The 144179-nt window shown below is 38.8% G+C and overlaps 1 protein-coding gene across 1 annotated transcript; it reads right to left on the minus strand.

The window, feature by feature from the left end:
• Window positions 1-3442: 3442 nt before the first annotated feature.
• Window positions 3443-3958, minus strand: LOC145007129 (uncharacterized). The gene has a single exon (XM_078966116.1). It carries the CDS (start codon window positions 3956-3958, stop codon window positions 3443-3445), a length of 516 nt encoding a protein of 171 aa, XP_078822242.1.
• Between the last annotated feature and the right edge of the window lie 140221 nt (window positions 3959-144179).

Below are 144179 nucleotides of genomic sequence, written 5' to 3' on the forward strand. Positions count from 1 at the left end.
ACTTATATTCAATGATCCACTTGTAATGACTATGCACAAATGTCACAGAGACTTGTCAACATACATTACAAAGCATTCCAACGGAGAGCAATTCCATGGAAACGAAGTCTCAAATTCAAAGTACATTCCTTTGAACATCCTTCTTGCATTAAGTTTTCTAATATTAAATAGATTTAAAGACTAACTTCCACTTATGGAAGCATTTCCATATTCCCATTGTGACTATCACTTCTGAACAAGAGTTTCCTCTTTTCATAATATGTCAATATGGTCCATCCATTTTGATTCTTCCAACTACAAGTGACCAGTCCTTGGTGAACCTTAGATTGTCCTTAACAGTTGTTAACCACTTTAGTCATATCCTGTTCTAGTTCTTTTTCCCTCTTAATGCCCTAGGCATTTGGAAAATTTAGAACGGATAAATATTATAGCACATGTAATCAATCCTATACCCGAAACATATTGGGAACGATTCATAAAGACATGATACTTGACCAATCTTTTACTATAATATTTCCATTTTCCATGTTCTAAAGATTCAAATTATGAAGAGGGATATCGTAATCATAATAAAATTTTGAGAACGCAATTAACATTCCCATATATAGAATTTCCTTATGTTGAACCATTCCAACATAACATTTATATATATTTGACTAAATTTGATTAAAAAACTCAATCTAAGCTTTTTGATTTTGAAATGAAGTATAATTTCCTCTCCTTTAGTTATAGCAAAGAAACTTTTGAAACCCTACAACTTTGTGATGTGAAACCTTTTGTTTTTCTATAACTAACATTGCTAACTTGCAGCACTTTACATAATAATTATGCTCCCACTAGCATAATAATTATTATCTTACAAGAATAAGACTTATGCTCCCACTATCTTTGATATTTATTCATAAATCAGTTGGACTTCTAGAAATCAATACTTATTGACCAAAGTTCATATTTATGATACGAGATTCTTCGATAAGACTTTATCTAGGCTTCTCAAACTCATACACCTTTCCTTAGATAGCTCACATGTGTTTCCAAACAATTTTAGAACATACAACAATAAGTCTCAAATATTTAGACCTTTTTCCATTTCTTACAATTCGAACTATGAAGAGGGATGCCGTAATCCTAATCGAATTTGAGAATCCAAATATCACAAATGCTATCTTCTTAAAATCTACTTACTGAAAGCGTTTCCTCACAATCATTTTTAGGAAGCGGAGAGAAACCTTATGAAATTTATATTTTATGGTTTATGTATTCCTATCCATGTGAATTTGTCTGACCATAATCATAAGACAAGGTTTGTGACAAATCCAAGCTCATATGGACAAAACTTGTTCAATATTAATTTCCTACCACTTGGTAGCACAAGGGCCTACCATGTCTTTCAAGTTGATAAGTAGCTCACCCATACTGATCAATGAAACTTTCATTGATCCAGGTACTTTGCCTTATGAAAACAATTGAGAACTCATAGAACTCACATGCATAGTCAACTTTAACTGGAATGGGCACATAAACAAGAATATGTCAACACGATAGGTTACAAACCTTAAGTCGTGTGCTAGTAATAAACAATAGGTTTACTCTTAATTAGTTCTTGAAGCTATTCAAGATCATTAAGACTCCCACTGACATCTTAACATATAATATTCTTTTGTCAAGAACTAGTCCTTGACAAACAAATATTCAAGAGTTAGTGCGGATTCTCATCAAGACAAACACTTCACACAATGGTCTTAGTTGTTCTTTGCTTTATCCTAAAACATCACAAATTTACCAAATCCAAATGTACAAGAGCAAAAATATATTACTCTACATTTGATGAGTGTTTTAAATCTTCTTAAGATTATGTCACTCAAGGTTACAATCTTGGAGTATGACTTCAAGGTTTCATTTTGGGATGAAGTATGACCCATCTTTTGATTTAACCATTTCAACAATTCATGATTCCTCTTCTTAGCCATACAGAAGCACTAAGATGTCCTTAGAGGATCAATTATAATATGATTTTCCATAATCATTAAAATGATCATAAAACACAATAGTAAAGTACTCTATGTAACCACCGAACTTTGATGTCTAGATCTGGTTCATGAGATATTGGGCTCCATCGCCTTTGATTTCTAAGTTCTTTTCCATTCCTCTTAAAGATTCACCTGTAACATTTTTGGGTTTCAAGGCCTTAAGTTGAGCCTCTTTGATCTATGTGGATAGGTGTGAATGGATAGTCATGGTGAACAACTTTACCTAACCTCCCGAGTATTCTTTTCTGCTAAGAGCATCATCTACTACATTGGATTTACCATGATGATAATGAATTTTGCATTCGTAATCGTTTAGTAGCTCCACCCAATATCGTTGTCTCATGTTCAGTTCTTTCTAGTCGAAGATATGCTGAAGACTTTTATGGTCCATAAATATTGTGCATTTTGTGCCATAGAGCTAATATCTCCATATCTTCAGAGCAAATATCATTGCTCCTAGTTCAAGGTCGTGAGTTGTATAGTTGGCCTCATGCGTCTTAAGATGTCTCGAGGAGAGGATATGACCTTTCCTCGCTGCATAAGAACATAGTCTAGCCCTTGGTTCGATACAGCGTAGTATACTACAAAGCCTTTTGTCCCTTATGGTAGAGAAAAAATAGGTGTGTTGCACAGGGCTCGCTTTAGTATTTGGAACGATGTTCCTTGTTTCTCTTCCCAGCTAAATGCTATACCCTTCTGAGTTAGAGTGGTAAGTGGTTTAGCAATTCGCGAGAAATTCTGAATTAATCTATGATAGTATCCAGCAAGGCCTAAGAACTGGCGGATTTCTGTAGGCATTTTTGTTGTTGACCAGTTCTCGATTGCCTTTATTTTGGATGGGTCCATGTCTATTCCTTCTTCACTGACCACGTGACCTAGGAAATCTACCTTCCTAATCTAAAATTCGCACTTTAAGAACTTCGCATATAGCTTCTCTGCTCTCAATGTTTGTAAGACTTGTCGGAGATGTTGGATATGCTCGTCCTCACTTCATGAGTATATAAGGATATCATCTACGAAGACTATTATGAATTTATTCAAGTATGGACGACACACCCTGGTCATCAAGTCCATGAACACTGCGGCCACATTTGTTAATCCGAAAGGCATCACTACAAACTCGTAGTGACCATAACGAGCTCGGAAGGTTGTTTTGGGAACATCTTCCTCTAAAACATGTAACTGGTGATACCTAGATCTTAAGTTAATCTTTGAAAAGAAACATGTGCCTTTTAGTTGGTTGAATAGATCATCAATACGAGGTAGAGGGTATCGGTTCTTGATCGTAAGTTTATTTAGCTCGCGATAGTCTATGCACATATGGAAAGATACATCACTCTTCTTCATGAACAAGACTGGTGCTCCCCAAGGTGAGAAGCTTGGTCTAATGAAACCTTTGCTAAGAAGTTTGTTCAGCCGGCTGATAGTTCCTTTATTTCTACCGGTGCAAGATGGTAACGTGATTTGGCTATGGGGGTAGCACATGGGATTAAGTTGATTATGAATTCGACTTGTCTTTCTGGTGGAACTTCTGGAAGATCATCGGGGAAAATGTCAGGGAAATTACAAACTTCGGTAATGCTCTCGAAGTCCTTCATTTCATGTTTATTGTCTACCACGTGAGCTAGAAAAACACAGTAATCCTTGCGAAGATACTTTTGCGCGTTGATACAGGAAATGATTTGTAGGTTCGCGTCGGATTTGTCTTCGTAAATGATAAGGGTTTCGTTACTTGGCAGGTTAAGGCAAATAGCTTTCTCGTAAAATAGGATTTCGGCACGATTAGAACTTATCCAGTCTATACCAATGATGATGTCAAAACTTTTTATGGATACCGGCATCAGGTCGATTTGGAAGGAAATGTTATTTAGAGTAAGGGTACATCCTATGTATATATTGTTAGTGCACTCAGTTTTCCCGTTGGCCATTTCTACAGTTAAGGTATCTTTTAATGGTTGGGAATTTTGTTTATGTAGGTGTTCAAATTTACGGCTCATGAAGCTTTTCTCAGCACCGCTATCAAATAGAATGCATGTGTATGAGTTGTTGAGAAGAAACGTACATGTGACCATAGTAAGGTCTGCAACAGCTTCCTCATGACTAATAGCCAGTACTCTTCCGACATCACCGACATTCCTCGCCTTTGGACAATACCTTTTGAAGTGTCCAGTTTCACCACATTCATAACATGCTCGGCTTACCCCCAACGCAAGGAAATTGATTGATTGGTTGCCCAGTGACCTACAGAATTGGGCAGTGTGCCCTTTTCAGTTGCAGTTCCAACAATGCATCTCACGGAAATTTCCATTGTGATGGATATTACCTTTTTGCACTTTGGTAACTTTCCATCATACTGCTTTGCTGGGGTAGGGTTAATAGGAATAGTAGCAGCATGAACGACCACTATCTATTGTTACTTGGCAGGCTCTTGGGAAGATTGACCCTTCCTTTTATCCCACGACTTTTTCTTATTGTTTTCATTTTTGTTTCCTTTGGTTTGTTCTAGAACGACAGTCATAAAGCCTTGATGAGCTCCATGATCTATGAGTGACTGTGCCAGGCGTTTGGCACTATCAAATGTATCAGGATTTGAATCTAGCACACTCTCTTGGATCTGAGGTGATAGCCCCCAGATATACGTTTCATTTTTTTTGTTCTCCAGAGCAACCATTCTAGGACATAGGATCGCCAGATCACTGAACCTATTGGTGCAAGTTGTTATGTCAGTACCTGTCATGGTAAGGCCCAAAAGCTCTTGTTCAAGATTTTGTACTTCACCCCTCGAGGAGTACTCTTGCATAATCATTGCCTTCCGATTCTCCTAGCCCATTGAGTTAGCCACTATGAGAGCTTGGTCAGAAAATGTACAGGCAGCTAATTTCACTTTGCTCCCTTCAGGGCACGAACAGATCCCAAAAACGGCTTTAGTTTTCTCTATCCATTGAGTTAGAGCCATGACTCCCCTAGTCTCATTAAAGGTTCTAGGTTTTCCATTTGTGAATTACTTATAAGCACACTCCCATGGGTGTCCATGACTTTCACCATCATTGGAGAGATGAACACCACCCTCAGATCCACTGGCACCGGTTGTATTTCTTTGTGACATGGCAGTTGCCACAGCTGCAGTAACCACTGCTTGAAACATGGCAGCGTCAAGCTGTGGAGGTGGCAGCAGAGGTGGTGTTAGTGATGCATTGACATTGCTATGCCTCGGGTTCTTTCTTGGAGGCATCTTATTCTTCAAGATAAAAGAAATGGAAAGGTATTAAGACATCAACACTGATTATAAATCAGATGTCTTTGAACTAGTTCATCATGTGTTCTGAAAGAGGTTTATATAGAAGTCTACCACAAGGAATAACTTTTAAAGCGACAATTTGAAATTGGATAGTGATTTTTCAAAGGAAATAAGTTTCCTATCAATTTCATTGGTATATTAGATGTAGAGAGTTCGGAAAATTTCACCTTGTAGTAGCTCTACAATGAACATGAAAACATAACTAATGTATATACTGTAATGCCTGTGTATCTAGGCTTGTCATTAATGTTGATGTAATAGTCAAGGTTAACCTTTGTAACCTATCTTGAAATAATAAAGATGTATTATTTGAGTATTATGTGTTTGGTGCTTAGTTGTGTGACTTCAATGAATTAAGGATAAAAATAAGCATCAAAATGAAATGTTAGATAATCCCAATATATAAAAAGGATGTGGTAGTGGTCGTGACGAGGTTTCCGGATATATAAAGAATGTCGAAATCCGAGGTATAACGAAGAAGTTATGACCTGTCGAAGTTTCGCGACAGAACCAGCACGATACGGAATGACGTAAAATACAAATTTAAGATAAAGCGATATCTATCCTTAGTAATCTAAACGACAGTAGTAGAATACGTTAAACCGAGAGCGTACATCAAAAGAACACCCAAATATGACTTCGTATGAGGAAGTTATGATTTTTCTAACTTTCGACTTAGCAGTATGCAGCCCGAATACTCGATTTGAGACCGAGTGGTTTTTAGTTGAAAAAATCTAAACAAGAATCGAAGATCTTGTTACTAGTAGTGAAACGATAAAAAGATAGAAGAAAATGAACGTCGGATGAAGAAATTATGATTTTATAACGGTGTTTTCCTATCCCGGCCTACTAAAAATAAATAATAAAAATAAATCAAAGTTAGCAGCCAAAGTCTAAACGAAAGATGTAGAGCGTAGTCTCAGATACGCGAGGATATAAAGAACGTCGAAAATGGAGTTCATATGAGGAAGATATGATTTTTTTTAGTTTATTAAATAATTTCGATATTAAATTTAATTATAAAATATCCGATATTATCCAATGGGGGGAGTCAGCGATCCTACTTAGGTTACACCCAGCATACCTAGATTTACGCTCAACGCAAATCGAGGATCCATACCCTATAAAAGGGAGTTGAGTGCAGCCAATTCTTTTGCTCATTTTCTCTTCTCTCTCTCCTGTGTTGCATCGTTTTGTGTGACAATCATATCCCGAAGCCCCGGTATTAATCTGAAGCCCCGAAGCAAGTCCTGAAGCCCCGAAGATCCCAAGAAGTACAATTAACAAGTCAAAGTTGTGGCCGCGAGAAGCTCGGTTTTTGTGAAGGTCATCCAGATCTACCGAAGAATACTACTTCTACAAGTTGTAGTGTTGTCCGATCATCTTCTGATCAAGTGAGTGTGTAGTTACCTTCTTCTAACGCATAATTATGAAGTATTTTATAAGAAATACATGTTATGTGTATATTTTGTTGTTGTATGTGTGAATGTATATTCACTTTCTTCTATCTCATAGATATGATTTATTCTCTATGAAATACGTGTTATGTGTATGTATCTCATCTGTTGCTTGGAACATGTATTGAGTGCGAATGCTATACAGGTTTTAAACTATGTATAAAAATAAATATTTTTACCTAGTAATATGTTAGGTAGAACATGGGTAGATAGTTGATGTGTGATAAATAGATGACAGGCCTCGATGTTGTTTATGTTGACTAAGTCATCTAGCGGAGTATGGATGACGACCACGGACTCTTTCTAGACAGTCTTGTGGAACACTAGCAGGTTCATAACCTGTAGGTGTTGTGAATGATGTGTTCACCGGTGTACTCTATCCCCCTCATGGTTGCCTTTAGGATATGTATTGTTAAGGAAACCCCTTAGCAGTAATGTCTGTCCCGATGAAAATCCTAGAATAGGTCCCTTCATATAGATGTTGTTTTAGTGACAAAAAGTTAGGATACCGGGAATGGGTAATCGGGTTATTGGTTGTTGGTGAAATTAAATATAATTATTTATTGTGGGTTGAAAACCCTATATGCTCACCAGGCTCAGAAGCCTGACCCGCTAGATTTATTTGTAAGATGGATGAATTATCAAGTTGTTTTGTTTACAAGTATGTATATGTCACAACTGGAAATTTTGTGTCTTGTAATCACTATACTTAAGTAAAACCTTGAACTAAAAACTTAATAGTATGTGTAATGCCTTTAAAAACTTCAATAAAATACATCATACAAGTACCTCAAACAGTCAACAAACAATTGGAAACCCTAGAAGTTCTGGTTTAGGTCCATTTTGGACTAGGACTTCCTTATTGGGCCCAAATAGACCAATAAGCTTCCAATTTGACTATCGTGGGCTTAGAACCCTTAAATGGGCTCTAATTGGACTCACATTCATTTATTTCAACATTTTGGGCCATATTTGGCCTAGAATGAAATAAATTAAAAGTTTTGCACCATGATTAACCTAAACTAGCCTAACATAGTGTGAAAATCATATTGTATTTTTTTTTTGGGTAAAAACTCATCCAACCTAACTTATACATGGGCTTGAGGGCATTAAAGCCCAAAATTTTCCTTTTCTTCCAAATTGTCGGCCCAAGGCCAAATCCAAGATGAATGGAGGGGTTTGACTTTCATTGCCACCTCTTTATTCCCTCATGGATCTCCATGCAAAAACACATGTTTCCATGCACATATCACTTCACCCACTTCTCTTTCCTCTCTTTCTTTTCCTTCGGCCGAGAGTCTCCCCAAAAACACACATTCCACAACAAAAATCTCTCTAAATAACTCAAGACTTCTCTCTTCTTTCTCTCCATTCAAAATCTCGAAACTTTGCTTGTATTTCAAGAAGATTTCACAAGATAATCATCATCCTTTGGTAAGTTTTCCCCTGTCTAAGTTACAAAACTCCCCTCTCATATAAGATCATTTATTCTAAACAAGTTTCTTTGGTGATCATACTCCTAGAAAACTCCATAAACTCGAGATCTTCATCAAGGGGTGCTAGGGCCAAAAATCACCAAACTTCCTTCCATCTTTTCTTCAAAAACTGAAACCACACCCTAAGGTGAGCTTCATACTCCCTATTTTTCTGTTTTATAAGTTTTATGGGGGGGGGGGGGGAATACAAGTGAAAGTGTAGATCTATATGTGTTTAGTATGCCTTGTATGGTTTTCTATGCTTATATGTGTGTTTTTGTGTGATTATGATGTTGGATCTAGCCATAAACTCCTAAAAATCGAGATGTAATTTATGTTGAATGATACTAGCATAAATTATATCACAACATACAAAGTATTCCCAGAGAAATGGCTAAGTGGCTTAATAACACCTTCTTTGGGCTAAAAACTCATTTTTGGACACAAAATGTTAAAAATATAAAATTAAAGGGCCAAAAATGACATATTATGAACTCTGATGGGTGAGATGTGTCAAAGCAATTTCAATATTGTATTTTCTGGAAATATACTCTTTTGGAGGATTAAAATTATAAATTTCAAGCTTAATGGGCTAAAAATGACATTTTCGGCCCAATAGGGCCTAATATGCGAAATTTTCTGTTTTGAGGGGCTGAAACTTTGTTTTTCTGTAAAACAGTGGACTATTAGTGTTCTAAGTCCTTTTGAAGGGTTAAAAAATGCTTTTCATAATTAGAAAGGACCAAAGTTGCAAAAAAATTCCAATTTGGGCCAAAAATGTAAAAGTTGTGAAAATGAGGGGCTACAACCGAGAAAACTGTATTTTCAGGGACTAAAACTGTTTTCAACTAAGAATATGCTGAAAAATGTCAATTGCAATAAGTTTTGGTGTTAAAATGACAAGAAAAAATGGTTTAAGGACTAAACCGGAAATTTATTTATTCCAAGGGTTGAAAAAGGAAATTTACCAAACAAAGAGGGGCTGTAAACAGAAAATTTTCAATGTTAATTCAATACATCCGTTGCGATCAAATAATGGCACTACGACTATCGACGAATTTGAATACACAACAACACCAAAAATCGTTATCAAACGAATTGATTCGGTCTCGAATCAATAACAAACCCGAAACTACTAACACGACGATCACTCGATTCATACAAGTAATATTCGGGAATTCCATACACACGTGAGAGTGCACAAATGTCGACGCACCATCTTTGGGCCCCAAAGTGTAAAATCTTGTTTTTTGGGCCTAGCTAGCCCAATAACCTGATCTTTAGGCCCCAAGACTTCAACCTTACGAGTTGTTGGGTCTTACATTATCCAACTCGGCGTGAAAGGACTTTCAATGGCTTTTATACTATTGGTCCCCATGGGTCCTTTGGTACTGCTAGTAAAGTCGAGAATTCACCAAATGCGGGTCGGGCCAAGGGTTCTTCGCATTCACTATAGCCTCGACCGACTAATGGGATTATTGAGATCTTCGTTCCCTCTCTTCTCCTCGGTCGTAGGGCTACACGAAGTCAGGGCGGTTGGGTTACGTGAATAGTACGAACGACGCCTACAAGATCGTTAGTATAATTGTAAACTGGTCGTTTGTGTAACGCGTGTTTATAATAATTCACCGTGCACAATAATCCGACGTCGCCTGGAATCAATGACTTCACATGCCGCGATGGTACAACAACTACATGGAATTCAAAGTGTTAGGTAAACATCGGGTTTTATTAGGGTCTTTTTTTTATACATACAGTCTCGAAATGTACACAAGTTTAATGAACACTTTTTACAACTATAGAAACAAACAAGCATACTTATGGATCTTCACAAACTTTTCATAAACTCTTTTTAAAAAATATCGGATTTTCTGGTAGTTTTCAAAACAATACAAAACGTAGCTTTTCAAATACCGCTTATGAACTCACCAACATTTCATATGTTGATGTTTTTCAAAATACTTGTATTCTCAGGTAACAAGTAAACCGAAGGAAATGTATTCAGTGATGGCTTGCAGTTTGTTTATCTATGATCGAACAATTTATTTTTGGGAATGAAATATTAAAACAATGTACTCAGTTTAAACTCTACCAGTTGTACTATATTAATGCATGGTGATGAATGATGTTATGTTTCATATATATTCAATGTTATGGTATTCAATTAAGTCACGACAGCCCTCGGACGTTTCCGCCGTCTGGTTCGGGGGTGTGACAGGTTGGTATCAGAGCTTTGTTTATAGTGAACTAGCATATCTAGCCACACATTGATATGCAACTATAAACCAAAAAGAGGGACTAACATAAATCTGAACAAAACAAGTAAATAAAACACCCTTGCTTGCATTAGGAATAAGAATATAACGCCGAACCAAACATGATAACACCAGTATCTCGGTTAAATCAGGACTGTTCTTAATGGTACTAAGGAGTGGATGTAGCCTGATCAACTACATCCTCCTCAAAGTATAACTAACACACGTTTCGATGAAATCGTGATATCTAGGGAACCTAAAACTATACCCCTATACCACAAAAAAGAGAACGCCTGTTTAGCTTATGCAATAGCGGTAGAGTCATAGGAAAGTGATAGTTTATTTGTATACCTTCTCCCAGTCTTCATGGAGGGAGAGCATCAGGGCATTCAGTTTCACCAAGCCCTAGTGGCACACGGGATACTCGAAGATGAACCAGAAGGGAATCAAGAGGGAGCCCATGGTGTCGAACCTGACGAGTACATGGACACCGACTACGAGTTCCAGGAGACCGACGATGACATGGAGGAGGATCAGGCCCCGAACATGGATCACGTCGCATCTCCTGTTAGTGAAGTGCAACGGGATCACCGTGCCCCACCAGTGAATCTCGCGAGGGAGAATCGCTCCCCAGAAGCCGAGATTGCCGACTTGCGGAAACGACTGTTCGCCATGGAAGCACGCGTAGTGCAAGCAGAACATGAGAGGGATGAGGTCATTGTAGACATGACTAAGATGGCTCAGCTGTTGGCTCAGCACTTCGGCATATGATTTCACCGTTATATTCGGACGCAGCTCATCGCGGTTAGGGATAGAATTATCTTAGTAGATCGTTAGGAACTATGCTATGTACCCCGACTCTATGTTTAAGTGACTACGCTACTCATAGAGCCGTTATGCTGTCGAACTAGTGTCACTCATGTATGCTCTTACGAGCAAAATTTTCATGTATCAAATGCGGATAATATTAATAAACTTTTACGTGTTTTGTTACGATATTACAAATTGCTATGTGTTGAGAAATTATGATTGAATGTTCAATGGTAGTAGTGTTTAAGTTCGTACCATGCACCTAGTCAGTAGGATCACAACCTCACGAGAACCACATACACTCAACATCTTTCTGTTTCGTGATAGAAAGATGCCTCTTCGACCTATTCGCGGAAACCCAGGACCAACTCCACCCAAAGTTGACTCAGCCGCGTTCCAGGCAGCTGTATCTGCTGTGGTCAATGCAGCAATGGCGCAAATTCCTCAAGGGAACAACGGAGGAGTCAATGGACAAGGAGTCGGAAGCTCGAACAATGGAATGAATCAAGGACCCACCAAAACATGTACCTACTAGGACTTCACAAATGCCAAACCACGAACTTTTAACGGCACTTGAGGGGTGATCACTCTGAAGCGATGGATCGAGAAGGTGGAGTCGGTATTCGAGATATTCGATTGTCCTGAGCAGATGAAAGTGAAGTTTGCGGCCTGCACTCTTGTCGATCAAGCGCTCACTTGGTGGAACGAACATGTAAAAGCCATGACGCTCCCTGTAGCCAACTCTATGCCGTGGGCGGAGATGAAAGAAATGTTAATGGCTGAATACTGCCCGCGAGGCGAGATACAGAAGATGGAGCAGGAGCTGTGTAACCTCACTGTGCAGAACGCAAATATTGATGCCTACATATCGAGATTTAGTGAACTATCTCTGTTGTGCCCGGGTATGATCACCTCGGAAGGGAAGAAGATTGAGCGATTCATCTAGGGAGTAACAACACCAATTCAAGGGAATGTGATAGCTGCAAACCCCGAAACATTTGACAGTGCAAAAAGATTGGCAAAGAAGTTGTATGACCATAACAACAAGAAGGGCGAGAAGCTAGTGGAGACTGAGAAAAAGAAGGAAGGTGATGGCAAGAAGGGAAAGAACAATAAGAGGAAGGGGCGCCAGGGCCTCGAGACCTCTAAAAAGCAGCAGACAGTGGTAGTCAATGCTGGCACCGCACCGGCTCCAGCCGCACCACGTGCTCCATCCTCAGCGGCTACAAGTGCTTCAAGACCTTATTCCGGTAATCTTCCCAGGTGCAATAAGTGCGGTCTCCACCATAATGGAGAATGCAAGGATTTTCAGTGCACCAGTTGCAACCGAAAGGGACACACTGCAAGGTACTGCAAGACTTACCCTCCCCAGAACCAAAATCAGGGAAACAACAACAACAACCATCGCAACAACAATAACATCATCACCGGCAGCAGCAATGCAGGACCTAGCCACACCTGCTATGGGTGTGGAAGGACTGGGCATTTCCGCCGAGACTACCCTAACAACAACAATTCAGGAAACGGAGGAACAGGAAGGATGCTGACCATGGGTCAGGGAGAGGCGATTCAGGACCCCTCAGTTGTTACCGGTACGCTTCCCATAAACCACACTTATGCATGCATCTTATTTGACACCAGAGCAGAGCGAAGTTTCGTAAGCGATAAGTTTAAACATTTATTAAAACAACAGCCCCAAAAGCTAAATGAAACCTATACGGTGGAAATGGCCAATGGGAAAACCGAATCCACTGGGGAAATCTACATCGGATGTACCCTAACCCTTAATCAACACGTCTTTCGAATAGACCTAATGCCAGTATCAATTAGGAGTTTTGATGTGATCATCAGCATGGATTGGCTAAGCCCCCCACCATGCTGAAATTATGTGCCACGAGAAGGTTGTTCGTCTTCGTCTCCCAAATCACGAAACCCTAGTAATTTACAGAGACAAACCTAGCATGAACCTTCGCCTTATCTCGTGCATCAAGGCACAAAAGCACCTACGAAAGAAGGATTCGGCATTTCTAGCTCACATAGTGGATAAAACCAAGGAAGAGACTAACATTCAAGATATTCCGGTAGCGTGCGAATTTCCAGATGTGTTTCCTGAAGATCTTTCGGGAGTACCCCCAGAGAGACAGGTTGAGTTTCGAATCGACCTCTTTCCAGGAGCAACTCCTCTCTCTAAATCACCCTATCGGTTGGGTCCTGCTGAAATGCAGGAATTGTCTAGCCAACTCAGTGAACTTCTGGACAAGGGATTTATCCGACCTAGTTACTCGCCATGGGGAGCTCCACTTCTCTTTGTCAAAAAGAAGGACGGATCCTTTAGAATGTACATCGACTACAAAGAGTTAAATAAATTCACTGTTAAAAATCGCTACCCACTCCCACGAATCGACGATCTATTCGACCAGCTCCAAGGAGCTAGTTATTTTTTAAAATAGATCTACGGTCCGGATACCACCAACTCAAAGTCCGGGAAGAGGATATTCCAAAAACCACTTTCCGAACCCGCTACGGACATTATGAATTTGTTGTAATGCCCTTCGGTCTAACAAATGCACCCGCCGCATTTATGGATCTGATGAATCGGATCTGTCGACCATTCCTAGACAACTTCGTCATTGTCTTCATTGATGACATTCTCGTTTATTCCCGAAGCGAAGAAGAGCATGGCCAACATCTCCGACAAATCCTAGAAACGCTGCGATCAGAGAAGCTATACGCAAAACTCTCCAAGTGTGAGTTCTGGCTTCGGAGTGTGAACTTCCTAGGTCACGTAGTTAGCCAAGATGGAATGCATGTGGATCCCTCTAAGGTCAAAGCTGTTGAAGGCTGGGCCATCCCGACAACGCCCACAGAAATTCATCAATTCCTGGGTCTAGCAGGCTACTATAGGAGATTCATTCAAAACTTCTCTAAGATCGCCAAGCCACTTACCTCGCTTACGCAAAAGGGGGTACCATTCAAATGGACAGACAAACAAGAGATTGCGTTTCGGACCTTAAAGCAAGCTCTCTGTAGCGCCCCTGTACTATCTCTACCGGAAGGAACGGAAGATTTTGTAGTCTACTGCGACGCGTCAAATCAGGGCTTAGGTTGCGTTCTCATGCAACGTGGGAGAGTGATAGCCTATGCATCCCGCCAACTAAAGACGCACAAAGTAAACTATACGACCCATGACCTAGAATTGGGAGCTGTAGTCTTTGCCCTAAAAATTTGGAGGCATTACCTTTACGGTAGGAAGTGCACCGTCTTCACGGATCACAAGAGTCTCCAACACATCTTGAACCAGAAGGAGCTGAACATGAGGCAACGAAGATGGGTTGAATTGCTAAACGATTATGAGTGTGAGATCAAGTACCACCCAGGCAAGGCCAACGTGGTAGCTGACGCATTAAGTCGGAAGGAGTACTCTAATCGTCGTGCGAAAACTCTCTCAATAACCATTCAATCTCACCTGGCCACTCAAATTGCAGTAGTCCAGTCGGAGGCCATGAAGACGGAAAATAGAGCAAGTGAAGCACTGCGCGGAATGGAGAAGAACCTAGAGGCAAAGGAGAATGGAGTATACTATTTCATGAACCGTATTTGGGTCCCTAAACTCGGAGGATTTAGAGAAGTTGTTATGAAAGAAGCCCACAAGACACGATACTCCATTCATCCCGGTTCAGACAAGATGTATTTGGATATTAAACAACACTATTGGTGGCCTAACATGAAGGCGGAAATTGCGACCTATGTTAGTAAGTGCCTTACGTACGCCAAGGTAAAGGTGGAGTACCAGAAACCCTCAGGACTATTACAGCAATCAGTAATCCCTGAGTGGAAATAGGAGGGGATTTCTATGGATTTTGTGACCAAGCTAGCCAAGACATCGGACGGACTGGACACCATATGGGTAATAGTCGACCGACTGACGAAGTGTGCCCATTTCCTGCCTATAAAGGAATCCTACAAGATGGAAAGATTGACACGTTTGTACATTCGAGAGATCGTGAGACTCCACGGAGTACCAGCGTCTATTATCTCAGATAGGGATAGTAGATTCACTTCGCGTTTTTGGCAATCTCTCCATAAGGCACTAGGAACTCATCTCGACATGAGTACCGCGTATCATCCACAAACAGACGGTCAAAGCGAACGAACCATTCAAACGCTTGAAGACATGCTTCGCGCATGTGTGATAGACTTTGGGAAGTCATGGGATACCCATTTGCCTTTAGCCAAATTCTCGTATAACAACAGTTATCATTCAAGCATTAAGGTCGCTCCTTTCGAAGCACTGTACGGGCGTAAGTGTAGATCACCATTATGTTGGTCTGAAATAGGTAACACCCAGCTAGCAAAAGCATTCACGTTGGATCAGGCGCTAACGGGGTCGGAGATCATTCGTGAAACCACGGAAAAGATCATTCAAGTCAGAGCTCGATTACAAGCCTCACGCGACCGACAAAAGAGCTATACCGATAAACGATGAAACCCCTTAGAACTTCAAGTCGGTGATCGAGTACTGTTAAAAGTCTCGCCCTGGAAAGGAGTTATTCGCTTTGGGAAGCGGGGAAAACTGAACCCACGATGCATTGGACCTTTCGAAATCGTCGCCCGAATAGGTCCGGTAGCATACAGACTGCAACTACCCGCAGAGCTGAACAGTGTGCACCCCGTGTTCCATGTCTCTAATCTAAAGAAGTGTCTATCAGATGAAACACTCATCATTCCCCTTGACGAGATCGAAATCAACGAGAATCTCCTGTTCATTGAAGAACCAATTGAAATCATGGACAGGGAGGTGAAGCGTACTAAGCAAAGTCGCATCCCGATCGTGAAAGTACGGTGGAACGCAAAGCGTGGGCCAGAATTCACGTGGGAACGCGAAGACCAAATGAAGCAAAAGTACCCTCACCTATTCTAGCATTCTCAAATCTAGCTTTCAAACAGAATTTCGGGACGAAATTCCCCCTAACGGGGAGATGATGTCACAACTGGAAATTTTGTGTCTTGTAATCACTATACTTAAGTAAAACGTTGAACTAAAAACTTAATAGTATGTGTAATGCCTTCAAAAACTTCAATAAAATACATCATACAAGTACCTCAAATAGTCAACAAACAATTGGAAACCCTAGAAGTTCTGGTTTAGGTCCATTTTGGACTAGGACTTCCTTATTGGGCCCACATGGACCAATAAGCTTCCAATTTGACTATCATGGGCTTAGAACCCTTAAATGGGCTCTAATTGGATCCACATTCATTTATTTCAACATTTTGGGCCATATTGGGCCTAGAATGAAATAAATTAAATGTTTTGCACCATGATTAACCTAAACTAGCCTAACATAGTGTGAAAATCATATTGTATTTTTTTTGGGTTAAAACTCATCCAACCTAACTTATACATGGTCTTGAGGGCATTAAAGCCCAAATTTTTCCTTTTCTTCCAAATTGTCGGCCCAAGGCCCAAATCCAAGATGAATGGAGGGGTTTGACTTTCATTGCCACCTCTTTATTCTCTCATGGATCTCCATGCACAAACACATGTTTCCATGCACATATCACTTCACCCACTTCTCTTTCCTCTCGTTCTTTTCCTTCAGCCGAGAGTCTCCCCAAAAACAGACATTCCACAACAAAAATCTCTCTAAATCACTCAAGACTTCTCTCTTCTTCCTCTCCATTCAAAATCTCGAAGCTTTGCTTGTATTTCAAGAAGATTTCACAAGATAATCATCATCCTTTGGTAAGTTTTCCCATGTCTAAGTTACAAAACTCCCCTCTCATATAAGATCATTTATTCTAAACAAGTTTCTTTGGTGATAATACTCCTAGAAAACTCCATAAACTCGAGATCTTCATCAAGGGGTGCTAGGGCCAAAAATCACCAAACTTCCTTCCATCTTTTCTTCAAAAACCGAAACGAAACCCTAAGGTGAGCTTCATACTCCCTATTTTTCTATTTTATAAGTTTTATGGGGGAGGGGGGAATACAAGTGAAAGTGTATATCTATAAGTGTTTTGTATGCCTTGTATGGTTTTCTATGCTTATATGTGTGTTTTTGTGTGATTATGATGTTGGATCTAGCCATAAACTCCTAAAAATCGAGATATATTTTATGTTGAATGATACTAGCATAAATTATATCACAACATACAAAGTACTCCAAGAGAAATGGCTAAGTGGCTTAATAACACCTTCTTTGGGCTAAAAACTCATTTTTGGACACAAAATGTTAAAAATATAAAATTAAAGGGCCAAAAATGACATATTACGAACTCTGATGGGTGAGATGAGTCAAAGCAGTTTCAATATTGTATTTTCTGGAAATATACTCTTTTGGAGGATTAAAATTATAAATTTCAAGCTTAATGGACTAAAAATGAAATTTTCGGCCCAATAGGGCCCAATATGCGAAATTTTCTGTTTTGAGGGGTGAAACTGTGTTGTTCTGTAAAACAGTGGACTATTAGTGTTCTAAGTCCTTTTGAAGGGTTAAAAAATGCTTTTCATAATTAAAAAGGACCAAAGTTGCAAAAAATTTCCAATTTGGGCCAAAAATGTAAAATTTGCGAAAAAGAGGGGCTACAACCGAGAAAACTATATTTTTAGGGACTAAAACTGTTTTCAACTAAGAATATGCTGAAAAATGTCAATTGCAATAAGTTTTGGTGTTAAAATGACAAGAAAAAATGGTTTAAGGACTAAACCGGAAATTTATTTATTCCAAGGGTTGAAAAAGGAAATTTACCAAACAAAGAGGGGCGGTAAACAGAAACTTTTCAATTTTAATTCAATACATCCATTGCGATCAAATAATGGAACTACGACTATCGACGAATTTCAATACACAACAACGCCAAAAATCGTTATCAAACGAATTGATTCGGTCTCGAATCATTAACAAACCCGAAACTACTAACACGGCGATCACTCGATTCATACAAGTAATATTCAAGAATTCAATACACACGTGAGAGTGCACAGACGCCGATGCACCATCTTTTGGCCCCAAAGTGTAAAATCTTGTTTGTTGGGCCTAGCTAGCCCAATGACCTGATCTTTAGGCCCCAAGACTTCAACCTTACGAGTTGTTGGGTCTTACATTATCCAACTCGGCGTAAAAGGACTTTCAATGGCTTTTATACTATTGGTCCCCATGGGTCCTTTGGTACTGCTAGTAAAGTCGAGAATTCACCAAATGCGGGTCGGGCCAAGGGTTCTTCACATTCACTATAGCCTCGACCGACTAATGGGATTATTGAGATCTTCGTGCCCTCTCCTCTCCTCGGTCGCTGGGCTACACGAAGTCAGGGTGGTTGGGTTACATGAATAGTACGGACGACGCTTACGGGATCGTTAGTATAATTGTAAACTGGTCGTTTGTGTAACGCGTGTTTATAATAATTCATCGTGCGCAATAATCCGACATCGCCTGGAATCAATGACTTCACATGCCGCGATGGTACAACAACTACATGGAATTCAAAGTGTTAGGAAAACATCGGGTTTTCCTGGGGTCTTTTTTTTTATACATACAGTCTCAAAATATACACAAGTTTAATGAACACTTTTTACAACTATAGAAACAAACAAGCATACTTATTGATCTTCACAAACTTTTTCATAAACTCTTTTCAGAAAATATCAGATTTTCTGGTAGTTTTCAAAACAATACAAAACGTTGATTTTCAAATACCGCTTATGAACTCACCAACATTTCATATGTTGACCTTTTTCAAAATATTTGTATTCTCAGGTAACAAGTAAACCGAAGGAAATGTATTCAGTGATGGCTTGCAGTTTTTTTATCTATGATCGAATAATTTATTTTTGGGAATGTAATATTAAAACAATGTACTCAGTTTAAACTCTACCAGTTGTACTATATTAATGCATGGTGATGAATGATGTTATGTTTCATATATATTCAATGTTATGGTATTCAATTAAGTCACGACAGCCCTCGGACGTTTCCGCCGTCTGGTTCGGGGGTGTGACAGTATATGTATATATTTGTTGAATGAGTTGTAATGTTATCGTTTATGCTTTATGGTCTGTATCGGAACATGACATCCCGAGATTTGATTTTATAATGAAAATGCATCTCTTGATGAAATGCTTTGATAATTATTATTTTATCATATTTTGTTTTTGGGAACAAATTCTTCAACTCTTTTAAATCAAGAGGATTTACTCTTAAATTATTTTAAAAAACATAAATGAAATCGTTCTTTTCTGACTAGGATTTTGGGGATGTCACATTTGGTATCAAAGCATTAGTTTAAGCGAACTAGGAATTTGTAGGATTTCTAGACCTAAACTTAGAATACTAAGTGTAGGTTGTTAGATGTGTGTCTGTTATATTTCAGATACGAGAACTAGTTTATATTAGGAAAGTTGCCTAAAATGCTTTTATGTGGTCCATGTTATATGTTGCCATATATGATATTTTTTGTTCGGATCTATGGTCTGTTGCCGACTGGATCTGAAAACCTTACGAGTTTAGGATTCTGAGCGTATGTCTACGATATTAGAACTAGCATGTAAACGTTTCGGAGTGATAAGGATGATTTGAATATCTATCGTGAATAAGGATCTATTTTCACCTTATTTGGTGTGTAGATCAAAAATTGTAAGAACGAGAAGTGGCGTTGGAAACACGGATGAAAACAGGAATCAACCACCAGTGACTGAGCAAATACCTGTTATAACAGCAACACCAGAACCAATAACAATGGATGGGGTGGAAGACATGATTCGGGCTATGTTAGTCGAACAAAGGGATGAAATGCGTCAGATGTTGCATGATAATTGGGACGAACCTATCATGCCCATCGAAGAACCTAAATTGATTCCCAAGCAATCGGAGGAAGGGAACAATAGCCGCATTATGAGTTAAGTTGGGACTCAAGGAGACCGAAGGAACGTCCCGAAAAAGAGAAACAATAAGGATGGGCGAATGTACAAAAATTTCTTGGGTGCCAAGCCGCCAAGTCATTCTGGAAGTCCAAAGCATGTTGAGGTTATGGATTGGATTTTCGAAATGGAGATGGTGTTTGAAAGTTGCAACTATAGCAACAAACAGAAGACTGTCTTTTCAATTAGACAACTGAAGACTGGAGTCTTGAGTTGGTGGAAGTTGTTGGCAGATACTATACCACGAGGAGAGGCCCTGAAAATGTCATGGGAGGAGTTCTTGGAACAGTTAAGGGTGAACTATTGTTGAGAGATAGATTTGATTAATCTAAACAATGAGTTCCAAAACATGAAGAAGGGGAGGATGAGCATAGATGACTATGCTACTGCATTCACTGAGAAAGTGAAGTTATTTTCGTAGCTAGTGCTAACAGAACTCTCCAAGATTGAGAGGTTCGCTAATGGACTGCCTGCCGACTTTGGCCCGACAGTCAAGATGGCAACCACTCTGAAAACAGTTGTTCGAGCAGCTAAGAATGTGGACGCCGGAAGAAGGAAAAGTGTCTGAAGAGGTCAGAGGTTGGTGAACAGAGGAAATTTGATGGACCTTTAAGGTCTAACAAGAAAAACAAGTTCTTGAAGTCTGGATGGAGAGGAGGAGGAGGCGAAGCGAAATGGTGCGACAAATGTAAGAAGAAGCATCATGGAAAATGTGAGGTAGTGGCCACATGTTTTAAATGTGGAAAGCTAGGGCACTATGCCAACGAATGCACACTTACCAAGAAAGTTTGGTATGGTTGCGGTGAGGAGAGTCACATTTCAAGGGATTGCTCGAAGAAGAAGGAGGTAGCTAGACCTAATATTCTGCCAAAGTCGAAGGCGAGAGCATTCCCGATGACATTGGAAGCTGCTAAAGATGAAGTTGATGTCGCTTCAGGTACCTTTCTCGTAAACAAATTGTCTACCCAAATTTGAGCCAAGTACTCCTTTATTTCGCATGAATTTGGTAGAAAACTAGCTTTGGCTGTCGATAGATTAGATAAAGCTTTATTAGTCGAAGTTGCTAGTGGCAAGTTTGTACCTGTTAGCCATCATATAAAAAACATCTTAATTGACTTAAATGGGAATAAGTTTCACAAGGAATTATTGCCTATCGAACTAAACGGTTTCGACATTGTGTTGGGAATGGATTGGCTTAGCGCTAATGATGCCGAGATATTGTGCAGAAAGACGATAGTCAAGGTAAACCCACCAGGGAAAGAGTCATTTATGGTGTATGGGGACAAACGCAAAGTAAGTTCTGGGATCATTTCTCTAATGATATCCAGAAAGTGTTTGACCAAGGGTGTACATCATATTTAGCATTTGTGATTGATGCTATGAAGGAGAAAAAGGAGATGCGGAGCATTCTATCGTATGTGATTATCCGGAAGTATTTCTCGAAGATCTTCCCGGATTACCTCCTGATAGACAAGTGGAGTTTAGAATAGACTTGTTACCAAGGATGACGCCAATAGCAAAAGCACCTTACCAATTAGCACCGAAAGAGATGAAGGAGCTGATGATGCAACTTCAGGAATTATTGGACAAAGGTTTCATTAGACCTAGTTCATCACCCTAGGGAGCTCCGGTGTTATTCATAAAGAAGAAAGATGGAAGTATGAGGATGTGCATCGATTAAAGAGAGCTGAACAAGGCAACAATAAAGAATAAATATCCATTGTCAAGGATTGATGACTTTTTCGATCAACTACAAGGTTCGATCTATTTCTCGAAGATCGATCTTAGGTCAGGATATCATCAACTAAAAGTAAGAGAGCAGGATATAGAGAAGACTGCATTCAGAACACGATATGAATACTACGAGTTTTTGGTTATGTCGTTTGGACTAACCAATGCTCCAGTAGCATTCATGGATTTAATGAACAGGGTTTGTAATCTGTTGCTAGATAAATTTGTGATAGTGTTCATAGATGACATTCTGATTTATTCGAAAAACCAAGAAGAGCATGGAAGACACTTGCGAGAAGTGTTGGAAGTGTTAAAGAATGAGAAGCTATATGCAATGTTCTCTAAATGTGATTTTTGGATTTGAGAAGTCCAATTATTGGGTCACGTGGTCAACCAAGAAGGGATAATGGTTGATCCAATGAAGATCGAAGTTGTGATGAAGTGGCAACAACCGAAAAGTCCCACAGAGATTTGAAGCTTTTTGGGATTAGCCAGATACTACTGAAGGTTTATCCAAGGCTTTTCTTCTATCGCTACTCCATTAACAGCTTTGGCCCACAAAGGAGCTACTTATGCTTGGAATGATAAACATAAAGAAGCATTCGAGAAGCTAAAGAAGAAACTATGTGAGGCACTGATACTTTCTCTGCCCAATGGAGTTGAAGACTTTGTTGTTTATAGTGATGTGTCTGGGGTTGGATTGGGTTGTGTTTTGACCCAAAGAGATAAAAAGGTGATCGCATATCCGACTCGACAATTGAAAGAGCATGGAAAGAACTACCTGACTCATGATTTGGAGTTTGCAGCGGTAGTTTTTGCTCTGAAGATATGGAGGCATTACCTCTATGGCACGAAGTGCGAACTTTTCATTGATCATAAGAGTCTCCAGTATCTCTTTAATCAGAAAGAATTGAATATGAGGCAACAACGCTGGTTAGAGTTACTTAAGGACTACAACTGTGAGATACTTTACCACCGCGGTAAAGCAAATTGTCACACCCCGCTAAAGCGGAAACGCAAGGTATGACAGCGATAACGGTTTCATTGCAAAAGATAAAGATACATCACCATAGCAGTATTTAAAAGTTTACAACCCATAGCTTCAAAAGAACAAAATACAAGTTTTTCAAAATAACATTGTTCAAAATATAGCTTCATAATAGCTTCAACACGATGCAGCATGCTCTATGATGATGAATCTTTACATCCACTTACTAATTATTTCCTGAAAAAGCATGTAAAACGAGCGTCAACTATGAAAATAGTTGGTGAGTATCACAAGTTTATAAAATCGAGCGTACAATAAGGCTTTTCGTAAATACAAGTACATTGCTTCAATGATAAACAAGTTGATTGCTATTAATGAATACAAGTTTATTGCTATAACGAGAAACGAGTTTGTATGTGTATGAGCAAACAATGAGTCTCAACCAAACCTATGACTGAAGCCCTATCGAGATCTATGCTTATCGTTCCATAGATGAATATGGTATCATGCACTCCAGCGATTCGGGCGAGTGAGGAGTTGTCAATTCCTAATAGCGCTATCCATAACGACCATTGGCTCAAAGAGTTAATGGTTAGAGATAAGGGAAGGGCCTTTGTACGATAAGTTCTCATGTTCCGTGTTGCATAGACATACATAAAGAAACATAGCAATACAATAGCAATCATGTTTGATACAATTCAATTTAAGTACAACATGCAAACAATAGTTTTTCTGGACATGCTTTTCCACCCCAAAACATAAAACTGAAAATAGGGGAGTGCGTGAATACTCACGATGTTTTGTGTAGACACAAGCGGTACTTCGGGATGCACCAACGTCTTACTACCGGGATCCTACGACACCAAACACACGCACTAGTGAGTTTCCATGTCGATATCTAATGCTAATATACTAAACTCTACATATAGGGAAATGCCAATTTATGTTTTAGTATTGGATTTATATCATTTTGTTACACTTTTTCTGATGTATTGAAATTTTACAAGTCGTGCGATTAATTACAACCTTGGAAGGTTAATTTTCCAAATTTTAAGTCTCAATAACAACATAAATTCACGAAAAATAGTATTCGAGGGATAAAAATTCTCAAACTTTTTATTTAACTGTTAATACACAACACTAAGCTGGGAAAATTATAAAAATGGATTTCCAAGCTGTTTAATTATATTTTATAATTTTTGAGCATTTATTTCAATAAAAATTGAAATAAATAGTAAACAGTTTCCAAAATTACCCAAACTTTTTATTTAATTGTTATTATACATAAATAGGCTGGGAAAAATATAAAATATATTTTTCAGTGGTTATTTGTATTTTTCCTTGTTTTATTTCTTTAAATAGTCATTAATTAAAGAAATATTATTAAACAGTTAAAATAAATTACCATAAATTTTTGTAACATCATTTACAGTATAAATATCTTGGGAAAAATATCAAAAGTGGTTTTCATAATGTATAAACTGGTTTGGGTATTTATGTATATTTAAGTGAATTTTAGTGCAATTAACTTTAGAAAATAAGGGAAAAATAGTTTACAGTGGAGAAAAATATTCAAAATTTTTATGTAACCTTCTACTATATAATATGATATCCTGGCAAATTTTCATGAATTTTGGATAATCAGAACTATTTTTCCCATTTTTAAGCCATTATAATTACCAAAAATTGGGAAAAATAGCTAGACATGATGAAAAATCTTGAAATTATTTTCTTGAGTCACCCATCACAAGTAAGGTATGCGAAAATTGTTAGATAAAATTTTCACATCCTAAAAAGTGGTTTTGTAATTTATCATGTCCTAAATAAAAGAAAATTAGAAATCATATGAAACAGTAACAAAAATTGCTGAAATTTGGTGAGGGGTCATTATTCCCCATAAGTATCATCCATGAATTTATTTAGGATTTATTGACCTCTGGAAGTATTTTATATGATTTATGCCCTTGGTTTTAGCAATAATTCTAATAAATCAAATAAATAACAAAAGCTCTTGAAATTTTCCAGATTATCTCATGCATGCAAGGGCTTTCAAAAGTAAAAATGTTAAGAATGTATTCAGAAGAGAAATGAGGGTAATGATTCCAAACAATTTAAGAAAAGTTGCATGCAATAATGCATGAAGTGTAGATGTGGCTGAGGTTCATGAATTTTTGTAGCCCATTCAGTGAGGTTTTAAGCCACGAAATTTCAACCATAACTCACTAGATATGTTAAGTTTCTAAGGTATTTTTCCTAAGATTTATGGTTGGGTTTAAGACCATTGTTTAAGCAAGATAAAAATAGTGATCACAGAAAAAGAGCTGTATGCGCAACCTTTTTGTAAAATCTGCCAAAAATCGGATATTTAATAGTTTACAGTAAGACCAGTTGGGTTTGAAAGTTAACTCGTGGAACTAACCAATACAAAAAGAATATCATGATTTGGTTAACAAATGACTGAGTTATGACTGTTCAAAGTCGAACAAAATAATCTGGCAGATTGCATGTTTGCTTGTGTGCATTTTTAGGGTATTTCAATAAGAACATCATGCATGTCCTTGGTAAGGCCCGATTTCTAACACATGCATGGAATGAATGAGCATCCAAGATGTACTAGAAATGGTTTAATGCTTTCGTTCATGCATGAACACACAAGAAATGGAGAAGAACATGAAATATTATGTTTTGATGTCACATGATCATATGTGCTTCTTTTCCACTCCTTGCATGGGTTTGATCCCGGATTTTCACCATCTTTAACACATGCATTGTGTTATGGTGAGGATCTACAAACCACAAGGGGAGAATAAAGATTTCTAGCCATGGAAAGGCATAGAATCCGAAAAGTAGAGAAGACTAAGAAGAAAAAGAGGTTTAACCATGAAACTATGGAAGAAGATGTTGTTGTTTACCTTGGTTTTGATCTTGAGAGAAGTAAGAACACTTCAAGGGATTCAAAATCTGGAAATTTTGCAGAGGATTGAGAGGATTTTCGTGAGTTTAGAGAGAAGGAAGAAGAGAGTGAAGTGGAAGAGGTGGAGTAAGGGTTTAGGCTTGATGATTGTGTTTTGGGGAAGAGAGAGGGCATGGGGAGAGGTGATGGCCGGTTTTTGCATGCCTTTTGGCCTCCTCTCTCCTAAATTTTAAACTTTATAAACTTCCCTCCCATATTTTATATAAAAACATTCATTTTTATAAAATGTTTATTAAGCAATTTGATTTATTTAAAAATCTTGTTTTCAACAAATAATTTATGATTAATACTTGTAATTTATATTTCTAGTTCATTGGTATAATCCATAATTTGATTAATATAATTTGATACTAGGAAGTTTATAGCCAAATTTTATAAAGTTTTTAAGCTTTATATTTTATAACTTTGGATTTTTGGCTCTTTAGGGTTTTTGGAACATTGTTTGGTATTCAACAACATGTTGAAGTATAATTAGAGTGTTTTAATTTATTTTTAGAGTTTTATACCCTATTTCAATTATAACAAAGTTTGAAGCTTATTCTAATTATAGTATTGGCATTTCCTATTGTAGCTAAGCAACTTACTAGAATTGTAAGTATCAAGTATATTAGTCCTAGACCTTAGTTGGATCCTAGTTTATGCAAGATTTTTGACCTAATTTATACTACTAGGTCATGGCATGTTGTGCATGAATGGTTATTATAAAGATGCATGAGTCCAAGAATGACCTGAATTGACAGTTGTCACAGTATCCCCCACTTAAAAAGAATTTCGTCCCAAAATTCATTCTATATCATCGCTTGTCATCGCATGGGAATAGTTGCGGATACTTTTCCTTTATGTAATCCTCGCGCTCCCAGGTGTACTCCGGCCCGCGTTTTGAGTTCCATCGAACTTTCACAATCGGGATCTTACTCCGCTTAAGTTGTTTTACCTCCCTGTCAAGGATTTCTATCGGTTCCTCAACGAAGCTCAGCTTATCATTGATCTTAATTTCCTCCAGGGGTACTATTAATGTTTCGTCGGCTAGACATTTCTTAAGGTTGGAGACGTGGAATGTGTCGTGAATGGCGCTTAACTCTTGGGGCAATTGGAGTTTATACGCTACCGGACCAATCCTTTCAAGGATTTCAAAGGGTCCAACATATCTCGGGCTTAGTTTTCCTTTCTTACCAAAACGCACAAGCCCTTTCCAAGGCGACACTTTTAAAAGTACCTTGTCTCCTACTTGGAATTCTAATGGTTTTCGACGATTATCCGCATAACTTTTCTGACGATCTTTAGCAGCTTTAAGCTTATCTTTGATGATAGTAATCTTGTCAGATGTTTCCTGGATAAGTTCGACTCTAGTCAACTGTCTGTCACCGATTTCTGTCCAGCATAAGGGCGAACGACACTTGCGTCCATACAATGCTTCATATGGAGCACATTGGATACTCGTGTGGTAACTGTTATTGTAGGAAAACTCAATTAGGGGCAAATGAGTATCCCAATTTCCTTTGAACTCAATGACACACGCTCGTAGCATGTCTTCCAATGTTTGTATTGTTCTCTCTGTTTGCCCATCTGTCTGAGGGTGGTAAGCTGTGCTCAAATCTATCTTGGTTCCTAGTGCCCTTTGTAACATCCACCAAAATCGAGATGTAAAACGACTATCTCTATCAGAAATGATAGATAGGGGTACACCATGCAGAGAAACAATTTTGTCGATGTAGATTTGGGCCAATTTTTCCATCTTGAAATCTTCTCGAATAGGGAGAAAGTGAGCGGATTTCGTCAGTCGATCCACTATGACCCAAATTGAGTCGTGACCTCTAGCAGTTCTAGGGAGTTTGGTAACGAAATCCATAGATATTTGCTCCCATTTCCATTGGGGAATTTCAGGTTGTTGCAACAACCCGGAAGGTTTCTGATGTTCAGCTTTGACTATTGAGCATGTCAAACACTTCCCGACGTACAAGGCAATATCCTTTTTCATTCCAGGCCACCAATAGTACTCTTTAAGATCCTTGTACATCTTATCTGCTCCAGGGTGGATGGAGTATTTAGATCGATGAGACTCTTCTAATACCATGTCTCTCAGGTTGTTAACCCTTGGAATCCAGACCCTGTCTTTAAAATAACGAACTCCATCCGGTTTGGTTTCAAATCTTTCTTCCAAACCATGTAAAGTTTCGCCTGGAAGATTTTCCTTGCATAACGCTTTCTCCTGGGCATTAATGATTTGAGATTTCAAGCTTGTCTGAATTACCATTCCCAAAGCTCTCACACGGGAAGGTTTCACTCTTACTTTCCTACTAAGAGCGTCGGCTACTACGTTAGCCTTTCCTGGGTGGTATCGTATCTCACAATCATAATCACTAAACAACTCTACCCATCTTCTCTGCCGCATGTTTAACATTTTCTGATCCAGGATATGCTGAAGGCTTTTGTGATCGGTATAAATGGTGCATTTGGTTCCGTACAAATAATGCCTCCATATCTTAAGGGCGAAAACTATTGCTCCTAGTTCTAGATCATGGGTGGTATAATTCTTCTCGTGCGGTTTGAGTTGTCTGGAAGCATATGCAATGACCCTATCTTTTTGCATTAGCACACATCCTAATCCTTGATGAGACGCATCACAATACACCACAAAGTTCTCTGATCCTTCTGGTAAAGCCAGAATTGGTGCATTGCACAACTTGTTTTTCAGGATTTGAAACGCCTCTTCGTGTTTCTCTTCCCAGAGAAATTTTCTATCCTTTTGGGTCAAAGATGTTAATGGTTGAGCAATCCTAGAGAAATTCTCAATGAAGCGTCTGTAGTACCCAGCTAATCCTAGGAATTGTCGTATTTCTGTCGGGGTTTTGGGGGCCTCCCATTTCTTGATTGCCTCTATCTTAGCTGGATCTACATGGATTCCTCTTTCACCGATCACATGACCAAGAAAATGTACTTCCCGAATCCAAAATTCACACTTAGTGAACTTGGCATACAATTTTTGTTCCTTCAACAGCTCCAACACTAGCTTTAGATGTCTATTGTGATCTTCTTTGGTCCGCGAGTAAACAAGTATGTCATCGATAAAGACAATTATAAACCTGTCTAGGTATGGTCTACAGACCCTATTCATCAAATCCATGAATACAGCGGGTGCGTTCGTTAGTCCAAAAGGCATGACTAAGAATTCATAATGTCCATAACGGGTTCTAAACGCTGTCTTGTGAATGTCCTCTTCGTGAATTCTTAGCTGATGATACCCTGACCGAAGGTCGATTTTTGAGAAGTAGGAAGCGCCCTGCAACTGATCGAACAAGTCATCTATTCTAGGGAGGGGATATCGATTCTTGATTGTCAACTTGTTCAATTCTCTGTAATCAATGCACATTCGGAACGAACCATCTTTCTTTTTGACGAATAACACTGGGGCTCCCCAAGGTGAAGAACTTGGTCGAATAAACCCTTTGTCTAGAAGTTCTTGAAGTTGTCCGGATAGTTCTTGCATCTCGGATGGTGCAAGGCGATATGGTGCTTTTGCTACCGGTGCCGCTCCGGGAACTAAGTCTATCCGAAATTCGACCTGTCTATAAGGGGGTAGACCGGGCAATTCCTCCGGAAATACTTCGGGATAGTTTTGAACCACTGGAATCTCCTTGAGTTGCTTAGCTTCAGGTTCTCTTTCTAGCACATGGGCCATGCATGCAATACAATTCTTCTTCAGGTACTTGTGAACCTTCACGCTTGATACTATGTTTAAACTTCTTCCTGGCTTCTCACCGTGTATGATAAGGGTTTCTCCATTAGGGAGAGGCACTCTGATGACTTTCTCATAACAACCAATGTCTGCTCTATTTTTGGATAACCAATCCATCCCTACTATCACATCAAAACTACCTAGCTCTATAGGAATTAGGTCAATGCTAAAGAGTTTATCAGCTAAATTCAGAGTACAACCAGGAATTATATCACTAGCCCTAATTTCATACCCATCAGCAAGTTCAATAGCATATGCAATCCTCATCTTTACCGATTTCAAGCCAATTAACGGTCTAAATGCTAAAGAAACAAAACTCCTATCTGCTCCCGCATCGAATATTACTGATGCAAAGTGGTTGTTCAGGAGGAACGTACCTGTTATCACTTCAGGGTTCTGACGAGCTTCTTCTGCACCAATCACAAAGGCTACACCTCTTGGTTGTCTAACTTGATTTCCTTGAAAGTTTTGCCTGGCTTGGCCTTGTCCATGGTTACCAGGTCCATTGTTCAGTTTAGGACATGCTCTACGGAGATGATCATTACTCCCGCACTCGTAACATGTCCTTTTTCCCTCCTTATTCACCTTACAATACTTCGAGTAATGGCCTGTTTGCTTACAGTTTTGGCACACCGGGCAAGCTCCCTTGTGATGGAAGTTACACTTATTGCACTTCGGAAGCGACCCTGAGTACTGCTTTCGCTCCTGCACTTCTTGTCCTTGAGTTTTCACTGGTTCTTGCTCCTGGGCTCTTACCATAAAGTTTCTTGAGACTTTCTGCTTCCTCCCTGACTTGCCTCCATACTTCTTCTCTCCCTGATCTGCTGGCTTCCTCTTGCTACTAGAGCTTTCCATTGTCGATGCTCCCATCCTTATCACATCACAATCAATAATAGCCAACCAAACATATAATATGCTGTCATCGCATGACCTGCCTCTCGTCTAGCAGCACTAGCAGTGTCAGCAGTCTCCATCGAATGCTGATACAGGATTTCCATTCCTGCCAAGACTTCATCCAAAACTTCTCGATGCCCAGCTATCGCAGCGAGACTGTGACGTAGGCCTGCTGCTATCGACTGCAATCTCCGGGACTCCTCCGGGGTCATACCTGGCTGTCGGACAGGTATCCCTATGACTTGCTGAGGTGAGGATGCTCTTGGTCCTGCATCGCTGGGTCCTACCCCGCTAGGTCCTGCCGTGCCATGTCCTGCTGTGCTGGCGGGTATCCTTCCTGGAATGGGGACACTCTTCCTCGCTGTCCTCCGAATGCGAAGTCCATAGAGCGGTGGCTGTGGCAACACCGATGTCGGTGATGCCTCGCGTCGTTGACTCGGGGCGTTGTCATTGCTGATCTCCACCGAGTTCCCAGTATCTTCCGTATCCTCTGATGGGTCTTCTTCTATCGAGGCGGGGGGATTACGTCGAGGGATAACAGTGACGTAGCCGGATTCATCGGCTGAGGCGGTAGCGCGGGAAGATGACGATCTTGACATAGTGGATTGTGACATAGTTTCAATGAGATATGAAATAAATGACAATGCATGCCTATAATATGCAATGCTTACACACACCAAAATTAACCTTTTGAAATTTTTAAATAAGGTTTTCTCAAATATTTTTGTTGAACATATTCCCATTATAATTAGCTCAAGCTTTGTATAAATCTTTTCTTAATTAAACATAGGTGATCAGGCTATGTTTAATCAAGGTCCAATAATACAACTCCCAACCTAATTATACTTGTAATATGTTTGATGTAAAAGGAATTTCTTTGTAAGTTTTAGTTATAGGTTGTGTTTTCTTAAAGAAAAACCGATGTTCTCTATAACTTTAGCTCTGATACCACTTCTGTCACACCCCGCTAAAGCGGAAACGCAAGGTATGACAGCGATAACGGTTTCATTGCAAAAGATAAAGATACATCACCATAGCAGTATTTAAAAGTTTACAACCCATAGCTTCAAAAGAACAAAATACAAGTTTTTCAAAATAACATTGTTCAAAATATAGCTTCATAATAGCTTCAACACGATGCAGCATGCTCTATGATGATGAATCTTTACATCCACTTACTAATTATTTCCTGAAAAAGCATGTAAAACGAGCGTCAACTATGAAAATAGTTGGTGAGTATCACAAGTTTATAAAATCGAGCGTACAATAAGGCTTTTCGTAAATACAAGTACATTGCTTCAATGATAAACAAGTTGATTGCTATTAATGAATACAAGTTTATTGCTATAACGAGAAACGAGTTTGTATGTGTATGAGCAAACAATGAGTCTCAACCAAACCTATGACTGAAGCCCTATCGAGATCTATGCTTATCGTTCCATAGATGAATATGGTATCATGCACTCCAGCGATTCGGGCGAGTGAGGAGTTGTCAATTCCTAATAGCGCTATCCATAACGACCATTGGCTCAAAGAGTTAATGGTTAGAGATAAGGGAAGGGCCTTTGTACGATAAGTTCTCATGTTCCGTGTTGCATAGACATACATAAAGAAACATAGCAATACAATAGCAATCATGTTTGATACAATTCAATTTAAGTACAACATGCAAACAATAGTTTTTCTGGACATGCTTTTCCACCCCAAAACATAAAACTGAAAATAGGGGAGTGCGTGAATACTCACGATGTTTTGTGTAGACACAAGCGGTACTTCGGGATGCACCAACGTCTTACTACCGGGATCCTACGACACCAAACACACGCACTAGTGAGTTTCCATGTCGATATCTAATGCTAATATACTAAACTCTACATATAGGGAAATGCCAATTTATGTTTTAGTATTGGATTTATATCATTTTGTTACACTTTTTCTGATGTATTGAAATTTTACAAGTCGTGCGATTAATTACAACCTTGGAAGGTTAATTTTCCAAATTTTAAGTCTCAATAACAACATAAATTCACGAAAAATAGTATTCGAGGGATAAAAATTCTCAAACTTTTTATTTAACTGTTAATACACAACACTAAGCTGGGAAAATTATAAAAATGGATTTCCAAGCTGTTTAATTATATTTTATAATTTTTGAGCATTTATTTCAATAAAAATTGAAATAAATAGTAAACAGTTTCCAAAATTACCCAAACTTTTTATTTAATTGTTATTATACATAAATAGGCTGGGAAAAATATAAAATATATTTTTCAGTGGTTATTTGTATTTTTCCTTGTTTTATTTCTTTAAATAGTCATTAATTAAAGAAATATTATTAAACAGTTAAAATAAATTACCATAAATTTTTGTAACATCATTTACAGTATAAATATCTTGGGAAAAATATCAAAAGTGGTTTTCATAATGTATAAACTGGTTTGGGTATTTATGTATATTTAAGTGAATTTTAGTGCAATTAACTTTAGAAAATAAGGGAAAAATAGTTTACAGTGGAGAAAAATATTCAAAATTTTTATGTAACCTCCTACTATATAATATGATATCCTGGCAAATTTTCATGAATTTTGGATAATCAGAACTATTTTTCCCATTTTTAAGCCATTATAATTACCAAAAATTGGGAAAAATAGCTAGACATGATGAAAAATCTTGAAATTATTTTCTTGAGTCACCCATCACAAGTAAGGTATGCGAAAATTGTTAGATAAAATTTTCACATCCTAAAAAGTGGTTTTGTAATTTATCATGTCCTAAATAAAAGAAAATTAGAAATCATATGAAACAGTAACAAAAATTGCTGAAATTTGGTGAGGGGTCATTATTCCCCATAAGTATCATCCATGAATTTATTTAGGATTTATTGACCTCTGGAAGTATTTTATATGATTTATGCCCTTGGTTTTAGCAATAATTCTAATAAATCAAATAAATAACAAAAGCTCTTGAAATTTTCCAGATTATCTCATGCATGCAAGGGCTTTCAAAAGTAAAAATGTTAAGAATGTATTCAGAAGAGAAATGAGGGTAATGATTCCAAACAATTTAAGAAAAGTTGCATGCAATAATGCATGAAGTGTAGATGTGGCTGAGGTTCATGAATTTTTGTAGCCCATTCAGTGAGGTTTTAAGCCACGAAATTTCAACCATAACTCACTAGATATGTTAAGTTTCTAAGGTATTTTTCCTAAGATTTATGGTTGGGTTTAAGACCATTGTTTAAGCAAGATAAAAATAGTGATCACAGAAAAAGAGCTGTATGCGCAACCTTTTTGTAAAATCTGCCAAAAATCGGATATTTAATATTTTACAGTAAGACCAGTTGGGTTTGAAAGTTAACTCGTGGAACTAACCAATACAAAAAGAATATCATGATTTGGTTAAAAAATGACTGAGTTATGACTGTTCAAAGTCGAACAAAATAATCTGGCAGATTGCATGTTTGCTTGTGTGCATTTTTAGGGTATTTCAATAAGAACATCATGCATGTCCTTGGTAAGGCCCGATTTCTAACACATGCATGGAATGAATGAGCATCCAAGATGTACTAGAAATGGTTTAATGCTTTCGTTCATGCATGAACACACAAGAAATGGAGAAGAACATGAAATATTATGTTTTGATGTCACATGATCATATGTGCTTCTTTTCCACTCCTTGCATGGGTTTGATCCCGGATTTTCACCATCTTTAACACATGCATTGTGTTATGGTGAGGATCTACAAACCACAAGGGGAGAATAAAGATTTCTAGCCATGGAAAGGCATAGAATCCGAAAAGTAGAGAAGACTAAGAAGAAAAAGAGGTTTAACCATGAAACTATGGAAGAAGATGTTGTTGTTTACCTTGGTTTTGATCTTGAGAGAAGTAAGAACACTTCAAGGGATTCAAAATCTGGAAATTTTGCAGAGGATTGAGAGGATTTTCGTGAGTTTAGAGAGAAGGAAGAAGAGAGTGAAGTGAGAGAGTGAAGTGGAAGAGGTGGAGTAAGGGTTTAGGCTTGATGATTGTGTTTTGGGGAAGAGAGAGGGCATGGGGAGAGGTGATGGCCGGTTTTTGCATGCCTTTTGGCCTCCTCTCTCCTAAATTTTAAACTTTATAAACTTCCCTCCCATATTTTATATAAAAACATTCATTTTTATAAAATATTTATTAAGCAATTTGATTTATTTAAAAATCTTGTTTTCAACAAATAATTTATGATTAATACTTGTAATTTATATTTCTAGTTCATTGGTATAATCCATAATTTGATTAATATAATTTGATACTAGGAAGTTTATAGCCAAATTTTATAAAGTTTTTAAGCTTTATATTTTATAACTTTGGATTTTTGGCTCTTTAGGGTTTTTGGAACATTGTTTGGTATTCAACAACATGTTGAAGTATAATTAGAGTGTTTTAATTTATTTTTAGAGTTTTATACCCTATTTCAATTATAACAAAGTTTGAAGCTTATTCTAATTATAGTATTGGCATTTCCTATTGTAGCTAAGCAACTTACTAGAATTGTAAGTATCAAGTATATTAGTCCTAGACCTTAGTTGGATCCTAGTTTATGCAAGATTTTTGACCTAATTTATACTACTAGGTCATGGCATGTTGTGCATGAATGGTTATTATAAAGATGCATGAGTCCAAGAATGACCTGAATTGACAGTTGTCACACAAATGCCATTGCGATGCTCTCAGTCGGAAAGTCAATCTTGAAGGAAAGAGGCCAAGAGTGTTGAGAATAGAAGTTGTCTCGATAATTATGGGGAGTATAAAGAAAGTTCAAGAAGAAGCTTCTGAGAAAAATGACCGAAAGGAGGAACGTTTGGGCAAAACGTTGGTGTTCGGTGTAAACAGTCATGGACTGAAGGTGTTCCAAGATTGGATTTGGATAGCTAATATAGGAGGAGTCAGAGAAATTCTGATGGAAGAAGCTCACAAAACCATGTACTCAATTCATCTTGGTAGCACTAAAATGTATAGGGATCTGAAACCCTACTACTGGTGGCCGACGATGAAGCTTGATGTTGCAAAGTATGTGGTCGATTGTGTGATTTGTGCGAGAGTTAAGACACAACATCAGAAACCGTACGGGAGGTTAGAAGAACCTTTGCATGTGCCTGTGGGTAAGTGGGAAGACATAGCTATGGATTTTGTCACTAAACTGCCCATAACGAAAAGTGGTCACGACATGATTTGGGTGGTCGTTGATCGATTCACTAAAAGTGCGCATGTAACAACCCAAAATTTCCGTATCATTTTACTGTAACTTTTTCGTAGTACAATTCGCGCAACCAATCGTCGTTTCCATTTCGATTTCCGATCTTCCGTTTAGTTAAGTCATTATTTAGTACACATTTAAAATGACTTAATGGGTGTCTTAATACATTTAGAAATCATTTTAGCACCCAAATTTAGTGATCAGAATATTTCTAGAAATTAACGTATCGGGTTACGGTAACTCAATCGGGTATGACCAAAAGCCTCATCTAACACAGGTATCAGGTAGAATTCCACCGTGTCCAAAACTTAAACACTATATAAACGTGTTTAAGACTTCATTTGAAGCCTTTGGCCAATTTCTCACTAAACTCTTACAACCTCTCTCCTCAAGCTAGAATTAAGATCCAAATCTCAAGTTTAAGGCTTCAAATCTTTAAGGTAACCTCCCTAACATGTTATTCAACACCTTTAGCCTTCAAATTGATGAATTAATTGAGTTTTGGGACCAAGAACTTGAGTTTATGGCCAAGGAGCAAGCTTGGGCCGTAAACTCCATTAAATGGGGTTTTAAGCCCTTAAACTCCTTCCTAAACTCAATTGGACTTTAGATATGGCTATGGGACTTCAAGATATGGACTTAGAACATTTGAAACTTTGATTTTGAGCCATTTGAAGGAGTTTACGGCCAAGGCATAAGCTTAGGCCGTAAACTCATGTAAAAGGGGTTTTTCATGCCCTAAAACCCTTCCAAATCACTTCTATGGCTTAGATATGAATTATAGGACTTTGGTTTAAGCATTTGGACACTTGAAACATGAATTTTGGGAGACTTATGTGAGTTTACGGCCAAGGTATGTGCTTGGGCCGTAAACTCCCCAAAATTTGACATAAATCCAATTCTAAGGTGTTAGAAAGCCATCCAACACCACCAAAAGCCTTGGAATAAATCAAGGGACCAACCAAAAATACTTTAAGGGCCTAAAACACATCATTTGTGGGATTTATAAGAGTTTACGGCCAAGGCTTGTTCTTGGGCCGTAAACTCCAAGATTTTTGGTGTTAGAATGCAAACTAAACACCCCTAAAGCCTTTAGATGAATTTTAGAAGTCCTTCTATGCAAGTTTTAGACCTTGAAACACTTTGTATAACCTTATATAAGAGTTTACGGCCATGAGGAGGGTCTCATGGGCCGTAAACTCCATAACACCTCTCAAATGTCCCATAAAACTCATGTAAAGTCTTGGAATAATCCTATTAATCACATGTGATTTGTTTTAACAACATTTAACACCATTTTCATGAAGATTAAGGAGTTTACGGCCACGAGCCTATATTAGGCCGTAAACTCCCATAAAAATAATCATTTTTATGATTTAAATTCATTCCAAGTGTTCCAAGGCAATTTAGATAATCCATTCTAGCAACCCCTATGTCCATTTGAGCCCTTAAACCATCAAAACCACACCCACATGAGTTTACGGACGTAAACTCATGTATGTGTGTGTTTTATGGTTGTAAACTCTTTAAAATGTTTACTCTTGGGGGAGTAAACTCAAGTCCCAAGTCCCTAGTGCCATTACAAGTCCGAAGATGTCACCCGGGTCACTCCGAACGCTCGTTTTGAGGTATTTAATCTCATTAGAGTGTAATGTCCCATATGATTAGTGAATGTATCTCTAATTGTATATATATGGACATTATATCATTTTACATAGGATCATTGCGAGTAATCAAACCCCGAACCAACATCTAGCATTCAAAACCGACACGTTTCCGAGTCCGGTGAGTTCATACCCCTACCCTTTTTCACTGTTTTCAGGGGGGGAATACAAGCAAAGTACAAGGGAATTCTTGTACTCAAAACATGTTTTCAAATGTGTGTTTCATATTCTTATGCTTTTACAACTGATAATACAACTGATAACAGATTGAACATACAGATGACGTAACATATATTTGTGAAATAAGTCTTTAAACTAGTATGTTTTACATGTATTTCACAAATGGTTTTCCACATTTTATCAGTTAAAAGCACGACATTAAAACATTTGAACATAATACCTATACACTGTTTTGTCCTCGGTAACACTCCCCACACATATACGACTGGAGGACTACCATATTATTACTAGTAAATTTGTTATTCCTGTATGATTGGAGACACATCCTCGGAGAACACTCCACCCAGATTACGCGAGTGGAGGACTACACCCATAACCAGAATCTCTGGTATTTAGAGAGCGTGACTTGAGTGTATAGATCTATACGGGGCTGACTACCCCACACCTGGCTGCTAGCTACAGCCGAACCGAAATGGTTCAAGGGTGACGAAAGTCATAAGTATGTGGACGACTTATTGCCACATGTGGACTACTTATTGCCACAGGTTTCAGTCTATTGTATGGTTATGGAACTCGCAATTAGGATAAAAGAGATTTACTTACAGTAATAATGGATTACTTTATACATCGTTTACATCTTTGACATCTTTTACATCTTTTACTTACTGTAACCAACATTCAGGAAGGTACGGGACTTTCCTGGGGAAAACATAGAACCTAGTCACGATTACATCTTTTACATCTTTAACATCGTTTACATTAGATACATACATGCAGGAAAGCATGGGGCTTTCCTGGGTAACATTTACATAACTAGAAAGAGTAACAAACTGGATAACATTACATCTTTTACATTTTGTAACATACAATAAGGAAAGTATGGGACTTTCCTGGTAACACATGATAAGTAAACAGAACAGTTCAACCAGTCAGATAACCAACTATACATTTTCACATGAATAAACATATTTTCAGTGTATAAACTTACTATACTTTACATTTGTGAAACAATAACCAACGTTAAGAAAATACGGGATTTTCTTGGTGAACATAACATTTCAGATACAGAAAGGAAACCGATACATTTTCATAAAACAAAACCGCTTATGAACTCACCAGCTTTATGCTGATTTTCAAACCGCTTGTGTTCTCAGGTCAGCGTTAGAACAGGTACCCGAAGATCCTTTTGCTCGAAGACGGTGTACATGAAGATCCATTCCTTTTGTTTATATATATAATGTATCACAACTGTACAAACTTTACTTTTGAAACAACTGTAAAACTTTTATTATGTAATGTAATGGTTGTTTTACTTTACTTACTATGTGTTGGATAAGGTGTCTAAGTCCATAACTATTTCTGGTATGTACTTGACCCGACCCGGCATGGTCCATTTGGGTTGCATGGCACCATGCAATTGGATAAACTAAATGAGAGAAATAACGCTTGGAGATTATTAATATATTATAAGTTCTAATATATTAATAATATTATTTGATTAGTTTGATCAAGAATTAATTAAGTGATCAAAAGATAACTAATTAAATATATGGGTTGATTAAGTAAATCATCCATATCTTGTATAGTGGGCTAAAAGGCTCCATGGATCATCAAGTTGGGTTCCACCCATAGGATGCTCCATGGATGCTCCATGGGAGTTACAAACCCATGGGTCATGGAAATGAAGAGTCATGACACATTAGGGTTTAACCCTAGATGTGTCAACACTATATAAGGAATATGATCTCCTCCCAAATCGGTTGCAACAAAGAAAAGGGGGCTTGGCCGATTTTGAAGAGTGTGTATTCTCTCATAAGTTCTTCCAAGAGCATTTGGTGTTGTGTGAAGCATTTGAGGCATCACCACTTGAGGTTCTAGGCTCACAAGGTTTCAAGGAACACAAGCAACAACAAGGTAAGTTATTCTATCTATACTTTATGTTAAAATTGTTCCCCATGTATGCTAGATAGGATATAACCTTGGAATTCAACTTTGCATGACAAATTAGACAAACATAGATCCAAGGTTATTAGGGTTGCATGTACACTTAGGAAGTGTTAGAATGCTCAAAACCAATCAGTGGTATCAGAGCCTAGGCTTGTTTGTGCTTATTTGTTCTTAAAAGTTGAAAAACAGAATCGAAAATTTGCTGTCTGCGATCGGACTCGCCGAGTCCATAGGAGGGACTCGCCGAGTCCATGAGTATCTTCAACCAACTCGGCGAGTCATGTTCATGCACTCGGCGAGTAGGGTCGAATGAGTGCAGAATTTCGATTCAGTTGCTGGAAAATGAATTAGAAACATTACCCTAAACTGTTTTAGTAAATGTAAACTTGTTTTTGGTGGTGTAATGTTTTGCTAATTCATTTACAACAACTAGTTATCAAAATTACAAAGTTTTATGTAATTTTTTATTATGTTCATATTCATGTTCTTGTTCTTATGATGTTTTAGATGATCATAGGAATTATTTGTAACCTATTTGGTAGTTTAATTCTTGATCATAATGTGGTTTAATGGAGTCCATAACTTATCCTTAAGTTATGGAAAACCAAGAGTCACACTTGAGTTAAAACCATTAAGAAAACACAAGAGTTATAAAAATGAAGAGTCTTCATTTTATGACTCTATTAAACTCATAAGTTACAAGAAATGAAAAGTTTTGAAAGTTACAAAACTTGCCCTCAAGTTTTGGAACAAGTAAAGTTAAGTTAAAACTTTAGTTCCAACCCCTAGAATTTTAAAAGTTAAAATTCAACCCTTATAATTATATTATGATGATTTAATAATTATATATATATGTATAAGAACAAGTCGTCTTACCGCTAGTACGCCTCATTCACGAAGCCGGTCTATAAGGTGGGTATAAGGTTGTTGCCTATAAAATGGTGACTTAATGGGTGTATATTCTCACCCACCGCTTGCTTGACTGGTGGAGGGTCATTAGCCGAACGGGTAAGACAAGGACTTATAAATTCTCATTCAAAGTATGATGAATATAATAAAGTAACTAAATGTTTATTAAATTCCCAATCTTAGTTACTTTAGGAAAAATGTGAATAAGGTGCTAATCCATGAAATTACACTTTACACTTTGTCTGAGTCGTTGGTGGAGCGTGTGTGGTTAACCGGCACACTAACTTGGACTTAACAAGGTAGGTAAAGGGTGACTTAAAGTTTATTATAGTATCGGTGGAGCGTGTGTGGTTTACCGGCACATCGATTGAGTGATAAACTTTAAGGGTACCAAGTGATTTGCATGGTTACTTCACACCTCGTTTTGTGATCCTCGGCATCCCAGTCACAAAACCTGGAGGGCACTCCCGAGATCGAAACATGCCTTTGAAAAGTTCATTGGATCTCAAAGAATCTAGGAATTTCTAAAAACCAATAAAAACTAAATATTTAATATTTCGGTTTTCGTGGTGGAAATTGGTGAATCGTCATTCACCTACCTTTCAAATATGGTATAGCTTAGATTACGGCATACCTCTTCTAAGTTATATTATATTGTGATTGGATCCTAGCCTTAATATTACATTTGGGTGTTTTATTAAGGACTCTCTTAAATCTAAACTAAACTTGTTCTTCTTTTCAGATGTCTTCAACTAATGCTTCTGGCTCGAATCCTAATGGCTCCTTTACTCTTATGAGTCTATGTGGGAAAGTCACCTTTGATGGATCCAACTTCAATAAGTGGATCAGAAACATCAGGATGATTACTCGCTACGAGGACAAAGAATATGTCCTTGACAAGGAGCTTAAGGAAATTGACGAGTCCACTGCAACTCCCCAGGAGATCGCTGACTTTCATACTCATGAAAGAGATGCAACCAAGGTGGCTTGCATCATGTTAGCCACCATGACAGCTGAACTCCAAAAGTCTTACGAAGACTTCTACCCTTATGAAATGCACCAAGACTTGATGGAAAGATACCATCAAAGTGCACGACAAGAGAGGTACGAAGTCATCTGCTCCATGATAACGACCATGATGAAGGACGGAGAGTCCGTCACGAGCCACATGCAGAAAATGCAAAGGTATGTGGATCGGTTGCTGAAACTCAATGTGAACTTCCCTGAGGAGCTTGCAATAGATATCATTTTGCACTCCTTACCATCGTGCTATGAACAATTCCGCATGACATATCACATGAACAAGGAAGAGGTCACCCTCAGCAAACTTCAGGGACTTCTCAAGACCGCAGAAACAGGTCTTAAAGGGAAGTCGGTTGCTATCACTCCTACTCCAGAAACAAATCCGGTCTTGGCAATCGGGCAGAGTCGAGGGAGGAAGAGAAAGAGATCTTCAAAGGGTACCAAGGCTCGGACCCTTGATGGCTCTTCTTCAAGTGGAACCAAGAAAGGTTTCATTACTCCTTCTTCTGACCCAAAAGAGGCTGAATGCTTCTATTGCCACGAAAAAGCTCATTGGAAGCGTAACTGCCCAAAGTACCAGCAAGATGTAAAGGATGGGAAAGTCAAACCCAACCATGCAGGTATTTACACGATCATTTCTAATAACTCACCCCATTCGAAATCTTGGGTCCTTGATACAGGTTGCGGAATTCATATTTGCTGTGACTTGCAGGGACTAGGAAGAAGTGAGAATGTGGAGCAAGGAAGAATAAACTTAATCATGGGGAATAGGAAAGTTACACCTGTCACCAAGATTGGAGTTTATACTTTACCGCTAAGTAGTGGGTTAAAATTAGATTTGAATAAATGTTGTTATTCGCCAGAAATGGCAAGAAATATTATTTCCTTTCATGCATTGTACAAACAAGGTTTCACCTTTTCGTTTGATAATGAAGTTGGTTCGATTAATGCTTTCTTTAATAATGTACTTTATTTTAAAGCATTACCTTGTGATGGTGTGTATGAAGCTGTATCTATTGTAGATAACTTAGGAAATAATGTTTTGTGTATTGATTCTACTAATAATAATAACTTGGATAAAGCATCGTTATGGCATTGTCGTCTTGGACATATAAGCAAGAAACGCATAGGCCAACTCCAAAAGGATGGAGTCATGGAGTCGTTTGACCTAAAGTCAAATGATAGTTGCGAATCATGCTTACTTGGAAAAATGACAAAGTCACCCTTCACAGGCTCATGTGAAAGGGGTGAAGGTTTGTTGGACCTTATACACACGGATGTGTGTGGACCATTCAAACATGCCACAAGAGATGCTAATCGTTATTATTTGACTTTTACCGATGATTACAGTAGATATGGATATGTTTACTTAATCAAGCATAAGTCAGAGACTTTCGAGAAGTTTAAGGAATTTAAACAGGAAGTCGAGAATCAATTGGGCAGGAACATTAAGATGCTTCAATCCGATCGAGGTGGTGAGTATCTTAGTTCAGAGTTCCTCGACTATCTAAAGGAGTGTGGGATTGTCTCACAATTGACACCTCCCAGGACACCGCAGTTGAATGGTGTGGCTGAGAGGCGTAATCGAACCTTGTTGGACATGGTTCGTTCCATGATGAGTCGAGCTTCGCTACCAATATCATTCTGGGGGTATGCCTTAGAGACTGCCGCCCATATCCTTAATCTAGTCCCTACAAAGAAAGTTGCCAAAACTCCTCACGAGATGTGGACTGGTAAAGTACCTAAACTAGACCACATCAAGATTTGGGGATGCGAGGCTTTCGTGAGACGCGAGACTCATGATAAGCTCGAACCCCGATGCGAGAGGTGTATTTTCATCGGCTACCCACAACAATCCTTTGGTTACCTCTTCTACAGACCTAGTGACAACGTGGTCTTTGTAGCAAGAAGAGGAGTCTTTCGAGAAAGAGAGTTTATAAGCCAAGGAGACAGTGGGAGGCAAGTTGATCTTGAAGAAATTCAAGAGTCAAGTGGTGAAGGAACTTCAAACTCTAGCCCTCAACTTGAGGAGGAAACTCCTGTTGAGCCAATTGACGAATCTGTACCTCTGAGGCGTTCCACGAGAGTTAGGAGTGCACCTGAGCATTACTATGGATTCCATATTACTGCAGAAGGTGAGACACTTATTAGTGATGAGACACTAGTAAGTCAAGATGACCCTAACAGCTACGAGGAAGCCATGGCAGGCCCCGAGTCTGCTAAATGGAAAGAGGCTATGGATAGCGAGATACAATCCATGTATGACAATCAAGTTTGGAACTTGGTTGAGAATGTACCAGGTCGAAAGACTGTAGGGTGCAAATGGGTCTTCAAAAAGAAGACTGAAATGGATGGTAAAGTACACACTTATAAGGCTAGGTTGGTTGCAAAGGGCTTCTCTCAAATTCCTGGAGTGGATTATGATGAGACCTTTTCTCCGGTAGCCAAGATTAAGTCTATTCGGGTACTGTTAGCCATAGCCGCATTTCATGACTATGAAATTTGGCAAATGGATGTCAAAACCGCTTTCCTTAATGGGAAGTTGGCTGAAGATGTTTACATGAGTCAGCCAGAGGGTTTTGTCAGTAACGAGTACCCTAATAGAGTGTGTAAGCTTGAGAAATCCATTTATGGATTAAAGCAAGCACCTCGCAGATGGAATCTTTGCTTTGATGAAAAGGTCAAGGAATTTGGCTTTTCTAGGAGTGAAGATGAATCTTGTGTATATGTCAAGGCTAGTGGGAGTATAGTTAGCTTTTTGGTATTGTATGTGGATGGCATACTACTCATAGGAAACGACATTCCAACCTTGCAGGAAGTAAAGTCCTGGCTTGGAAAGTGTTTCGCTATGAAGGACCTTGGTGAAGCTGCCTATATTTTGGGGATAAGGATTTTGAGAGATCGGAGTAAAAGACTAATTGGACTTAGTCAAAGTACCTACTTGGAGAAGATTCTGAAGAGATTCAGAATGCAAAACTCCAAGAAAGGAGAGTTGCCCATCCAGAGTAGCGCCAAGCTGAGTAAGACACAAAGCCCTAGCACTGAGGCTGAGATAGCAGAAATGAGTCGATTACCTTATGCTTCGGCTGTAGGTTCGATCATGTATGCTATGACGTGTACTCGACCTGATGTAGCCTTTGCCTTGAGCATGGTTAGCAGGTTTCAGGGGAATCCTGGCAAGGCACACTGGACTGCGGTAAAGAATATTCTCAAGTACCTGCGAAGGACTAAGGACTGGATCCTTACCCTCGGTGGGAGTGATGACTTGAGAGTTGTAGGGTATAGTGATGCTAGCTTCCAAAATGATAGGGATAACTTCCGCTCTCAGTCGGGCTGGGTCTTTACCCTGAATGGAGGAGCAATTTCTTGGAAGAGTTCCAAGCAAGAGACAGTGGCAGATTCTACTTGTGAATCAGAGTATATTGCAGCTAGCGAAGCGGCAAAGGAGGCGTTATGGCTGAGGAACTTCATTGGAGACCTTGGAGTTGTACCAGCTATTAAAGAGCCGATGGAAATTTTCTGTGATAGTGAAAGTGCTGTTGCCTTAGCCAAGGAACCAAGGGATCACGGGAGATCCAGACACATCGACAGAAAATACCATTTCATCAGACATCGGATCGAAGAAGGACTCCTCGTGGCAAAGAGGGTATCATCGGATGAGAACCCAGCAGATCCCCTCACGAAGGGACTGACTCGGGTTAAGCATCTCCAGCATGCTCGGAGCATAGGGCTGAAGGATGATATTAGATTTAGTAGTTAGATAATCTCAAAATTTGTAAAGTGTAATTGACACTTGATGATGAATAAAAGTGTTTTATTTATGAGTAAAGTGTTGCTATCTCTTGTCGATCGTTTACTATATTTCTTTTGCATGTTTTGACTTCCAGAATAATTTTGTTTGGTATAACATATTATTCAAACCTCCACAGTCGGTCATATGTCGGAAGTAGGTATGAATCAAGACTGTCATGTTTGATTGTAGAGGTCTGGGACAAGGCTACAACAATCATGAGTGCTCATAAGTTCTGAGCATTGGACTCAACCCACGCTCACTGGAATCACTTCATGGAATTCTATCTCGAGTGATCGTGAGACGGTAATATCATATAAGTCTTTAAACCTAGAGATATGATTTGTTACTTACGAGTTGGTTATGCATTAATTGTACGAAAAACGCATTGGTAACTCGATGTTATAAAATCGTGCTCTTATGTGTAATTCAATGAGTAGTAGAACAAACATATGAGTCGAAGTTTATCTGTTCCTTCTTGGATTAGAAGCTGATATCTGGGCCCCTCGATGATTTTGTTTTGACCTATGTACCGGGCCCGGTCAGAACTAGATTGATGTGTTCAATAAAGTTCTTTGTCAAACAAATCGGAAATCGGGAAACAAATGTTGGACAATAAGTAAGACATTGTTCCATGTATTTGTCCAACTGATATCTAGAACAGAGGATTATATGATCACTTATCTTAAATGGCGTACCATCATCTTCTCAAGTTTCGAGAAACCTTGTAAAGAGCTACGATTGCCGATCGGTTCCTGAAGTCATACTTGCAGTAATAGTTACTAGACTTATCCAAGTGGGAGACTGTTGGATAAGGTGTCTAAGTCCATAACTATTTCTGGTATGTACTTGACCCGACCCGGCATGGTCCATTTGGGTTGCATGGCACCATGCAATTGGATAAACTAAATGAGAGAAATAACGCTTGGAGATTATTAATATATTATAAGTTCTAATATATTAATAATATTATTTGATTAGTTTGATCAAGAATTAATTAAGTGATCAAAAGATAACTAATTAAATATATGGGTTGATTAAGTAAATCATCCATATCTTGTATAGTGGGCTAAAAGGCTCCATGGATCATCAAGTTGGGTTCCACCCATAGGATGCTCCATGGATGCTCCATGGGAGTTACAAACCCATGGGTCATGGAAATGAAGAGTCATGACACATTAGGGTTTAACCCTAGATGTGTCAACACTATATAAGGAATATGATCTCCTCCCAAATCGGTTGCAACAAAGAAAAGGGGGCTTGGCCGATTTTGAAGAGTGTGTATTCTCTCATAAGTTCTTCCAAGAGCATTTGGTGTTGTGTGAAGCATTTGAGGCATCACCACTTGAGGTGCTAGGCTCACAAGGTTTCAAGGAACACAAGCAACAACAAGGTAAGTTATTCTATCTATACTTTATGTTAAAATTGTTCCCCATGTATGCTAGATAGGATATAACCTTGGAATTCAACTTTGCATGACAAATTAGACAAACATAGATCCAAGGTTATTAGGGTTGCATGTACACTTAGGAAGTGTTAGAATGCTCAAAACCCATCACTATGTGCATTGGATTTGATACTCAACGTGGAGTCAACCCCGGAAATGATTCCGCCTTCGGTTTTCGGGGTGTGACAGCGCATTTCATAGTGGCCAAGGAGAAATGGTCTATGGATAAGCTTGCAAATTCTTACGTAAAGGAAATTGTGACGCTTCACGGTGTTCCGTTAACGATTGTATCAGATCGTGACAGCCGTTTCACCTCGCGATTTAGGAAAAGTCTACAAGAGGAATTTGGTACCAAGTTATGTTTAAGTACAGCTTACCATCCACAGACTGATAGTCAGAGCAAATGGACGATACAAACACATGAAGACATGCTGAGAGCATGTACCCTGAAATTCCAAGGTAATTGGGATGAACATTTACCTTTGGTAGAATTTTCTTACAATAATAGTTTCCACTCGAGCATAAAGATGACACCTTATCAAGCTTTGTACGGACAGAAGTGTCGTACGCCGTCTTGTTGGCTTGAGGCTGGGGGAAAGCAGTTTATGGGACTGGAGATAGTCCATCAAACTGCTGAAAAGTTGAAAATAATTAGGGAAAGAATGTTAGCAGCTCAGGATCGTCAAAAGAGCTATGCTGACAACAAGCGAAGACCGATGACTTTTGAAGTTGGAGATTCAGTTTTGCTTAAAGTCTCGTTGTGGAAGGGAATTATAAGATTTGGTAAAAGGGGAAAGCTAAGTCCAACGTTTATTGGACCGTTTAAAGTTCTTCAGAGGAATGGGAACCAAGCTTACAAGCTCAAACTACCAGAAGAACTTAATGGAATTCATAACACTTTCCATGTGTGTTATTTGAGGAAGTTCACGGGAGAAGTTCCCGACATGATTCCACTTTTAGAGTTGAGAATTGATGAGAACAAAAGGTTGATTGAAGAACCATAGGCAATCGTTGACCGAAACACTAAGAAGTTGCAACGCAAGATGGTCGAGTTAGTGCTTGTCCGATGGAAACACACGAATGGGTTGAATCTCACATGGGAGACGAAAAGTGACATGATGAGTCGCTACCCGCATTTGTTTGTTGATGTGTGATTCCAGGGACGGAATCATTCTAAGGTGGAGAAAATTGTAATGCCTGTGTTTTTGGGCTTGTCATTAATGTTGATGTAATATTCTAGGTTAACCTTTGTAACCTATCTTGAAATAATAAAGATGTATTATTTGAGTATTATGTGTTTTGTTCTTAGTTGTGTGACTTAAATGAATTCAGGATAAAAATAAGCGTTAAAATGAAATGTTAGATAATACTGATATCTATGAAGTATGTGGTAGTGGTCGTGACGAAGTTTTTGAATATATAAAGAATGTCGAAATCTGAGTTATAACGAAGAAGTTATGACATGCCGAAGTTTCGCGTCAGAACCGGTACAACACGGAATGACGTAAAATACAAATTTAAGATAGAGCGATATCTATCCTTAGTAATCTAAACGAAAGTAGTAGAATACGTTAAACCGAGAGCGTACATCAAAAGAACACCCAAATCTGACTTCGTATGAGGAAGTTATGATTTTTCTAAGTTTCGACTTAGCAATACGCAGCCCAAATACTCGATTTGAGACCGAGTGGTTTTTACCTGAAACAATCTAAACAAGAATCGAAGATCTTGTTACTCGTAGTGAAATGATAAAAAGATAGGCGAAAACGGACGTCGGATGATGAAGTTATGATTTTATAACAGAGTTTTCCTGTCCCGGCCTACTAAAAATAAATCAAAATTAGCCAACGGAGTCTAAAAAAAAGTTGTAGAGCGTAGTCGCACCTACACGGGGATATAAAGAACGTCGAAAACGGAGTTCGTATGAGGAAAACAAGAATTTTTGAAGTTTATTAAATAATCTCGATATTAAATTTAATTATAAAATATCCGATATTATCCAGAGGGGGGAGTCAGCGATCCTATCCGGGTTACACCCAACGTACCTAGATTTACGCCCAACGTAAATCGAGGATCCAGACCCTATAAAAGGGAGTCGAGTGCAGCCGATTCTTTTGCTCATTTTCTCTTCTCTCTCTCTCTCTCTCTCTCTCTCTCTCTCTCTCTCTCTCCCGTTTTGCATCGTTTTGCGTGCCAATCATATCCCGAAGCCCCGGTATTAATCCCGAGCCCCGAAGTAAGTCCTGAAGCCCCGAAGATCCCGAGAAGTGCAATTCCCGAGCCTAAGCTCTGCCCGCGAGAAGCCCGGTTTTTGTGAAGATCTTCCAGATCTACCGAAGAATACTACTTCTACAAGTTGTAGTGTTGTCCGATCATTTTCTGATCAAGTGAGTGTGTAGTTACCTTCTTCTAACGCATAATTATGAAGTATTTTATATAAAATAGGTTTTATGTGTACATTTTGTTGTTATATGCATGAATGTATATTCACTTTCTTCTATCTCATAAATATGATTTATTCTCTATGATATATGTGTTATGTGTATGTGTCTCATCTATTGTTTGGAATATGTATTGAATGAGAATGTTATATAGGTTTTTAACTATGTATAAAAATAGATATTTTTATCTACTAATATGTTGGGTAGAACATGGGTAGATAGTTGATGTGTGATAAATCGATGAGAGGCCTCGATGTTGTTGATGTTGACCTAGTCATCTAGCGGAGTATGGATGACGATCACGTACTCTTTCTAGACAGTCTTGTGGAACGCTAGCAGGTTCATAACCTGTAGGAGTTGTGAACGATGTGTTCACCGGTATACTCTATTCCCCTCATGGTTGCCTTTAAGATATTTATTGTTGACGAAACCCCTTAGCAGTAATGTCCGTCCCGATGAAAATCCTAGATTAGGTCCCTTGACATAGATGTTGTTTTAGGGACATAAAGTGAGGATAACAGGAATGGGTAATCAGGTCATTGTTGGTTGGTGAAATTAAACATAAATATTTATTGTCGGTTGAAAACCCTATATGCTCACCAGGCTCTCAAGCCTGACCCACTCCGTTTATTTGTATTACAGGTAGTGGCACGAGGGCATAAGATGGATGAATCATCAAGTTGTTTTGTTTACAAGTCTATATATATATATATATATATATATATATATATATATATATATATATATATATATATTTGTTGAATGACTTGTAATGTTATCGTTTATGCTTTATGGTCTGTATCGGAACATGACATCCCGAGTTTTGATTTTATAATGAAAGTGCATCTCTTGATGAAATGATTTGATAAATATTAATTTATCATATTTTGTTTTTGGGAACAAATTCCACAACTCTTTTAAATCAAAAGGATTTACTCTGAAATTATTTTAAAAAGCATAAATGAAATCGGTCTTTTCTGGACGAGATTTTGGGGATGTCAGATATACGTAAACTTAATCTATATCCAAAGGAGTGAGTAGAGTATGCTCTACTTGAGAGGAGTGTTGTTCGGCTTCCTACTAGTTTCATCCCTGAATTTAGCCAACTGGCGTTCTGTTACAAACATGTGCCTTTCTAGTGTCGCTTGGCATTCTCAGAGTTCTCTAACTTCGGTTCGGGTTGCAGCCAGTTCCCTTTGCAAGGCTTCGGTGTGATTCCTGGTTGCTCCATGGTTTTCTATTAGATGGTGAAGACAACCCGTGTTGACTCTAGTGGTAGCATTAACCTGCATGACTCGGTCGATGGTAGCTCTTCCTTGTTCATCATTATGCACAACTCGAAAAACTAATACAGTGAGGACTTTGTCTGCTGAGCCTCCTTCGTTAAGGTTGTAGAAGCTTCGGTCTCCATTGTAAGGACGGTCCTAACCTTGTTCATGACTTCACCTATCTAAGTTAACTGCCTGCTGAGGTGTCAGGCCATGGAAATTATGTCGAGGATTGGGGTTTTGGGCAACTTGAGGTGGGTTATAGTCTTCTGATTCCAAGTCAGAATCATCTGGAAAATCTTCTTCAAAGTCTTCTTCTATTGGAACTACGAGATCATCTTCTAGTTCTGCATCGAGCCATCCTCCATTCCCTTGATTGGGAAAGAACGGGTCTCCCAGTAGATGAAATCCAGCCATGTTATCTATGCGAGAATAGGGGTGTAAGAGACATCTAATAAACTTATTAAAGGCAAGGAAACAATTTCAAGTTTCCATATAAGAAACTTATAGTTAACAGTTAATGAATTCCATATGGTATGACTCCTACTGGGTCCTTCTGTAACCACAAAGTGTATACCAATTATATATAGCTTCGGTCGAATAAACCTTCGAATAAATGATCCTAATCTATATCCACATCCAAACAAGGAAAAAGAAGTAAAGCTAAACCACAAATTCTAAGTCTATAAAACCTTAATTATATATAATCGTTATGTATGCACTTAGTAATTATGGATCTACCACTAAGGGTCCTTTGTTTTTACATAGTTCGTTCTTAGTATTATAGTGCCTAAAATACTCCTAGAGTATTTTAACTTTGTGTTCTGTTCTAGAATTCTTCTGTATGAATAGAGTTGGTAAGTTTTAGACTTTTCAAAACACTACCATCACTACCAAACACATGTTGGTCGTATCTCAAATAAATATAGTTGATCGGGCTATATTTATCCAAGATATGATTACATAACTCTCCAGGTTTAACTACAGTATCTAACATCCAAATACTTTTATGTAGTTCTGACTGTAATATTGTTCTTTTATGTATGAGGGTTAGTATACTTCTTACAAAAATACTTATATTTTAAAATTATACTTGTAGTCAGAGCTCTTTAGTCCCAATGTATTTATAGTTGTATATCTTTTATGAATTGATATACCGAGTTCACTATAAACAATGCTCTAATACCAATCTGTCGCACCCCCAAAACGAAATGGTGGAAACGTCCGGGGGTGGATGACTTCATGTTAAGTATCACAACACATGCATCATAGTAATCAAAGTACAACAACCATTGCATTCATAAAGTATAATTTTTACATTTCTATTCAATCATTGTATATTGACACCAAAATAGATATAGCAAAAGATGAAAGATGCAACTCTATACTACTCCGTCTTCTCAAATCTCAGGAATGTACCTATCTACTGGTTCCATAAGAATACAAATATTTTGAAAAAAAGTACATTTAAGTTGGTGAGTGCATAAGTATTAATGTTTAAAAGCTTGTTTTCCAATTCCTTGAAACAGTGAGTATGTTTTAGTTCCAGAAAATCCAATATTTTCTATTTTAATTGAAAAGTAGTTTTAATACCATAAAACCGTTCTGTATAAGTGTTGTTATAATATAAAATAGTGTAACATAGTTTTAGTTCACAATAAAACTATAAGAAGACTGCTTTCTGTGTTGTTTATGTTTTCCGAATTCTATAATTGTACCATTTGAAATCCCAGTAAATGTGAGTGTGTCTGGCTCACCAGCTGTAACTGTAATTGTAATGTAATACTGTAAATCATATTATTGTAAAAATAGGACTTTGCATTCGTACTATTCGGTTTAATTATTTATACACCAAAAATATTTTTAATATCTTCTTATGAGTTATTATAACCATACTAAGACTAGTTGGTCTGATACAACGCCTTACGGAGTTAGAATTATAACGACATTTGTCACTCACAGGCATACTAGCCTAACTGTAGCTAACAGTCTGAGTGTAGGATTGTCAATCCCGTATAGATCTATACACATTTGTCTCGCTCTCTATCGGGAGATTCTGGTTATAATCATCATGACTTAAATAGTATTGCTTAAATGAATAAGCGACTGAACATTGTCTCACAAAAACCATATTGATGTTTACATGTATAATAATGAAGAACAGTCATTCTGAAATAAATGAACTGATATAATGATCTTTTTCTAGTATACCTGAATGTAAAGTATTTTTACGAGAGTATACCATTAAACTTTATATAACTGATTTGTAAAAATAGTATGAGAGTTCCATAAATTATACCTATTATAATTTATATGTGTGTTCTATTTGATATGTAATATTCATGAAAGTACCCCATTTGATCAGCATGTTACAAAGGGTAATGAAACTAAATGAAATAAGTTTGATATTCATATATATATATATATATATATATATATATATATATATATATATATATATATATATATATATATATATATATATATATATATTAAAATAGAAACGACATTCTGTCACACCCCCAAACCGAAAAGGGGGAAACGTTCGGGAGTGGAGGATGTCATGTGCAGTACCACAACAATGCATAATAGAAATTAAAGTACATCAACAACCATTGTATTTTCAAAGTTATAAGTTTTCCATTTGTGTTCAAAACATAATGTATATGACACCAAAAGTATAAGTTTTGAAGACATGAGTTTATAGATCTCCATCTTCTCAAAAGTTGTGGTTGTACCTGTATTACTATTTCCTTGAGAATACAAGTAGTTTTGAAAACGTGTCAACAACTACGATGGTGAGTTCATAAGTATGTTTGTAATTGAAATCAGTTTTCTTGTTCCTTGATATTGTAAACATGTTTTTCCCAGAAATCTTATATTTTTTGTTGTATTATATTGTAAGCAAAATGTGTGAAAGTTATTGCACTTTGAAGTAGAAAAATGTAGTTTAGTTCTCATAAAACTATGAAAAGTATGTTTTCTCTGTACTGAAATTGTATTATGTTGTTGTACTAGTATGAAACTAATGTATTGTAATTAGCTAGTATGACCAACTCTACCTGTAAATTATTGTGTTATAGTTTTATATTTAAATAAACTATTTTTTTAATAAAAAAAATTATTTATAAAGTTTTCATTGTAATGTTTTTACTTGAAAATTACATAGACGTAGCGGGTAAACGAGCAACAAGCTGTGCTGCAACCCCTTTTTGGATGGCAAAACTAATTCTTTTAAAAACAAAATCTATAGATCTTGAAGTCGTAACATTACAATGCATGACCTGTTGGACTCTATTGAATAGCTCCACAGCTTCTAGCGCAAGGAAACCAAAAGTATCAAATGCAAAGGGTATAAACGTGTGTTGATTTTCCATGCACGCTTTCTCATGTTTTGCCACTTTGCTTGATGCAGCTTTTAAAGTAGCTTGCCCCACTGTGAAAACTCAACTCCTAAGCCCACGAGAGGGGAGACCCCTATTAGATCCATGCATGCATGTTTTCCTCCAGCCCATCCAAATACTAAAACATCAGTTGGTCTAAGTGTTGATCTTCCTTCCAATGGGTCAGTCAGAAAGTTCACAGGTGCCTCTTTCTTGGCAGAAACCCCAGTGTGTCTAAATATGTCAAACAAAACATCGCTAACCAGATCATGTCGGTACCTGAAACCCAGGAGCTCTTTACAATGAGCTGCATGCTCCCCAAACGAGTCCAAACACGCCTTACAACAAACAAAGCAAGTCTCGTCGGCCGAAAATAAAGGGATTATAAGTCAATACTTGAGGATGACACTATACTCCACCGGTGACATATGCTGGCCAAGACCATCAATAGGACTAGTCATAAGAAAATCCTAAGCATGTGGGGACCTTAGACACTCAAAAATAGATTTCTACCTAATCGTCATGTAGAAGTGAACTTCCATGTCTTGGACAATTTTACTAAAAAGGGCACTCGCCAATGAATGTTGGGCTTTTGGAGGGGAGGTGTCCTTATTAGTGAAACCGCTAAAGTCAAAGCCTAAAATCGTATCATGAAGACAGGTCAAAGCACAAACATAATCTAAATCCATACCATATATGCCGCTATTTCGTAAGATGTGGTCTTGTAACACCCATGATTGAGCCCATGAGGCAACAAAAGCATATAAGGAAGCCTCTACTACTGAGTACAGCCCCAAACCACCAAATTTAATTGGTAACGAAGCCAGTCGCCATTGAAGCCCCCCAAAGAACGACCCCCACAAACCACAATATCTTCAATCAACTCACGTAACCCTTTATCAAAACACAGAGCAACCTCTTCCATGTGAGCGGGTTGGCACGTTCTCAAACCAAAGAAAAGTTTAGCGATGCCCATGAAAGATCGAAGAAAAAGAAGCTCACTTTGGGGGACATGTAACTGTGGTAGAAGGCACATCAAATCAACAGCCTTGGCAGCCCTCTTCATGGCTAACCCGCTAACAAAAATCACGTCTCTACTAACAGCTCCCCCAAGAAGCTTCACCCCCACTGATGGTCGGCCAATGTCAGCAGGGAATAAACCTGAACGAAGCTTCCTACCATCGCATGAAGGCCAAAATAGCTCAGTTTTCTTGATATTCAGCTCCAGCCCCAATCCTGGGCCTACCACCCTAATTATGTCCAATACTCTTGTCACACCCCAAAACCAGAACGGTACAAACGTTCTGGGGTGGATGATGTCATGTCAAGTATCACAACACATGCATTATAGTAATCATAGTACAACAAAACATTGCATTAATAGTAATAGGTTTACATAGTTTACATAACAGGGTATCAAAGTAATACAGACAAATGTAATAAGAACAACATGGTACTAAGCTATGTTCATCAACAGCTCCGGGGATGTACCTGTTTAATGCTAACCTGAGAATACAAGTTATTTGAAAAGCGAGTATCAACATTTTTACAAATGCTGGTGAGTTCATAAGCAATTAGTGACATTTTATTCAAATAACTTTATAATGTAGTAGTTTAAGAGTTTACAGTGTATTAGAGTTCTTTCCAGAAAATCCTATATTTTCTTTAATAAAAGCAGCCTTCTACCAAGACTGGACGGAGTTATGTGATAAAAAGTAGTTTTCCCTTAATCGCTATCATTATCAAAATACTGAATTTGATTATTAAAGAAGCAAGAGAAGTCAGGGAAATAACATATGCCTCAGCAGTGAGGACTGCTGACTAAGGCAAAGGAATCATAGACTCCAGGAGAGTATCGAACGAACGACATGCCTCGTTCCGTCTAACAAATGGAGAAACAGACCCCAGAAGGTACCAAATGAAAGGTACAGCTGGTAAAGTCTAAAATAGTGAATACAGACTGCAGACAGTATCAAATGAAAGATACATCTTGCAAGGTCAAAACAGAGCATACGGATCGCAGCCAGTATCAAATGAAAGATACATCTTGCGAGGTCAAAACATAGAATACAGACCGCAGACAGTATCAAATGAAAAATACATCTTGAAAGGTCCAAACAATGTGACTCTGAAAATGAGTTACTAGTATACAGTGTAAATTACCGGTGAAATACCGTTACCTTAAGTCCATGAATTATAAGGCAACCTGGGATACTCGTAACCATACTAACCGACACTAGAGTACCTGACGCCCTACAAGCATCTATAAAATATGATATTTGACCCTTGGCTTGGTGGGCTGTGGAATGTAGCAAGCAGTCAGCGTGCGGGGGTGTCAATCCCGTATAGATCTATACACACAATGTCTGCTCTCTCTACCGGAGACTCTAGTTACCCACTAGACGACAGAGACGGCTGTGTCCCGAAGATGCATCCCGAATAGTGGGTAGTGGCTTTCATATGTAAGTGTTGAACTAGGGGTAGAGACTCATAACTGGACTGACTAGAGTAAACCTATATGTCAATGCTCGCATACATAACATACAATTAATGAATCAACGACCTTCGGACAGCCATCCGATCCCACCAGACCACATCTCAACGAAGAAAAGGAAATAGGGTGGACAAGCCTTCCTAAGTCCTTCAATCATTGTTTATATGCACCTATACAAGTACAAACATACATATATCTATGACTGAGTGTGTAACAAGTCGAAACGTAATGTGATGTATAACGTACAGTGTGGAATAACTGAATCATAAAGTATGAACGAATACTGTGGAACCACTGAATCATAAAGCGTGAACGAATAATGTGGAACAACTGAATTATAATGCGTGAACGAATAGTGTGGAATAACCAAATCGTACAGAGTAAACAAACAGTGTGGGATAATCGAATCGTGAAGTATAAGTGTACCAAGTATAAGTGTATCATGAAGTGGGAATGACAACTGGTGAAGTAAAAGCGTCTATCAAGTATAAGTGGCTACAAGTATAAGCGATATAGAGACAATAACCGGTATAAGTGTATCACGAACGAAATGCATTATCAAGTAGGAGTTTTAAATAAGTAAAGCGAAGCAGCGGTATCTAACAAGCAAGAGTATACGACATGAAAGAGAACTTTGATGAAAACCGTGGAAAAACCTTTATACTTAAGAAAGTCATAACTTGGTACTCTTTGATAAAATAAGTTTGAAAACCTTTAGAAATTATTTGGAACCTTTCATAAACCAGATTAAAGTGAGCTTTGATAAAACAGTATAAGTAAGAGTGATGAGCAAGTGAAAACACTTTAGAAAACCATTTATAGCATCCTACTTGGTAAAACAATTTACAGTGTGGTAACATCTTGTGCATGCAGGTTATCAATCACATGTGATTGATATGATAACTGGCACGTTTAACTTGTATTCCCCCCCCCCTATTAAAACATGTAAAAGCATTTAAAAGGTTCATTCAGGGGTATGAACTCACCTGGTGTAAGTAGGTCCGACGGAGGTGCCGGTTGGGTGTTCGGTGTCACGTAAACACTCCAACACACTCAATGACCAATTTAACATATGGTAACATATGTTCACATACAATTAGTATCTTTAATACTAATTAAACACGTATACGCACTCAAAGGAGCGGAAAACACTTTAGTTAAGTGTTTGGGTTGTCCCGGGTAGCGTCTAAAGGTGTGTATGGCTTAGGAATAGAGTTTACTCTCTGAGAGTAAACTCCCAACGCTTAGTTTACGGACCAGGGACATCTCACCATGAGTTTACGGCTGTAAACTCATGGTGAGGGGTTCTAGTGTGTTTTAAGGCTTCTAACTTGTTCATGGAATTATTCTAGGTCCAAAACTATATAGTATGAATGAGTTTAAGGTCTTTAAGGGCATCTTTAGGGAGTGTACGGCCCATGAACCATCCCTAAGGGAGTTCACGGCCGTGAACTCTCATTCCTTGAGTTTATTGAACTTTCAAGCCCCTAATATCCTCCTAGTAATTTATAATGAAGTGTGAGGACCTTTGGGGGAATTAAAACTATCATTTGGACATGTTTGGGGGTGTTTACAGCCTTGGTACATGCCTAGGACGTAAACTCCTTCTACCCCTTCATTTCATTGTGTTTGGATGATCTAAACCCGAAATGATAAGACCCTAATTTATGTATTAAGTCCAAGGGTGTTTTAGGAGTGTGTTTGGGGCATTTTGACAAGGTTTAGAGGTGTTTACCGCCTAAGCATGTGCTTGGGCCGTAAACTCTCTTTTATGCCTCAATTTGATTGTTTTAAATGAGTAGACACTCCTGGGCTAAATCCTCAATTTATTTCCAAGCTTTTAGGGACAAGTTTGGGTCTTTTTGGCCTCAATTAAGGTGTTTACGGCCTAAGGAGGATCTTAGGCCGTGAACTCCTTTTCAACAGCTTAAATGGTCGAATTTTAAGCTATAATCACGAGTCATAATGTTTAGAACAAGCTAGGGTAAGTGGACTTACAATTTGGAAGCGTTTAGTTGCGGATTCGGGTCAAAAACGAGTCTACAGAGAGAGTATAGAGAGAGAGAGTGTGTGTGTCTGGAAAAGGCTCAAATGGAGTTTACTCCCCTTTATATATGGGTGGGAGTTGGAGCTCAGTGGAATTCTACCCAACACTGCCGTTATACGGGGCTTTTGGTCGCACCCGATTTAGTGGTCGTAATAATAAAAACTAACTTTTTCCAATTAAATTGAAATGTGTATTATGAGTTTTTATTTCTGTTATCATGACTTAACGAAATAAATAAATGAAATATTTATTTAATTGGCGACCTCTAATTAGCGGAACTTTCATATAGTGGAATATTCCGTTAACAGTAACGGAGTAATGTAATGGAATAACTTTGGGTTGTCACATCATCCCCCCGTTAGAGCGAATTTCGTCCCAAAATTCAGGTCTAGGCAAGGTAATTGGTATGAATGACCAAGTAGAGGCAGGAGGGTACTTCTTATTCGGTTTGTCCTCGCACTCCCAAGTGAACTCTGACATGTGTTTGTCGTTCCAACAAACCTTCACCTACGGGAGGCGGATTCCATCTCGTGTAGTTAGCGGGTTCCGGCTGGTGTATCTTCAAGATTAGGGTTTTTAATGGTTTCTATCAAGATGAGTAGGGTACAAAGAGTGACGTCGGGTAATCTCATATCAAGTCTAAGAAGTGGATCGATCGGGTGTGAAACTTGTGGAATATCGGAAAGTAGTAGTGGTCTGACGAGGGTTGGACCACTCTCCGTAAAGGATCTCGGGTGGTCCTAAGCTCTCGGGAGGGTAGAGCTTTTCAGTACCTAGAACATAGTGTACTTCTATGGCAAGATCATCACTGGTGTGATTGCCATTCCGAAGTTCCTAACGTTCTCACTCGTACTGAATGTGTAGTCCTTCAGGTTGGTTCTTAGAATCTCGAGTTGTCTTTGGTTTCGTGCATCCTATCAATTGGCTTTTAAAGGATTTCTAGGTCATCGAATGGGTTGCGTATCTACGGTTATCTGTCTACTGTAGAGTGTCTATCTCAAGCTCGTTCAAAATGAACTTGCACCAACGATTCTTGAGATATGGAAACCCTTAGGGTCGAGGAGATAGGGTTTCACCGGACAAGTGTTGGACTATCTCGGGAGGTGGTTCTACTATTTCTGGGCGAGATAGTATTCGTGGAACACATAATAGTCCAATTAATCTCTAAGACTTTGGTTTATTACAATGCGGAAAGCGCATATTCCTGCATAACCTCTCGACTAACACCAAGGATGGTGTCAAGTCTATAATCCCTTCAGGATCTGGGTCATGAGGCTTAATGAAACTACATTCGCACTTGATCAAGTATTCTTGGCTACGAAGGTTATCCTATGGTTCTCGGTATTCTAGTGTTCACTTCGGAGAATGTATTTCATCGTCTACAGGGCGACGACGATTTCCTCCATGCGAGAGGCTGGAGGATGATAGGCACTACTTGTCTATAACAGGATGGACGAAGTGCCTAAGTAGTGCGAGCTTCTACTGCCACTACTCTTCCGAAGGTTCTGAGTTTTCTCGGTCTAGGTTAAATCTAGTGAGTATAAGTTCCCATCACTCGGAACTCTAATCTTTTCATCCACTCTTCTTAGAGTTTACTTTATCGCAGTTATCGGATTTTCAGGATATTCGCCGCGATGCTTAATTCGGGGAATTAAGCGTGAATGGATGGTCGTAGTCCATGTCCTTGTCTCTTACGACTCAGGTTTCTTTATCAACCGAGGGTGTTAGCTACTAGGTTGGCTCAAGCGGAATGACAACAACTTCGGATTTGTGGTCATTATAGTAGCTCAATTCGTAGGGTTCTCTTGACTCTAGCTCCCGTTCCATGGGATAGGATGAAGGGTCTTTCTATGGAATCTACTAGGTATGCTTCGGGTGGTTATCGTCTTCTGGAACGCATGCAGTGCCTTTCACTTCGGTTCTTATCTTGTCTAAGGAGGGTTGGTTAACAGCGCGCAGTACCCCTCTCCTGGGTACTTTGGAAGGTTTGAGATAAGAGGGGCGACTGACGTATCACATTAGTCTTTATTGTTTTTATTTTGTTTAGGTTAGGAAGAACCTTTATTTGTCGAAAGGGCTACAAAGAAAGTTCTTTTTACACAGCACTAGGGAGGAACACATGGTTGAACGAAGTCAAACCATGATCAATAGGGTCGTCGAAGTTGGCACACTCCGACATGATATAAAGTGAGGGTCGATAGAGTCATGCGCCGAACAGGCACACAAGTTCTAGGCACCTCGGGTTTCGTCCTGTGTATCATTATCGTGGATACTTGGACCGATAGAGTCGACGCGGAACTATAGAGAGTCCTAAGTGTTCTGAATAGAGTACCTTTTTTCATGAATGGATACTCACGAGGAATTTCTATAACCGCCTAACATATGCTAGTCATGTATAATTAAGGTGGGGAGGACTGTTGACTGAGCGACTCCGCCCTAAATCCACAACCAAACGAGGAACAGGAAATGAGGCGACCTTCACTCACTCTAGGTCTTTCCATCTTAACTATACGTGGCTGTAACGTATATGTTTAGCCATTATAGTTTTACCTAATGATCTTTAAGTTTTATAACAGTGCTGCGACTTTCGCCTTAATGGGGAAGTATTTACATTGAATTAGCCTTTTATTGTTTTCAGTTTTGTTATCTGAGATCGAGAGACGTACCAAAATCTACTAGGTTCCTTGATGCTTCTCCCTAAGCATTAGAGTTAGACTCCTCCTGTGTCTTTGTCTTTCCCTTTGGTTGCGTAGTCCTTCTTGAAGTTTCCAATCTCACCACATAGACGGCAAGCTGGATTGGCCGCCAAATTGGTGGTTGATGTAATAAACTCAACTGGGGTTCTGCAGACGCGAGCAGTATGCCCCAACATGTGGCACCTAGCACAATAGAGTTCTCGGCATATACCATGATGATGGTAGCTACACTTGCTGCAGTGGGGAAGGTTTCCTAGGAATGGTCTTCTTGAAGTAGGGATGGAAGAGTTGGCAGGGATATTGACTGTCTCAGCTCGTTGCCCTTCGGAAGGTCCTTGAGCCGAGGTACTTCCCTCCTCAATCTTGATCTTTCTCTTTCGTGCATTTGAGTGAGGTTCTTGGGTGGCTGGGTATGCAGAGGTTGGTTATTGCTATCCACTACTAGGATTGGAAATCCCGATAGGGCCCTTGCTAACGTTGGCGTTGTTAGCATTTAGGTGAGCCATGACAGCTGCTACGGCTGCCGAGACTGCAGCTTGAAACGTAGCTTCATCGAATAGGAGAGTACGTTTCTTGCTTGTAGATTGGTTACGCTTCTCCGGAGGCATGGTTTTCCTACACGGAAAGGAACGCATGAAAATGAGAGACGATGGCTAAACCTTGGACATATTTGTCCTAACTGTATTAGGCATAAATTTTTCCCATGCCTAGAGTACTGGTTGTCTAAGTTTCGACCTACATCCCTATGATGTAGTCCTGATGTACAAGGTAAGAGTGTGAGTATCGAAAAAAGGCCAAAAGATGCGATTCGTTCCTACTACGTTACCTTTATACTGGGAAGGTTTCACTCTCTGGCCCGGAAAGATTTGTGAACAGTTCGGAACGAAATAGCGGAAAGAGAGGCTCATGAAGGCTTACGGCTGAATGCTCTCAATACAGGTGCGGGGATCCGCTCTAATCGTATTACTGGCAACGGGAACAAGGGGATTTACCTAACACATAGCGTGTCTCACACCCCCAAACTTGAACGGCGGAAACGTTCGGGGGCGGATGACTTCATGTGGTAACGTAACAAATGAATACATAGTAAAGAAAGCAATACAACCATCATATATATATATAATTGAAAGTTTACATTTGTCAAAAGTTACATGTTCAAAACTCAATTACAATATGATGTCAAAATACGAGATTAAACTGGCGCCGCAGCATCCCTTCATCAAAAGCGAAATGCATACCTGAAATTACTGATTTCCTGGGACATACAAGTAATTTTGAAAGAGTAGATCAGCATTTAAGCTGGTGAATTTCATAAGTATTTAAATGACAATGTTTAAATGAAATGAAATGTTTTATCTTTGTTTGTATGTGTTTAGAAAATCCTATATTTTCTACTAGCATAAAAGTAGCCTTCATTCAAGACCAATGTTTGTTTCCAAAATGTATGTAAAGGTAAAATAATAAATGAGTTTGAAAACCTTGTAAATCAATGCGTTTTTAATACCCCTTGTGAGTTTTATAACCATACTATTGACTCGAAATGCCTATACACAACGTTCTTCAGGCGTTGGAATGTTATGACGTTTGTCACCCCAAACGGTGGACTGCAGCTAACAGTCAGGGCGCGGGTTGTCAAGCCCGTATAGATCTATACACAAACACCATGCTCCCCCTCCAAGGGATTCTGGTATATAATACAGGACTTGAAATGTGTACTCGAACGTACATGAAGTTAGTGTCTCACAAATCCGTGGTATAAAAACAGATCTACTTGTTAAAATGTTACGTTTGTTCTTGTATACAAAAGTAAACTTCTTGAAAATATATGTTTCTAGTACCTAAGAGTTAGAAATCTGTTCGTAAAACTATACCTATTATAGTTTTAAAAAGTGTGCTTTATTTGTTTAGAAATACTTAGGAAAAGAATAATTTGTTTATGAAAGCATAAATTTTTGGTGTAGAGTCTAAGATAGAACAGAATAATTTAAGAATAGTTTAGTTTTATACATGTATTACAACAACTTTATATTTTAAAAGATCGAATGCTATTGTAACATATGTTATATATTTATATATAAAAGTTCCTTTAAAAGTTTATAAATCGAATGTGATTTGAATATTTAACATTATATAAAAGAGTTTCTTTATGTAACACACGATAATACTCGTGTGTTTTACTTGTAATCCCCCCCTTGAAAGCATATAAAAGTATTTAGAATAATTAAAACGGTTGATTAAGGGGTATGAAACTCACTTGAAAGTTTTGGAGATAGCGAGATGGAAAACCGGGCAGAGTTTCGTCTCGGGAAACGGATTTTCCTCGGGATTCTCGGGAATCTCGGGAGTAAAATCGACCTTCGGGACTTGAGCCAAGAAGACCAGAGCTTCGGGTTTGAACGGACACGGAAAACGAGGCAAAGTAGAGAGAGAGAGAAGAGAAATGAGCCCTTTCCTTGCAAACCCTCGTATGCTATTTATAGGGAGGCTGGTCTGCCTCGGTACGCGGGGCGTACGCTCGTACGCAGCGCGTACGCGTACGTCATGCGTGACCGACGCCTCGACTGCCTCGGCTTCGGATGGGACGGGTCGCTGGGTACGCGGGTCGAATGGGACGGCGAGTCGGATGGTGCGACGTGGACGATCAGAGGCTGCTTCTCTCGGTTACGCGGGGCATACAGGAGTACGCGGCGCGTACCTCGGATGAGGGCGCTGACTCCTCTTCGGATAATATCCGAATTTTGATTAAAATAATTAATTAATTTATTTAATAACTTCAAAAATTCATATCTTCTTCATACGAACTCCGTTTTCGATGGTCTTTATATCCTCGCGTAGGTGAGACTACGCTTTACAACTTTCGTTTAGACTCCGTCGGCAAATTCCAAAATTATTTTTATTATTGTTTTTATTATTTAATAACAATCCATCGTGTTTAAGGGAATTTCTTTGAAAGTTCATAACTTCGCTATATGAAGTCGGATTTGGGCGATCTTTTTACGTACGATCATGGTTCAAAGACATTAAATCATAGAAAGAAATTAAGTAGAACTTATTTATACATTTTATTACGCATAAGTGGTTACAATACTTGACCCATTTTGGTCGTTACAAAGAGTTGAAGTATCGGGTTGTCACATCATCCCCCCGTTAGAGAGAATTTCGTCCCAAAATTTAAAGTAGTAAAGATACTAGTGAACATGAAAGAGATGAGGGTACTTTTGTTTCATCTGATCTTCGCGTTCCCACGTGAATTCGGGTCCCCGCTTGGCGTTCCAGCGAACCTTCACGATGGGTATGCGACTTTGTTTTGTTTGTTTGACCTCTCGGTCCATGATTTCTACTGGTTCTTCCACAAAGTTGAGGCTCTCGTTGATCTCGATTTCATCGAGTGGGATAACAAGAGTCTCGTCGGACAGACACTTTTTCAAGTTTGAGACGTGGAAGGTTGGGTGGATGTTACTAAGTTCGCGCGGTAGGTTAAGCTTGTAAGCCACAGGGCCGATTCTGGCAAGAATCTCGAAAGGCCCTATGTATCTTGGATTTAGTTTCCCATGCTTTCCAAATCGTATTAAACCCTTCCACGGTGAGACCTTTAATAAGACGTGGTCTCCTACCTGGAATTCCAAAGGTTTCCTCCTTTGGTCAGCGTAGCTTTTCTGTCGGTCTCTTGAGGCTTTCAATCGTTCACGAATCTGAACGATCTTCTCTGTTGTTTCACGTATGATCTCCGGACCGGTGAGAGTGCTTTCAGGAACTCTTCTTCCAGCTAACTGGGTATCGCCCACTTCAGTCCAGCACAGAGGGGATCTGCACTTTCGACCATAGAGGGCTTCAAACGGAGCAGCCTTTATGCTTGTATGATAACTATTGCTGTATGAAAATTCGACAAGGGGTAAATGAATATCCCATGCCTTTCCAAAATCAATCACGCAGGCTCTCAGCATGTCTTCTAAAGTTTGTATCGTTCTCTCACTTTGTCCGTCTGTCTGTGGGTGGTAGGCTGTACTCATGTCCAGCCTAGTTCCCAAGGAACTTTGTAGTGACTGCCAGAACCTTGAAGTGAATCTACTATCTCGATCGGAGATAATGGATATCGGAACACCATGCAGTCGCACTACTTCCCTTAAGTAAGTTCTTGTAAGCTTCTCCATATTGTCAGTCTCCTTGATGGGTAGGAAATGCGCGGATTTGGTCAGTCTGTCGACAATGACCCATATGGTATCGAGTCCACTTGTCGTCTTGGGTAATTTGGTTATGAAGTCCATAGTAATCCGCTCCCATTTCCATTCCGGTATCTCTGGCTGTTGTAGTAGTCCTGACGGTTTCTGATACTCGACCTTAACCTTAGCGCAAGTAAGACATTTACTCACGAAGGTAGCAATTTCTGCTTTCATGTTAGGCCACCAGTACAGTTTCTTAAGATCCAGATACATTTTATCTGAACCCGGGTGAACGGAATATCTTGAGTTGTGAGCTTCAGTCATGACTATGTTTCTGAAACCACCATGTTTTGGGGTCCAGATTCGGTCCATGAGATAGTAGGCTCCGCCACCCTTGACTTCTAAATTCTTCTCCATTCCTCGCAGGGATTCACCCGCCACATTTTCGGGTTGCAAAGCTTCCATTTGTGCTTCCTTAATTTGTGTGGATAAGTGGGAATGGATAGTCATGGTCAGAGATTTGACCCTCCGACCAGTGTATTCCTTTCGACTGAGGGCGTCGGCTACTATGTTGGCCTTTCCAGGATGATATCGAATCTCACATTCGTAGTCATTCAGTAACTCGACCCATCGTCGTTGTCGCATGTTGAGTTCCTTCTGATCGAAAATGTGTTGAAGGCTCTTGTGATCGGTGAAGATGGTACTCTTTGTTCCGTATAAGTAGTGCCTCCAGATCTTCAGAGCAAATACCACAGCTCCTAATTCGAGATCGTGTGTCGTATAGTTCACTTCGTGTGTCTTAAGCTGTCGGGAGGCATAAGCGATAACCTTCCCCCTCTGCATAAGAACACAACCTAGTCCTTGATTTGAAGCATCGCAATACACAACGAAGTCTTCTATCCCTTCGGGGAGGGATAGTATCGGTGCGGTGCACAAGGCCTGCAATAGTGTCTGGAATGCCTTCTCTTGTTTCGCTTCCCAATCAAAGGCCACACCTTTCTGGGTTAATGAAGTAAGAGGTTTCGCAATGCTCGAAAAGTTCTTTATGAATCTGCGATAGTAGCCAGCTAGACCTAGAAATTGACGAATTTCAGTAGGTGTCTTTGGTGCCGACCAGTTCTCAATAGCCTTAATTTTGGAGGGGTCAACGTGTATTCCCTTTTCGCTAACAACGTGACCTAAAAATTCGACTCTTCGAATCCAAAATTCGCATTTAGAGAACTTCGCATAGAGTTTCTCCTTTCGCAGTGTTTCTAGGACTTTTCATAGGTGTTGACTATGCTCGTCCTCACTTCGAGAGTAGATAAGTATATCATCGATAAAAACGATGACGAACTGATCCAAGTAAGGGCGGCATACCCTATTCATTAGGTCCATAAATACTGCTGGTGCATTTGTTAATCCGAACAGCATCACCACGAATTCATAGTGTCCATAACGAGTTCGGAAAGCTGTCTTTGGAATGTCCCCCTCTAGAACTCGTAATTGGTGATATCCCGATCGCAGGTCTATTTTTGAGAAGTAGTTCGCCCCTTGAAGTTGATCGAATAGGTCGTCGATACGGGGTAGAGGATAGCGGTTTTTGACAGTAAGTTTGTTCAGCTCTCTGTAGTCGATGCACATACGGAACGATCTGTCTTTCTTCTTTACAAACAAGACCAGTGCTCCCCAAGGTGAGAAACTTGGTCTTATGAATCCTTTGCGAAGGAGTTCATTAAGTTGACTGGAAAGTTCCTGCATCTCTGCTGGTGCAAGACGATAAGGCGACTTCGCTACTAGGGTAGCTCCTGGAATTAAGTCGATTCTGAACTCGACTTGGCGTTGCGGTGGTAATCCTGGTTGTTCTTCTGGAAAGATATCAGGAAAGTCGCGTACTACCGAGATGCTCTTGATGTCCTTCAGTTCTTGACTTGTATCGACGATGTGCGCTAGGAATGAACGACAATCCTTCCGTAAGCACTTTCGAGCTTGGATGCACGAAATGATGCGAAGGTTTGTACTAGATTTGTCGCCGTAGATAACTAATGTTTCGTTGTTCGGGAGGTTAAGACGGACTGCTTTCTCAAAGCACATGATGTCAGCGCGAAGGAGACTCAACCAATCCATGCCGACTATGACGTCGAAACTTTTAATTTGTACCAGCATGTGATTGATTGGGAAAGAATGGCCGTCCAATGTTAACGTACAGCCCATGTATATGCAATTTGTGCTTTCGGTTTTTCCATTGGCCATCTCTACAGTGAATGATTCTTTTAACTTGTTAGGTTTAGGTTTAAGTAAATGGATAAAGTTTTGACTCACGAAGCTTCTCTCCGCTCCACTATCGAATAATATGCATGCGTATGAATTATCGAGAAGAAACGTACCAGCAACTATAGTTGGGTCAGCTACAGCTTCATCGTGTCCTATTGCTAAAACTCGTCCTACACCTCCGGTGCCTGCTACCTTAGGACAGTTTCTCTTGTAGTGGCCCACCTCGCCACAACCGTAGCAAGCCTACCCTACACCCGCACCGGGAATTTGAGTGATCGGCTTTGCGGGTTCTTTGCAGAAACGAGTTGTGTGTCCTTTCCTGTTGCAGTTGGCGCACTGCATATCTCTGCAAGGTCCATGGTGGTGGAAATTGCACTTGGTGCATTTTGGGAGGTTGCCTACATAAGGCTTTGTTGGGTAGGTATTTGTAGGGACTGTAGCAGGTACAATAGCAGCATTTACTGACACGAGTTGTTTCTTTGCGGATTCTTGGGAAGATCCACCCTTTCCTTTGATCCACGCTCTCTTCCTGCCATTGTTGTTGTTGTTGTTGTTGTAGTTGTTGTTTCCTTTCTGTGGTGCTGGTGCAGAAGTGGTTGAGTTCTGATGACCTCCGTAGTCGATCAGAGATTGTGCCAATTCCTTAGCACTTTCAAAGGTGTCAGGTTTGGAAGCTAACACGCTTGACCGCATCTGGGGCGTCAGTCCCCAGATGTACCTTTCTATCTTCTTGCTCTCGGGAGCAATCATGTCTGGACAAAGGATTGCCAGTTCGCAGAATCTATTGGTATAAGTAGCGATGTCGGTACCCACCATTCCGAGAGTCCATAGTTCGTGTTCAAGCTTTTGAATATCTCCCCGCGGGCAGTATTCTCTCATCATCATGGCCTTCAAGCTCTCCCAGCTTATGGAGTTTGCCACGATTAGGGTAAGTACTTTAATGTGACCATTCCACCAAGTTAAAGCTTTATCAAGAAGGGTGAAGGTTGCAAATTTGACCTTGCTGTGCTCGGGACATGAGCAGATTTCAAAGACTGCCTCCGTCCTTTCAATCCACTGCCTCAAGGCCATCACACCACCAGTACCATAAAACATCCGAGGCTTGGCATTGGTGAAGTCCTTATAGGTGCATTCTCGAGGTGGTCCATGACTCTCGCCATGGTTGGACGTGTGTGCGCCAGATCCCGAGACATTAGCACTTGAGTTATTGATCTGTGACATGGCAGCTGCCACTGCTGCGGTGACTGCTGCTTGAAACATTACAACATCAAATTGGGGTGGTGGAGGTGGTGGTATAGGTATTTCCTCACTGTTGTTTCGCCTTGGATTCCTACGCGGAGGCATCCTTCAACTATAGATGGAAAGAAAACAAGGATAAGAATTTCATGAAATGGAAAATGTATGTGTCTCATGAATTAAATCGTTATAATTCAACAACAAATGATAGTATGAGTCTTAAAATAGAAGAATGAAAGTTATTTGTAAGACTGAGGGTATGAAACAAGTATTTGGGTTCCCAAGGACCATTCAAGGTTCGAACGAAATACTCAGCATAGTAGTAATAGTGCCACTTATATTAATATAAAATTTGTTACAACGATCAAGAAAATTTGTCCCCTATAAGGATCTCCGTTTACCAAGTTCAAGAAATTTAAAGACTTTTAGTCGAGGTCCTAAACTATAACAAAATTTGAGTTCTTGACAAGCAATACTTGCGTCGAAAGTTGCGTTTGGAGCTTGACTCCGTATCTGATTGCTTCGACTCCATTAGACGCCTATCTAAAGCGGCTTGTTGTTCCCTTAGTTCGGCGAGGGCTGCAATAATTTGCGCTTGAAACGCTTCGGTTTGGAACTGAGCATTGTCTTGCCTCTTGTCCAACCTACGGATGTCAGAAGTGTGAACCTGCACTTCTACGTTGATATCCCGGAGTCGACTAGCTTGTACTCCAGACTGATAGGACTGATTGGCTAACTTACCCAGCATTACCGGGAGTGCTCGATCAGCCGAACTTCTGCCACGGACATCATAGAAGTCCCGGCACATGCCGTAGGGAGGGCGTAGGTTTTGCTGTTGGCTCCAATGGTGGAGGTGACTTCCCCAGACGGGAGTCGGTCCTTGAAAGTTCCTTACGAAGACGGGAGGTTGAATGGGTGGTGGATCGATAACATCCGGCTCTGAGTCGGTACCGGAGTCATCACCCACGTCTATGGGTTCCTCGTCCCCTTCGGAATCATCTTCGATCCATCCTCCGTTGCCTTGGTTGGGAAAGTAGGGGTCGCCAGGGTGGTGAAATCCAGCCATTTGACTATACAAGAATTAGGGTTATAAGAATTGAATAAAGTCGGAACATGTAAAACGTGTAAGTTAAACTAGTTTAGATAGCAAATACTCCTATAGTATTTAAATTCTTGTGTTTGATTTTTGTAATGGCTTGGTAAGGTTTGACATTGTTGCCCACTACGATCATTCCTTGATTTGTGCGTGTCAACTTGCCTAAATACTTGTAAAATTGTATAACATGAAAATAGTTTGTGGTATGCATGTAATTGTACTTAAATGAACTATTAATTTAAGTTGAACGAAATGCTGCTTAAGTGTAAAAAAAGAAATGTGTTTTGTCAGAGACTATTAGTCCCTTAAGCATTTATAGTTTGTATATCTTATGTGGTTCGATATACTTAGTTCACTATAAACATTGCTCTGATACCAATCTGTCACACCCCCAAACCTAAACGGCGGAAACGTTCGGGGGCGGATGACTTCATGTGGTAACGTAACAAATGAATACATAGTAAAGAAAGCAATACAACCATCATATATATATATATATATAATTGAAAGTTTACATTTGTCAAAAGTTACATGTTCAAAACTCAATTACAATATGATGTCAAAATACGAGATTAAACTGGCGCCGCAGCATCCCTTCATCAAAAGCGAAATGCATACCTGAAATTACTGATTTCCTGGGACATACAAGTAATTTTGAAAGAGTAGATCAGCATTTAAGCTGGTGAATTTCATAAGTATTTAAATGACAATGTTTAAATGAAATGAAATGTTTTATCTTTGTTTGTATGTGTTTAGAAAATCCTATATTTTCTACTAGCATAAAAGTAGCCTTCATTCAAGACCAATGTTTGTTTCCACAATGTATGTAAAGGCAATGGAATCATAGACTCCAGGAGAGTATCAAACGAACAACATGCCTCGTTCCGTCTAACAAATGGAGACACAGACTCCAGAAGGTACCAAATGAAAGGCACAGCTGGTAAGGTCTAAAACAGTGAATACAGACCGCAGACAGTATCAAATGAAAGATACATCTTGCAAGGGCAAAACAGAGAATACAGACCGCAAACAATATCAAATGAAAGATACATCTTGCAAGGTCAAAACAGAGAATACAGACCGCAGACAGTATCAAATGAAAGATACATCTTGCAAGGCCCAAACAGTGTGACTCTGAAAATGAGTTACCAGCATACAATGTAAATTGCCGGTGAAATACCGTTACCTTAAGGCCATGAATTATAAGGCAACCTGGGATACTCGTAACCATACTAACCGACACTAGAGTACCTGACGCCCTACAAGAGTCTATAAAATATGACATTTGTCACCCCTTGGCTTGGTGGGTCGTGGACTGTAGCTAGCAGTCAGGGTGCGGGGGTGTCAATCCCATATAGATCTATACACACAGTGTCCACTCTCTCTACCGGAGACTCTGGTTACCCACTAGACGACGGAGAAGGTCGTGTCCCAAAGATGCATCCCAAATAGTGGGTAGTGGGTTTCATATGTAAGTGCTGAACTAGGGGTAGAGACTCATAAATGGACTGACTAGAGTAAACCTATATGTGTATGCTCGCATACATAACATACAATTAATGATTAAACGACCTTCGGACGGCCATCCGATCCCACCAGACCACATCTCAACAAATAAAAGGAAATAGGGAGGACAAGCCTTCCTAAGTCCTTCAACCATTATTTATATGCACCTACATAAGTACAAACATACATCTATCTATGACTGAGTGTGTAACAAGTGGAAACGTAATGTGATGTATAACGTACAGTGTGGAATAACTGAATCATAAAGTGTGAACGAATAGTACGGAACCACTGAATTATAAAGTGTGAACGAATAGTGTGGAACAACTGAATCATAAAGCGTGAACGAATAGTGTCGAATAACCAAATCGTACAGTGTGAAAAAACAATGTGGGATAATCGAATCGTGAAGTATAATTGTACCAAGTATAAGTGTATCACGAAGTGGAAACGAAAACTGGTGAAGTAAAAGCGTCTATCAAGTATAAGTGGCTACAAGTATAATCGATATAGAGACAATAACCGGTATAAGTGTATCACGAAGGAAATGCGTTATCAAGTTGGAGTTTTGAATAAGTAAAGCGAAGCAGCAGCATCTAACAAGCAAGAGTATACGACATGAAAGAGAACTTTGATGAAAACCTTGGAAAAACCTTTATACTTAAGAAAGTCACAACTTGGTATTCTTTGATAAAATAAGTTTGAAAACCTTTAGAAATTCTTTGGAACGTTCCATAAACCAGATTAAAGTGAACTTTGATAAAACAGTATAAGTAAGAGTGATGAGCAACTGAAAACATTTTAGAAAACCATTTATAGCATCCTACTTGGTAAAACAGTTTATAGTGTGGTAACTTCTTGTGTATGCAGGTTATCAATCACATGTGATTGATATGATAACTGACATGTTTAACTTGTATTCCCCCCCCCCCCTATTAAAACATGTAAAAGCATTTAAATGGTTCATTCAGGGGTATGAACTCACATGGTGTAAGTAGGTCCGACGGAGGTGTCGGTTGGGTGTTCGGTGTCACGTAAACACTCGAACACACTCAATGACCAATTTAACATATGGTAACATATGTTCACATACAATTAGTATATTTAATACTAATTAAACATGTATACGCACTCAAAGGAGCGGAAAACACTTTGGTTAAGTGTTTGGGTTGTCCCGAGTAGCGTCTAAAGGTGTGTATGGCTTAGGAATGGAGTTTACTCTTCGAGAGTAAACTCCCAACGCTTAGTTTACGGCCCAGGGACATCTCACCATGAGTTTATGGCCGTAAACTCATGGTGAGGGGTTCTAGTGTGTTTTAAGGCTTCTAACTTGTTCATGGAATTATTCTAGGTCCAAAACTATATAGTATGAATGCGTTTAAGGTCTTTAAGGGCATCTTTAGGGAGTTTACGGCCCATGAACCATCCCTAAGGGAGTTCACGGCCGTGAACTCTCATTCCTTGAGTTTATTGAACTTTCAATCCCCTAATATCCTCCTAGTAATTTATAATGAAGTGTGAGGCCCTTTGGGGGAATTAAAACTATCATTTGGGCATGTTTGGGGGTGTTTACGGCCTTGGTACATGCCTAGGACGTAAACTCCTTCTACCCCTTCATTTCATTGTGTTTGGATGATCTAAACCCGAAATGATAAGACCCTAATTTATGTATTAAGTCCAAGGGTGTTTTAGGAGTGTGTTTGGGGCATTTTGACAAGGTTTAGAGGTGTTTACCGCCTAAGCATGTGCTTGGGCCGTAAACTCTCTTTTATGCCTCAATTTGATTGTTTTAAATGAGCAGACACTCCTGGGCTAAATCCTCAATTTATTTCCAAGCTTTTAGGGACAAGTTTGGGTCTTTTTGGCCTCAATTAAGGTGTTTACGGCCTAAGGAGGATCTTAGGCCGTGAACTCCTTTTCAACAGCTTAAATGGTCGAATTTTAAGCTATAATCACGAGTCATAATGTTTAGAACAAGCTAGGGTAAGTGGACTTACAATTTGGAAGCGTTTGGTTGCGGATTCGGGTCAAAAACGAGTCTACAGAGAGAGTATAGAGAGAGAGAGAGTGTGTGTGTGTGTGTGGAAAAGGCTCAAATGGAGTTTACTCCTCCTTATATATGGGTGGGAGTTGGAGCTCAGTGGAATTCTACCCAATACTGCCGTTATATGGGGCTTTTGGTCGCACCCGATTTAGTGGTCGTAATAATAAAAACTAACTTTTTCCAATTAAATGGAAATGTGTATTATGAGTTTTTATTTCTCTTATCACAACTTAACGACATAAATAAATGAAATATTTATTTAATTGGCGACCTCTAATTAACGCAACTTTTATACAGTGGAATATTCCGTTAACGGTAAGGGGGTAATGTAACGGAATAACTGTGGGTTGTCACAACTCTAGCCACCTCCTCTGAATCTCCAATGACTGTCCCGTCATCAAGGTACCAAGCATGAAGAAGCTTAAAATTGTCTCTAATTTGATGTATAAGTGGGTGAAGTACAAGAGGAAAAAGAAGTGGTCCTAAAGGGTCACCTTGCTGGACCCCAGTAGTGGACCAAATATGCTTATCTCCCAAATAAAACCTTGCTGGATGGCCATATAAGAATTCGATCCATAAGGAAATGGAAGGGAGCCTCATTCTGACCTCGTCAAGTAAGGCAGATCTATCCACTAAATTGAAGGCATTTGAGAAATCCACAGTAAGCATTGCAAGAGATCCATCATCATGTCATGCACTCAACACCCTATTAACACTATGAAGTACAGCTTCAACACCACCCGACACACCTACTCCAAATTGAAAGTCATTAAGGTATTGCGCCATTTCTTTACCAGCTCCTTTCATAGCAACCTTCGAGACCAAATGCCTCCATATAGTGCCCACAGCAATAGGATGGATTCCATTGTCAGGTTTTAGAAGCGGAGTAAGAGGTGCAGAAGCCACAAATTCCGCCAGATATGATGGACATCTTCCCCCTAACCACAGATTAACCACTGCAGTGATGGCATGTAAGAGATCTGTGGTTATAGTAGATCCTTCCCCACATAGAGCATCCAAAATATGTTGAGCTCTCAAACCGTCTCTCTCGCAAGAAGTTCCTTTAGGAAACGATTTAATACACCAAGGACATTATCAATATCTACTATAAGGGGAGGCTCAGAATAAATGGTGCTCGGCATGGATGGGGGTGGCTTGTATGGATGTTTAGCTTCTAATGCTTTGATAGTGTCCATGTCATGTGAAGCAACACCCGAGGAGCACCACACTTTCACTGCTGCTGTAAAATGTCCATCAGCAACCTTACAAAGACATTGTCGAACATTGGTGTTGCCCTTCGTTCTGCCATCCTGTAACTGATCAGCGCTTTGGCCCGATGAGCCAAGACTTGCATTGTCGAACATATTTTCAATTAATGTGACAATACTGCTCTATTTCCCCCATGTAGCTAAAGAATTCAATATACAATGATTTTGGGATGATTTCCTATTCCCATACCTACTTTCTTGTTTGTTTGTAGGCCTAAACACCTGCACAGTACATCGGGGGAGGCAAAAACATCCTAACTCATGATTCAACAGATTCGGGGTGAGCGACCACCTTGTTAAGAGCTGTTTCAGGGCTTGGGAGAAAGCCATACGATAACTATGAGGGATACTTTTGACGGTCGTGATAAAATCTTTGAAAACACAATCAAGCAACACAGCATCCAAAGCCATCCCTTCGAGTAATACGGTTTCATGCCCTATGGATGTTGGCTTTGAAATGCCAATAATGTGTCCACTCATGTCATCGACCCCGCCAGTAAATCGTACGAGGTCATGAGGGTGGTGGCAATAACGACTCAATGCATGAATATCCATACAATTAACACATATCCATTGACCAAATGCCTTTAAAGTTTCTTCTGCATTCGTATACAATCCATGGTCCCCTGAGATAGCCTCCCGCAACACGTTTTTACGTTCATCGGAAGCAACGTGTAACCTCTTAATATGAGATATCAAACAAGAAATCCCCTTAGACCCCACCTGGCCATCTGGGCAACAATGAAACACCCGAAAAGGACATGGCCAAGTGCCAATCGAAGAAGTAGAAGAAGCAACCATGAAAAGAAAAGGTAAACAAATTAAGCCTCGAGCTGAAGCCCTGAAGAAAACACCGAAGCCCAAAGATGGAAACAACGCAAACAAAAGTTCGCGTGCACCAAATGAAGAAATCACCGGGAAGAAAAGTTACATATCCTTGAAAGCAAGCGTCATGGGCTCAGAGTCAATCTTGATTCCAAAACGGGGGACAAATAGCCTTACGGAACTTTGTATAATAAAAGTCATGGTTTTGCACGAGACGTAAAATAAACCAACTTGAATAGAGTTAAAAATATGGTTGTAGTATTTGATAATTTCACTTTGGCATTTTATCGAATACATAGTGGGTAGTGAAGTTGTCATTTGATTTCACCATTTATGCTAGACTTTCTTCTACCATTCATTTTCATTTTCGTTTTCCCCCTGATTTCACCATGTGTTCAGAATTCTGCTCTAAGATTTAGTTGATAATAATATAGTCATAGGGTTTCGAATTGTTGACTCAATGATTATCTATGTATGGTAGCACTCCTTCCATTTAATTTTCAAAATTCTACAATGGACTCCTCATCAACCTCTACACCGGCCTGAGACATCGATGTCGTAAGTTGTTGTATCGAATCAATGAGATTTCGAAAAAATTACTAAATCTGAAGGAAACAAACTCAACGAGAAGAAGCAGGCGGTTGTAGATCAGGCCTGTTGCGTCTTCTTCGCCTTCCTCTTTAACTCCTGTGAAGAAAATTAGTGTTCTTCACGAGCTACAACACTAATCCCTTTTCGTTAAATTTAACCAAATTACATGAGCGTCCACACGGATAGGGCAACAATCTTTCTTTAATATGTGTTCTAATCAAAATCATTGATCAAAATCACTAGGTATCAATGGAGAAATTTGGGGTTTTCAATCAAACTGGAAGTGGCTACTATTGGAGAGCCTTTGGTGCTCTGTTGCTGCGAAGAAGACAGCTTCTGGTTTCAGTCGATTTATCAGACGACATTGGCCTAAATTTTGTTATGCATTTGGAAGACTGGGTAACCTATTGCATTTCTCGATGATTCAATGGAAGGATTGTATTTTTCGCGGATGTAAAGTGGTTTTCGATTTGGGCACAGTTGCTCTATTCATCGTTATATTAAGTTATTTGGTCCAATACTAAATTGTGAGTTATTATAACTATCTAAGATGACCTATGATTTCCTGAACATGACGTTCTTCAAGCGTCACAATTGGTAGGACATTTTTTGTTGGATTAATGTCTAAGTCCATAACTATAGATGGTAAAACTTGACCCGACCCGGCATGGTCCATTTGGGTTGCATGGCATCATGCACTTGGATAGATTAAAATGAAAGAAATAACACTTAAGGTTTATTAATATATTATAAGTTCTAATATATTAATAAAGTTATTTAATTAGTATTGATCAAGAATTAATTTGGAATTACTTAAGAGATCAAAAGGAGACTAATTAAATATATGGGTTGATTGTGTAAATCATTCATTCTTATATATGTGGGCTTGTGATCCAAGATTCCTTATGTTGGACTAAGTCCATGGGGTGACCCATGGATGCTCCATGGAGGTTAAAATCCATGAAGCATAAGGAATGGGTAAAGTCATGAGTTACATGGTGTAACCCTAATGGCCACCGTATAAAAGAAACCCATGGCTCAAGAAACCAACACTATGTGTATGTGTGTGAGGGCTAAACGATTTCATGGAGTGTTCAAGTTTCTCTCAAGTTATTCCAAGTGCTTATGGTGTTGTGTGAACCATTTGAGGTGTCACACTTGGGGCACTATGCACTCAAGCTTCATGAAGACAAGCACCAACAAAAGGTATGTTATTCTAACTTGTGTTATTCAAAGTTTTGTATGCTAGAATAGAACAATACCTTGGAAAGTTGATATTTGCATGTATAATAGATAAAACATAGATCCAAGGTATTTAGAGTTGCATGTACACTTAGGAGTGTTAGATTGCTCAAAACCCAACAGTGGTATCAGAGACTAGGCTTGTTTTCTTGTTGTACTTGCTTAAACTGCTTAAAAATCGACTTTTGGTGTTGTCTGCCCAGCAGACTCGCCGAGTCCATGAAGGGACTCGACGATTCCAAGGCAAAATGCATCCAACTCGCCGAGTTTGTTCATGCACTCGACGAGTTGGACCCCCAGATAGCATATTTTCGAGTTTTGGTGCCAGAATTTGTCTAGAATCATTACCTTTGACTGTTTTGGGCTTATAAAATTTGTTTTGAATGTGGTAATGATTATGTTAAACTAATTTCAATGCTATAATAAAAGATTCAAGTTTACATGTGTTCATGTTATTCTTGAAAATTTTGATTATGAATAATCATGCTTATGAGTTTTGCTAGATCATAGGAATTTTGTGCAAATTGTTTGGTGATATAATTCGTGATCTTGTTGAAAATTGTATGGAGTTCATAACTTGTCCTCAAGTTATGAATTTTCAAGAATTTTATGTTTCCTTGATTTATGAGTTAGTTTATATTGATAATGAAAAAAATTATGTTTTAGTTGTTTTCAATCCATATTAGTCTAAAAGAAGTTCATAAAATATGTTTTTGTAACTTGTCTTCAAGTTATGTGAAAATTCATATTTATGAATCTTAAAAACTCATAAAAGTTTTGTAGGTTACATAAAATGTAAGAGTTTTTTCCATTAAATAGTTTAATGACTCCATAACTTGTCCTCACGTTATGGATGTTGAAGAGACACTTCTTTAAAGTGTTTTTAAAGAATAATGGGGTTACATTAAAATGAAGAGTCTTCATTTTAATGAACCATTAAACTCATAAGTTATGATTTAAAGACTCTTGAAATAGTTTCAAAACTTTCCCTCATGTTTTGGAATTTGAAAAGTTACTCCTCGTGTATACTTTAATTCCAAATTGAACATTGAAATTATAAAAAGTTTAAAATTCGACTCTTATACTATTATTATAATTTTAATTATATAGATATGTATAAGATGAAGTCAATCTTACCGTTAGTAGGCCTCATTCACGAAGCCGGTCTATAAGGGGGTATAAGGTTGCTGCCTATAAAATGGCAGTTTAATGGGTGTCCACTCTCACCCACCGCTTCCTTGACTGGTGGAGGGTTGTTAGCCGAACGGGTAGGATACGACTTTAAATATTCATTAAAAGTATAATGAAAAATCCAAAGTAACTAAACACTTATAAATTCCCAATATTAGTTACTTAGGAAAATGTGAAAAGGTGCTAGCCCATAAAATTACACTTTGTACCTTACCAAGTCGTTAGTGGAGCGTGTGTGGTTAACTGGCACGCTAATATGGACTAGTAAGAGTGCCAAAGGGTAACTTGACTTTATTATAGATCGGTGGAGCGTGTGTGGTTAACCGGCACATCAATTAGGTAATATTGTTAAGGGTACCAAGTCAATTTGTATGGTTATTCACACTTTGTTTGTGATCCTCGGAATCCCAGTCACAAACTTGAGAGGGCACAATCGATATTCAAACATGCCATTGAAAGTTCAATGTATCTCAAAAGATCTAGGAGTTTCAATACCAATAAAACCTAATAATAAAATATTTCGTTTTCATGGTGGAAATTGGTAAATCGTCATTTTCCTACCTTTAACTATTTTATAACTTGGATTACGGCATCCCTCTTCCAGTTAGAAATAGGTTATTGGGTCCTATCCTTAATACTTCATATTGGGTGTTGTATTAAGGACTTTAAATCAACTAACTTGAATTTCTCCCATTATAGATGTCTAGTTTAGACAGCTATGGTCTTCCCAAATCTTTAGGAACAAGCTTCCTAATGAAGATGATATCCCAAATGGCAATGAAGGTGAAAGATCAATCCCTTTGTTGGGCATTTGTGGGACCAGAAATCATACTTCACTTAATGTACCTCCTCCAATAAATCTCCGTATCCCACAAGTTTTAAGACTTGATAAGTTCTAAGTCACTCAATCCCTATTGGCAAGCAAAGTTTATATGTGCTTAGATCTTGGGGATTAAGCCACATATTGACAAGTCGGGAGACTCGGGTGTCGAAGTCTCGAGGTAGCTGGCTGCTGACTTGGTTCTTCAGTCACTTCCTGATGATAGTTCGCGACAAGACCCTTAATGATCTTACCTATTTGCTCGATGATGCTAAATCAGCAATGATTTGGAGCATTAGTAAAGCAAATTGGATTGGAAGATCTACTTTCCAAACCTATTTGGACATTGAAAATGGTGACATTGGAGGTCTAGGAAAAACGTTCTCTTCCCAATGGAAAGGGATCGGCCATAGTCAACTCGGTTCACCAAATGGTAAAGAGAAAGGTTAAGTCTGTGATAGTTCCATGTACCGTTTCCAAAGAGTCCATATGATTCTGTTGCCAAAGGAAAGATTTTGGTTGCGAAGCTGCTAAATTTACCTGAAACATCTTAAGGATGGTAAAGTCAATAGGTTTGACTCTACTTCAGGTAAAGTCCATTGTCTAACTTGATTAAGTTTCTATTCTGAGATTCTTATTGCTTAATGTGACGAGATCACATGTTGATGTTTTAAGAATCAAAGGAAAAGTGAAGAAACTTAAAGGAAGTATATGCTGATTCTGATCGCGAAGATGGATTTCGATCGCATGGTTCGGTGATCAGAATTTTGAGCTGTTACTTAAGAGTTATGATATATTGCTTAGGAATAGATAACAACAAGTTTTCCATATGGATTGTAAGGATTAATTTTTCCGCAAAGTTTTAAAATAAAAGAAAAATGGTTTTGATTTTATTTATTTGAAGTATCCTTACAATGGCATTTGTGAAAAATTGTTGATTATATGTTTCCATTGATAAGCAATATAGGAAATGGATTTGATTCTTTCATTTGTGGTAGTGTCATAGTTTACCAAATAAGGAAAGATTCTCATCACCCAAGTTTCAGTTGGATAGAAACTTGGAATCATGCAAGTTGTATTGTGTGGTGAATGAGAATTTTCATCTTTGGTAAATTAAGACTAATTCCTTGTTCACATTCGCATGTGAGTCAAGTGAAGGACTAAAGGATTGGGTACACTTGGTTGTGTGTTGGTCAAGTCCGCCATAAAGGTTGATAAGATTTACTAAAGTTTAGTAAATATGATTATGCTTACAAGTTTAAGTGTAATTCTGAAACATTGAAAAAGTTTCAATGTATGGCAGAATGAAAAAGAAGAATCAAATAAGGCACAAAGATAAAAGTTTCTCCAATCTGAAGAGATGGGAGAGTACTTGTGTATTTTGTGTTATGATTATCTTAGTGATTACGAAAGCATGTCACAACTGATCCTCTGAGGACACCTTAGTTCATTTTGTTGAACTAAGGAGAGGAATCGTGAATTGTTGAAATGGTTAGATCAAAAGATAAATTATACTTCGTTCCAAAATTAAATCTTAGAGTCATACTCCAAGATTAAGCCTTGAGTGACATAATCTTAAGAAAGGTTTATAACACTTGTTAAATGTAGAGTAAAATGTGCTCTTACTCTTGTACATTTGAAATTGGTAAGTTGTGATGTTTTGGATAAAACAAAGACCAACTAAGAACAATTCTGAGAAGTGTTTAACTTGATAAGAATCTGCACTAACTCTTGAATATTTGTTTTTGTCAAGGAATGGTTCTTGACAAAGAGAATCTTATATGTCAAGAGGTCAGTGGGAGCCTTAAAAGAATCTTAAGATAGATTCAAGAACTAATCAAGAGTTTTGTTAATCACAAGACCACGACTTGAGGTTTGTAACCTATCATGTTGACATATTCTGTGCCCATTCCAGTTAAAGTTGGTTTCGCATTGGAGTTCTAAGAGTTCTCAACTGGTTGCATAACAACTTGGAAGCAATGGCAGGCCCTTGAGCTGCCAGGTGGCAAGAAATTAGATTGAGTTCAGTCCATATGAGTTTGGATTTGTCATTATCCTTGTCTTGTGACTATGGTTTTGACAATTCACATGGATAAGAACACATACACCATTAAATCTAAGTGTTATAAGGTTTCTCTCGGATTCATGAAAATGATAGTGAGGAAACTCTTTCACTAAGTAGATTTAACGGGATAGCAAGTGTAAAGTTTGCATTCTCATGTCGTTAGTGGAGCGTGTGTGGTTAACCGGCACACTAACTAATGAGAATGGAAAAGGTTTAGACTCACATGTGAGCTATCTAAGGAAAGGTATAGACTCCAGGTGTATGATTTGATAAAATCTTATCAAGGCAATCTAGTATCAGAAATCTAACTGATTTCTAGGTACATGTCAAAGCCAGTGGGAGCATAAAAGTGGTATGCTAGTTAGATAATAATCATTATGCTAGTGGGAGCATGATGATTATGTTGAAAGTTAGCAATTTTAATTATAGAAAACAAAAGGTTTCAACTCGCTTTGGAAAAGTTGCTTTACTATAATTAAGGGAGAGAAATTTATACTTCATTTCAATTCTACAAGCTTAGATTGAGATTTTAATCAACTTTAGTCAAGAATATATATGAATGTTATGTTGAAATGGTTCAACATAAGGAATTTCTATATATGTTGCTTTCTCAAAATTCGATTATGATTACGGCATCCCTCTTCATAGTTCGAATTATGAGAACATGGCAAATAAAAATATTATAGCATGAATCGTATCCCATATGCTTCGGATATAGGATCGATTGCATGTGTTATAATATTCATCCATTCTAAATTTTCCTAATGCTTAGGGCGTTAAGAAGGGAAAAGGGATTAGAACTGGATATGACTAAGATGATTAAGCAATTGTCGAGAACAATTTGTGGTTTTCCAAAGTTTGGTTACTCATGGATAATTGGAAGTATAGAGTAAGGATCTTATTGACATATTTTGGAAAGAGACAACTCTTGTTCAAAAGTGATGGTCAAGATGGGAATATGGAATTGTTTCCATAGGTGGAAGTTATTCTTTGAATCTATGTAAAGAAAGATGTTCAAAGGAATGTACTTTGAATTTGAGACTTCATCTCCATGGAACTGCTTTCCATTGGAATACTTTGTAATGTTTGTTTCCAAGTCTTTGTGACTTGTGTGAGTATCATTACAAGAGGATCATTGCATAGATTACGGTAAATGACAAGAACTTGGTATTCTTACATTTACAATAAGGATTGGGATTGTGAAATGAGAATCATAGAAGTCATGTTCAATTGATATACATTTCACAAAGAGATGACCATATGTAAACATAGTGTGCATACTTGGAGTATGGCATAGCTATTGTTTAGAGAAACATAGTATGCATGCTTGGAGCATGGCATCACTACTGTTTCAATTCAAGTATTAAGTTGATTAATCGAAACATGAATAATGAGTGATCAATATGGTGCTTAGATAAAAGGTGTTTTATTTACGCTCAAAGTGTTGAGGCCATATAGGACTAGTATTATTTTGTGTTTCACTTTGCATGTTTTGACTTCCAGAATAACTAGGTCATTCTCCCAAATGACCAAGTTATTCAAACCATCCACAGTCGGTCATATGTTGGAAGTAGATATGAATCAAGACTGTCGTGAATTTGGCTTGTATGATTTGTCTAAAGTGCTTTAGATAATGCAATAGTTGCTACAACATTCATGAGTACTCATAAGGGCTGAGTATTGGATTCAACCCACGCTCATTTGGATTCACTTAATGGATTTTTATCACAAGCGAATCATGAGATGATAATATCTTATATTCTTCAAACCTAGAGATATGAGTTGTTGACTATGATTTGGTTATACATTGATTGCACGTAAACGCATTGGTAACTCGATGTTATAAAACGTGCCTTTTTGTATGATTCAACAAATAGTTAGTACAAGCATATGAGTCGAAGTTTATCCATTCCTTTTACCTTCGGGATACAAGTGATATATGTGGGCCCCTCGATGATTTGATGATGACAAATGGAAGTGCTCGGTCGGACCAGGACTGATTTGATTTGTTCAATTAGTCAGTCGTCATAACTCAGAAATCGGGAAACAACAAATGGATAGAGAGAATGATTATAATCCATGTCTCAGTCCATATGATATCTAGAATGGAGGAATATATGATCCCTTATCTAATGGACAAGTCATTGATAAAGGTTAGAGTTCATCTACAAGGTCAGAGTTTGACAGAAGCTTTTGAGAGCTATGATTGCTAGTCGGGTTTTGAAGTCATACTTGCAATAATAGTTTTAGACTTATCCAAGTGGGAGACTGTTGGATTAATGTCTAAGTCCATAACTATAATTGGTAAAACCTGACCCGACCCGACATGGTCCATTTGGGTTGCATGGCATCATGCACTTGGATAGACTAAAATGAGAGAAATAACACTTAAGGTTTATTAATATATTATAAGTTCTAATATATTAATAAATTTATTTAATTAGTATTGATCAAGAATTAATTTTGAATTAATTAAGTGATCAAAAGGAGACTAATTAAATATATGGGTTGATTGTGTAAATCATTCATTCTTATATATGTGGGCTTGTGATCCAAGATTCCTTACGTTGGACTAAGTCCATGGGGTGACCATGGATGCTCCATGGAGGTTAAAATCCATGGAGCATAAGGAATGGGTAAAGTCATGAGTTACATGGTGTAACCCTAATAGCCACCGTATAAAAGAAACCCATGGCTCAAGAAACCAACACTATGTGTATGTGTGTGAGGGCTAAACGATTTCATGGAGTGTTCAAGTTTCTCTCAAGTTATTCCAAGTCCTTATGGTGTTGTGTGAACCATTTGAGGTGTCACACTTGGGGCACTAGGCACTCAAGCTTCATGAAGACAAGCACCAACAAAAGGTATGTTATTTTAACTTGTGTTATTCAAAGTTTTGTATGCTAGAATAGAACAATACCTTGGAAAGTTGATATTTGCATGTATAATAGAGAAAACATAGATCCAAGGTATTTAGGGTTGCATATACACTTAGGAGTGTTAGATTGCTCAAAACCCAACATTTTTCACCCCAGACACGCCTGCCTAACTGTACCTAGTAGTTCAAGTGTGGGATTGTTAGTCCCATATAGATCTATATACAAGTGTCATGCTCTCCTTCCAGGAGACTCTGGTTATAATTTCAGGACTTGTTGGGTACTTAGAAAAGTACATGAAGGTTGTCTCACAAATGCTATATTGATGATTATAAGTAGAATATTGAAAATTTATTTTGTAATAAATACACTGTAAGTATGTTTCATAAACTATATAAAATATAGTTTATATATTTGATTTTCAGTAAAGTCTTCAGTTTGTTTTCTGCAAAATGTTTTATGCTTGTTTTTCATCATGTACTATGTTTGTTTTCTGTTATGTACTTTGAATCTTGAAACCAATGAATGAATTCTCTAAAATATACCTATTATAGTTTACTATTTGTTTTACTATAATGAAAACCATTGTTAACTTTTGTAAGAGTCTGTAATATTGTTGTCCTTTGAAATCCACTGTTTGTACTCAAATAGTACTAAACAGTTTGAAAACCATTTTATATTTATATAAATGTAATATTTATATAATTGTGATTAATTAGACATTCGATTAAATAACTTTACCCCAAGCCCACAACCAAAAAGAAACAGGAAATGGGGTCAAATTACATTTTCTAAATCTTCTGAATCCAAATTATATAATTTACATAGATATAAATATGTAATTTTGGATAATTATAACAATTTGAAAACACTAAATACATTAAAAACATTTTAGATATTAACACAATTTTTATTGTGTTTCACTTGTATTCCCCCTAAAATAGTTAAAACTCATAAAAATGTTGGGGTATGAACTCACCTTTTATGAGTGATTCGATTGAAGGTTTAATTTAGGATATTTTTCCACAAGTTAGATCCCGATGCAAAACGAATCCTATAAGCATTTCATTTAATATATGTATACTTTTAGTGAATATAATCACAAATATGATAAGATATGAACCAATTTTTAAGTTTAACTTACAAATAATAGTGTTAGAAGCAAAATAGAAGGCTTATTGGAGTTTACGATCAGAAGAAGTTGAAGTTCTTGGGTTTTCAGCCACCTTCAAGTATGTGTTCTTGAGTTTACGGTTGATGTTCTTCATGAAATGAAGAACACTTGAAGATTCAAGTGTTTTCGTCCCAAAGATATGAAGATTGGAATGTGATTGGTTGATAAAGATGAAGAATACTTGTTGTTCTTTGCAAGATGCTAAGGATATTCAAAGGAATTTGGAAGATAGTTGAGAGAGAATGAGAGTTTTCGGCTGTGAGGTGTAGAATGAAGGAAAAATCAATCAAACTTATATATATATATATATATATATATATATATATATACACACACACACACAGACACATAAGAGATTGCAACTGTAAACACTTCCCAATGAGATAACATCCCCGATTTTGCGGTCCCAGGAAGAAGTAACAGCAAAGGTTTGCGGTCTAGAAGCCGTTTACGGTCCGAGAGGAAGAAGGAAAAGCGACGCTTCTTGGTTTTTGGGTGATTTAGCTCCGATTTTACACAACACTTTATCAAGTGGTTAAATGTATCAAACATATTGATTTTAACTTTATTAAAATAATAATTCAGTAAATTTGACTTTATTTGATGGGTTTGACTTGAGTTGACTTTTATAATATTCAAAAATAACGAGATGTTACATTTATCCCCGCGTTAGAGGGAGTTTTGTCTCGAAATTTAAGACTATATAGATACAGTAAGACTATGGAAAGAGATGTGGATACTTTTTTTTCATTTAATCTTCTCATTCCCAAGTGAATTCAGGTCCTCGTTTTGCATTCCAGCGAACCTTCACTATCGGGATACGGCTTTGTTTAGTTCTCTTTACTTCTCTGTTTAGGATTTCTACAGGCTCTTCTACGAAATTGTGGCTCTCGTTTATCTCGATTTCATCGAGTGGGATAACAAGAGTCTCGTCAGACAAACACTTCTTGAGATTTGAGACATGAAAAACGGGATGAATGTTACTGAGTTCATGCAGTAGATTGATTTTGTAAGCAACAGGACCAATTCTAGCAATGATCTGGAATGGTCCCATGTACCTTGGATACAATTTGCCATGTTTACCAAAACGTATCATTCCTTTCCAAGGTGAGACCTTCAACAGAACATGGTCACCAACCTAGAATTCCAAGGTTTTTCATCGTTTATCCGCATAACTCGTCTGTCTATCTCGAGAAGCTTTCAATTGTTCCCGGATTTGCACAATCTTTTATGTGGTTTAATGAATGTTCTCGGGATTGGTTAGAGTACTATCATGTATTTGGTTCTTTGCTAGTTGTGTATCGCCCACTTCAGCCCAGCACAAAGGAGATATGCACTTACGGCTATAGAGAGCTTGAAAGGGTGCAACTTTGATACTAGTATGATAGTTTTTGTTGTAGGAGAATTCAAAAAGTGGTAAATGGGTATCCCAAGCTTTACCGAAATCAATCACACAAGACATTAACATGTCTTCCAGCATTTGAATTGTTCTCTCACTTTTCCCATTAGTCTGAGGATGATACATTGTACTCATGTCAAGATTTGTTCCCATGGACTTTTGCAATGATTGCCAAAACCGCGAGGTAAATCTACTATCTCGGTTAGAGATAATAGATATCGGCACACCATGCAATCGTACTATCTCTTTAATGTATGTCCTTGTTAACTTCTCCATTTTATCTATTTCTTTTATTCGCAGGAAGTGTGTGGATTTGGTTAATCTAACGACAATAACCCAAATGGTATCATGACCACCCGTTTTCCTTGGTAAATTGGTTGTGAAATCCATTGTAATCCGTTCCCACTTCCACTCAGGTATTTCTGGTTGTTGAAGTAAACCTGAGGGCTGTTGATTTTCTACTTTGACTTTGGCGCAAGTTAGACACTTGCTCGCAAAAGTAGTTATCTCGACTTTAATGTTTGGCCACCAATAGAGTTCTTTAGGTCCGGATACATATTGTCTGAACCTGAGTGAACAGAGTATCGATTTTTATAGGCTTCATTCATGACAACATCTCTGTAGCCACCAAACTTCGGTGTCCAGATTCGATTCATGAAATAACGGACTCCATCACCCTTGATTTCCATGTTCTTTTCCATCCCCCTTAAAGCTTCACTTATCATGTTCTCAGGTTTCAAGGCTTCCAGCTGAGCCTCCTTGCGTGGATAGGTGGGAATGGATAGTCATGTTCAAAAACTTTACTCGGTGGCCCGAGTACTCATTCCGACTAAGGGCATCTGCTACCACATTGGCCTTGCCATGGTGATAACAAATCTCACATTCATAATGAATTAGTAGCTCTACCCATCATCGTTGCATCATGTTGAGTTCCTTCTGATCAAAGATGTATTAAAGGTTTTGATGATCCGTAAAGACTGTGCATTTTGTACCATACAGGTAATGTCTCCAGATCTTCAAGGGAAAACCCAATGCTCCCAGCTGGAGATCGTGTGTAGTATAATTGACTTCGTGGTTCTTAAGTTGTCTCTAGGAATAAGATATAACCTTTCCTTGCTGCATAAGAACACAACCTAACCCTTTTTTGGCGTTTCGCAGTAGACTACAAAATATTTCGTCCCTTCTGGAAGGGACAAGGTCGGTGCGCTACAAAGAGATTCTTTTAGTGTCTGGAAAGCAGTTTCTTATTTCTCCTGCCATTTGAATATCACACCTTTTTGGGTCAAGGTGGTGAGTGGCTTCGCGATCTTTAAAAAGTTCTAGATGAATCTCCTGTAGTAGCCAGCGAGACCTAGAAACTGATGAAATTATGTTGGGGTTCGTGGGGTCCCCCAACTTTTGATAGCCTTGATCTTGGAGGGGTCAACATGTATCCCATCCTTGCTAACTACATGACTTAGGAACTCCACCTTTTGAATCCAGAGTTCACATTTTGAGAACTTCACGTACAATTTCTCTACCCTTAAGGTTTACAAGACTTATCGCAAGTGTTGGTTGTGTTCTTCCTTACTCTAAGAATAGACTAGTATATCGTCATTGAAGACTATAACGAACTTGTCTAAGTATGTTCAACACACTCGATTCATTAGGTCCATGAATATTGCAGGTGCATTCGTTAGACCAAAGGGCATCACTAAGAATTCATAGTGATCATAGCGTGTTCTGAAGTCTTTGGAATGTCGGTGTAACATCTCATTATTTTCTGTATTGTAAAAGTCAACACAAGTCAATTTCTATCAAATAAAAGTCAAGCTAAATGATTTATTATTTTAATAAAGTTAAAATAATTATATTTGAAACATTAAAAACACTTGATAAAAGTGTTGTTTAAATTACGAAGTAAAAACATGAAGTCCGAAGACCATTTTTTCTTTCCTTCGGACCGAAAAACTCGCTTGAGCCATGAATGGTTTGTAGCTGTGAACCATTCCTCGGACTACAAACCTTTGGATTCATTCTCCTTGGGATGGGTGTACGGCTGTAATCTTGCATCTTATCATTTTGGGTTTCGTTCTCGGCCACAAACCACCTTCGGGCCGTGATCATGCTTCGGCCGTGAACCCTCACATGACCGTTAACCCTTCTCTGTCGTGAACCCGGGGATCTTATCTCCTCAGGATATGTTTACTGCCAAAGACTCTTAAGTATATATATAAATGTGACTGATTTTTCCCTCATTTCACACACTCCAACCGCAAACACTGTCATTCTCTCTCAAGTATCAAAGGCTGAAACCTCTTCTCTCCTCAAGAACATTAAGTATTCTTCATCTTTATCAAACAATCACCTTCTAATATTCATCTCCTTGGGCCGAAAACACTTGAATCTTCAAATGTTCTTCAATTCATCAAGATCATTAGCCGAAAACCCAATAACATCCTCACTTTATGGCCGTGAACTCAAGAACATCAAGTGTTCTGATGTTCTTGGGCTGTGAACCCCTCTTCTAGCCGTGAACAGCTAACAGCTTTCAAACTTTGCTTTTAACACTCTTATTTGTAAGTTAAACTTGCAAATTAGTTCGATTCTTTATCGTATTTGTGATTATATTCACTAAAAACATACATATATCGCATGAAATGCTTATAGGACTCAAAATATAACTTGTGGGAATAACATCCTAAATCAAACCTCCATCCGAATCACTCACAAAAGGTGAGTTCATACACTTTCATTTTTATGATTTTTAACTGTTTTAGGGGGGGGGGGATACAAGTGAAATACAATAAAATTGTGTTAATATCTCAAAAGTTTTTAAATGTTTTAGTACTTTTAAATTGTTATAATTGTTGAAAAATTACATATTTATATCTGTGTAAATTATAATTTGGATTCAGAAGATTTAGAATATGTAAATTGACCCTATTTCCTGTTCCTTGTTTAGTTGTGGGCTTGGGGTAAAGTCATTTAATCGAATGTCTAATTAATCACAATTATATAAATATAAAATGATTTTCAAACTATTTGGTACTACTTCAGTACAAATAGAGAATTTCATGAAATAATAGTATTACAGATTCTTACAGTACAACATACAATTAAACTATAATAGGTATAGTTTAGAAGACTCATTTATTGGTTTCAAGGTTCAAAGTACATAACAGAAAACAAACAGAGTACATGATGGAAAACAAGCAGAGAACATTATCAGAAAATAAACAGAATAATTTACTAAAAACAAACATATAAAACTATATTTTATATAGTTTATGAAACATACTTTCAGTATAGTTATTACAAACTAACTTTTCATTATTCTACAGGTAATCATCAATATAGAACTTGTGAGACCACCTTCATGTACTTATATAAGTACCATCCAAGTCCTGAAATTATAACCAGTGTCTCCTGGAGGGATATCATGACACTTGTATATAGATCTATATGGGACTGACAATCCCACACCTAAACTGCTAGCTACAGTTAGGCAGGCATGCCTCAGGTGAAAAATATCATACCATTTACAACACCTGAAGAACGTCATGTTCAAGCGATCCTAGTTCATAAAGCATGGTTATAATAACTCAAAATTTGGTACTGAACAAAATGATTATTGTATGAATAAGTAACACTTCGCATAGTTTTATTTAATTATAAAACTATAATACAGTATCTTACAAGTATAAACATGGAATACTATTTCAACTCAGAGAAAGCATACTTTTCATGGTTTGATGAGAAGTAAACTATGTTTTTCAGGTTGTTAGTACAGAAACCATCACTCATTTTTCTTACAAAATAACATAGCAGAAAATATAGGATTTTCTGAGGAAAAACATGTTTACATTATCAATGGATAAGAAAATAGATTTCAGTTGCAAACATAATTATGAACTGTCACACCCCGAAAATCAAAGGCGGAAACATTTCCGAGGTGGACTACCGCGTTGTGTATCAAATCCAATGTACATAGTAATCACAGTAAACAACCAAAACATTACATATATATGAAAGTTTACATTTGTTTCAAAAGTAAAGTTATACAAGATATACATATGCATCATATTAACAAAAGTTGAGACGAGTCTTCCGAGCACTCCGTCTTCACCAAAAGATATCGTCAAGTACCTATCTAACTTGGACTTGAGAATACAAGCGGTTTGAAAATCAGCATAAAGCTGGTGAGTTCATAAGCAGTTTTGTTTTATGAAAATGTATCGCTTTTCTTCAGTTTTTCCGGAAAGGTTTGTTATCCAAGAAAATCCCATATTTTCTTATGTGAAGTTAGATTAGTTATCATTTGTTACCAATTCGATTACGTGTTGTGTTTTACCCCAGGAAAATCCCATATTTTCCTAATTGTAAGATCAGTTGTATATCACAAAGTATAGTTTAATACATAAAACTATATAATGAAAATCTTGGGATCACTGTCCCGAAAGAGATATAAGATAGTTTGACACATATGAAAGTACAAATTTAAGATCATGGGACTACCATCCCGAACTAGACACGAGATAATTTGGTATATATGGAAATATAGATTGAAAACCATGGGATCACTATCCCAGACAAGATATAGATTTAGACCATGGGATTATCATCCCGTACTTAATATAGATTGAATTCATGAGATTACTATCCCGTAATAGATATAGTTAATGACCATGGGGGAAACATCCCGTACAAGTGATAGATACAAAACCATGGGATCATTATCCCGTATAAGATATAGATACAAAACCATGGGATCATTATCCCGTATAAGATATAGTTAAAGACCATGGGGAAAGACATCCCGTACAAGTTATAGATATAAAACCATGGGATCACTATCGCGGACTAGATACAAAATAGTTTGATAATACCATGGGATCACTATCCCGAAAGAGATATAGAATCTAAAACCCAAACTGTGAATAAACTAATATTAATACATGTTGTGAGTCGGGTAACCATGCTAATACGACAACGAGACCTCCTTGACGTTTGTCAGACGTCGAAACGATATCCAGAAATTTGTCACCCCAGGCGTGCCCGCCTAACTGTAGCTAGCAGTTAAGGTGTGGGATTGTCAGTCCCGAATAGATCTATTCACAAATTCCGCGCTCTCCCTCCAGGAGACTCTGGTTACACTTCCGGGGAGGATTTACTGATCATCCATAAAGGGTAGTGACTACCTCACAAACTAGTACTAAACTATTCATAGGGTTCTCATACGATATCGACATACAGAAGATTATGAAACATAGTACAGTAATATGTATACATACAATGAAATTATCTGACAATACATTCAAATGATACGGAGATAAACTGAATCAGACATAGTTTATCTAATAATTCTATATAGATACCAGTACATGATAGAAAGAACAGTAAAGACCCCCAAATTATTCTCATAATAATTTGATTAGTTTGGTTGTTTCCTTAACTAAAATTCATTTAGTTGTAATTGATAATTCATTCCTTATGCTCAGCATAATACATAAGGAGTAAAATAGTTTATAAATTTGTCAGATATATTTGGAACATATCAATGTTATGATTTGAAAACAGTTAGTTTGCTTGTATTCCCCCCCTGAAAACATTGAAAACAGTGAAAAAGGGCGTAGGGGTATGAACTCACCGGACGAGATATGTGACGGTTTGGATGCTAACAGTTGATCCGGGGCTTGTAAACACATGAGGTTCCTAATTATGATGTAAAGATACACATTTGTATCTAATAAGGACTTAGATTGATTGTTGGATAGGGACAATTGCTTCAAGTCGCGAAAACACTCCGATACAAGTGTTTGGAGGGACCCGGGTGGCGTTTAAGGACATGTAATGATGCAAGGGACTTAGGAAATGAGTTTACTCTCCATGAATAAACTTATACAAGAGTTTTTGGTCCAACACACCCATTCCCCATGAGTTTACGGCCGTAAACTCATGGTGGGGTGGTTTATGGTGCAAATTTGGGTCATAAATGGATATGGACACTTGGAAATGCTTGGATTAATTTTACTTAAGGCTTGGATTGAATTAAAAACACCATTTGCAACACTTAAGGGAGTTTACGGCCTAGGCATGGGATCTTTGGCCGTAAACTCTCAAATCCCCTTGATTTAGTGTTTTTAAGGTGTTAAATTTTATCACATGTGATTCTAAAAATTCCCACAAGCCTAGAAATGAGTTTGGGGCACCATTTGACACCCTTTTATGAGTTTACGGCCATGAGACATGTTCTATGGCCGTAGACTCTCAAATGTGGGGTTTTGATGTTTATAAAGCCCTAAAACTATTTTTGGTTGGTCCTTTGATTTATTCCAAGGCTTTTGGTGGTGTTGGATGGCTTTCTAACACCTTAGAATTGAATTTATACCCATTTATAAGGAGTTTACAGCCCAAGCATATGCCTTGGCCGTAAACTCACACAGATCCCCCAAAAATTGTGTTTAAGGTGACCAAACCATTTTTAGATGATTCTAGAATTTACCACAAGGTCATTAGTTGAGTTTCAGGGCATTTGGACATGTTTTAGGGCACTTAATCCCCCTTTTAGAGGAGTTTACGGTCCAAGCACATGTCTTGGCCGTAAACTCTTGTTTGTCCCCCAAAAATGATGTTTCAAGTGTCCAAATGCTAATATCAATGTTCTATAATTCATAACTAAGCCATATAAGTGATTTGGAGGGGTTTAAGGGCATGAAAACCCCATATATATGAGTTTACGGCCCAATAATGAGCCTTGGCTGTAAACTCCTTTAAATGCCTCAAAACTCATGTTTTAAATGTTATATGACCATTCCATTAAGCCATTAAGCCATATCTAAAGTCCAATAGTGCTTAGGAGGGGTTTTAGGGCTCAAAAACCCACTTATTGTGAGTTTACGGCCCATGAATGCTCCATGGCCGTAAACTCATGAATGTGGTCACAAATCATGTTTTGAATTCCAATTTGAAGGCTAAGAAGGTTACAATACAAGCTAAGGAATGTACCTTAGAGATTTGAAGCCTTAAATTTGAGTTTTGGACCCTTAAACTTGGATTTAGGAGAGAGGTTAGAGAGAGAGTTGAGAGAGAAGGAAAAAGCTTCAAATGGATGCTAAAACACGTTTATATAGGCCTTAAAACTTGTACACGGTGGAATTCTACCCGATACCAACGTTAAACGCGGCTTTTCGTCGTACCCGATTAAGTTACCGTCACCCGGCGGGGACATTTCTAAAACTTATGAAATAATTATATTTGGGCTAATTACGTGAGTTCCTGAGTGGTTTAGACACTCATTAAATTATAATAAAGATATAAGTTTAAATAATTTGACCCAAAGTGTAAACGGAACGAATTTGATAACGGCGACTTTCCGGTTATAACGGGTTTTGGCGATGAAAAATTTTGGGTTGTTACATGAACTCACCAACTTAATTGTTGACACTTTTTCAAAACTACTTGTATTCTTAGGGAAATGGTAATATAGGTACAACTACAGCTTTTGAGAAGACTGAGATCTATAAACTCATGTCTTTTAAACTTGTACTTTTGAGTTCACATACATTATGTTTTGATCACATATGTAAAACTTGTAACTTTGTAAATATAATGGTTGTTTTTGTACTTGTATTACAATTATGCATTGTTGTGATACTATACACGACGTCCTCCGCCCCTGAATGTTTTTGCCGTTCTAGTTTGGGGGTGTGACAGTCGGCCTCCTGGACTCGTAGCTGATGGTATCTTGATCTCAGGTTAATCTTGGAGAAGAAACTAGCTCCATGGAGTTGATCGAACAGGTCCTCTATCTGTGATAAAGGGTATCAGTTTTTAACAGTAAGTTTCTTTAATTCCCGGTAGTCTATACACATGAGAAATGATCCATCCTTCTTTTTCACGAACAAGACTGGTGTTCCCCAGGATTAGAAGCTTGGTCTAATGAAGCCTTTGCTGAGAAGTTCGTTCCATTGGTTGGATAGTTCTTGCATTTCTAAAGGTGCAAGACGATACGGGGCTTTAGCTACAGTGGTAGCTCCATGACTCAAGTCGATTTGGAATTCGATTTGGCGTTCAGGAGGGCCTCCTAAGATATCTTCAGGGAAAACATCAGGAAAATCACAGACTTTAGGGATATCCTTGATGCTTTCACTTCTTTTGTTTTACCAACAACGTGAGCTAAGAAGGCATATTAATCTTTGTGAAGATACTTCTGAGCCTTGATGCAATAAATGATTTGAATATTTGCACTAGATTTGTCGCCATAGATAACGAGAGATTCGTTACTTGGCACATCAAGATGGATAGCTTTCTTGTAACACAAGATATCAACATAGTGAAGACTTAACCAATCCATGACGATTATGATGTCAAAACTTGTAATTGAGACTGACATAAGATCAATTTGGAATGAATGGTTATTTAGAGTAAGTGTGCATCATATGTATATGAAATTGGTACTTTCGGTTTTTCCGTTGGCCATCCAAACGGTGAATGTATCTTTTAGTGCTTAGGGATTTTGTTTTAGTAGATGTTTGAATTTATGTTTACGAAACTTTTCTCTACGTTGGTATCGAAAAGAACGCATGTGTAAGAAGTGTTGAGAAGAAATGTATCAGTCACCGCATTAGGATCCGCTATCGCTTCTTCATAGCCAATCGCCAAGACTCTTCCAATACCACTTGCGTTCTTTAATTTAGGACAATTTCTCTTGAAATATCCTACTTCCCCACATTCATAACATGCTTGGCTCACTCCCGCGGCAGGGACTTGAGAAATAGGTTGTGTTGGTGCCTTACAGAAACGGGCAGTGTGCCCCTTTCTTTACAGTTCTTGCAATGCATTTCTTTGCAAACTCCCTTATAATGGAAGTTTCCTTTATTTCACTTTCGTAAAGTTCCAGCGTATATACTTAGGGTTGTTGGGGTGACAGAGAGACAGTGGTAGGAACAGGAGTTGGAGCAGTAGCAGGAACAATAGCAACGTGTGCTGCCACTATTTGTTGCTTTTTCGAGGGCTCTTGAGAAAATTGCCCCTTTCGCTATTTTCAGAATTTCTTCTTACTGCCCCCTTCCTTGGGTTTCTCCAGGATAGGTACCATAAATCCCTGACGAACTCCGTGGTTTACTTGTGTTTGTGCCAAACTCTTGGCACTGTCAAAAGTGAGAGGGTTAGTAGCCATCATATTTCCTTGTATCTGGGGAGAGAGTGCCCAGATATATCTATCAACTTTCTTGCTCTTAGTGTGAACTATCCCTGGACACAAAATAGCCAAATCACTGAACCTGGCAATATATGCAGCAATATCAGAGTCTTTCACAGTCAGACTCTAGTGTTCATCCTCTAGCTTTTGAATTTCACCTCGGGGACAATATTCTGGTAGCATCAGGATTTTTAAGTCTTCCCAGCCCATAGCATTGGTGACTAGAAGGGATAAGGATTTGACATAGCCATTCCACCATGAAAGGGCTCTGTCTAGGAAGGTACAAGCTGCAAACTTTACTTTGCTTGCTTCAGGACAAACATAGATTTCAAAAACTGATTATGTTTTCTCAAACCAGCGTGTTAGGGTAATGACACCTCTTGTGCCATCAAAAGTTTTAGGCTTTGCATTTGTAAAGTATTTGTCTGAACACTCGCAAGGGTGTCCAAGACTTTCACCATGATTGAAATTATGAGCACCACTTCCAACTCTACTAGTACCATTGGCGTTGATTTGTGTCATGTCAGCAGCCACGACAACAGTTATTGCTGCTTGGAAGACAGCACCATCGAATTGTGGAGGTGGTGGTGTCAGTGGTATCGGTGCCTCATTGACATTGACATATCTCGGATTCTTTCTGGGAGGAATCTTTTGCTTCAAGACATAAAAATGGAAAGGTAGTAAGACATCATTAGTGATAATAAAATCAAATGTCTTTAAACTAATTACATTAGTTCTACTTGTATTCAGAAAAAGTTTACATAGTAGTCCATCACAAGGAATAACTTATGAAGTGATAATGTGAAATTGGATAGTGATTTTTCAAAGGAAATAAGATGTCTGTCATATATTGGTATATTAAATACACAGAGTTCGGAAAATTTGACCTTGTAGTAGGTCTACAATATACCAATTTAACTGAAAACTTAACAGCATATTGACCTATTGAAAGATGAAATTTTGAGGTCGTACTATGTACATGAAAACATCACTAGTGTATATACACTGATTTAGACAACACCCCTCACGAGTAGAGCTCGGACAAATAAGTTTACCCAAAGCCTGATGCATTTTGAGCATTCTAACACTTCCTAAGTGTACATGCAACCCTAATAACCTTGAATCTATGTTTTCTCTATATACATGCAAATTTCATTTTCAAGGTTATTTCCTAACTAGCATGGTATGGGGATTACATAAAACATAAAAACTAGTAGAAATACATACCTTGTTGTTGCTTGGATTCCTTCAAGACTTTGTGAGCCTAGCACCCCAAATGTTGTACCTCAAATGCTTCACACAACACTACAACCTTGGAATAACTAGAGAGAATACTTCCACACTTCAAAATCGGCTATGCCCTCACAAGAATACACTAGTAACGATTTTGCATGCTATAGGGTTTCTTTTATAGTGTGTCATAATTAGGAGTTACAAATGTCAACCCTAATTGTCATGAATCTTCATTTCTCATGACCCATGGGTTTGTAACCCCCATGGACTATCCATGGAGCTCCATATGGTTATAACCAAACCCATAAACCATGGATCATTAATCCACCATAAAAGAATTGATGATTATCATAATCAACCCTGTATATTTAATTAGTCTCACTTTGATCACCAAATTAATACTAGATTAATACTTGATCAAATACTAATTAAATAATACTATTATTAATATATTAGAACTTATAATATATTAATAATCATAATTTCCTTATTCTCTCATTTAGTCTATCCAAGTATTGCAATGCCATGCAACCCAAATGGACCATGCCGGGTCGGGTGAAGTTCATACCAAATAAAGTTATGGACTTAGACACTATATCCAACAGTCTCCCACTTGGATAAGTCTAATAACTATATTTGCAAATACGACTTCAAAATCCTACTAGCAATCGTAGCTCTTTCAAAGTCTCTTGGAACTGAGATGATGATGATACGCCATTTAAGATAAGTGATCATATAATCCTCTGTTCTCATGATATCAGCCGGACAAACACATGGAACATGGCCTTACTTATTGTCCAGCATTTGTTTCTCGATCTCCGATTTGTTTCGACATAGAACTAAATTGAACACATCAATTAGGTTCTGACCAGGCCCGGTACATAGGTCAAAACCATATCATCGAGGGGCCCAGATATCGCTTCTATTTCTAGAAGGAACATATAAACTTCGACTAATATGCTTGTACTAACTACTTGTTGAATTGTTCACAAAGGCACGCTTTATAACATCGAGTTACCAATGCGTTTTCGTACAATCAATGAATAACCAACTCATAGTCAACAACTCATATCTCTAGGTTTGAAGATTTATATGATATTACCGTCTCACGATCACTCGAGATAAATTCCATGAAGTGATGCAAGTGAGCGTGGGTTGAATCCAATACTCATCCCTTATGAGTACTCATGAATGTTGTAGCAACCATTACATTGTCTAAAGCACTTTAGACAAATCATACAAGCCAAATTCATGATAGTCTTGATTCATATCTACTTCCAACATATGACTGACTGTGGATGGTTTGAATAACATAGTCATTCAGGAAGAACGACCTAGTTATTCTGGAAGTCAAAACATGCAAAGTGAAACACAAGAATAATACTAATCTTATATGGCCCCAACACTTTGAGTGTAAATAAAACACCTTTTATTTAAGCACCATATTAATCACTCATTATTTATGTATCAATTAATCAACTTTATGCTTGAATTAAAACATTAGTTGTCCCATGCTCCAAGCATGTACACTATGTTTTTCCGAACAACAATTATGCCATACTCTAAGTATGCATACTATGTTTACATATGGTCCTCTCTTTGTGAAATAGATCAATTGACCATATTCCAATGATGCTCATTTCACAATTCCAATCCTTGTTGTAAATGCAAGAATACCAAACTCTTGCCATTTACTGTAATCTGTTAGATTCTAAACTTATATGCAATGATCCCCTTGTAACGACTATGCACAGAAGTCACAGAGACTTGGCAACAGACACTACAAAGTATTCCAATGGGAAACAATTCCATGGAAATGAAGTCTCAAATTCAAAGTACATTCCTTTGAACATCCTTCTTAGCATTAAGTTCTATAATATCACATAGATTCAAAGAATAACTTTCACCTATGGAAACAATTCCATATTACCATTTTGACTATCACTTCTGAACAAGAGTTTCCTCTTCACAAAATATGTCAATATTGTCCTTACTCTATACTTCTAATTATCCATGAGCAACCAATCTTTGGTAAACCTCAGATTGTCCTCGACAATTTTGCTTAATCATTTTAGTCATTCCAGTTCTATTCCTTTTTCCATCTTAATGCCCCAAGCATTTGGAAAATTTAGAATGGATGAATATTATAGCACAATAATCAAACCTATACCCAAAGCATATGGGACATGATTTATGCTATAAAATTTTTATTTTCCATGTTCTCAAAATTCGAACTATGAAGAGGTATGCCGTAATCATAATCGAATTTTGAGAACGCAACATATATAGAATTTCCTTATGTTGGACCATTCCATCATAACATTCATACATATTCTTGACTAAAGTAGATTAAATTCTCAATATAAGCTTGTAGAATTGGAGTGAAGTATAGAATCCTCTCCCTTAATTATAGCAAAACAACTTTTCAAAGCAACTTGAAACTTTTGTTTTCTATAAATAACATTGCTAACTTGCAATACTTAACATAATCATCATGCTCCCACTAGCATAATGATTACCAACATAACACTTTATGCTCCCACTAGCTTTGACATGTACTTAGAAATCAACTGGACTTCTAGAAATCAATACTTTATTGACTTTCTTACCAAAGTTCATATTTCTGATACTAGATTGCTTTGATAAGAATTTATCAAAAACATACACATTTCCTTAGATAGCTCACATGTTTGTCTAGACCTTTTGCAATTCTCACTAGTTAGTGTGCCGGTTAACCACACATGCTCCACTAACTATATGAGAATGCAAATATCACATCCGCTATCTACTTAAAATCTTCTTAGTGGAAGTGTTTCCTTAACATCATTTTCATGAATCGAAGAGAAACCTTATGGCACTTAGACTTTATGCTGTATGTGTTCTTTTCCATGTGAATTTTGTCAAAACCATAATCACAGGACTAGGTTAGTGACACTTACAAATTCATATAGACTGAACTTGTGCAATCTTAACTTCTTGCCACCCTGCAGCACAAGGGCCTACCATTGCTTCCAGGTTGTTATGCAAACAGTCAAGAACTCTTATAACTCCAATGCAAAGCCAACCTTAACTGGGATGATCACATAATATGTAACAGTTCAATTTTTCAAATAAATTTTTCTTTTAAAACAAAACATCATTATTCGACAAAAGGGTTTATTCCAAGTTTATTTCAAAAATATAAATAATAAATCTCCAGGATCTTCAACAGTGGCAGTGTGTACGTGTCACGCCGGCGCCTTTCCACGGTCATCACTAGTACCTGAAAAACATAAACACAACTAGTAAGCATAAATGCTTAGTGAGTTCCCCAGTATACGACTTACCCACATACGCCTTCCGGCCCGGACCTTTCGGTCCACATAACATTGCCTTCCGGCCCGTAATATAATCGCCTTCCGGCCCATAACATATTGCCTTCCGGCCCGTATTAAATTGCCTTCCGGCCCATAGTATTTTGCCTTCCGGCCCATGATAGTATAAAACATAACACATGCAACACAATACACATAACACATAAGTCATACATCATACCGTCCTTTCTATCACATAAAGTCTCGCCTTCCGGCCCGTATAAGCATACATCACATATAAGCATACATCACATATAAAGCATCTACCTCTCTAGACATAGCATGAATATAACACATACGACCTTCCGGTCTCACAGTCAAACCCTTCCGGGTGAAGTATAGTGAGAAGACTCACCTCGTAGTATGCAAGCTATAAACCCTTCGAACTACTCGCACACGATCCGCTAATCCGCAGGTTCCCTATAATACCACATCCTTTGTTAATGATCTTATCAAACAAGGCAACTGACCCTACTAAGTTATATACAGGTCAACGGTCAATCTTGAACGGACTCGTCGAGTGCAAAGGGTAACTCGACGAGTATAGACACCCTGACACCACTCGCCGAGTCTGAAGAACGACTCGACGAGTTCCAGTAGATCTTCAAGCTACTCGCCGAGTCTGAAGAACAACTCGGCGAGTTCTAGTGAACCTTCAAGCTACTCGCCGAGTCTGAAGAACAACTCGGCGAGTTCTAGTGAATCTTCAAGTTACTCGCCGAGTCTGATCATTGGACTCGGCGAGTCCTCGCCATGCAGTCAATCCGCTGCCTCCTGTATTTCGCATGATTTCGAAGTATATAGATATGGGGCTTCCTGGACTTTCACATATACTATTACAAGGGTTTTTAAACACTTATAACAACAATATAATCTAACAAATCCTTAAATGGGTTTCCTAAACCCTAAACTCGCATACAACGTAAAAGCTACAGATTTTGATCCGAAGATTACCTGGAAACGTGTTCCCTGTGTCCCCAAACCTCCAGTACTCAATTCCTTTGATCACCACCTTGCTCCTCCTTGTCTAACAATCTCTTCAAGCCTCCTCAAGTCCTCTCTCTTGCTTCAGATGCTCACACACTCCCAGGATATCTTCAATCGGCCAAAAGACGCGACATGACGGCCATAAGATCGTTATATACGATCAGAAATGAAACGGCTAGGGTTCAGCTGAAACAGCGTCGACTCGCCAAGTCCCTATTTGGACTCGTCGAGTCCAGTCGCGTATCTGCGACTGCGACCAAGACCATGGCCCTACTCGGCGAGTCATGCACCTACTCGCCGAGTCCCCTCTTAAATGTGCCCAAAATAATTTAAAGAAATACCTGAAATTCCGGGCTGTTACAACTCTCCCCCACTAGAACTAGACTTCGCCCTCGAAGTCTCTCATTCTGCGAATAACTCCGGATGTTGCTCCCGCATTTCTCTTTCTGGCTCCCAAGTCATCTCCGATCCTTTCCGATGTTGCCACTGAACCAACACCAGAGGTATCTCCTTGTTCCGTAAAACCTTGATCTTCTGATCCCTGATAGCTACTGGTCTCTCGGCGTAATTTAGGCTCGCATCCACCTGAATATCTTCCAACGGAACCACTGCTGCCTCATCGGCTATACACTTCCTCAACTGCGACACGTGGAAGGTATTGTGAATCTGACTCAGCTCCACTGGCAACTCCAACCGATAAGCTACCCGACCTACCCTTGCAATTACCCGAAATGGGCCTATGAACCGGGGCCCCAATTTTCCCCTCTTCCTGAACCGAATTACCCCTTTCCAAGGAGAAACCTTTAGGAGAACGAAGTCGCCGACCTGGAATTCGAGCTCGGATCGGCGTCTGTCCGCATAACTCTTCTGTCGGCTCTGGGCGGTCAATAACCTCTGCCTCACTCGCTGAATCTGCTCGGTCGTCTGAAGTACAATCTCGGTACTGCCCATCACTCTCTGTCCCACTTCTCCCCAGCAAATGGGAGTCCGACACCTCCTACCATACAACAACTCAAAAGGTGGCATACCAATGCTCGAATGATGGCTGTTGTTGTAGGAAAACTCAGCCAACGGCAGATGCGCATCCCAGCTACCCCCGAAGTCTAACACACACGCTCTAAGCATGTCTTCCAATGTCTGAATCGTCCGCTCGCTCTGACCGTCGGTCTGGGGATGGTATGCGGTACTAAAATGCAGCTTAGTACCCAACTCCTCATGGAATTTCTTCCAGAACCTGGAAGTGAAACGTACATCGCGGTCCGAAACAATCGAGGTCGGCACTCCATGCCGAGATACTATCTCCCTCACGTACAACTCTGCCAACTTCTCTGCTGATGAACTTTCACTAATGGCAAGGAAGTGTGCACTCTTTGTTAGCCTATCTACAATCACCCAGATCGCATCGACTCCCCTGGCAGTTTTCGGCAATTTGGTGATGAAATCCATCGTGATCTGATCCCACTTCCACTCAGGGATCTCCAAGGGTTGCAACTTACCGTGCGGTCTCTGGTGCTCGGCCTTAACTTTACGGCAGGTCAAACACCTCTCAACGAACCAGGCAATGTCTCTCTTCATGCAAGGCCACCAGTACTCCTTTTTCAAATCCAGATACATTTTCGTAGCACCGGGATGGATCGAGAATTTCGATCTATGTGCCTCCTCCATCAAGGTAACACGCGTACCGCCCACGAATGGCACCCAGATCCGACCCTGAAATGTCAGAAGTCCCCGCCCATCTGTAACGAACTCTGAAATCAACCCGACGACCCGCTCCTGTTTCTGCATCCCAGACTTCACAACCTCGGCCTGTGCCCCACGAATAGCATCTAATACCGGAGTCATCACCGTCAATCTCAAACATACGTCCCGCAATGGAGTACTCTCCGCTCTATGACTCAATGCATCAGCTACCACATTAGCCTTGCCTGGGTGGTATAGGATCTCACAGTCATAATCCTTAACCACATCTAACCATCTCCTCTGACGCATGTTTAGGTTGGGTTGATCCATCAAATACTTCAAACTCTTATGGTCCGTGTATATGGTACAACGAACCCCGTACAGGTAGTGACGCCAAATTTTGAGGGCGAACACTACTGCCCCCAACTCTAAGTCATGTGTGGGATATCTCGCTTCGTGAGGCTTCAACTGCCTCGATGCATAGGCTATCACATGGCCCCTCTGCATCAACACTGCACCCAGTCCTGAAATCGATGCGTCGCAATATATGACAAAGTCCTCCATCCCTTCCGGAAGAGCTAGCACTGCTGCTTCGCACAGTCTCTGACGAAGTGTCTCGAAGGAAGTCTGCTGCTCGGGTCCCCATGCGAATGTAACACCCTTTCGGGTCAATTTGGTAAGTGGCACCGTGATCTTGGAGAAATCCCTAATGAACCTTCGATAGTACCCCGCCAACCCAAGGAAACTCCTGATCTCCGAAGGTGACTTCGGTGCCTCCCAACTCATCACCGCTTCCACCTTGGCCGGATCGACCAATATCCCTGCCTGATTTACAACGTGCCCCAGAAATTGAACCTCCCGTAACCAGAAGTCACATTTGGAGAATTTTGCATATAGCTTCTCCGACCTCAGTACCTCAAGGACCTCCCTCAAATGTCCCTCATGCTGCTCCCTAGACCGCGAATACACCAGAATGTCGTCGATGAATACAATCACAGACCGATCCAGCATCGGCCTGCATACCCTGTTCATGAGATCCATGAACACTGCTGGGGCATTGGTGAGCCCAAAAGGCATCACCACGAACTCGTAATGCCCATACCGCGTCCTAAAGGCTGTCTTCTGGACGTCCTCATCCCGCACTCTTACCTGATGGTACCCTGATCTCAAATCAATCTTGGAAAACCAAGATGCCCCTTGCAACTGATCGAATAGATCATCGATCCTTGGTAACGGATAGCGGTTCTTAACTGTCACCTTGTTCAGTTCCCGGTAATCGATACACATCCGGTGTGAACCATCCTTCTTCTTGACGAACAGAATCGGTGCTCCCCACGGCGAGCTACTCGGCCGAATAAATCCCTTTCCCAACAACTCTTGAATTTGCGAGGACAATTCTTGCATCTCTGGGGGTGCAAGACGATAAGGCACCTTCGCAATAGGCGCAGCCCCTGGAACTAGATCGATACCAAACTCCACTTGCCTCGCGGGAGGTATTCCTGGCAAATCCTCGGGAAAAACATCTGGGAACTCGCGCACCACTGGAACCTCCTTCAATGTCTTCGGTCTCTCGGAACTCTCCCGCGTATCCATCACATACGCCACAAAACCGTTACATCCCCGCTGTAGGCATTGCCTCGCCCTAGCGGCCGAACAAAAAGCTGATCCCGAACGGGTACCCTCGCCGTATACCGTAAGAACTCCCCCACTAGGGTCTCGTATAGTCACCAGCTGACGCTCGCAGTCGATGACAGCGCTGAATCGGCTCAACCAGTCCATGCCTACGATGACACAGACATCACCCATCGCAATAGGAACTAAGTCAATCGGAAATGCGACCCCGAAGATCTCTAGCACACATCCCCTAAGAACCTCCGTAGCACAAATCACCCTCTCAGCCGCAATAGAAACGCTCAAGGGCCGACTTAACGGCTCACGACTAATGCCGATGTGCTGACTAAAAGCTAACGATACAAACGATCTACTCGCACCCGAATCAAATAATACTAGAGCAGGCATAAAGTTCACAAGGAAAGTACCTACACATACATTAACATAAGCATAACATTTCGACCTTTAATTAAATACGTGAATGATAACATACCTGCCACAACATCGGGCGCAGCGCGGACCTCCTTCGCAGTCAGCTGAAAGGCTCTCCCGCGAACCCTCGGGGCCTCGACCTTCGCCGGTCGGGTCTCAGTAGTCCGGGTAGTAGGTGTAGTTCCCTGACGAAGTTTCGGGCACTCGGCCTTCCGATGGCCTGTCTGGTTGCAGTGAAAGCAAACCATAAACCCCTTAGGGCAATCCCTGGCAATATGTCCTTCCTTGCCACACTTGTAGCAACCACCAGCTCGACACGTCCCCTCGTGACTCTTGCCGCACTTCGCGCAAGTGCGACCCTTCGAACCACCCATCCTCGAATCAGCGAACTTAGTCCGCTTGGCTGCCGGCTGAGACTGGGTCGGCCGTCGATCCACCTGCCGAGACTCAGCCTCCTCCCTCGCTTGAGTCTCCAACTCAATCTCGCGCTTCCTGGCGTTCGCCTGAAGCTCAGTGAAAGTACGATAGGTGGAGTTTGACACAAACTCCCGGATCTCCCTCTTCAAAACACCCAAATAGCGGCTCATCCGCGACTGCTCCGTAGATACCAGCTCGGGGCAGAACATTGCCCTCTCATGAAACTTCCGTGTGATCACTGCCACGGAATCAGTACCCTGCTTAAGGGTCAAGAACTCCTGAATCAATCGCTCCCTCTCTACCGGGGGAACGTACTCATCCCTGAACATCTCCGTAAACCTCTCCCATGTCACCGCCGAAATCTCTGCCTGAGTAAAGTTCGCTGTCACGAACTTCCACCAATCCTTCGCTCCCAGACGGAGCTGGTTCAAGGCGAACCGTACCCTCAAGTGCTCCGGGCATGAGCAAGTATAGAAGCACCCCTCGATGTCGGCGATCCACCTCATAGCTGCAATCGGATCCTGCGTCCCATCAAATTCAGGGGGTTTCGTGTTGCTGAATTCCTTGAATAGTAATGAATCACCCCCTTGCGGCCTGGCAGCAGCCACCGCTGCGGTAGCGGCAGCAACTGCAGCTTCAGTAAGTGCGGCGTACCGCTCCTCAAACTCCTCCATCAACGTGGTCTTAATAGACCCAAACATCTCCGGGATCTCAGCCCGGACCACCGCAGCTACCTCTTCCTGAATAATCTGACGAATCTCCTCGTCACTCGCACCGCTCGAACTCGCCCCATTGCGTGTGGTAACCATGATGTCTCTGAAATACAACATAAAATCATCAGAGACTCCACCAAGTACAATTGTACTCGATACGCGCCCTACCCAGTCTCCGATTTCCAGGGATTCTTATTTGAGTCTTCCACTGATCCGGTGCCTTCGATAGTACGGGCCCAATACTACCAACCACACCGTATCAGTATTCGTCCCAAATCTTCCTCCCCAAATCCCGAATAATGAGTACTCTACCTCTAGTATGCACTATCTACTTGCACGCTACCAAATATCTCATATAAGCAATCTCCCTAGACTAAGGCATCACAAAACAGGCAATTCTAGTCCTATCATGTATACCTAGTCTTCTAGCATGCATAACAATTCATAATTCAGTGCATAACATAACATCGCAAGGTATTCTGGGGATCTTTACCGTTCGGACGCTGGCTGCTCGTACACACTGTTCCACCCTTGTTTTTACCGCCTTACCATTTATAAAATGTTATGTCCTTATTATTTAAAAAGGTTTTTCCTCAAATCCCCGGTCTGAGTTCAGTTGCACCCAAAAGTACACCCGAATCCCTCAAACCAAGGCTCTGATACCAATTGTAACAGTTCAATTTTTCAAATAAATTTTTCTTTTAAAACAAAACATCATTATTCGACAAAAGGGTTTATTCCAAGTTTATTTCAAAAATATAAATAATAAATCTCCAGGATCTTCAACAGTGGCAGTGTGTACGTGTCACGCCGGCGCCTTTCCACGGTCATCACTAGTACCTGAAAAACATAAACACAACTAGGAAGCATAAATGCTTAGTGAGTTCCCCAGTATACGACTTACCCACATACGCCTTCCGGCCCGGACCTTTCGGTCCACATAACATTGCCTTCCGGCCCGTAATATAATCGCCTTCCGGCCCATAACATATTGCCTTCCGGCCCGTATTAAATTGCCTTCCGGCCCATAGTATTTTGCCTTCCGGCCCATGATAGTATAAAACATAACACATGTAACACAATACACATAACACATAAGTCATACATCATACCGTCCTTTCTATCACATAAAGTCTCGCCTTCCGGCCCGTATAAGCATACATCACATATAAGCATACATCACATATAAAGCATCTACCTCTCTAGACATAGCATGAATATAACACATACGACCTTCCGGTCTCACAGTCAAACCCTTCCGGGTGAAGTATAGTGAGAAGACTCACCTCGTAGTATGCAAGCTATAAACCCTTCGAACTACTCGCACACGATCCGCTAATCCGCAGGTTCCCTATAATACCACATCCTTTGTTAATGATCTTATCAAACAAGGCAACTGACCCTACTAAGTTATATACAGGTCAACGGTCAATCTTGAACGGACTCGTCGAGTGCAAAGGGTAACTCGACGAGTATAGACACCCTGACACCACTCGCCGAGTCTGAAGAACGACTCGACGAGTTCCAGTAGATCTTCAAGCTACTCGCCGAGTCTGAAGAACAACTCGGCGAGTTCTAGTGAACCTTCAAGCTACTCGCCGAGTCTGAAGAACAACTCGGCGAGTTCTAGTGAATCTTCAAGTTACTCGCCGAGTCTGATCATTGGACTCGGCGAGTCCTCGCCATGCAGTCAATCCGCTGCCTCCTGTATTTCGCATGATTTCGAAGTATATAGATATGGGGCTTCCTGGACTTTCACATATACTATTACAAGGGTTTTTAAACACTTATAACAACAATATAATCTAACAAATCCTTAAATGGGTTTCCTAAACCCTAAACTCGCATACAACGTAAAAGCTACAGATTTTGATCCGAAGATTACCTGGAAACGTGTTCCCTGTGTCCCCAAACCTCCAGTACTCAATTCCTTTGATCACCACCTTGCTCCTCCTTGTCTAACAATCTCTTCAAGCCTCCTCAAGTCCTCTCTCTTGCTTCAGATGCTCACACACTCCCAGGATATCTTCAATCGGCCAAAAGACGCGACATGACGGCCATAAGATCGTTATATACGATCAGAAATGAAACGGCTAGGGTTCAGCTGAAACAGCGTCGACTCGCCGAGTCCAGTCGCGTATCTGCGACTGCGACCAAGACCATGGCCCTACTCGGCGAGCCATGCACCTACTCGCCGAGTCCCCTCTTAAATGTGCCCAAAAATAATTTAAAGAAATACCTGAAATTCTGGGCTGTTACATAATATGTCAACCAGATAGGTTACAAACCTCAAGTCGTGGGCTAGTGATTAACAAAACTCTTGATTAATTCTTGAACCCATCTTAAGATCTTTTTAAGACTCCCACTGACCTCTTGACCTATATGATTCTCGTTGTCAAGAACCATTCCTTGACAAAACAAATATTCAAGAGCTAGTGCGGATTATTATCAAGTTAAGCACTTCTCACTGTTGGTCTTAGCTGGTCTTTGTTTTATCCAAAACATCACAACTTACCAATCTCAAATGTACAAGAATAAGAAACATCTTACTCTACATTTGTCAAGTGTTATGAACTTTCTAAATACTATGTCACTCAAGTTACAATCTTGGAGTATAACTCCAGGATTCGTTTTTGGCATGAAGTATGAATTATCTTTTGATTTAATCATTTCAACAATTCACGATTCCTCTCTTCAGGCAACAAACGCACTAAGGTGTCATTAGAGGATCAATTGTGATATGGTTACATAATCACTAAGATAATCATAAAACAAAATACACAAGTACTCTCCCATCTCTTTAGATTGGAGAAACTTTTATCTTTTTTCCTTATTTGATTCTTCTTATTCATTCTGCCATACATTGAAACTTTTCCAATGTTTTAGAATTACACTTAAACTCGTAAGTATAACCATATTTACTAAACTTTAGTAAATCATAACGAATAATCTTATCTACCTTTGTGGTGGACCTGACTAGTGCACAACTTAATGTACCCGATCTGGTAGTCCTTCGCTTGACTCACATGCGAATGTGAACAAGGAATTAGTCTTAATTTACCAAAGATGAAAATTCTCATTCATCACATAATACAACTTGCATGATTCTAAGTTTCTATCCAACTGAAACTTGGGTGATGAGAATATTTCCTTATTTGGTAAATTATGACACTACCACTAATGAAAGAATCAAATCCATTTACCCATATTGCTTATCAATGGAAACATATAAGCAACAACCTTTTTCACAAATGCCATTGTAAGGATACTTAACGTAAATAAAATCAAAACCATTTTATTTTATTTTAAAACTTTGCGGAAAACTTATCCTTACAATCCATATGGAAAACTTGTTGTTATCTATTGCTAAGCAATATATCATAAATCTTAAGTAACAACTCAAAATTCTGATCACCAAACCATGCGATCGAAATCCATCTTCACGATCAGAATCAGCATATACTTTCTTTAAGTTTCTTCACTCTTCTTTGATTCTTAAACATCAATATGTGACCCAGTCACATCATGCAATAAGAATCTCAGAATAGAAACTTAATAGAGTAAGATAATGGACTTTACCTAAATCAGAGTCAAACATTTGACTTTACTATCCTTATGGACTTTTAGGTAAATTTGATAGCTTCGCAACCAATGCCCTTCCTTTGGCAACATAAACATATGGACTCTTTGGAAACGGTATATGGGACTATCATAGACTTAGCCTTTCTCTTTACCATTTGGTCAACCGAGTTGACTATGGCCAATCCCTTTCAATTGAGAAGAGAAAGGTTTTCTGGACTTCCTATGTTACCATTGTCAATGTCCATGGAAGTTTAGGAAGTTGATCTTCCAATCAACTTTTGCTTTACCAATGCTCCAAACCATTGCTGATTCAACATCATCAAGAAAATAGGTAAGATCATTAAGGGTCATGTCATGATCTGTCATCAGGGAGTGACCAAGTCAATAGCCGGCTACCTTGAGACTTCGACACCCGACTCTCCCAACTTGTCAATATGTGACTTAATCTCCAAGACCTAAGCACATATAGACTTTGTTTGCCAATAGGGATTGAGTGACTTAGAACTTATCAGGTCTTGAAACTTGTGGGATAGGGAGATTTATTAGAGGAGGTGGAGGAAGTGAAGTATGATTTCCAGTCCCACTAATACACAACAAAGGGATTGATCTTTCACCTTGGTTTCCATTCGGGATATTATCTTCATTAGGAAGCTTCTTCTAATGATTTGGGAAGGCCATAGCTGTCTAAACTAGACATCTGTAATGGGAGAAATTCAAGTTAGTTGATTTAAAGTCCTTAATATAACACCCAATATGAAATATTAAGGCTAGGACCAAATAACCTATTTATAACTGGAAGAGGGATGTCGTAATCCAAATTATAAAATAGTTAAAGGTAGGTAAATGATGATTTACCAATTTCCACCATGAAAAACGAAATATTTTATTATTAAGTTTTATTGGTTTTGAAACTCCTAGATCTTTTGAGATACATTGAACTTTTCAATGGCATGTTTGAATCTCGATTGTGCCCTCTCAAATTTGTGACTGGGATGCCGAGGATCACAAGCAAGGTTTGAATAACCATACAAATTGACTTGGTACCCTTAACAATATTACCTAATCGATGTGCCAGTTAACCACACAGGCTCCACCGATCTATAATAAAGTCAAGTTACCCTTTGCCACTCTTACTAGTCCATGTTAGAGTGCCGGTTAACCACACACGCTCCACTAACGACTTGGTAAGGTACAAAGTGTAATTTTATGGGCTAGCACCAATTTCACATTTTCCTAAAGTAACTAAGATTGGGAATTTATAATGTATAGTTACTTTATAATTCATTATACTTTTAATGAGTATTTAAAGTCGTATCCTACCCGTTCGGCTAACGACCCTCCACCGATCAAGGAAGCGGTGGGTGAGAGTGGACACCCATTAAGTCACCATTTTATAGGCAACAACCTTATACCCCCTTATAGACCGGCTTCGTGAATGAGGCTTACTAACGGTAAGAATGACATATTCTTATACATATCTATATAATTGAAATTATAATAATAGTATAAGGGTGTATTTTAAACATTCATAATACTTGGTGGTTTAATCTATTAATTAAATTATACTCTTAATTTAATTAAACTTAAACCATGTCTTTATGGAATTATTTACTCTTTTAATTAAACACTTTAATTAATTTAATGAAGTCCATAAAGTTTGAATTTTTTTAACTTTTAAAAAAAAATTGGAATTAAAGTGTAAGACTTTACAAATTCCAAAACTTGAGTGCAAGAATTGAAACTATTCCAAGTCTCTTCAATTTGTAACTTATGAGTTTTAATGGTGCGTAAAGTTGAAGACTCTTCATTTTATGAAACCTACTATTCTTTAATTTCAACTTTTAAAGAAGTGAATTTTGGTTATCCATAACTTGAGGACAAGTTATCGACACCATCAATGTCATTAGGATCATGAATTAAACATACATGGAGGTTACACATAATTCCTATGATCTTCTAAAAACTCATAAGAACACAAATTCATGTCAAGCAATTTCAAGAAATCATATAAACATATACAATACTTGAAAATTCATAAAAGTCATGCAAAAATGGGTTAACATAATCATTATCATTTTGAAAAACATATTTTACAAGTCCAAAATAGATTGGGATAATGATTTTAATCCATTTCGAGCAACAAAACATGAAAAGCTGCCTAACACGCTCCTACTCGTCGAGTGCATGATTCTACTCGTCGAGTAGGATGAATTTGTTCATGGACTCCGCGAGTCCTCCCCATGAACACGGCGAGTCCATTCGACAGTGAGCGAAATTTTCGTTTTTTCAAGCAGTTTTGCATCAAGTATATAGAAAACAATCCTAGGCTCTGATACCACTGATGGGTTTTCAGCATTCTAACACTTCCTAAGTGTACATGCAACCCTAATAACCTTGAATCTATGTTTTCTCTATATACATGCAAATTTCTTTTTCAAGGTTATTTCCTAACTAGCATGGTATGGGGATTACATAAAACATAAAAACTAGTAGAAATACATACCTTGTTGTTGCTTAGATTCCTTCAAGACTTTGTGAGCCTAGCACCCCAAATGTTGTGGCTCAAATGCTTCACACAACACTACAACCTTGGAATAACTAGAGAGAATACTTCTACACTTCAAAATCAGCTATGCCCTCACAAGAATACACTAGTAACGATTTTGCATGCTATAGGGTTTCTTTTATAGTGTGTCATAATTAGGAGTTACAAATGTAAACCCTAATTGTCATGACTCTTCATTTCTCATGACCCATGGGTTTGTAACTCCCATGGACTATCCATGGAGCTGCATATGGTTATAACCAAACCCATAAACCATGGATCATTAATCCACCATAAAAGAATTGATGATTATCATAATCAACCCTATATATTTAATTAGTCTCACTTTGATCACTAAATTAATACTAGATTAATACTTGATCAAATACTAATTAAATAATACTATTAATAATATATTAGAACTTTTAATATATTAATAATCGTAAGTGCCTTATTCTCTCATTTAGTCTATCCAAGTATTGCAATGCCATGCAACCCAAATGGACCATGCCGGGTCGGGTCAAGTTCATACCAAATAAAGTTATGGACTTAGACACAATATTCAACAAAGCCCACATCCAAACAAGGAAAAGGAAATAAAAACGAATTATTAGCCCTAAGCCCTTTAAACCTTATATATATATATATATATATATATATATATATATATATATATATATATATATATATATATATATATATATATATATATATGATTTTGGTAAAATATATGTTGAAAGAAGTTTATAAAACATTTTATGAAGTTTAACAATATTTAAAAGAGATTCAGTAAGTTAAAGTTGTTTTAGAAATATTAAAAAGTCATGTATTTGTAAACACAATAATCTTGTGTTAGACTTGTATCCCCCCCCCCCCCTCTAAAACAGTGAAAAATAGTAATGTGACAACCCGTATTTCAACTCTTTGTAATGGCCTAATAGGTCAAGTATTGTAACCATTTTTGAGTAATCAAAATAAACGTTGATAATAAAATGTCCAAAAAGTTTCTATTTAACTACCTACTATGTTTTATATCATTAAAACCGGGATCGTACGTAAAAAGAATGCCCAAACCAGACTTCGTATATTGAAATTAAGATTTTTCAAATTTCGGCTTAGCATCAGACAACTAAAAACTCGAATCGGAGATCGAGCGACTTTTGGCCGGAATGACCTAAACGAGAATTGAAGGTCTTGAAAATGCTAATTCAGCGGTAAAACGTCTGGCAAAAACCGACGTCAGATAAAGAAGTTATGAATTTTTAAAGAAATTCCTTAATCACGTCATTTTAATAAATGAATAATAAAAATAATTTCGGAATTTGCCGACGGAATCTAAACGAAAGTTGTAGAGCGTAGTCTCACCTTCGTGGCGATATAAAGAACGTCGAAAACGGATTTGGTATGAAGAAGATATGCATTTTTGAAGTTTATAAATAAATTATATATTTATTTAATTATAAATTCTTTGTATTATCCGAAGGAGTCAGCACCTAGGGCCGAAGTACGCGCCGTGTACCCTCGTACGCCCCACGTACTCAAGGCCAAGGCCTTGGATCGTCCACGTCCCGGTCTATGCAAAGCTAGCTTGTCCCATCCAAAGTCCGAGGCAGTCGAGGACTCGGTCATGCGTGACGTACGCGTACGCCCCGCGTACGGAGGCGGTTCCAGCTTCCTATAAATAGGATGCGAGGGTTCCCGGAAAATTGGCTCATTCTCTCTCACTTTTCTTGTGTTTTACCTCATTTTCCGTGCTCGCACTACCCCGAAGCCCTGGTCATTTTGTGCAAGTCCCTAAGGTCGATTTTACTCCCGAGTTTCCCGAGAATCCCGAGAAAAATCCGTTTCCCAAGATGAAACTCTGCCCGGTTTTCCATCTCTCTATCTTCAAACTTTCAAGTGAGTTCATACCCCTTAATTAACCCTTTTAATATTCTAAATGCTTTTATATGCTTTCTAGGGGGGGGGGGGAATAGAAGTAAAACACACGACTACTATCGGGTGTCATATATAAAGATTATTATACACTTTTATTAAGTGGAATCATGTGTGATTTATAAACATTATAGGGAACTCCCGTATACAAAAAATATATTACAATAGCATTCTATCTTTAAAAACTATAAATGGTTGTAATGCATGTATAAACTAATCATTTTCTTAAATTTAAAGTATGTTGTGTCTATCTTAGACGCTACCAAAATCTATGCTTTCATAACTAGTGATTCTTTTCTAGACATTCTAAAAACAAACGAGGCACACTTTTAGAAAACTATAATAGGTATAGTTTTATGAGGATATTGCTAACTTTTACATACTAGAAACACGATTTTCGAGAAATCACTTTCATGTACAATAACAAATGAACATTTCAACACGTAAATCTGTTTTTATACTACGGTTCTGTGAGACATTTACTTCACGTACGTTCAAGTACACATTTCAAGTCCTATATTATATACCAGAATCCCTTGGAGGGGGAGCATGGTGTTTGTGTATAGATCTATATGGGCTTGACAACCCGCGCCCTGACTGTTAGCTACAGTCCACCGTTTGGGGTGACAAACGTCATAACATTCCAACGCCTGAAGAACATTGTGTATAGGCAATCCGAGTCAATAGTATGTTTATAAAGCTCACAGGTGGTATTAAAAATACATTGATTTACGAGGTTTTCAAACATATTGGTTACTTTTACACTTACAAACATTTTGGAAACAAACGTTGGTCTGGAAGGAAGACTACTTTTATACTAGTAGAAAATACAGGATTTTCTAAACACAAACAAACAAGGACAAGATATTTCGTTTCATACAAACATTGTCATTAAATGCTTATGAAACTCACCAGCTTAAATGATGATCTACTCTTTCATATTTACTTGTATGTCCCAGGGATTCAGTAACTATAGGTATCATTATGCTTTTGATGAAGAGATTATGCGACGCCAGTTTAATCTCATATTTTGACATCATATTTGTAATTGATTTTGAACATGTAACGTTTGACAAATGTAAACTTTCAATTATATATATATATATATATATATATATATATATATATATATATATATATATATGATGGTTGTATTGCTTTCTTTACTATGTATTCACTTGTTACGCTACCACATGAAGTCATCCTCTCTGTGGTTCTGGTGCAGAAACGGTTGAGTTCTGATGACCTCCGTAGTCAATCAGAGATTGTGCCAGTTCCTTAGCACTTTCAAAGGTGTCAGGTTTGGAAGCTAACATGCTTGATCATATTTGGGTCGTCAGTCCCCATATGTACCTCTCTATTTTCTTGCTCTTAGGAGCAATCGTATCTGGGCAAAGGATTGCCAGCTCGCAGAATCTGTTGGTATATGTTGCGATGTCGGTACCAACCATTCTGAGAGTCCAGAGTTCATGTTCGAGTCTTTTAATCTCTCCCCGTGGGCAGTATTCTCTCATCATCATGGCTTTGAGGCTCTCCCAGCTTATGGAGTTTGCCACAATTAGAGTAAGTACTTTAACGTGGCCATTCCACTAAGTCAAAGCTCTATCAATGAGTGTGAAGGTTGCAAATTTGACCTTGCTGTGCTCGGGGCAGTAGCAGATTTCAAAGACTGCTTCTGTCCTTCCAATCCACTGTCTTAGAGCCATCACACCACCAGTTCCATAAAACATACGGGGTTTGGCATTAGTAAAGTCCTTATAAGTGTATTCTCGGGGTTGCCGATGACTCTCGCCATGGTTGGAAAGGTGTGTGCCAGTTCTCGAGTCATTAGTACTCGAGTTATTTAGCTGTGACATGGTAGCTGCTACCGCTGCGGTGACTGCTGCTTGGAACATGACAGCATCAAATTGAGGAGGTGAAGGTGAAGGTGGTGGTATCGGTGTTTCATTGATAGGGTTACGTATTGTATTCCTGCGTGGCGACATCTTTAACAATACGTTTAAAATATGATGATATGGATAAGAATAAGTGACAAATGAATGTGTCTCACGAACCAAATCGCCATGGTTCAACAACAGATGATAGCATATAAAATGAAAGTTATTTGTAAGACTGAAAGTATGAAACAAGTATTTGGTTTCTCAAGTATTTTTCAAGGTTTGAACGAAATACTCAACGTAGTTATAATAGTGTCACTTATATTAATATAAAAGTTGATACAACGATCATGAAAATTTGACCCTTATAAGGGTCTCAGATTACAAAGTTCGAGAAATTTAAAGACTTTTAGCCGAGGTCCTAAGTTATAACAAATTTTGAGGTTTTCACAAGTACTACTTGCGACGTGTGTTGCGCTTGGAGCTCGATTCTGCATCTGATTGCTTCGACTCCATAAGACGCCTATCAAGGGCGGCTTGTTGTTCCCTCAATTCTGCGAAGGCTGCATTCGGTTGTTCTTGGAATGCTTCGGTGCGGATGTGGATGTCGTTCTGCAACATCTCTAGGCGGTTGATATCGGCTGTGTGGATTTGTACTCCCACGTTAACCTCTCGGATTCGGTTTGCTTGAACCCCCGATTGGTAGGACTGATTGGCGAGTTTGCCCACCATAACCGGGAGTGCCCGATCGGGTGAACCTCCACCTCGAACATCGTAGAAATCTCGGCACATGCCGTAGGGAGAGCGTATAATTTGTTGTTGGCTCCAGTGGACGAGGTGACTTCCCCAGACGGGAGTCGGTCCTTGAAAGTTCCTCCTAATGGGTGGAGGGTTGACTATTTCCGGTTCTGAGTCTGTCCCGGAGTCGTCCCCGCCATCCAACTCAATGGGCTCTTTGTCCTCCTCCGGATCCTCTTCAATCCATCCTCCGTTGCCTTGTTGTGGGTAGTAGGGGTCTCCATACGTGTGAAATCCAGCCATTTGACTATACGAGAATAGGGTTATAAGATTTGAATAAAACTTGAGACATGTAATACTAATTAATCTAGCGTATGCACCAAATACTCCTATAGTATTTAAATTCTTGTGTTAGATCTTTGTGATGTTTTTGGTAAGTTTTAACTTGTTGCTCACTACGAGCGTTCCTCGATATACATTGGTCCGATCTCGGACTATGACTATCCATTCCCACTTATCCACACAAATTAAAGAGGAACAAATGGAAGCTTTGCGACCTGAAAATGTGGCGGGTGAATCCCTGCGGGGAATGGAAAAGAATCTAGAAGTCAAGGGTGGCGGAGCATATTATCTTATGGACCGAATCTGGACGCCAAAACATGGCGGGTTCAGAGACGTAGTAATGACCGAAGCACACAACACGAGGTATTCCATTCACCCGGGTTCAGATAAGATGTATCTGGATCTTAAGAACTTGTACCGGTGGCCTAACATGAAAGCAGAAATTGCTACCTTCGTAAGTAAATGCCTTACTTACGCTAAGGTTAAGGTCGAGTATCAGAAACCTTCGGGATTACTACAACAACCGGAGATACCAGAATGGAAATGGGAACAGATTACTATGGACTTCATAACCAAGTTGCCCAAGACGACGGGTGGACTCGACACCATATGGGTCATTGTCGACAGGTTGACCAAATCCACGCACTTCCTACCCATCAAGGAGACTGACAAAATGGAAAAGCTTACAAGAACTTACTTAAGGGAAGTAGTGCGACTGCATGGTGTTCCGATATCCATTATCTCTGACCGAGATAGTAGATTCACTTCAAGATTCTGGCAGTCACTACAAGGTTCCCTGGGGACTAAGCTAGACATGAGTACAGCCTACCACCCACAAACAGACGGGCAGAGTGAGAGAACAATACAGACTTTAGAAGATATGTTGAGAGCCTGTGTGATTGACTTTGGGAAGGCATGGGATATCCATTTACCCCTAGTCGAATTTTCATACAACAATAGTTATCATACAAGCATAAAGGTTGCTCCGTTCGAAGCCCTCTATGTTCGAAAGTGCAGATCCCCTCTATGCTGGACTGAAGTTGGCGATACCCAATTAGCTAAAGGAAGAGTTCCCGAAAGCACTCTCACTGGTCTGGAAATCATACGAGAAACAACAGAGAAGATCGTTCATATTCGTGAACGATTAGAAGCCTCTAGAGACCGACAGAAAAGCTACGCTGACCAAAGGAGGAAACCTTTGGAATTCCAGGTAGGAGACCACGTTTTATTAAAGGTCTCACCGTGGAAGGGTTTAATACGCTTTGGAAAGCGGGGTAAACTAAATCCAAGATACATAAGGCCTTTCGAGATTCTTGCCAGAATCGGCCCTGTGGCTTATAAGCTTAACCTACCGCGTGAACTTAGTAACATACATCCAACCTTCCACGTCTCAAACTTGAAAAAGTGTCTGTCCGATGAGACTCTTGTTATTCCACTCGACGAAATCGAGATCAACGAGAGCCTCAACTTTGTCGAAGAACCAGTAGAAATCATGGATCGAGAGGTCAAACAAACAAAACAAAGTCGCATACCCATCGTGAAGGTTCGTTGGAACGCCAAGCGGGGACCTGAATTCACATGGGAACACGAAGATCAGATGAAACAAAAGTACCCTCATCTCTTTCATGTTCACTAGTGTCCTTACTACTTTAAATTTTGGGACGTAACTCCCTCTAACGGGGGGAGGATGTGACAACCCGATATTTCAACTCTTTGTAATGGCCTAATAGGTCAAGTATTGTAACCATTTTTGAGTAATCAAAATAAACGTTGATAATAAAATGTCCAAAAAGTTTCTATTTAACTACCTACTATGTTTTATATCATTAAAACCGGCATCGTACGTAAAAAGAATGCCCAAACCCGACTTCGTATATTGAAATTAAGATTTTTCAAATTTCGGCTTAGCATCAGACAACTAAAAACTCGAATCGGAGATATAGCGACTTTTGGCCGGAATTACCTAAACGAGAATCGAAGATCTTGACAATGGTAATTCAGCGGTAAAAAGTCTGGCAAAAACCGACGTCAGATAAAGAAGTTATGAATTTTTAAAGAAATTTCTTAATCACGTCATTTTAATAAATAAATAATAAAAATAATTTCGGAATTTGCCGACGGAATCTAAACAAAAGTTATAGAGCGTAGTCTCACCTTCGCGGGGATATAAAGAACGTCGAAAACGGAGTTCGTATGAAGAAGATATGAATTTTTGAAGTTTTTTAAATAAATTATATATTTATTTAATTATAAATTCTTGGTATTATCCGAAGGAGTCAGCACCTAGGGCCGAAGTACGCGCCGCGTACCCTCGTACGCCCTGCATACTCAAGGCCAAGGCCTCGGATCATCCACGTCCCGGTTAATGCGAAGCTAGCCTATCCCATCCGAAGTCCAAGGCAGTCGAGGACTCGGTCATGCGTGACGTACGAGTACGCCCCGCGTACGGAGGCGGTTTCAGCCTCCTATAAATAGGATGCGAGGGTTCCCGGAAATTTTGCTCATTCTCTCTCAGTTTTCTTGCATTTTACCTCGTTTTCAGTGCTCGCACTACCCCGAAGCTGTGACAACCGTCAAATTCCGGTCAATTCAAAGTCAAATCAAGTCAACAAGTCAAACCGGTCAGCTCAACTGACCCTTGTGTACTTGGACTTACGCTCAGTATCTACTAAACAAGTCGCTACTCTAATAAGAAAACATGAATCGAAAAGTACGTACAACTAGATCTCTTTAACCTAAAAACCGTACTACGTGGCGAGCCAAACTGATAAAACAATGATGCATACTCATCGGGAATGTGTAAGATCCTTAATCAGGGCATAACAGGGTTTACGAACCATGCATTGCGATGCCGGACACTCACATTTGTCACACATGGATCCCCTCTCAATCGTTTTCACTCTATCTCTGACTATGTCAAATCTCTCCCAAATCCCTCTAAGTATGTGAAATCTCTCTCAAATATCTCTTTGTATGAGAAATCTCTCCAAGAATGTCAAATCTCTCCCAAATCCCTCTAAGTATGTGAAATCTCTCTCAAATATCTCTTTGTATGAGAAATCTCTCCAAGAATGTCAAATCTCTCCCAAATCCCTCTAAGTATGTGAAATCTCTCTCAAATATCTCTTTGTATGAGAAATCTCTCCAAGATTGTCAAATCTCTCCCAAATCCCTCTAAGTATGTGAAATCTCTCTCAAATATCTCTTTGTATGAGAAATCTCTCCAAGAATGTCAAATCTCTCCCAAATCTCTCCAAGTGTGAGAAATCTCTCCCAAATCTCTCTCAAAAGTTTCCCGTAACTTTTTGGAATCATTCGGGTCATTCCGGCCCTTAACCGGGTCAAAAACGGCTTAAAACGGGGCGAAAACGAGAAAAATAGGCTTTAGGAACCGAAACCGGAATGAGAGGCTTCTTAGGACCAGAGACCGAGCCTCTGGTGGCCAAGAGACCAGAGACCGAGCCTCTGGTGGCCAAGAGAATCGAAACCGAGAGCAAGAAGCAAGTACCCGAAACCGAAAGTAGAGCCGAACCCTCCTGATGCTGAACCGAACCGAGACCGAGCCCAAGAAGCAAGAACCGGAACCGAGAGTACTGTTCACAACCGAGCGGTCGGTCCCTCTCGGTGCCTCTCGGTCCGTCCCACTCTCTGTCCGCTATTCTGCCTCTCGGTCCGCCTCCGCCTCTCTGTTCGCTAACTCGCTCTCTGTTCGCGCGCCTCTCTGTCCCCTTCCACCTCTCGGTTCCTACCCTCTCCCTTCTCCCCTCTCGGCTTCTTCCCTCCTTCTCTTCTTCTCTCGGTTTCTGCCTCCCTCTCTCTCGGTTCAGCACCAGAAGGCCGAGACTCGGCCAGATTTCGCATAATTGCCACTTTTAGCCCATTTTTGATATTTTTGACATTTTAAGCCCGTTTTTCATGATTTTAAAGCGGGATTTTCTCCAGAAATTATATTTTAACATAATAAACTCTAAATATTCATAATTTAAACATATTTTGATGAAAATCATTATTTAAATAATAAAAATCAAATGGATGAATTATTAAAGGTGGAGTGTTGACTTTGCCTTATCCAAAGTCACAAGCAACCACCCCACACCCACTCTTTGACTAACCACACCTCTCCACCTTACCTAGGTCACATCAATGTCTTTTCCACTCAATTATCCCTCCTCCCCACGTTTTTGAGGGCTGATTATTCATCCTCTCTCCTCACTTCTCTCATTTGCTCTCATTTCACAAGAAGATCAAACTCTTTCCTCTCTCACTTTCTCTCTCTAGAAATTCGAGATTCAAGGGCTGATCTTGAGTTTTTCCTCCACATTTGGTAAGCATAATCCATTCTCTTTATGATTATCTCATTTATTTCCACTCAAATCATGGATATCTTAGACAAACTCTCTCATAATTGTGTTAGATCTTCGAATCTTCAAGTGATTCTTCAAGTGTTCTTGGGTTGAACACTTTCCTTCTTCAACACTTACCTACTGGAATCACTTAAGGTGAGTTCATACCCCTACATTTTCATGTTTTCTCAAGTTTTCAGGGGGGGAATACAAGTTAAAACACTAAGAACATATCTAAATTTTTCTAACAGCCTTCATCAGAAAAGTTCAACTTCATTCACGGACTGTTTTGGGCATCTTAAACATTTTTGTTTCCAAAACTGTACAAGGTGCAAATAGTTCAAGTTTTTAGCTTTAAAATGGCTACTTGCACATCTCCATACGATTTTTCTACAATTTATGGTGATTTTTACAAAACTGCCTATCATTTCAAACAACAATCCGGACCAGTCTGTGATTATGGACTTTTTCACCCAAGTTAGAGGTCATTATAAATTGTGATAAAAATTATGAGCAAACTAGACACATTTTGTGTACTCTCAGAATTTACGGATCGAGTTTTCGACTTCGTATGATTTTTCTATGATTTTTCCAAAACAGGGCAGAATTGCTAAATTTTGCCAACAGCATGTAAATATCATAACACTTTGTATTATGTTGAGCAAAGTGTATAATCATAAGTTCTAATATTTGAATGTGTTTCCTTGCTAGTTTATCATTATGAACTGAAACTAAAACATTCATATTAAATATTATTCATTCATTTTGGAACACGTGCTATTAAACTATAAAAAGTATAGTCAATAAATTCACAACACTAATACTTTTCCATAAAAGAGTTCATACATAGTACATACATTTTAGATAAACTATAATAGGTATAGTTTATGATACATCACTCTACGCACTCGTACAAGAAGGGTACATTCATACAAGAAAGATTTCTATTCGCACACATTTCACGTAAATTTATTAAGCTATGGTTCAATAAATTCACAACACTAATACTTTTCTATAAAGGAGTTCATACATAGTACATACATTTTAGATAAACTATAATAGGTATAGTTTATGATACATCACTCTACGCACTCGCACAAGAAGGGTACATTCATACAAGAAATATTTATATTCACACACATTTCACGTAAACTTGTTATCCTATATTGTGAGTTTCTCTATTTTTCTCTCTCTCTCTCTCTCCCCGTACATCCGAGTGCGGGATATAATTCCTGGTAGTTATAATCAGAATCTCCTTGAGGGAGAACGTGATACTTGTATATAGATCTATATTGGGATTGACACCCCACACCTTGCTGCTAGCTACAGTTGGACCTGCAGGTCTACGGGTGACAAATGTCATTTCATTTTTCGCGACACTGAGAACGTCGTGGCAGGTTCACATAGTCATAGTATGATTATAACGGCTCACATAGGGAACAATCCATAAGTTTACGGGATTTTATTTTTAAAACCTAAATGAGTTTTATGTCGATTTAAAATCACCTTTTATCTCTATGGGTACAAATACAAAGTACCGGGTCTCTATACAAAAAGGGGTACAAATACAAAGTACCGGGTCTCTATACAAAAAGGGGTACAAATACAAAGTACCGGGTCTCTATACAAAAAGGGGTACAAATACAAAGTACCGGGTCTCTATACAAAAAGGGGTACAAATACAAAGTGCCGGGTCTCTATACAAAGCTATTATGATATTAAAACTACACTTCCTCTAAAATTGTTAGACTTCAACTATAGTCGCTGAGCGTATATGTTGAGTCATATAAGAATTTAGTCTTGATTGGCCTAGAATTGGTGGTGCCCGCCTCATCTCCTGTTCCTCGTTGGGTTGTGGACCTAGGGCAGACCCACTATATTCAACGTTTTATCTAAGTTAAGCCTTATATAACTTTATATGTTGGACGATTATAGAGGAACTCTACGGATTACTCTAGGGTTCATTACAGCATCATGTAGGATTATTTCTATTCATACTTAACTAAGAAAATATTGGATTTTCTGGAAATCAAACTAAATCGATTTTACAAGGAAAAACGGTTTCTACTTCAAACAAAACTCTTATGAACTCACCAACCTTTGTGTTGACACTCTTTAAAACTACTTGTATTCTCAGGAAATCAGTGAAACAGGAAAACTTCATCGCTTTGAGGATGGGACGCTAAACCGTCAACAAATTATTTTGTCATCATAATGTAATTGCTTTTGAAACATGTAAACATATACTTTGGTGTAACTTTTGCAATTATATATATGGTGGTTGTTTTTACTTTGAGCACTATTATACACGTTGTTGTGATACTGTACATGAAGTCCTCCACCCCCAGACGTTTCCGCCATCCTTGGTTTGGGGGTGTGACAGAAGCCTTGGTCATTTTGTTCAAGTCCCGAAGGTCGATTTTACTCCCGAGATTCCCAAGAATCCCGAGAAAAATCCGTTTCCCGAGACGAAACTCTGCCCCGTTTTCCATCTCGCTATCTTCAAACTTTCAAGTGAGTTCATACCCCTTAATTAACCCTTTTAATATTCTAAACGCTTTTATATGCTTTTTAGGGGGGGGGGGAAATACAAGTAAAACACACGACTACTATCGGGTGTTATATATAAAGATTATTATACACTTTTATTAAGTGGAATCATGTGTGATTTATAAACTTTATAGGGAACTCCCGTATACAAAAATATATTACAATAGCATTCTATCTTTAAAAACTATAAATGGTTGTAATGCATGTATAAACTAAACATTTTCTCAGATTTAAAGTATGTTGTGTCTATCTTAGACGCTACCAAAATCTATGGTTTCATAACAAGTGATTCTTTTCTAGATATTCTAAAAACAAATGAGGCACAGTTTTAGAAAACTATAATAGGTACAGTTTTATGAGGATATTGCTAACTTTTACATACTAGAAACACGATTTTCGAGAAATCACTTTCATGTACAATAACAAACGAACATTTCAACACGTAAATCTATTTTTATACTACGGTTCTGTGAGACATTTACTTCACGTACGTTCGAGTACACATTTCAAGTCCTGTAGTATATACCAGAATCCCTTGGAGGGGGAGCATGGTGTTTGTGTATAGATCTATACGGGCTTGACAACCCGTGCCCTGACTGTTGGCTACAGTCCACCGTTTGGGGTGACAAACGTCATAACATTCCAACGCCTGAAGAACGTTGTGTATAGGCAATCCGAGTCAATAGTATGGTTATAAAGCTCACAGGTGGTATTAAAAATACATTGATTTACGAGGTTTTCAAACATATTGGTTACTTTTACACTTACAAACATTTTGGAAACAAACGTTGGTCTGGAAGGAAGACTACTTTCATACTAGTAGAAAATACAGGATTTTCTAAACACAAACAAACAAGGACAAGATATTTCGTTTCATACAAACATTGTCATTTAATACTTATGAAACTCACCAGCTTAAATATTGATCTACTCTTTCAAAATTACTTGTATGTCCCAGGGATTCAGTAACTACAGGTATCGTTATGCTTTTGATGAAGAGATGTTGCGGCGCCAGTTTAATCTCATCTTTTGACATCATATTTGTAATTGATTTTTAACATGTAACGTTTGACAAATGTAAACTTTCAATTATATATATATATATATATATATATATATATATATATATATATATATATATATATATATATATGATGGTTGTATTGCTTTCTTTACTATGTATTCACTTGTTACGCTACCACATGAAGTCATCCGCCTCCGAACGTTTCCGCCATTCAGATTTGGGGGTGTGACAGTAAAACCGTAGGAGTATGAACACACATTTTATGAGTTTCCGGTTGAAGATATGGTGTAGTAAAGCTAAATCCACAAGTTAGAACTCGTGATAAAAACCAAATCCTAATTTATAATAACATAAAATTATGTATAAATAAGATAATTTAGTAATGTTTAAAGTGTTAAACAACAATTAGTTATTGTAAGAAGACTTAAAATAATACTTAGAATAGTGTGTGGGTGTTCTTCGTGTTCTTCATGAAAACAAGTGACATTTGGGTGTTCTCGGCCCAAAATAAAAAGATTGGAAGGTGTTTTTGGGTGAAATCAAGCACAATAAATGATACTTGTAGGATCTTCAAGAAGAATCAATGGTCTTTCGCATGGAAATCAAAGAAATAAGAGGTTTTCGCATGTTCTTGAGAGGAGATGGGAGACTTTGGTTGATGATCCCTGAGAGAAAACGGGAATTTTCGGCTAAAATGTGTAAGAATGAGGATTGTTTTCGGGTAGTGTGTGTGTGTGTGTATGTGTGTGTATATATATACATGTGGGTTTTCGGCCGAGAACACAAACCGAGGAGATGGGTTCTCGATTGGGAACTCAAACTGAGAAACTTCGTTTGCGGTCAGAAGAGATATGGCTGCGAGATTTTCCGTCCAAAGAGGAAACCCTCCGGGGTAGTTTTCTTCTTCCTCACACGTTTGCGATCCAAGGGTTCTCGCTCATAAACGGTTTACTGCGCTCCGGTTTGCTGTCCGAAATGTTAAGGGAGTCCAAGGGTTTTTGGTATGGGCAAGAATCCTTGGTTTTGGGCCATTTCACTTTTAACAAATCAATAGTTTGCCTTTTAACTTTATTAATATTAATAAATCAATAGTTTGACTTTTATTTGATATGTTTGACTTGTGTTGACTTTTGTTGACCTTTACAAGATCGAAAATAATCGGTTGTCACAGCAAGGCACACAAAAAAGCAATCAAATAACAAAACAATAACTCATAAACCTATGAGATGTGATGAGATTAAAACAAACTTGAAGATCGATTAGATCTATGAAACAGGTAGAGAAACAATCAGATAAACAATTAAGAACAAGCTAATGGATCAAAAGGTGTCGAATGATTTAATAAACAATCCTCAGAAGAGCTCGATAAAGAACATCAACTGTAGAGGATTTTAGGGTTTACGAATAATCAATGAGAGTGACGACCCTTACTAAACGCATACATGCATGCATATATTTATAATACAACCCTAACAGTTTTCCTAAGAAAAAGAAGGCTATTCTAGATAAACACGGATTGACAAGCCCAATCCGGCTGTAAAACATAAGGGCCCAAGACGCAACACAATAATCTTCAACAATCTCCCCCTTTGCGTCTTTGGCACAGAGTCTTCATTCCCTTTTAACAGCAGAAGGCTTCTTCACCGTCTCAAAAATCCGCGGTATAATAGCCAGAATGTGATGCCTGAAGGTAATATACCATCGAAGCATATCAGTGAAGTTCTTCTTGTCTGTTGTGGAGTTCTGCTTGCATCGGTGAATGATGTTTATGATATGCTCCAGACAGTCTGTTGAAAACAGATGCTTGTCTACCAGAGCAAACAGAAACTTGTGCTTGTCGCCTCTTGTGAACATGACCGTCAGATTTGAAGAGTCAATTTGCCCTAACTTCATTTTGTGTACGTCTCCTGTCTTGGAAGTAGGCTTGACGGTCGGTTTCTTGTTCATTATTTTAGCTATTTCCTGATCCATAGTGGCGAGCTCATGGATATATGAAGCCAACATTCTTTTGAGATGTTTCAGAATCGGTTCATACTCTCTTTGATTGGAGAAAAGAATGTTGTATAGCAGAATCCAATCATGAGGATTCAGACTGGGAAGATCTGCCAGAGAAATAAAATGTTCTGTGTTGGCCGTTCCTCTGTTGATTTTGAAGTTAACATTCACAAATTTCCCAGCCTGTGTTGGTTTCAGTACCTTGACTTTAATTATCTTCTGTGCACTCCATGTCAAGTACTGTGGTTGACCATACTTCAAATAGAAATCTATTAACTCTCTGTCAACCTTCAAGTTTGGATGAGGGACATCAGCAGTGACATCGAAGCAATGAAATGTAAAAGCTTTTCGTGTGATTGGCATGTCAAACTGCGAGTCTTTGGTATTCTCACACTCAAAGGATGCAATCGGTTCCAACCAATATATGGGGGAAACTCAATCGCTTGATTGATGAGTGTGTCTCTGTCCCATTCTGGGAACAGAGTCTTCTTGGCTTGTAGAGCATCCTCATCCTCCTTGATTTTTCTTTCTTTGGCCTCTGCCTCTCGAGCTATTTTCATTGTTTCATCCAGCTCTTTGTCTCTTTTCGTTCGTTGAAGAGCTTCAGCGATAGTTTCATCAGAATCTGATTCGCTCTCAACGAATAACTGTTTTCCAGAACCCGAAGCTAAATTAACCTTCGGTTCTATCTTTGAGATACCCTTCTCTCCCCCTTGTCTCGGAAGAACAAGCTTCTCCGAGACACCCTTCATTTCGCTTAAGATGTTAATTGCAGGAAGGAGTTTAGCCTGGAGATGTTGTCTGATGGTAAAGGTAAGAAAGGGGTCATGAGTGTCGAGGATAGTTGTCAGTATATTCTTGACATCACCAGCGCAACCTTGAAGAACAGCCCGCTGAGTTTTCAGCAAAGAGATTTCTTGTTGTGCCTGGGCCAGTTGTATCTTCTGAAGGTCAATAGTTGCCTGATGCTTGACAAGATCTTCTTTTAAGGTGCTCTCTGCTACTAGAGAAGCAAAATGTGAATCCAAAGATTTGAGAAAAGAGGTGGATTTAGTTTTGAGGTCAGCACGCAGAGCCTCAAACTTGGAGGTTTCACCCTGAAGGGTAGCGGAAAAGGAGTCTACAGACGTCTGAAACTTGGCCGCATTAGCATCAGCATGTGCTTTGAGAGAGTCAAGAAAGATCTGAGTTGTGTGAACAACCTCAGAGACTTCCTTAGTAGCTTTGGAGCATGAAGCTGCTGAGTTATCAATGGCATCAGTAGAACGGTCCAGAGCATCGGTATACGTCTTGATCGCAGACTCGATGAAGGCTTTGAGCACCACACCCCCATAGGCTTTATTGTCAGCCAGGAAACTGTCGAGTTTGTCATGAATTTCTTGAAGCTGCTGACTGGTAATAGGGGTATCGGCATCAGTATCTGTGGGAATCCGGTAAGGGCTATAATAAAGAGAATCGTACTCTTCATCATCACCGCCCAAAGTAGCACCGGAGTGTGAGGATGGAGAAGGTGATTGTGGGATGTTGATGACGGGGGTTTCAACCACAGTAGTAGCCCCTGTATCAGATACATTGACTGTAACTGGTGGCTGAGAAGAGGTGGTAGTAACCGATTCGGTGATGATTGGAGTGGGGATAGAAGAGGCAGGGATAGTAACAGAGAAAGAAATGGTTGGTTCTGTTGTAGTGGTGGAGGGATGATTATAGGAACAGAAAGTGGGACCGTCTGTTTCGGTGATGGGGGTGGGGTAGGAATTTTAGGAGAAGGTGGTGGAGTGGGTGATTTTGTAATTTTGGGAGATGCTGGTGGAGAGGGAAGATGAGTGGCTGCAGGAGAGGATGGTTGTTGAGGAGACTGAGCAGGAGATGGCTCTGTTGGAGAAGCATGAGGAGCAGTAGCCTCTGTGTCGGATTGGTCATGTGGAGCAGAGCCAAGAGAAGGGGATCCTTTAGCCCTTTTAGCTATCTTCTTAACTTTCTTGGATTTGGACCGAGAAGGTTCATCTGCATCATGTTTACGCTTGGAGGATCTTGGCTTTCTCTCCTTTTTCGATTCAGATTCTTTCTTCTCCTTTTTCTCTTTTTTACTAGCCCTCTTGCCACGGTTGGCAGGTTGATCAAGGGCTTCCAATGCGACTTTTTGTTCGTCGGACAGAACCCTTGGAGGCAAGGGAGTTCTGGTGCTATAGTCCGCCATGATCTGGCTGTGAGGCGTGACACATCTGTACATGGATTCAGGGATTAATCCATAATGTAGAAACTTACTTGGATCAGAAACGATAATCTTCTTCGTGTGGTAAGAGGCAATTGAAGCCAGAAGAGCATCCTTCATCACATGGATTTCTAGGGAATCCATGGCCTTCTTTGTGATGAGCGTCCAGAAACATCCGCAAGAGATCTTGGAGTACCGGGTGGTGGTGTGTAGACTCTGAACGACTTGAGACCAGATTATGGAGCCATAATCGAGGTTGATGCCATTGTAAAGACCATAGAGAATGGTGAGAAATCCTTTACTCATGGTATCAGAACCACCACAACGTTCCGCTAAACCCTTGATTAAAAGGGTAAGCAAGCCATTCCATTGAGAAGGAAGACAGGATTTCTTGACCTTCGCGATTGTTGTAAGAACATCGGTATAGCCCATCTCGTACATCATCGAGAACAGTTGGGTAGTAGTGACAAAATCCGGGGAGATCACGGAAGAATCAACTGCAAGCCCTAGAAGAGAACAAAACTTGGTTTTTGAAACGGAGGTTTTCTTGTCATGGATGATGAAGTAGATGCGATCTTTGTGTTTGTCATAACTTGCTGTTGTGTAGACTTGAGAAAGCAGGGACATCGGAACGGCTTCCACCTGCGTGAGTGCCAACAGCAATGGGGAATATTTTAGACATTCCACCACATGAAGCATGTACGCATCATATAAGAAAGGGGTCATCTCGATAATCATATTCTGATTAGGCTTGATGGAAAGCAAAGATGAAGAGGCAGTTTGATATTGTGCAGAAGAAGAAGTCGCCATGTTGAATTGAAGAAGAAGATGAACAGTGGAAACTTTTCAGAGAGAGAGATTACGTGAGTGGTAAATGCCAAAGAACACGATCACCCCTTATTTATATCGTTCACTGGAGAGAGAAAATTGTGATGATGAGGGAACCAAAACGTCGCCTGAAAAAGCGCGATTGGATGTTATGGTTTATCCCAGGAATACGTCAGCACACGTGGGTGTGAAACAAATCAACTGCACGCGCCCAAATCATATTTTTGTACCGTTTGAAATCCCTTGTGCCCTTGTTTGGTTACAACTGTAACTTAAAACCACATACCAAACAGCAATCAGAATGTTGGAAAAATTAATTTTCGTGCATAAGAGTGTAAAAGATAAAGAATTAAAGCAAAGGTGTTTGAGATGTGAGTGTTGTCTATGAAGAAGACAGAAGGCGGAAGATTCCGGGCAAGAATCACTTCCTTCAAAGTCAAGAGAGACTTGAAGTGCTTGTGCGGTTTCCCTAGAAATACGATCAATTGTCTGTTAAGAAACAATGAAAGGCATCTTTTGAGCTAGGCTGTGGGGTGGCTGTCCTCTAACCGAACATCAAGTCTCAACATAAAACTGAGTGTTGGCAGAGGTACCTGTGAGACCGATGTGATCTGTTGAACAGGTAGGTGGGAATTATCTAGTGACAAGCATGGGATAAACAGAAATCTAAAAAAAAAAATTGTACCTCTTTGGGAAGAAATGTCTTAGGAAGAGACGATTTCATAAAAGATCACGCAAAAAGAAAATGAGATTTCCAAGTAACATTTTGAGTATAACACACACCATTAATTCATTTTAGGTATTGGATGTTGGGTTTCACTAGGAACGTGGTAAACGAATCCAAGATCATAAACACAGAAGTTGTGTAACCATAAGCTTCAGTGGTAAAGACCGAAAGCATCAAGGGTTACTTTAGGGAATCGAAGGTAAATGTAGAATTTGAGGAGGTGGTTAAGAGACCGAATGTACCTTCTGCTACAAAAGTGGGACAAAGCAGAGCAACTCATGTTTCAAATGAGAAGAGTAAGGTAGCTCTAGACCGAGTGTTAAAAAATAGCCTGATCGGGAAGAAACGATAGGTATTGATCGAATCATTAAGGCTTACTCAAGGTCATAGAGGCTTGTGACAACATACAGCAGCATGCTTCTAGGGACGACTAACTAGTCTGAGAGAAAAATAGAACATACCTGGGTGAACACTATCGAAGGTGATACTTGAAGTTACCTGCACAAAGAAAATACCAACCAGAACTTGCGAGTAGTTGAAAATGAATAAGAAAACTGAATAAAAAGGAAAGATAAAATATTTTTGTGATTTTGGAATGTTTCTGAAAAAGAAATAAAAACAGAAAGATAAAATGTTTTTGTGATTTTGAAAATTTTTCTGAAAAAGAAATAAAAACAGAAAGATAAAATATTTTTGTGATTTTGGAATGTTTCTGAAAAAGAAATAAAAACATAAAGATAAAATGTACAACATAAAAAAATGATGAAGCAGAGATAGACCGAGCGATCTGTGTATTTCGGTGACATGAAAATTTCAGAACAGAGAGGAACCGAGCGGTCTGTCTATTTCGGTTCCATTAGATCACCAGAGCAGAGAGAGACCGAGCGGTCTGTCTACTTCGGTTCCATGAGATCACCAGAGCAGAGAGAGACCGAGCGGTCTGTCTACTTCAGTTCCATTAAATCTTCAGAGCAGAGAGAGACCGAGCGGTCTGTCTACTTCGGTTCCTGATTCTTAGTTAGAGATTTGAGGATTTGGGACCGACTCTTCTACCATCATACCTAAGCCTTGTAGAATTTTGTTGAAAGTCGCTTCAGGAAGAGCTTTGGTAAAGACATCAGCCAACTGATCAGTGGTTCGAACAAAGTGTACTTCAACGTTTCCATCTTCCACGTGATCTTTGATGAAGTGATACCTCAGTGCGATGTGCTTGGTCTTGGAGTGTTGCACTGGGTTATGACAAATCCTAATTGCACTTTCAGAGTCACAATATAGTGGGATCTTTTTCATATTGAGTCCATAGTCTCGGAGTTGACTCTGGATCCAAATCACTTGAGAGGTACAGGAAGCAGCGGCGATGTATTCTGCTAAAGCAGTAGACAGAGACACGCACGTTTGTTTCTTTGACTGCCAGCTAACTAACTTCCCATCAAGGAATTGGCAGCCGCCAGTGGTGCTTTTCCTGTCGAGACCACAACCACCAAGGTCTGCATCTGAATAGGCTTGAACGAAGAAGCTTGAGTTAGAAGGATACCACAAACCTAAAGAGGTAGTTCTTTTGAGATAACGTAATATGTTCTTCACTGCAAGCATGTGAGGCTCCCGAGGATTTGACTGAAACCGAGCACAGTAACAAACATAAAACATTATGTCAGGCCTGCTAGCAGTAAGATACATTAAAGAGCCTATCATTTGACGATATAGTGTAATATCAACAGCCGGTTTATCTAGGGATGGGGTGAGCTTAGTGCCGAACACCATTGGGACTTTGACTTTTGAATCTCCCATCATGCCAAATTTAGCTAAGAGAGTCTTTGTGTAAGCTTCCTGGTTGATAAAGATGCCTTCAGGTCCCTGTCTAATATTTAAACCAAGAAAAAAGTTAATGGGACCCATCGAGCTCATTTCAAATTTAGTCTCCATCAGCTTCCTGAATTCAGCTGTTAGGCTAGGATTCGTGGAGCCAAAGATGATATCATTGACATAAATTTGAACGATCATAAGGTGGTTACCTTCCTTTTTGCGAAAGAAGGTTGGGTCAACCGATCCTTGTTTGAATTTGGACATCTTTAAAAATTTAGTCAGCGTTTCATACCAGGCTCTCGGTGCTTGTTTCAGACCATACACGGCTTTATCCAAAATGTAACAATGATTGGGATACTTTTCATTCACGAATCCAGGAGGTTGCTCCACATACACAGTTTCTTCGAGATCACCATTGAGGAATGCACACTTGACGTCCATTTGAAAGACCTGAGCAGCGTAGGCAAGAAATATTCTCACTGATTCCAGCCTAGCTACAGGAGCGAAAGTCTCTTCATAGTCAATGCCTTCCTCCTGACAGTATCCTTTTACGACCAGACGTGCTTTGTTTCTTATAACGTTCCCTTCCTTGTCAAGTTTGTTCCTAAAGACCCATTTGAGACCAACAACTGAGGCATCTGGAGGAGTTGGAATAAGTCGCCAGACTTTGTTCCTTTCAAATTCATTCAGTTCGTCTTGCATAGCTTGAACCCAATCGGAGTGATCAAGAGCAGTATTAACTGTCTTTGGTTAAACTTTTGATACGAATGAGTTAAACATGCAGAATTCAACTTTTGAGAACAAGGATGCTTGTTTTGCCTTGAGTTGTGATCGAGTCAGAACTGTTTCTGAGATATTACCAACAACTTGAGTGACAGGATGATCTCTGGTCCATTTGGTGAGAGGAGGGAAGTTTGGATCAACAGATGGATCTAATTCAGCATTTATCATTTCTTCTGGTTCGGACAGACTGTCGAAGTCGTATGACATATCAGCATGCTCCTCCTTAACAGATGATCTTACAGGAATGTCTTGTGAATCTTGAGCTATAGTGGTTTCTTGAGGTGTTGAGCATTCGGGCGTTGAGGCACCTTCGGTTGGTGAGGCCCTTTCAGATGGTGACACACGTTCGGTTGGTGAGGCACTTTCGGTTTGTGAAGCACTTTCGGTTGGTGAAGCACTTTCGGTTTGAGACCTTGGCTCCCCCTCAACTTCTGAACTTGGTTGGGATGAAGGTGGATCCTCCCCCTCGACTGATTGTTGTCACACCCCCAAACCTAGGATGGCGGAAACGTCCGGGGGTGGAGGACTTCATGTAGAGTATCACAACAAAGAGTATAATAGTGCTCAAAGTAAATACAACCAACACAAATATAATTGAAAACGTTACATCAAAGCACATGTTTACATGATTCCCATCAATTACATTATAATACAAAATGAACTGTTTGACGATTTATCGTCCCATCCTCAAAACGTTGTTGATTTCCTGTTTTCACTGAATTCCTAAGAATACAAGTAGTTTTGAAAAGTGTCAACACAAAGGTTGGTGAGTTCATAAGAAATTTCGTTGGAAAAGTAAATCGTTTTCCTTGTAAAAGCGTTACAATATGCATCCAGAAAATCCGATATTTTCTTTAAAATCTGCGTAATGTAGTCTTATGACTGAAGACCAAAATGTATAAGTAACCTTTCTTATTAATTAGAAAATGTTATGTACTTAAATGGACATGGACACGTTTGAATTAAATGAAATTTCTGTATGTTCTCATGTTCGTTAATACTTTATATATATGTAGTCCTAAATTAGAGGACCGAGAAATAACAAGTATTGACCATACTTAAAAGTATAAATGTGGTTTCAAATGATGTGTAGTCGTAACTACCAAAACCAAAAGTGTACAGTAATATCCGTACTCATAGAGATAAAAAGTGATTTTTAAATCGACATAAAACTCATTTAGGTTTAAAAAATAAAATCCCGTAAACTTATGGATTGTTATATCCCTATGTGAGTCGCTATAATCATACTATGACTATGTGAACCTGCCATGACGTTCTCAGTGTCGCGAAAAATAAAATGACATTTCTCACCCGTAGACCTGCAGGTCCAACTGTAGCTAGCAGCAAGGTGTGGGGTATCAAACCCAATGTAGATCTATATACAAGTATCACGTTCTCCCTCAAGGAGATTCTGATTATAACTACCAGGAATTATATCCCGCACTCGGACATACGGGGAGAGAGAGAGAGTCTCACAATATAGGTTAACAAGTTTACGTGAAATGTGTGTGAATATAAATCTTTCTTGTATGAATGTACCCTTTTTGTACGAGTGTGTTGAGTGATGTATCATAAACTATACCTATTATAGTTTATCTAAAATGTATGTAATATGTATGAATTCTTTTATGGAAATGTATTAGTGTTGTGAATTTATCAAACTATAGGTAAACAACTTTACGTGAAATATGTGTGAATATAAATCTTTCTTGTATGAATGTACCATTTTTGTACGAGTGTGTTGAGTGATGTATCATAAACTATACCTATTATAATTTATCTAAAATGTATGTAATATGTATGAATTCTTTTATAGAAATGTATTAGTGCTAAGAAACCGGAGACCGAGCCTCTGTTGGCTAAGACACCGAAGGGTTTCGGTGTCCTTAAGGAGCTTCGGCTCCTTAAGAAGGGTTTCGGTTCTTAAGGTCCCGTTTTCTCGTTTTTACCCCGTTTTAAGCCGTTTTTGACCCGGTTAAGGATCGGAATGACCCGAATGATTCCAAAAAGTTACGGGAAACTTTTGAGAGAGATTTGGGAGAGATTTCTCACACTTGGAGAGATTTGGGAGAGATTTGACATTCTTGGAGAGATTTCTCATACACAGAGATATTTGCGAGAGTTTTCACATACTTGGAGAGATTTGGGAGAGATTTGACATTCTTGGAGAGATTTCTCATACAAAGAGATATTTGAGAGAGATTTCACATACTTGGAGAGATTTGGGAGAGATTTGACATTCTTGGAGAGATTTCTCATACAGAGAGATATTTGAGAGAGATTTCACATACTTAGAGGGATTTGGGAGAGATTCGACATTCTTGGAGAGATTTCTAATACAGAGAGATATTTGAGAGAGATTTCATATACTTGGAGAGATTTGGGAGAGATTTGACATAGAGAGAGAGAGAGAGAGATTTCTCATACACAGAGATATTTGCGAGAGTTTTCACATACTTGGAGAGATTTGGGAGAGATTTGACATTCTTGGAGAGATTTCTCATATAGAGAGATATTTGAGAGAGATTTCACATACTTGGAGAGATTTGGGAGAGATTTGACATTCTTGGAGAGATTTCTCATACAGAGAGATATTTGAGAGAGATTTCACATACTTGGAGAGATTTGGGAGAGATTTGACATAGAGAGAGAGAGATAGAGTGAAAACAATTGAGAGAGGATCCATGTGTGACAATTTTGAGTGTCCGGCATCGCAATGCATGGTTCGTAAACCCTGTTAAGCCTTGTTTAAGGATCTTACACACTCCCGATGAGTATGCATCATTGTTTTATCGGTTTGGCTCGCCACGTACTACAGTTTTTGGTTAAGGAGATCTAGATGTTCGCACTTTTTGTTTTATGATTTCTCATTAGAATAGAAGTTATGTAGAAGTTTCATAGTGTGAATTTTAGTACTCATGGGCAAATTGAGTCAAACGGTTTGACTTGCTGACTTTAGTTGACTTTGACTTGATCGAAATTTGACGGTTGTCACAATTGTGGACACTCCCCCTTGACTGATGCATTGTGTTGGGGTGGGTCTTGTGAATCTGATTCTTCTTCATTCATTCTTCTTGCAGCATCGTCAATAAGTTGCTTCAAGTGATCTACCCTTTTATCTACTGCGCTGGCCTCAGAAAGAGTGGCCTTTTCTGGTTCATCAAAGAGCTCCATGAATTTCTCGAATAGATTAGCGATCGAGGCTGTGACTTGGCCAGTTTGAGGAAAGATTTCTCCAGCTGTGTCTGTGTTAGCCTTTAGCTTTTTAACATAGCTATCATCAAAAGTCACGTAGTAAGTTTCTTCTATTTTCCTTGAACGCTTGTTTAACACCCTGTACGCTTTGGAAGTAAGAGAATAACCCAGAAATATCCCTTCGTCGGCTTTGACATCAAACTTGTTGTGGTGTTCATTGGAATTGAAAATGAAACACCTGGAACCAAACACATGGAAAAACTTCACGTTCGGCTTCCTATTGTTGATGATCTCATAAGGAGTGAAAGTGAAGCGCTTGTTAAGATAAGACCTGTTCTATGTAAAACAAGCAGCAGAAATAGCATCAGCCTAAAAATATAAAGGTAAGGAAGCAAAACTTAGCATTGTTCGGGCAGCTTCACATAAGGATCTATTTCGTCTTTCGACAATCCCGTTCTGTTGAGGTGTGTAGGGAGCTGAGAAGTTGTGACTGATTCCCTTTTCTTCCAGGAATTCTTCAAATTCTTTATTTTTGAACTCCAACCCATTGTCGCTTCTGATATTACAAACGACCTTCTTCAGCTGTACTTCTATCTGCTTGATGAACACTTTTAGCTTGTGAGTCGCTTCAGATTTAAGCTTCAGAAAGAACACCCATGTAAAACGTGAAAAGTCATCAACGATAACAAGAATATACTTGCTACCACCAATGCTTTCTATAGAAGATAGACCACATAAATCAATATGAAGTAATTCTAGTGGTTCAACAACTTTAGTGTTAATTATAGATGGATGACTTTGACGACTCTGCTTCCCCATTTCACATGCGGCACATAGATGATCTCTATCATACTTGAGCAATGGAAGACCTCTAACGTGACCTCCAGTTACAAGTTTGTTGATATCTTTGAAGTTGAGATGAGATAGTCTTCAGTACCATAGCCAGCTTTCGTCAGATTGTGCTTTGGATAACAGGCAGATGGCTGGGTTTCCTTTGATTGGTTTGAGATTTAGGGGAAACATTTCACCTTTGCGCTCTGATTTGAGAATAACTTTGTTCGTCTTCTTCTCAATAATTTCCGAACCATCATCATCGAATGAGACCTTGAGACCAGTACCTCCAACAAGCTGAGATACACTGATGAGGTTGTGTTGTAGTCCCTCTACATATGCAACTTTCCTGATTGAGAAATCACCGTTTGTAATCATCCCGTAGCCTTTGATGGTGCCGAAGGAGTTGTTCCCAAATTTGACGTTTCCACCATTTGAAAGAGATCTGAATTCCCTTAGCTCTTCCTTCCTTCCTGTCATGTGACGCGAGCAGCCACTATCAATGTACCATTCTTCGTCAAACTGCTCGTCACTGATAACCTTCACAAATTAAACAGATTTAGGAACCCAAATTTTCTTGGGTCCACGTGAGCCTTTCACAGAAACAGGAGCAGAAAAAGAGATATCAACAAAAAATGTTCTTTTTATCGAAGTTGTTTCATTTTTCTTTTTGATGGTGTAAACTTTAATCTTTGTGAGATCTAGAGATTTTGGTTTAGTCTCTGATTTAACTGACGAAACCTCAGATTTTCCTTTCAGGTCAGATGGAGAATTAGAATGAGATTGAGAAGAGGAATGATTGGAAGAATTAGAATGAGAGAATTTAGACTCAAATGATTTCTTGATTTGATATTCTAGGTGACTCTTTTGGTTTTGATTATCAGCGGAACCGAACCTAGACTTTTGGTCTCTTTTGCTCTCTGAACTGAACCTGTGCTTTCGGTTGATATCATTTTCTGAACTGAATCTATGCGTTCGGTTGGTGTTTTGCTCAGAACCGAGACTCTGCTTTCGGTTATTGTTTCGCTCAGAACCGAGACTCTGCTTTCGGTTGTTGTTTTGTTCTGAACCGAACTTCTGCTTTCGGTTGTTATTACCCTCCGTCGATCCAACAGGATTTTTCGTTGGTTTCAAATTCCTGTCTTGATGTGAGAAATAGGCATTTTGCGATTGCCAAAATTGTTTTCTTTCTGAGAGATTCTTCCTGTATCTCTGATTCCTTTCCCGTTTTTGACTTGTCATCTGCTTTGGTTGATGATGGATGTTAGCTTTATGTTTTTGATTTTCATTGGCTGATCCACTCTGAACCGATGTTGTTTCACTTGGAGATGTGACTTCTTTTGCAGGAATTTCTTTCTCTTGAGGGACATCTTTAGTTCCACTGGTACTTGCCACGTTGAAGCCATCAGGTTTATTTAAAGGTTCTGGTATGTATCTGCCTTCACTTTTCCATGAAGTCCTTTCAGACAGACCTACCGTTTCATCAGTATTGTCAATGGGAGCTGACCAGAAGAACTCGTCACAGCCATCAGCATTGTCTTCGTTCACAATAGCTGTTAGTTCAGCAGTCTGATGTTCTGTTACACCTGTGGCTTTGTACACCTGATTCGGAGTGGTTCTAACTTTTTGGTATACGACTACCTTCTCTTCAAGAATCGGGGACTTTTGTTGGGACAACCGAGCAAACTCCACAGAATTTTCTGAAATAAGATTTTTGTGGTTCTCGGGTTCATTCTTGACAAATTCTGAACAATCAACTGTGTCCTCTACAGAAATTTCACTCATATTATCGTCTTCATTACGCTCAGATGCATTTTCAACATCAATCTTATTTTCTGAGCTTAAATTGACATTCAGTGAGTCGAATTTTTGTATGGTTTCGGTTCTTAGCTTCAGTTTATCATTTTCATCCAAAAGATTTTTGAGCATGCTCTTGTGGTCCTTGGATTTTATGAAAGATTCTATTTTGTCCAGTCCATACAAATATGTTGGATTAACATCCTCAGACGAAATAATACTCTCACAATTATAAGCATCAACATCAATTTCATCTTCCTTAAACTCAAGAAAGGGTAAAATCATGCGATGAATCTTTTGCCCTATTGCACAATTCAAATGAAGCTGAGTAATATTAGAATAAAGACGTTTGGCAATTAGACAAAAAACATTTCGCTGTTTCAAAAGCTTTAAATTGTCTCTTTGCAAATAAATGTTTTCATCTTTTATTTTGATTAACTCCGACTCCTTCAGTTCGATCCACATCCGCCGTTCCTCACTCTTCGAAGACACCCTGCTTAATTGATCAGTTAGGTTAGAATTGGTGACCCGAGTTTGAGTTAAACTACTATCTAGATGAGAGATTCTCGAATTAACACTTTTTAGTTCCTTTTCATATGAGCATAGTGGGACTTTAAATGAGACAAAAACTGATTGTACCTTCTTGATTAGCTCATCAAGTTCGCTGAACTGCATGCTGAGTGGTTTGGCAGTAAAGCACAGATTCTGCTGTTCCTTGTCATCATTCCCACCATCAGTGTTGTATCCCCTCATCTGGGAAACGTCGGACACCATCAAGCATCTTCCACCACTGCTTTCTTCTTTCGCTACATAAGCCTTTCCATGTGAAGGCTTCCTCACTTCATCATCTTCTAAGTCGGTTGACCATACCTCAACGCCACCGAACTCATCATCAGCTACCGAACCCTGCACAATTAAAGCATTCATAGAAGGATTAGCAGCAGATTTCTTCTTCCTTAACTCATCAAGCTTTTTCAATAACGTGGCTTCTTCATCATTTTCCTCGTCCTTTTCTACCATCTTTTTGAGGACGCAATCTTTTGCATAGTGGTTCTTTCCTCCACAATAATAGCAGCTTACTCCAGAATCTCCTTCAGCCTTCGGTTCCTTCTTTGATTCTTCAGCTTTCGGTTCATCTTTGACCTTTTCAGCGCTATAGCTTCCTTGCCAGTTTCGGTTCCTGTTAGTAGGGAATCTCTTCTTGATGAATTTCTTAGGGTTTGACACCATCATAGCGTAGTCTTCAGACGTGAGATCATAATCATCCAAGTTGAGATCTTCGTCCTCTATCACAGCTTTGCTTTTCGACAGGAGGGCCAACGAACCTAGACTTGAAACCACGGTTTTCTCCTGCAGTACGATCTTTTCTTGAGATTTTAGGATGCCCACCAGTTTCGCCAAAGAATAGGATTTGAATTGCTCGTGTGCTTTAACTGTGGACACGATTGCTCTCCACTCAGACCTGAGTCCATTCAAAAACGTAACCTTCTGTTCAATAAGCTTCCTTTCTATGTCATGTTTGATCATCTTGCTAAGAAGATGATTGAAGCGATCGAACGTTTGAGTCACCGTTTCTTCTGCTCCTTGCTTGAATTAACCAAACTCAGACAAGAGTAAGGTTTGAATGGAGTGTTCAAGATCTTCATCTGTAGAGTACAATTCACGTAGCCTGTCCCATATTTCTTTTGCAGTCGTGCATGAACTTACCAGCCTAAAAGTATCGGATTGAAGAGCAAATCTAATCAATCTTAGCACTTTGATATTGCACTGAAATTTAACTTTTTCGTCTAGCGCTACATCTTTAACATCTTTCAGAAGATCATTATACTCCTTTTGAGTTTTAATAATCCTTGAAGTTGCTGAATAAGAAAACGGTCCAGTGATAATTGCTTCCCAGATGAGGTATCCATTATCCTCAGATCCTATGACATAATCTTCAAAGCGATTCGCCCAGACTTCATAATCATGGGTGTACAGGATGGGAATCTTCGTTGTTGATCCAATGTTGTTTGAAATATTGATGGGATTGGATTGCGACTCGTCCATAATTGATCGAATAACCTGTTCAAAGATCAGACTTGTAATATATCAAATTAGGGCAAAAACAATAAATATTGAGATACGTCAATTATGAGATGACGGCTCAATAAATATCAATGAATGCGGAATAACCCTAATCGAAGCTTTTTCACAGAAAAGAAGTGTATCGATTACACAGCCTCCTGCTCTGATACCAATTGATGAGATTAAAACAAACTTGAGATCGATTAGATCTATGAAACAGGTAGAGAAACAATCAGATAAAAAATTAAGAACAAGCTAATGGATCAAAAGGTGTCGAATGATTTAATAAACAATCCTCAGAAGAGCTCGATAAAGAACATCAACTGTAGAGGATTTTAGGGTTTACAAATAATCAATGAGAGTGACGACCCTTACTATACGCATACATGCATGCATATATTTATAATACAACCCTAACAGTTTTCCTAAGAAAAAGAAGGCTATTCTAGATAAACACGGATTGACAAGCCCAATCCGGCTATAAAACATAAGGGCCCAAGACGCAACACAATAATCTTCAACAAGATGGATCCATGTTCAATCAATCTAAGCAACAAATAAATCAACGATATCACGCTAGTTTGTCAAATTGGGATGATCTAAAGCATAATCCTTCTTCTATGATCACATCCAAGACACAAATTAGCAACACCAGAACCACCAAATAATTATCGCCACAAACCCAATATGATAAGGGTTTTTAGGTGATTTATGAGGCATAGGGTTTTTGCATAGAATTGCATCAGCTCTCAAATTTGGTTCCAGGGGCCTCTATTTATAAGGAAACGATTTAAACCCCAAGGGATGATTACTTGCTTATGTAAATGCACTTACATGGCGCATAAGTCCTAGGGTTTAGGGTTTTCGAGAAGGGAGAGGGCCATTGAAATTTCTACGGTTTTTGCACAGAATTGCATCGGCTTTCAAATCCGGTTCTAGGGGCCTCTATTTATAGAGGAGGGATTTAAACCCTAAGGTATAATTGCTTGGTCACTAATTAATTATCCTTATATTTGGTAATTATTCGACATTTAGATCTTACACTTAGGCCCTCCTAGATCTTCAAGTTTCATTTAATTAAATAAAGACTTAATTAATTAACAAATCAGATCCTTATAATTATTCTCTAATTAATGTTACTCGTATTTGTTCTTGGGTGTAACCCAATAGAACATTGTCATTAATAGTAATATTACCAACTTCTTTTAACTGTGGGCACAATCTTTCGATACAACCAATTTCTAAGAGTTCAAAGTTACAAGTGGTGTATAAGGTGTTGTATTAGTTCTCATTTTATCATAGATATTATGTTGAACATGAGGCATGGATCGCAATCAATCTCGTATAGGATGTTCCAAAGATGCATGATCTTCTCGGAAACTTATTTGTTGCAATTTGTGTGTTGTCTTGATTGATGCTATTTGATGAGTTTCACTTCTTTATGTATGACTCTACATGTTATGTGAGTAATATCATATGGATGTTATTGACCGATGTGACACTATAGTCAAGCTATAATATCTCATAAATTGATGAATTGTATGGTTTGTGATATATATATATATATATATATATATATATATATATATATATATATATATATATATATATATATATATATATATATATATAGTAAGTGTATAGTTTTATCAGGTAGCTAAGCATTTGGTTTACCCATAAAAAATTTCATTAACTTTTAGGAATTTCATAGGTGGATAAAGAGAAGAACCCGATTTGACTGTAAAAACATGTTTATTTACGAATTCTTATTAAATATTTAGTTTTATGTTTTGAAAGTAAGATTTCCACCATCTGTTTTTAATCATGTATGTCATTGTCATTATGGTGGAAAAACAAATCATGTATTTTGGTTTTGGAAGAATTAATAAGTTTGAGATTGGATTTTTATGATAAACATTTAAATAAAAATTTGGTACGTTATAACATTAAAATAGTAGCTTATTTGGGTTATTCAGTTTACTCGAATTAGTAAAAATTAAACAAAGTCTTACCTAATAAGGATAAGATCATCCTTATTTGGCAAACACAAACGAATTACTAAAACCGAAATTATTCAAACCAAATAATTCAAACTTTTAGTTTGGATAGATTATTCGGTTGTGATTTCACACATACCTATAATACGATCATCCAAAACTCAAGAAGCATACCATGATGTTTTTTTGCGTTGAACAAATAATTGAGTTCCAAAAAGGACACAAGACAAGTTTGAAATTTGTCATGTATGATCGTTACGGGTCCATTGTGCACATGGTTAGCCTTCTCTAACATCCCGAATGTTGTTGACTCTTTTAGATACTACAAAATAAATTTTCAAACTAATAAAAATAAATTATTAATTATTTACTTAATATGATGTTATTTATATTGTATTTAAAAATACATAATGTAAATTGGTAATCGGGACATCCAGGAAACAGTCAATCCGATAATATATATATATATATATATATATATATATATATATATATATATATATATATATATATTAAAGGCGTACGTATTGACCAAAAATAACGACTTAACCGATATAAATGAATTAT

Source organism: Lactuca saligna, chromosome 7, assembly GCF_052625555.1.
Source record: "Lactuca saligna cultivar CGN05327 chromosome 7, ASM5262555v1, whole genome shotgun sequence".
In the NCBI taxonomy this organism is placed as follows: domain Eukaryota; kingdom Viridiplantae; phylum Streptophyta; class Magnoliopsida; order Asterales; family Asteraceae; genus Lactuca; species Lactuca saligna.

Bases quoted from the DNA above. Each gene is read 5' to 3' on its own strand.
- LOC145007129 (XM_078966116.1), bottom strand. From the start codon at position 3,958: ATGGCCAACGGGAAAACTGAGTGCACTAACAATATATACATAGGATGT.